Genomic DNA, 144,179 nt, shown 5'->3' with positions numbered 1-144,179 from the left:
AGATAGGGATAACCTTAAACCCGACTGAAAGGGCTGATTCCATAGACCTCCTACACGAGTTCAAGGACTTTTTCGCTTGGTCCTACAAAGACATGCCAGGGATCGACAGGGATATTGCAGAACACAGAATTCCAATCAAACCAGGTTTCAAACCTGTAAAGCGGAAGCTTCGTCAAATGGGGACCGAATGGGCTCTTAAAATCAAAGAAGAAGTAGATAAACAATTCAAAGTCGGGTTCATCAAAGTTTCCGAGTATTCAGACTGTGTGGCTAATATAGTACCCGTACCCAAAAAGGATGGGCGAATCCGAGTTTGTGTTGATTTCATCGACTTAAATAAGGCAAGTCCCAAGGACGATTTTACTCTACCACACATCGACATATTGGTAGACAATACAGCAGACCACGCACTGTTGTCTTTCATGGACGGGTATGCGGGGTATAATCAGATCAAAATGGCCATAAAAGACATGCATAAGACCGCCTTTGTCACTCAATGGGGCACCTATTGCTATACTGTCATGCCATTCGGGCTAATTAATGCTGGAGCTACATATCAACGAACTGCGACCATATTGCTACATGACATGATGCATAAAGAAATAGAAGTGTACGTTGATGATATGATTGTCATGTCCAAGGATAGGAAGGGGCACATTGACAACCTTCGTAAATTCTTCCTATGATTACGAAAGTATAACATGAGGCTCAATCCCCAGAAATGTGCATTCGGGGTAACGTCAGGCAAACTTCTGGGATATGTCGTTAGTCAAAGAGGAATAGAAATTGATCCATCAAAGATTAAAGCTTTAATCGCAATGCCACAACCTCAAACAGAGAAGGAGGTTAGAGGATTCCTAGGCAAGGTGCAGTATATAAGCCGATTCATATCAAAGCTTACTATGATATACGAACCCATTTTCAAAAGGCTCAAGAAAACAGATCACACCATATGGGACAATGATTGCCAAAAAGCATTCGACATAATTAAGGAGATATTAGCCAAGCCACCAGTGCTCATGCCTCCTCAGCGAGATCAACCTCTTGGTTTATATCTCACAGTGACCGAAACAGCCATGGGGGCTATGCTAGCACAAACTGTAGGAAAAGAAGAAAGAGTTATCTACTACCTTAGTAAGAAGTTCTTAGAGTATGTGTGCAAGTACACACCTCTCGAAAAAACATGCCTCGCTCTTGTGTGGGCAACAAAGAAGCTACACCACTACATGCTTAGCTGCTCTGTCAAGGTGTATTCCAAAATGGATCATGTCAAATACCTCTTCGAAAAACCCATTCTCAACGGACGCTTGGCGAGATGGACCTTAATGCTCTTAGAGTTCGATCTCAAGTATGTACCTCTGAAGGTTATAAAGGGGTGCGCCGTTGTCGAGTTCTTCGCAGAAAATCCTATCAACGACACCCAAGCAGTAGACACGTGGTCATTTCCAGACGAGGACATACTACAAACTAATGTAGACTCTTGGGATCTTTATTTTGATGGAGCATCGAATCTAAGAAGATTTGGAATAGGAGTGTTGCTCATTTCTCCTGAAGGTGAGCATACACCACTCTCTATCAAACGCGACTTCGAGGTGACAAATAACGCAGTAGAATATGAAGCTTGCGTCATTGGTCTACAAGCGGCAGTAAGTTTAGGCTTCAAGAACCTTCGAGTCCACGGAGACTCATCCTTGATCATCAACCAAATTACTAGAGCTTGGAAAATTCGAAGTGAAAGTCTAGCACCCTATCAAGCTAGAATAGATCAAGTTGCACAATTCTTCGATCAAGTCACTTATCTACATCTACCTCGTGAAGAGAATCAATTTGCAGATGCTCTTGCAAAACTTGCATCTTTGATTAATATGCCAGATGACATGGTAGAAATGCCTTTATGCATTGAACGACGGTCAGAACCAGCCTATGTGCACCAAATTACAAACGAGGAAGAAAATCCAGGGGAACCTTGGTTTCAAGCCATTCTAAACTTCAAGCTCAATGGTACATATCCACCAGATATGGACAAGAGAGGACAACGCGCCATACGCTTACTAGCCTCTCAATACCTCCTCATCTAGAAAGAATTGTAAAAAAGAATGCCTCTTGGTGTAGTTATTGCACATCAGTTAGGACACCCACTGGGGCTACTCCTTTCTACTTGACATATGGCATGGAAGCTGTACAACCAGTTGAACTAGTGATCCCGTCCTTACGCATTCTGCTTGAAAGTCAAATTCCAGAAGCTTATTGGAAAAGGAACAGATATGAAGAACTCATCCTCTTGGACGAACGAAGTTTGCGCGCATTGCATAATGTGCAAACATATCAGGCACGTATCAAACGAGCCTTCAATAAACGGGTTAAGCCTAGAAACATCAAAGAAGGAGACTTAGTCTTCAAATCAGTCAGAGCTCTACTACCTGTCGATCCATGTGGAAAATTTAAAACCAACTGGGCTAGACCATTCTTAGTCAAGTCCATACTCTCGGGGGGTGCGGTTAAGATTATAGACCTAGATGGGAATGAAGTTGCTAACCTAACCAACCTCGATCAACTGAAACGATATTATGCCTAGTGTAGGACAAGACACACGCCTCGCGTAACAACTACGTGCCACTCTTGTGACACAGAATAAAAATAGCCCTTGGCCCGCTGAAGTAAAGCTTATGTCATTATGCTCTTGCCTTTTGACAATTTGTCATCCTCATATCATCAAATAAATTGAGTTGTATATTAGGAGTAAGTAAAGCTCATGCTTATTTTCTAGTTCACTACAAGCTCTTGCTTAGAGCAATTATTCTTTTACATTTACTCGAACTACGCACAAGAGTTTGATTTCATTTTCTTAATGAATACGTAAGCAATCCTTCACAAGATACAACCCATTATTTTTTAAATGTAAATAGAAGGACATTTGCATTTGCATTTGACATTCGACAAGAATAATTAAAGAAAATGACAATGGTTTCTTAACTAATTAATCTTTTATTCATTTTGTTCCATAAATAATAATAATACGCCATATAATGCTGAAAAATAAATGCTAGGCTATGATTCTAAAAACCCCGCCATTTATTACAAATAATAATAATAATAATAATAATAATAATAATAATAATAATAATAATAATAATAATAATAATAATAATAATAATAATAATAATAATAATAATAATAATAATAATAATAATAATAATAATAATAATAATAATAATAATAATAATAATAATAATAATAATAATAATAATAATAATAATAATTTTAATAATAATAATAATAATAATAATAATAATAATAATAATAATAATAATAATAATAATAATAATAATAATAATAATAATAATAATAAATAGTACTACGACTAAGGCTACTCTTCCATCTTTCCTTTGCCTTTGTCATTTTTGTCATACTTTTTGTCTCGACCACGAGCCGGGCGCTCTTGTGCTATCTCAGACCTAATCACCAAAGGTCTCTCTCGCGGTCTAGCCTTACCATTTCGATCCACCACCATCTCTGGGGCAGGAGTGGTCTTCGGTTTCTTCGACGGATGAACGACTCGGAATCCGGCTTCTTCCTCCTCTTCAGTCAAGTATTTGTGGTTCTCCTTTGCTACTTCGCGAATCTTGTGGTCAACAGGCTCGTGCTTCCTCAATTTCTCACGCTCTTCAGTAGTACTAGCTTTCCTCCATTGCAAGTATAAATCAGAGACCCATAAGGAGCCAACAGGAGAAAGTATGAACCACATGTTCCTCTGAGCCCACTTGAGGGCCCACTCTCGACGAATCTCTGTAGTATGTGCCAATGCAGTTTGAGGAACAGTGTCAAGCTTAGGGATCTTCTGCTTAAGGCCCACTTGCCTCATCAATCTCTCCGGGAAGATACAAATCATGAATTCCAAGCCAGGGATGCGAACTGACCGAGTCGGATCTAAAGATGAAACTCCGGTGACTGGCCTGAGATGCCACCATGGCACAATCCATCGGATCAAGGGACCTCCCTCATTCTTCAGCTTGTTTTCCCAATAGTTGCAAACCGGAGTGAAGTCCACCATATAGAGTCTGGTTCTCATTGCAATTGACCGAGCGTGATATCCTGGCACATTAACTGGGGGCTCGATCAACCGCAGACGCTCCATAAGCCAAAACTACAAAGAAGACGAGAATTAATGCCCATATGGCCAAAAAAAAGAAAAAGACAAGAAAAAGAAAAGAAAAAAACGGTTGGCACATGTATACAAAAAAGGAAAGCGGGTTCTTACCTGCAAAATAATAGGACTTCCCATATAAGGAAACTCGTGGTTGGCTTTTCTATTGTCCAGCCCCATAATGATCTCTCCTAAACAAAGGCATGCTGGGCTCTTGCGCAGCTCCATTTGTTCCACTATGCTCAAGAAACGAGGATCCCCTCTCATCTCCTTGTCAACATGCCCTTGAAGGACATAACAGTGAAGTAGACAAAACCCGAACGCCCTGCGTCTCGTAACATAAGAAATAGAAGGGTCTTCCCTGCTTATGAATCGGTCAATTAAATCAAGCATATGGACTCCTTTTGAGGTCACAAGACGGTTAACCTCAGCTTTAATCAGTCCCAGCAAGTCTCTAAATTTACCCCTATACCCTTGAGAGCTAAAAGGTATAGCGGGAGCATTTTCTGGATCCCATCCTCCAATAGCAGCTATTTCCTCCGGGAAAGGACAAATATCGCCTCCAGGAAAGGCGAACACGTGGAAATTAGGGTCCCAATATTCAAGACAAGCATCCAAGAAAGGTTTCACAATTTTCACCAATTTGAGACTCAAGATCGATCCCAAATTAAAAGCACCCATGTCGTGTTTCTCAACATTTGTGAACTCGTTCGTCCACTCCTTGAGACGGTTTTCAAAGGCATCCATAATTTTAAATTTTTTTTATGAAGATAGGAGAGTTTTTATGAGATAGACGGAAGAAATATGGAGGAATTATGAGAATAAAAGCTTCCCCGACGTCTCTATTTATACTAAAAGTTGTTTCCTAATTTCCGTTAGGTCTGACCAGCTGGGGAAGTAGCGCAGCACCTACTGCGCCTCTTTGAAGAGTCGCAGCTCTTGCTGCGCCTCTTCCACAGGCTGATTTCCGTGATTTTCAGCTTTGGATCTTTCCTAATTTATTTTCGCTATAATTTCCTATTCCTATAGGTTATTATTTTGGCAATTCCTTCAAATTACCAAATTTTATGTTTCCTAATTTTTCGGGCATGCTTTTCGACACAACATCGACATTCTCGCCAAACGAGCACACTTACCCATTTTATTTTATTTTCTTTTTTAGGGGAATCATTTCACTCCTCATTTCACATTTTATTTCAAACTTATACATTTCTTTTTTACGTTTTTTTAGGGGGTAGCCCTCCCTACTGTCCGGTCATTTTTGCCCATTTTTGGGCACTTTTTGTTATTTTCGCTCATTTCTGCGCAATCTTTCGCACTTTCAGGTCATTTTGCTCATCTACGGGCACTTTTTTGCTTTTTCTCATTTTGCGCTAATTTAAGCCACGTGTATATTATGTGTTATGCGTGTAATTTCTGTATGAATTTCGGCAGCATGACGGCATAAAACCGTCATCTACCAAACCTGTTTCTAAACTAACATGCAGGAACAACATACAACCAGCAATGAAGGCACTCAGGCCTTTATATGTACAACCAAAATGCAACAAGTACAACCAGGTGGGGGCTCTCGCCCGAAATAAGTTCGTAAAGTACAAAACAAGGTCCAAAATGTACAAGTATATACAAGACAACCAACGGCAAAAAAGGGAAAAGCAGCTACTCCTGGTCGCCACTCAACTCGGCTACGGTCGCCTTGAGGGCGGCGATCTCAGCGTCCCTGACCTCCAACTCCCTCAACAGGCGAGCTGCCTCCTCTTGGGACTGCGCCAGCTCACGCTCCAGGTCTCGTTCCCTCTGCAAGTGATAAAGAAATGCCTCATTTCAATCATTTCATTCAACCATTTCAAACAAACGCGAGAAATTAAAACAAAATTCAAAGTAAAGAGAATAAGAGGTTCATACCTGTCGTCCTCGGCCACCCGCAAGTGCCTCGATGGCCGTGGCCCGCAGCCGGTTGGCCACCCTTCACAACGCCACATGCTGAGACGATGCCACCTACAGTTCAATAAACAAAAGGTTTTCAATAGTAGACGAATACATTCTTATGCAATGAAAACAGGAAAAGACAGCCGAAGATGGGGGCTTACCCTCCTCACTAAGTGCTGCCACTCCTCCTGACCAGCATCCGTCACCTCCTCACCGAAGTCACAGATCTCGGAGATCGTCGTCATCCCCGCCGCGTCGGTGTACTCAAGGGTCTCTGGGTACGCTAGGGGCTCGACGCCTACCAGCTCGATCTCCTGCAAAGTTCAAATGAATCCTTTATTCGACGATCATTCGTCAGTTTGTCAAGTCAATTCAAAAGGAAAGTAAAATACATACCACGATCGGCCGGTACGCCAGCCTCTGGCGAACAAACAGAAAGTACTCCTCACCAGGAAGGAGAAGAGCGTCACCACCAACGTCCGCCAAGTCAGCCTCTCTCTCAGCGTCCGAAGGCTCCCTAAACATTGTCCGGGAAGGATCGACAGGAACCGTGAAAGTATCACGAGAGCACTGTTGAGTCAAATGTTCACCCAGGTACCACACTTGTCCCATGGACGTCCTCAGCAGCAACCGACCCGAGCTCCTGGGTCGAAGGACCTCAGCCACGAAGGCCGGAGCACCAGGGTAGTCCACCCAAGGTCTGGGCACCCACTAAAGACAAGTAAATGAAAGGTCATTCCTATGATCGGCTCTAAGCGAGAAAGGGGTCATTCTTATGATCACTTCTAAAAGCAATAAATAAATAAAGAAAAGTGATTGAAGATACTTACGTCGCTCAACTTCAGGGCATTCACGCCCCATCGACAAACGTCGTAAGAAGAATGCTGGCTCTTCCTACGGCACATCACCTAGTCCCTCACGACCGGGTCAGCCCTCGGCTCAGTCTCTGTCCTCTTGGGCGGGAAGCCCAGAAAGTAGGAGTACACCCACGCCTGCAAAATAAGACAATCGATAATGATCTTTCACAATTCGATAGCAATGAAGAAGTAATGATCTTTCATGACACGCAATAAAGGTTCATGGCACGGCTATCGCAACCCTATCAAAGATAAAACCTAACGGTCTCAACTAAAATGTAGCAGAGGCAGTCGAGTATCGAATCCACAGGGAGGAAATGTAATTAAAGCTGTCTATTCTAATCCTATGGTAACAATTGGGGGGTTTGATTAAATTTAATTCTAAACTTTGAAGGTTGAAGGGAAGAGAAATAAGGTGAAGAGCAAATAAGCAAAAAAATACGATTAAACTATCAAGAAGAGAGGGACATGTCGGGATTTCGGTTCACTACGGTAGTCCAACAACTCAGCAGTAAATGACTCAGACGAACTAATGTGAGACGGATGTTATAAGGTCCTTTCGGTCCACTTCCTACCCTAAAATACCACTAACTTAACTTTCGTCCTCATTAGGGTAATCTACTGTTTATAGCAGGCCTATTTAGTCCAATCTTTCGATCCAGGATTAATTGTAGCCAGTTTAATGGGTGACATAGAAGCGTGCACTCAACTAGGTCGGGAATTACAGTTAAATTGCTATAGTGACAGGGTCTTTTAATCAATTCGTCCAATTCATTCACTACGTCGTCATTTTTCTACCGCAGATTCCCTAATCCCAACATGAAAGGGGTTTAGCTACTCATGTTCGTAATTAAACTAACAAAGAGATAAATTTCCAAAGAAAAAACATAATGAATAAATGATAAAACGTAATAATGAAAATTAGGGCAAAGGGAAATGATAACATAAACGAGAAATTTAAGCAACAAGTAATTCTTATTAATAAAGAGAAGGGAGGAATTACAATCCAAGCAAATTCCGGCGTAAAGACACGAAATCCAATGAAGCAATCCCGAAAATAAGAGTAGCAGTCGAAAGTCAAAGCAACGTAGCAAAGGTAGCAGTAGTTTTCTAGTCTAGAAGATTAGATACATTAACCTAATTAACTTAGGTTTAAATAGAAAAAAAAGAACTAAGGTTTGCGGAAATAAACAACACACGGACTAATTAAAAGCCCATGCCCGTGAAAACCTCTCGATCGAGTGGATTAAACCACTCGATCGACCAACATCTCAGCAGAAGTCCCTCGATCGACCAACTTCTTACTCGATCGAGGACTTGGTCATGTGCAGCTTACTCGATCAACTAAGGGATAGCTCGATCGAGCATCAGGGGGTCTAGAAACCACTCGATCGACCAAGGGATAGCTCGATCGAGTACTTTTATCTTCAATTCAGCTCACGTCTTCACCCAAGTGCCTCGTAGTGCGTGCCACGACGCTTCCAAATGCAGTATCTCACTCTGGGACAATCCCGTCTCCTCGAAATGCATGCAAAAAGGACGAAAAGGAGTATGGTTCCACCACTTTCGCGATCATTCCTACAAAAAGGACAAAATACATCAAAGTAGCCAATTCGGGGCAAAATACTATAAAAACAGTATAGAAATGCATAGAAATACGTGCTGAAATAGGCCAAAAAGACTATACATTAGGCACGTATCAAATCTCCCCAAACAAAACCTTTACTCGCCCTCGAGTAAACTCAAAACTAAACTAATGGAACGGAAATGATAACTCAGAGCTAGCTTAACTTGTCTACTTGAACCGATTTAATGCAACAAAAATCAACAGTTAAAGCTAAGCAGTCAATACGCAAACGAATTATAAGTCATTCGTAAATAAAGTCGACCTATCGACCTTGCAAGACCAACAAAACTGGACTCTCACGTGGTCACTCTTCTCTCATGAAGCAAAGGGCAAATGTTATATGTAAAAGAGAGAAGAAAAGACAGTCACTCACCTAACTGCGACCTACATAGCATGCATGCAACAAAAATGAAAGACAATTCAAGTACTGATGCACAAATTCCAACCAATAATGTCCGTCACAGCCGAGGGTATGCAAATAATATGGGAATAGTGAGGTTCAGGTGAGAAAAGGCAAAACAAGTTATGGAAATGTGGAGGTAAGAGCGCCAAGCTAGTTCCAAACAGGACCATAATAAAACCATCCGGATCTCAACTGACTGAAAGACTAAACACAAGTGCCCTTCAATTGGCACAAAACTCACTAGACTCAAAGCACAATCTCCTCAAAAAAAATGTAGGATAGAACGGAGGAGTCAGACGGTTACAAACTTCCCTTTTTTAAAGACACCGTCCGAAACAACTAACCGAACAACAACTCTTGTCGATTGTACATCTTCGAACATCTTCTCAACTCTGACAAGAGGGTGCAACTATTTTCACAATTTTTCTTTCTTTCTTTTTCGATTCAGCTCTCTTTTCTCTGTTTTTTTTTTCATATTTTTTTTTTCTTTCTTTCTTTTTCCTTTTTTTTTCAATACTTTTTTTTCTTTCCTCCTTCCTTAATACAAACACCAACTCCAACAAGAATTACGGACCAAACTGCAATGGAAGACATACCACAAAAGACATACTAACTAGCTTGACTAGGCAGGCTTAGTTTGGAATGTAGCTAATGGGTCAAAAAGGCAAGTTTTGGCTAAAGTGGAGCTAAATGGGTGAAGATATAAAGAAAGGGGAATTTGCAAGACCCTCCCTGCATGTGACACCAACCGCAAACCCGAATATGTGCATTTGACGAGAAATTGAATGTCATAAATGTGCAAATGAGACAAACATGTTATGCAAGGAGTACTACTTTCAAAAATTCCTAATGAACTGGTCATGAATGTCACCAGTTATGGCTCTAAAAACTCAGAATTTTTAAGTAGTTTGCCAATTTATCAGGTCAAGTCTAAACAGTCAGCTTATATTTGAACAGAAATTCGTAGATTATGCGTATGACAAAGCTAGAAACTATCAAAAAGGTGCAAGGCTCAAGTAAATTGACAAGTTATAGTGCATTGTCATCACAGAAATCGCCCGTTCCGACTCAACCTATATGCCAAACTAAACGTGAAATTTTTGAATTTTTGAAGTTTTCTAATTTTTTTTGATTTTTGAATTTTTTTTTTTTTTTATTGAAAATAAACAACAATGCAAGCTGAAAAATTAAACGTGAATGCAGAACAAATGCGACGAGACTCAAAAGGATGCAATACCCTCCCCAAACCAAAAACGGACAACGCCCTCGTTGTCCTCCAAAGATACACCAAAGCAGAAAGATGGGGGATGGGGGTATACAACCAGCAGAATAAAAAGAAAGGAGACAAAATGAAAAGAGTAAAAAGTACGTACAAAAGCGAACTTCCCCAAACCAAACGAAAACCGGGGAAGGGAGTAGACCAAGAGCTACTCGGCGTCGGCACGCACCGCCGTCTCCCTGTACTCCGACTCAACAAAACGGTCTCCCAAACCAAAGAACAAACAAGGGGGACCTCTAGTCGTCATCTCCAGTCGATCCCTCCGGACCGGGTGTGAACGGAGGGTCACTCGCCTCCTCTCTCGGCTTTGTGCCGCCGCTCGGCCAGAATCGCACCTCTCGTGCTACCGGTGTCTCCTCCGCCTCCTCCTCTGAGTCAGAAGGTAGTGGAGGGTACCCGTCCGCTGGGTATCGGTAGAAGGAGGGATGTGGCCACCCCTCTGGAATCGGTCGCCGGGCTCGGATATGGAACTCGTAGAGCGGGAATACAGCCAAAGCCATATCCCGTCTCATCTCAGTAATGTACCTGCACATATCCAAAAGCAAGGCATCACGACGCCCTTGGTCCATGACCTCGGGCGCCCCTAAAACAGGAGGGCAGACAAAATTGGCCGGAAAGGCCGGATCAGAAGGAGGTGGAGTGAGTGAAGGTGTAGGTGTGGGAGTCTGTGTGGGTCCAGTCTGAGTCTGAGTCTGGGCCGGAGTCTGAGCCTGAGTCTGGGCCGGAGTCTGAGCCTGAGTGCTAGAAGTCGCTCCGGCCTCCCGCTTCCTCTTCCTAGAAGAAGAAGTAGGAGTGAAGGTAAGGTGGTAGGTGGGTGGAGGTGGCCTCGCTCCCTCAGCAGCAGACGGGAGCGGTAAGAGTGGAGGAAGGGTAGGGCACGGCAAGGTAACAGACGTGGAACCACAAATCTTCCACGTCCTCGCGCTCCCCTTTGTCTTTGGAAACCAGGCGAAGTCGGCCATGGCACCTGTGTCAAGGTAAGCCATCCTATCGGGTGCGAAGTCCAGGCTCAGTGGGGTAAAGGTGGCGGGCAATCCTAGTCACTAGCCCGCCGCAGACAACAGCGGTCTTGACCCGAGTCCCAATTCCGTTCCAATGCTGAGCTACTAGATAGGCAATGTTTAGAACAAACGGGGTACCGTAGTCAATGTTGAGGTACCCCGCGAGAATTGCTAGCTCAGTGTTGGTCACGTTATTGGGCTCAGGTCGCCCAAAGATGGTCTCTCCTATCAGACGCAAGTAGTAACGGGGGGCAGGTAAGTGAACGTGAGCTCCCTTCCGTGAGGGGAAGGGGGTGTGAGAAAGTGCAGCCCAAAGTGGCTGAAGGAGATCCCGAGGTGGGTCTACGGGGCCGTCACTAACTAGGCCTAAAACCGCCCAAACCTCGGCCAAATTCCGGTGGTGCGACTCATTGCGGAGTCGAAAGTGAATGCAAGAACTGGAGTGGTCAGCATCGTAAGAGTCGGTGTCAAAAGAATAGGAGCTGAAAAACTCGTATGTAGGGATACGAATAGCAGCTTCCTGCATGGTGATCAGACCCGACATACCCGTCCCGTTCAACAAACTACAGACCTCCTCATAAATTCCTAAGGTCTCTAGGTCAGTCCGTGCAAGGAAACGGGTGGAGGAGAGGGGGCAACGAAGTAAAGCGGCTAACCGAGTCCGTGGTCCGCCGAAGTAAAACGTACCGTGGGCATCCGCGGTAAAGGGGTGAGAGTGCCCTCTCCCGTAACATCACCTCGAAGGGCCGGAAGTGATGGCTAATCGGCTAGCCTCTGGTTCGGCCTAGGTGGCACCATACCCGGCCCCGGAAGCGAGGGTGAGTCCTCTGTCCAAAGCATGGAGAAGGGCCTCGCGGAGTGGTGGCCGGTGTAGCCGAATCGAGCTCCCGCCGAGCTAGCCGAGGTGTAAAACCGTCCCCTGCAGCCTGAAACAAGGAGAACTCGGTGCTGCGGTGGTGACTAAGGCGGAGCTAGTGGCAACAAAGCAGGGACCACCGGCGCGCTCACGGATGGACTGGAAGTGGTACTAGTAGAAGGCAGAGAACTAGTATCCATCTGCAATCAAATGAAGGGCTTAATAAGAAAGAACGGCTGCTAACCGTGGCTAAAATAACGCGTTAACCAAAGCATGTGACAAAGAAAAGATGGCCCTATCGATCGAAAAATTCGACTTCCAAAGATATAAAATCCAACAATCCTCAACAAATTCGAAAGGCGACATGTGAGTGGTGGTAATATGATAACGTAATGACTGCTAAAGGGGCTAACACAGCATGAAAACCACATATGGGAGCACGTAGGACTCCTAGCAGTCGAAGATTCTGACTCACGGTACAAGATTTCCCAGGAATTCACATCAAGTAATGGCGATAGGGGACGGTAAAAAGCAGTTAACAACAGCAATAAGTGAGCAAGGACTGAGGTTAAACAAAGCAAGGCAACAAAAAGACCGTCTGACAGTCGAGAAAAACTGACTTAGAAGCCCTACGCGGAAATCTCGCGCAAATTTCGAATTAAACAAGCAAAGCAGTGGGGGATTGGGATAAGATCATCAAGAAGCTAATTAAGGGTGTATAAACACAATTAAATCGAAAAAATTCGACTAGACATGGATTTTTCGAACCTTAATTCAAAATCACCTCAAGAAATTCGAATTAATCGAAGAGAAAATGCAAAGAGTGTGAATGAAACACTTACTTGATGATGATGATCCTATAATAGCAATTAAACTTCAAATAAACAAGCAACAAAGGCGGATTTTAGTCGAAAAACCCGCAAACCCTAAATCCCTCTGAAAACCGCGAAAAAGGAAACAAATAGAAGGGAAAACAGGGGGCTTTTGAAGATTAATATGCAAGGAATGAAATGTAGGTGACGTATTTGGTGATTTGGGCAAGAAAATTGGGGATTTGGGGGAGTGAAAATCGCAATTAGGGAGGGGGTTAGACGGAATTAGGGTGAATTGAAAAAAGAATTAGGAAAATAAGAGTTTTAAGAAAGAAAACTCCCGTGTCCTATTCATACCACTCGATCGAGTGGTTTTTAAATCACTCGATCGAGGACTTTTGATGTCCCCTCTGCTCGATCGAGTAAGCATCCCCTCGATCGACCAGTTCCTCTGTGGCCTTTTTCGATCGAGTAACCAGACAGCTCGATCGACCCAATTTCCACTCGATCGAGTACAAAAAGTACTCGATCGAGGACTTCCTCTTGTGGACTCTTTGAATTTCGTCCTTTCTTCCTCGAATTGCGTGAAACTTCCCCAAACCTGCAATAAACACATCCAAACACATCCCGAAATACCAAATACGCAGAAAACACAGTCTATAGTCTTAGTCTATGCTAAAAATTATCTAACTAATTGTCCTAATTAAAACGTAATAAGGCAAAGTTTAAAAGAAATTCAAACGAATTGTCTATTACAATTTGTTACACGGGGCATTTCCCCGTTTAATTCTCATCGCTTTCGCAGCCCCTTCGTGGGCTTCGATCGGAGGACGTCACCTCGGCCGATACCGACCGACCTCTTCATCTTCCATGAGCTTGAATCACCATTTGCGACGAAAGGAGGAATGTAGTTCCAATCTATGTAGGTTCGAACCTTTTTCGTTCTCGCTCCTCTCCTCATCTTCTTTGGCATCCTTGCCGCCACTTTGATTGATAATGGCCACACCACGTCCTTTGACAGTCCCATCCTTGCTTTCATCCGCACTGCAGAAGGACAACAGACGAACTTGCCTCCTTCTTGCTCTCAATCTGAGGCGGAGGGTTAACAATAACAGCAATATTCTCCAAATTTTCATCTGGAGCGTCAACAATAGGAACAATAGAAGAAAGAGCATTGCAAGGTTGAACTTGCATGGGAGCTCTCCGGAACTTGGACCGATGAAAAATCGCTCCTCATCCCCTACCCGAAATGTCAAAGTCTTCCCACGACGTCTATCACCGCACGGGCAAAGTGGATAGAAATGGTCTCCCTAAAATAATAGGGGTGTGTGCATCTTCGGGGATATCTAAGACAACAAAATCGACGGGAATAAAGAACTTCCCGATCCGGACAGTCGTCTTCTACTATACCTAATGGCCGTGATAGACTACGGTCGGCCATCTGGACAGTCATGTTGGTGCAACTCAGTTTTGTCAAACCAAGTCTCTTAGCCAGAGACAAAGGTAAGACACTTACGCTAGCACCTAGATCGCATAGCGCATTATCAATCAACTGCATACCGATATGACACGGAATCGAAAAACTACCCGGGTCTGATTGCTTAGGGGGTAACTTATTTTGAAATAGGGCTGGCCCCATCTCAGTCAAAGCTACGGTCTCACTGTCATTTATAGTTCTCTTACGTGCTAAAATTTCTTTCATAAATCTTAAATAAGAGGGTACCTTAGTCAAGAATTCAAAGAACGGCACGGAAACTTCCAAGTTCTTCAAAAGTTCAACAAATTTGCCAAACTGTTGATTAACTTTGGTATTCTGTAGCCGCCTCGGGAAGGGAACCGTGATAGGTATCTCGAGTCCCTTGTTTCTCGCTTCCAAAGTGTCTTCTGGTGCAAGTTCGGTATCCTTTGGACGCCTCTTACCTCTCGAACGAGGTCTTTCTGGTGATTTCTCGCTTAAACGAGCACCAGCAGGCTCTCGAATAAGCTTCCCGTCATCAATATCACTCGATCGAACAATATGCTCACTCGATCGAGCACTCTCCTCATCAAAATCAGTCGATCGAGTAACATTACCACTCGATCGACCATCCTCAGCTTCCTGTTCACTCGATCGAGCAGAGCAACCACTCGATCGAGGGTTTTCCTCACCATTTTCACTCGATCGAACACCAGCCTTTAGTCGATCGAGTAACTGCTTTGTCGTGAGCCCTTTTTTCTTGACAGAACACTGTTCATCATCAGTTACAGCTATCTTCGGGTCTGATTTCTTCACTTCTGGTCCCTCATAAGAAAGACCGCTTCTCAATTCGATCAGGTTTACCGTCTCATGTGGGTTCTTCTCATTTTGAGTCGGTAATTGACCCGGCTTCCTCGAGGATTGATTTGCAGCAAGTTGGGCAACTTGAGTCTCAAGTGCCTTATGTGACGCGATTTGCTGTTGAGTTTGTTGATCATTCAGCTGCAATTGCTTCGATATGGCTTGCACCATAGACTTCAGTTCACTCATTTCACTCACCCCACTAGAGGATGATGCACCTTGGTTAGGAGGGTTGAAGGATGGAGGCTTCTGATAGCCTTGTTGCTTCTGGTGTGGAGGAATGTATGGTTGCTGCGTTGGAGGAGCCGTGGGGTTGAGCACATTCTGATTGCTCCACCTCAAATTGGGATGGATATTCGGCTCGTAGTAATCGTTGTTCTCCGCCCGTAATGTTGAAAGGCGCGCATTGCTCAAAAGGATCGGGACAATGATCTGAGACATGTCCCTATCCTCCGCATCTCCTACAGATGAAAGGACCGTCTGTCACAGCATTAACCTGGTACATGCCCCCCTTAGAAACCCCTCCTAGCTCATACTTGTCAAACCTTGCAGTGAGGGCTTCAAGTGCAGCAATAGAAGAGGACTCAGCAGCTCTTCTTTGATTTCCTCTCGAGTTCCCATATTCAGCTTTGTGGGTGGCCAGATCATCAATGATCTTCCACCCCTTGGTTGCTTCTAAGTTTTCAGCAAATCGGCCATTGGCAGCAGCATCTAAAACGGCCCTGTGATCATCATACAAACCATTATAAAAATGGTTGCACAAGCTCCATTTTTCGATCCCATGGTGCGGTATGGTGCGCACTAGCTTCTTGAATCGAACCCATGCCTCGTGGAAGGTCTCGTCAGGCCCTTGTTTAAAGCTCGTTATCTGAGCTCTAATGGCGATAGTCTTTGAGGCGGAGAAATACTTCTTATAAAACGCCAAAGCTAGCGAATTCCATCGATTATCCCCTCAGCCTTCCCGGTCCAAATCCCTATACCACTCCCTTGCAAAGATCGCGGAGTGAGAAAATGAACATGGTTTCTTTCACTTGGTCGAGTCACGCCGCTTGGTGGAGACATGGAACTGCAATAATCAATGAATATTTCCATGTGCTTGGCTGCATCTTCATTTGCAGCTCCCCCAAATAGATTCCTCTCGACCAAATTTATAAGGGACGGCTTTGGCTCAAATTTTCTTGCCTCCCCTGGTAACACAAATCCCTTGTAGAGATTCGCTGCTGTTGGTTCGAATGACTGGCAATGGATGCTTCTTCGGCCATCTCGGAAAGTCCGGAAAAATAACGTTTCAACGATGAAGTAGAAACGGAGAAGACGGTGGGTTGTCCTCGAACGATTCGTTCTCGTAGTAATTGGAACGAGAACTAGAATCTTCCTCTAATCGTTGATCTTGAAACAATCTCCTCTTTACGTGCAGAGATCTTTCAATCTCGGGATCGAATGGTAGTAGTGGACCACCTTGCGACCTGCGCATAAGAAGAAACTACAACAAAAAATGAGAATAGTCCAAGGAACTGGTGTCCCTTAGACCGAAAAAGGATTAAAACGAAACAACTAATAAAATTGAACAATTGCCTCCCCGGAACGGCGCCAAAAACTTGACACGGCTATCGCAACCCTATCAAAGATAAAACCTAACGGTCTCAACTAAAATGTAGCAGAGGCAATGAGTATCGAATCCACAGGAGGAAATGTAATTAAAGTCATGTCTATTCTAATCCTATGGTAACAAATGGGGGTTTGATTAAATTTAATTCTAAACTACGAAGGTTGAAGGGAAGAGAAATAAGGTGAAGAGCAAATAAGCAAAAAAATACGATTAAACTATCAAGAAGAGAGGGACATGTCGGGATTTCGGTTCACTACGGTAGTCCAACAACTCAGCAGTAAATGACTCAGATGAACTAATGTGGGACGGATGTTAGAAGGTCCTTTCGGTCCACTTCCTACCCTAAAATACCACTAACTTAACTTTCGTCCTCATTAGGGTAATCTCATCGTTTATAGCAGGCCTATTTAGTCCAATCTTTCGATCCAGGATTAATTGTAGCCAGTTTAATGGGTGACATAGAAGCGTGCACTCAACTAGGTCGGGAATTACAGTTAAATTGCTATAGTGACAGGGTCTTTTAATCAATTCGTCCAATTCATTCACTACGTCGTCATTTTTCTACCGCAGATTCCCTAATCCCAACATGAAAGGGGTTTAGCTACTCATATTCGTAATTAAACTAACAGCAGATAAATTTCCAGCAGAAAACATAATGAATAAATGATAAAACGTAATAATGAAAATTAGGGCAAAGGGAAATGATAACATAAACGAGAAATTTAAGCAACAAGTAATTCTTATTAATAAAGAGAAAGGAGGAATTACAATCCAAGAAAATTCCGGCGTAAAGACACGAAATCCAATGAAGCAATCCCGAAAATAAGAGTAGCAAATAAAGTCAAAGCAACGTAGCAAAGGTAGCGAGTTTTCTAGTCTAGAAGATTAGATACATTAACCTAATTAACTTAGGTTTAAATAGAAAAAAAAAGAACTAAGGTTTGCGGAAATAAACAACACACGGACTAATTAAAAGCCCATGCCCGTGAAAACCTCTCGATCGAGTGGATTAAACCACTCGTTCGACCAACATCTCAGCAGAAGTCCCTCGATCGACCAACTTCTTACTCGATCGAGGACTTGGTCATGTGAAGCTTACTCGATCGACTAAGGGATAGCTCGATCGAGCATCAGGGGGTCTAGAAACCACTCGATCGACCAAGGGATAGCTCGATCGAGTACTTTTATCTTCAATTCAGCTCACGTCTTCACCCAAGTGCCTCGTAGTGCGTGCCACGATGCTTCCAAATGCAGTATCTCACTCTGGGACAATCCCGTCTCCTCTAAATGCATGCAAAAAGGACGAAAAGGAGTATGGTTCCACCACTTTCGCGATCATTCCTACAAAAAGGACAAAATACACCAAAGTAGCCAATTCGGGACAAAATACTATAAAAACAGTATAGAAATGCATAGAAATACGTGCTGAAATAGGCCAAAAAGACTATACATTAGGCACGTATCAGTTCATACCTCCAATAACAGTCCAGGATCGACAGTAGCAGGAGAAGTCCTCTTCTCCATCAGCTCAGGACGAACCATGGCCCTCATGGAGCGAGTGAGGACTGCAAAGCCAGGAGTGACCCAGTCCCACTGACCGAGGTCACTCAAGTTAGAAAGGAACGGGATAAGCTTCGTCGATAGCCTCTCCCCCTTGTCTCCGAGGTAAAGCGAAGACAAGAACTACCAGAGCCACAGACGAGCCCTCTGCTCCGCAATACAAGCAGGAGGAGCCACCTTCCTCCCGTCCATCGTCACCAACGCCGGGGTCCTACCCGCAAAGTAGTACCTGATGTAAGTACTCTGCACCAACCCATGAACGGTGGCAGCACCCTCTTCCAGGTTCCAGCCGATCAGCCACCTGGCCTCGACCGAGTCCACCCTCATTGCCACCAACGGCCACACCACAGCCTCCTCACCACACGGCAGACCAGAAATCATGTCGTGGTCCTCCAGAGTGACCCCGACCTCCCCGAAAGGTATGTGAAAGGTCGAGGTCGTATCCCAGTACCGATCGAGGAAAGATCGAATCAGGCAAAGATTAGCCCGAAGCTTCCTTTCCTTGATCGCCCTCCACGCTCCCACTAAGGCTCTGAAGGCTCCCAGCTCGATGATGGCCCTCTCCTCCTCCGTCAGTCTCCCGTAGGCCTCCATCATCGTCGTGTAACCAGAGAAGGACCGCAAGTTCCTGGCCTCCTGTATCGATTCAAGAAAATGTTATCTTTAGCACAAAGCAAATGAGAAATGAAACGACAAGTGAATAAGGAAAGGTGATAAGAAACGACAATTCTGAAGCTTACCAAACTCCTCGCCATCCTGTAACACGGGTGGCTCTCCGCTGCCCAAATAAGATGTCGACCATCCCATTTCTCAGCCCACTCAGGTACCCCCGCTAGCTGGCGACCACCTCGTCCGACGTTGGCCCGCCTCGGGACCTCCTCGAAAACCTCCTCGACCAACTCCTCAAGAGTACGAGAGGGGTCAAAGTCGAAGTCTAAGTCCATGAGAGGCCTCCCCGACGTAGAAGGAATGTCACCTGCAAAGTCAAAGTAAATTAGGTCGCGTCAAGTGACGACAAGCCTTGATAAGGTGGTTTCAAGCCTTTTTTTAGCCCTGAAAAGGGCGTTATATCGCCATATTTGGCCATTTCTTTCGAAATCCGATCACTCATGTGGTAAATTGGGTCAAGTCAAGTCTAAGTCCAAGCCTAGTCATGGGTTTGAGTCGAAATTTCGGCAGCATTTCGCTATAATGGCGATTATGCCCTAGAAAAGTGTCCTGAAAAAGCCGTTACAAATCAAAAATCTGACATGGTAGGAAGTTTACCCATTACACAAGTATTCCAAAATCAAATTTCATAAAAAAATTGGCAATCCTAAGGCCATTTTCGAAGCGATTTTCGAAACAGCTGAGAAACCGTCTTAATTTCACTCAAATGCTCAATACTTGACGAAAATTCAAAAAGAATACATGGTTATGTTCCTAACATTGCCAATTATCCATTTCTAATGTCAATTTTACAAAGCAAATCCATTTGGGGTAAAAATCCCAAATTTTCGAAATAATTGAGTTGAAAACCCTATTTTTTCGATCAAAAATCAAGCAAAAACAAATATTAAAGCAAGAATGAGACACATACCTCGATTATTCATGATTTATGGAATGATTTGATCAAATTTTGACGGATTTTGGTTGGAATTTGAGATATTTTAATAAGAATTGTGTTTTGTTATTATGAATGAAACACGCGTTCTGTCGAGTTTTTACTCAGACACGGACGAGCTCAGGAAAGGACGCAGCATCTGTTGTGCCTCTTCTAAGAGTCGCAGCTCTTCTTGCGCGCCTCTTCCCTTTCTTCCGTCCGTCCTCAATTTTCAAAAGTTCGTTATAAGTTCGTTATTTGTGGGCCCATCTTTGGTGCGCCTCTTCTCCAACACCATATACCATATATTTAGTCTATTGGGCATTTATTTTTTGTCCGGACCAGCATTTTATCTTCGAGCAGACTGCGAGCTGTCGTAGTATTTTATCTTCGAGAAGACTGTGAACCGTCGCAGTATTTTATCTTCAAGTAGACTGTGAGCCGTCACAGTATTTTATCTCCTAGCAAGGATCTTTCATCAGGACTTCGCTTGCAGCAACGAGTGAATTTTCGGCGATGTTTCGACACACCTTTATCTATACATTTTAGCCACCGAGAGTCCATAACAGCTGACTGTACTTCTCGAGAGATGGAGCAGACACCAGCAGATTCTCATAAACGATCCAATCAAAGACAAGAATCATCAATATATTCCCCGGCAAGAGTTCGCTTGAAGCCGACGCAAGTAGATTCCCCCAGCAGTTTCTACCGAAGTCCTGTTGTTCTCAATATTGTTCGTTTCAAATGATCCATTTTAGACAACTTTCAAGTAACCTTCAGAATCCTTGTAACCCATAATGCCTTCAGACATCAAGTTATTTTCAGACCAAAAAGTTTTGTCGAAGCGCCTTCAGTCTCGTTTCACCCAGGGGTGTCTCAGGTATGGTTTCTTCTTATGGCTGGCGAGCCTCCTTACGTAGTCTAATGAACTTTAAACGACCCTCCATAAATTCGACAGACTCTAAAATGTTCCCGACGACAGGTCCTTGGCTCAGACCCCTTGAGCCGCCTCGCGTCGCCATAGTCGTCAGGTTGTAATCTTCGATTGACCTGATGGCTATACTTTGACTTTCGCCTTGTCCAAGCCTCAGTCAAAATGGGGGCTTTGTAGATACCTCATTTCTGCACCTCTCGCCAAACACCCGGTGATGATTGGGCCGCATGTTTGGTACGCGGAACGATTTATGACAGTTCGTAAGTTTATCATCAAGTGATAGCTCAAATACTTGTGTCTACCCCTTGGTCGTCATCTACGTACCGATACGGTCGTTTAGACAGTAATTAGACTTCATTTGGAGTCCGGGTCAAAAACCGCTTCATTTTCTAATAAACCGTTTAAAATGCCGAGTCGGAATGTCCTAGAATATTCCAGATATTTATTCCATAAAATTAATTTTATATCTTTTAGCAAAATATATCCCGAAAATCATATTTTAAGGATTAAGGAAGTTGAGATCTACCGCAATTTCATAAAAGAAACGCATAAATCTTTCTTCCGTAGGAGGAAACCTCTGGGGAAAGGACGCAACACCTGCTGCGCCTCTTTAAAGGATCGCAGCAGCAGCTGCGCCTCTTTCCCAGCTCTTTTCTGCGTGTTTTCAGATCTTCTCGAGATTTGTTTCCAAAGTTTTAGTCATTCCATAATTCCTCCGTGTGATTAGTATAAATGGGACCTTCGTTCCTCATATTTCTCACGCGAGTGTCCGCCCTTCTCTTCTCCCTTTGTATTCTAAGACCGTGCCCTAAGCTTATTGAAGTCTACGTGCTTGATCAATCGACCACGTAAGCTCGGATCCTTCTGAGTACCAGTCACGTTGCATGACCCGACCAATTTGACCAACTACACCTCAACTAATCAATCAATTTAATCTAAATTCTCTTACGAGGGCACTTTTTTCATACATTCGAGTCGAGCAATCACTAAACGTTAACTAAGTTAATCTCGTTTTGTCAAACATGTAAGTCTGAGGGTGTAAATCCCATCTTTTATTATTTTATTTTTGTACTAACTAATGTAAGATTTACGTCAAAAGTATACTTAAAACCGATTTCTAAAACCCTTTTGTTAAACTGTTTTTTTACGGATTAACAGCAGGCAGACGTCGAGAAGAAACGCAGCAACTGTTGCGCCTCTTTCAGAGGCTGTCGCAGTTCCTGCTTTTCTTCTTCTTCCTCGCCTCTCTGATAATTCGTCCTTTGTTCCTTTGTTTTCTTATTTTCTTCTCTTTTATTCGTATATAATAAGTTTAATACATATTCATAATAAATATTACGCTTTAATTCCGACCTAAATCCCTTATAATCAATATTTGCGGGTTTTCGTCATTAAATCAAACCCGGATTTTGGAGATTCGATTTGTTCATGTCAAGTCTCTGGAATTCGACTTTTTTATATGCTTCCGTCAGTTTATCACGTTTGTCTAATTCGTTTCCGTCTCTATAGTATAACCCTAATTAATTTTTAATTAATTTTTAATCCGTTCTAATTCATTCTAATTCGTTTTAACTCGTGTTTTTATCGCTTTTATGACAATTTCATAAGTAAGTAATATGTTAAATCACTTTCATCCGAGTCACATATCGATAATCAACCATTAAACACACAAAAAAACATTAACAATTCGCAGTTCTGACTTCACAACCAGAATTCACCTCAGGAACTGACGCAGTGACCACTGCGCCTCTTCCAAGAGACGAAGCATTGCTGCGCCTATTCCGGGTTGAGTTCTGTCTCTGAACTTCCGTTCTTGCTTTGACCTAATTCATTAGTTTACGTCTTAATCGACTATTAATCGTAATATCATTCTTAATCTGTCCGTATTTTCTAACCTAATTTATTTTCTTCTACTTTTCTCAAACTATCCGTCTTAAATATATTTTTGACGTAAATCAATTAAGCCTTTGTAATTATTGTAATTTTAATTATTGTATTTATTTATTATATTGGATAATTATTTATTTGTTTTTCACATGTAATTAATTCTAAACCCTACTTCGACATAATTGAATGCTAATTACGTGTTCACCGACATAGTTTAATTCACATGCTAGGATTAATCTGTGGATGTTTTATTGCATTCATATAATCGACAACATATCGAGTACAAACGATTTCCCTAATCATTAGTAGAAGCCGCTATCGAGGCGGGCGGGATTAGGTGTTCATTAAAAGGACTTCCTAACACGTACCCTCACCCCTTACTCCAGATCTCTGTGAACATCCGTGTTCATTGGCATCCATGAGAGTCATTCTAGACATAGAATGCTAAGAGTAACGAGTTCTTGGCGTCTATGTCACTACTTTGTGTCTTGACATGACGCGAGGTATTCGAACGGTTTACAATTTTCCACAATAAATTGGAGGCGACTCCACAAATGCAAACTCTTGTTCCCAAGCGCCCCCGTGGCCGATTGTCCACAAGACGAAAGGTCCAAATCTCGTAAGGACGAGGTCGTCGATTTGAAGTATAGAGAGGTCGTCAAGGCCAACCGTGCCTTCTTTGACGACTTTGTTAATGGAGCTAGCCCGGATGTAATGAGGCTACCAAAGAGGAGAAGCTCGGGTCCCAAAGAGGTAGTGGGTCGTGTATGGGCTCGTCTTGGGCCGAGTTTGGGATCATGCAAAAGACCGGAGGTCGTCGCTGTTGTAGATCCGTTGAGGATCCGTTCCGAAGAGGAAGTTCATGATAGGCGGGCCTACAAGTAGAACAAGGGGAAGATGCACCCCGAGGGAAAAGACAAGGGTTGAATGGAAGAATGAACACCTCCATTACTCATTTTATTATTATGTTGTATTAGTGTTGTGAGTTTTTATTATGTTGTACTAGCTATGTATTGTGTGTTTTGTGCTAGTTTTACTATGTGAGATGTCTTAGTCGACACTCTAGCTTTGACAAGTTGTAGACTTGTTTAGTCTCTTATTTGTTGTCAAATTTGTAATCCTTCTTATTATTAATTAAATAAGAGGATTGCTTGTGTCAAAAGAGTTGTGAACGCTTGTTTCTTCCATCCGTTTTGTAAAGGCAATTCAGTTTGAATTATCCTAAACATTGCACTTGGAAAATGGGATTTTTGTGGGAAGGGAGAAAGGCTTCTTTTTTTGTATTTTTTGTGGAAAAGAGAAATGTTTTTCTTTTCTCTTATTTTTGAAGTTGATATGAGGTTTTTTTTTTGATTGATTTGTGTGGATGGTTGTATCCTTCTTGTGTAAGAAAGGACTGCCTACATATCCACCTGAAACGGTGAAATCAAACCATGATCGTAGTTCAAAAAGTTTTGTTAATTTATTTTGGGTTTTGTGGTTGTATCCTTCTTGTGTAAGAAAGGACTGCCTACATATCCACCTGAAAAGGTGAAATCAAACCATGCTCGTAGTTCAGGTGATTGGTTTAATTTGTTTGAGTGCAAATGGATGTTTCCTTTGACAGATCAAAGGTCGTCTGAAACATGGCAAGGTCCCGCAACTTAGAGTCGATAAGACGTGCAATTTCAAATCAGAACGCCTTGAGGAACTTGACTTGAAAGGGGTACGGTGGTCGCTAGTTGCAAAACTAGGGTAAGGTTTGCTGGTCGACTAGGTCTCAAGGGTAGTATTTGTTGGGTTGGTCTAGGTTGGTCGGGTTTGTGAAATCCTCCCCATCTAGGTCACTCAGTCTCACTGCGCCCCCCGAAAGTATTTTCATGACCAGGTATGGCCCGGCCCAATTGGATTTGAATTTCCCCCTCAGATCGACGAGTAGTAATGCTCGAACCGACTTGAGGTCCAAGTCGCCTTCTTTGATGTTCCTGGGTTTGGCCTTTTTGTTGAATGCCTGTTGTATAAGTCGTTGGTATAGCTGGACGTTGTGCAAGGCATTGAGTCGCCGTTCGTCTAGAAGCGTGAGCTGTTCGAACCTTCGACGGGTCCATTCCGCTTCAGGAACTTGACTCTCTAGTAAGATACGTAGAGATGGGACCTCCAACTCTACTGGTTGAACCGCCTCCATGTTGTATGCTAGGTAGAAGGGTGTGGCTCCTGTTGGTGTTCGAATGGAGATTCGGTATCCCAGAGGGCGAATGGGAGTTTGCTCGGCCAATCGCGGTAATTATCTTGCATCTTCTTGATGATGTTAACAAGATTTTTGTTTGCTGCCTCTACCGCTCCGTTGGTTTGGGGACGATAGGGGGATGATCGATGTCACTTGATTTTGTATTTGTCCAGCAAGGCTTGTGTTTCCGCCCGGAAGTGAGAGCCTTGGTCGCTGATGATTTCATGGGGTACCCCATATCTGCAGATGATGTTGTCCTGGATGAACTTGGCCACTTATCTGGCGGTCAAGACTGCATAGGACTGTGCTTCTACCCATTTGGTGAAGTAGTCGATGGCGACGAGTACGAAGCAATGCCTATCGGGTTGACTTTCTCGATGATGTCGATGCCCAGGTCGAGAAAGCCAAGGGTGATGTCATGGTGTATAAGAGGGATGGCGGTATGTGTTGTACGTTGGCGAAGATTTGGCAGTTGTGGCAATGTTTGACGTAGTTTCTGCAATCAGCTTCCATGGTGGTCCAGTAGTAGCCTAACCGCATGATTTTTCGGGTTAGCATCATTGCGCTCATGTGAGGGCCGCATTCTCCATCGTGGACCTCTCCCATGACTTTTTTGGCTTTATGGTGGTCAATACAAAGGAGAAGAATTCCTTGGGGTGTTCTTTTGTATAGTTGTTCTTGGTTTATCATGAATTGTGATGCAAGGAAACGAATGGCTCTTTGTCCTCTTGTATCAGAGTTATGAGGGAATTCGTTTTTGGTTTTGTAGTTGAGGATGGCTTGGTACCAAGGTTTAACATGGTTTTCCTCGTCGTTGTTGATGGCGTAGATGTGAGCTGGCTTGCTCCTTCTCTCGACACATAGGGGCATTGATGTCATATCGTCAGATATGTTGATGAGCGCGGCAAGTTTTGCCATGGCATCAGCAAATTGATTTTCCTCTCGGGGCAAGTGGAAGTAGTCGACTTGGCAAATTTCAAAAGCCATCTTTGGAAGCAATATAATTTTGTGGATGGCTCCCGAAGAATAGGGATCTTCGGAAGCCGATCAGTTGAAGAGTTGTCTTAAGTTTGTTTTCAAAAGACGGTTTGAGATTGAGTCGGCTCTGAAAACAATGTACTGCTTCCAAAGACGGTTTTTGAAATTCAAAATTGTATGTTTTGAAAATCGAGTTTTGTAATGTTTGAAAAGGTCTCGGGGACGATGTATGGTCCTCTGAATTGGAAAATGTTTTGAAAAAGGGTTGTGTGCCTTTGTCGGGTTTTAAAAGAGCCATTGTGTCGGCGAGACACGGGTCAACTCCGTGTCTTGAAGCGGCGATTATAACAGCGTAAAATGGTGTTTTTTTTTTGAAATGGTTGTAGAAAACCGGGTTTGAAAATTGTCATTACGACGGCCTAGAAAGGCATGTTTGAAATGGTTGTAGAAAACCGGGTTTGAAAATCGTCATTACGACGGCCTAGAAAGGCGTGTTGTTTGAAACGGTTGTAGAAAACCGGGTTTGAAAATCATCATTATGACGGCCTAGAAAGGTGTGTTGTTTGAAACGATTGTAGAAAATCGGGTTTGAAAATCGTCATTACGACGGCCTAGAAAGGCGTGTTTGAAATGCAACGGTCGGCGAAAGATTGAGGTTTGAAATGGCCATTATAACGGCGCAGTGCTTTTGAAAGTTTGAAATGACACGAAAGGACTTATGATCACATAACACATAAGCACTCGCAGTTTTATTATATTATGCATAATGCTGACACGGGTTTTGGCTTAAAAGGGTGGGTTACACACCAAGCAATCAAACCCCGATTTTCGAGAGGGATACCAATCCAAACAAAATGTGTAAGGAGGGTGCCCTAGCCTCGTGCTCGAAGGTGATGAAAGCTCTTTGACGAAACAGAAATGTGTAACGTTAACGGTATGCTTGACTCAATCGGGATTCGAAACACGGGGATGAGAAAACTCGCGCCGACGAGACGAGCCAATTGGTCGAAAAGGGTTAGGTTGTGGGCCCGGACAAGGAACCCGACTATGACCGTAATATCAATTAATGCATTTCAACCAAGACCTCGTTCGAGTCTCACCATCTAGGGATCACAAAGACACAAGTGTCCTAGTTCTCCCCAGCAGAGTCGCCAATCTGTGGACATAGCCACCATCTAGGAGTCACAAAGACACAAGTGTCCTATGGTTGCTTGGCACCATGGTGGGTGGGAGCCGATGCAGGCGTTGGTGGAGTCGCAGGTCAGGATGCAGCTAGAGCAGGCACGTCGGGAGGTGATGGTGGAGACGAGGTGATGGACGAGCAGGTTATGAAGTGATGATACTCCTTTGTTTTTATATCATTTCATGGATTTGTAGTTGATAGTATTTGTTTTCGTTGGTACTTTTGTTTGACTTGGGTTTGTACTTCGGTCATAAGGCCGTATTTTAGATGCTTTTCAGACAGTTGTGCAGGATTTGTTGTCGAAAACACGTTTCCGACTCGTATATTTGTTGTCTTAGACCTTACAAGTGACGGATTGGGGAACATATGACCTGTGGCTACTCGATCGAGTGCCCCTCACTCGATCGAGTAACTACAGGGATGACATCTGGGGAGTATTATGATCTCAACCAACTCGATCGAGTAGCTGATGAACTCGATCGGGTAAGGCCAGCTCGATCGAGTACCTTACGAACTCCATCGAGTAACACTGTTACAACTTCATTTCGTTTCAAAACTTGTTTGCATGATAACATCATTGTCATAATATTTCTTGTTGTGGGTGCCTTATATCGTTGTTCAATATAAACGGTGGCTATATTGTTGCGCATAAACGTGCGAAATATTCAAGTTTTAATGTTATGTATATAAGTTAAAATGCTAAACTGTGGTCTCAGGTAATGTCATGTTTAGGGGTTATAACTCTCGTCGCATAGTTTGTATGAATGTATAATAAGGTAATTGTTGTCATGGCTGCTAATTGATGATGACATATCTCGTAGTATAATTTCCGTTTTCGATGGTTTCATATTTATATGAGTTGAATTTGGTAATGTCAAGGATGTATATTACTTAACACGAGTCAAGGTTTGCATTGTGGTTTGTAAGTAATGTCAGTGTGGAATTTTATGTATCGGTTTGTGGGGCAGGAAAATTGTTTACTCGCGAACTTCAGGGACGAAGTTCCTTTTTAGAGGGGAAGAGTAATATCGCGTGGAAAAATGACGTAAATGTAACAATTTTATAGTGTTTTCATGACATTTTAAAATATTTTAAATGATGGCTTGGATGACTTTGGTAGTGGTCATTGTGTAAGTGAGTAGCAGTTTATAATTGTTGAATAGAATAACATGTTATACTTTAATTTCAATTAAATGTTCATTATGTTGTCATGTGAATTGGATGTTATTAGCAGTAGTGGAGTTGCTATTAGTAGAATGGTGTTGTGTGGTTAAAGTAGTAGAGTGGAATGAATAATGTGTTGTTGTGAATCAGTAGTAGGACCGTAGTTTTGAGTGTCTTGATAACTGGTAATTGTTGGCAAGTAATGGATGAAAGTATACTTTAATAGTTTTGTCGGTTTACATTTGAATAATATTATGTAGTAAGTTCAAGTGATAGTCGAGTTAGTCGTTCTTGTGGACACTGTGCGTTCGGTGATGCAAAAAGGAAGTTGGTGATTCGCTGGGAGTTGTGTGAGTATTATCTGCTAAGGTAGATGATGACGATGTTTGATGAACATACATAGGAGGATGGTATTCTTAAACGATAGTGTTGACCTGTGTTGGGTAAACGGTGGTGTTGACCTTGGTTTCTTTGTCGTGTGTCGCGGGGGAGGATGAGTCGAACTTCGGGGACGAAGTTCTTTTTAAGAGGAGAAAACTGTAATACACGTCCTTTTAGGGACCCGTTGACCGGCCTTAGACACCTATCTTGACCTTCTAAAACCTTACAAGTAATGACTGGTGTCGATGTAAGCTTTGGTTGTGTGTTATTCGATCTAGCTGAGGCTACTCGATCGAGTAGCTTGGGAGCTCGATCGAGTAGGGGTCACTCGATCGAGTAAGTTAGTTACTTGATCGAGTAACGAGTTTGCAGCGGGGATTTATAAATCGATAAACGTGAAACCTCAAATCATATCCGCACCTTCTTCCTAAACCTAGATGCCGCCACCTTCCTTCTCCTTCACCATAATCCTTTCTCTTGAGGTCCTTGAGGATGCTTACACCATGGGGATGAGATGCATGAGTTGGGTAGCGGTCTTGACGCCGGTTTGCTATGTATATGTATGTTATCGTCATCACCATCGTCATCGTTGTTTTCAGTTAGGGTTGTAGTGGTAGTGATGGATGGTTGTACTGTTTGTATACGTGTGTTGCTTGGTTGGTTGGTATCGTGTAACCGGATGCTGAATCGCTGTGGTTTGCTAAAGGTAGGTTCGCCTACTCAGTACTGTTGATTGTCTACAGTGTCTTTTGATGTGGTCTGGTTAATGTAGTGTCGGTATTGTTGATTGATTGTGGTAGTTGGTTGGTTTTGTGTTGTTTTGTTTATCATTGTTGTTGTACAGCTGATTGTGATTGTTTGTCTATGGTTCTCGAGGTGCATCCTCGGCTGAGTGGAGTCACTTGCGGGAGTGGGTTCACGCCCGTAGTTTGCCCTCTGTGGAACCCGCCATGGGAGGGGATGTGCACATTAATGGATATGGGTTTATCGCTCGGTTTCATGAGCGGGGCTTAGGTGGGAACGGCTGCGGTCCCCCACTGGCAGAGATGGTCCAGTGGACAGTCAGTGACGGTGGTTGCTTGGAGGAAATGTGGTGTGTATGTGTGTGTGTGTGTGTGTGTGTGTTGTGTATATTGTTTTGTTTGTGTTGTGTCTGTGGTTGTATGTTTGTTCCCTCAGTTGTTGACCTTGTGTGGTTTGTTTTGTTATTTGTTTTTGTTGTGTTTGTCGTGATCCACTATGGTGAGCAGTCAATCTTAGCAGGTTGTCGTTTGGATCACAGTTGGGTGCTTGGAAGGACGAGTCTATCACGAGTCATGACAGAAGTAGTTCACATAGTAGATAGTTGTTTTGAGTTGTATCTTTTCATATCGTCTGTTGTTAGTAATCACTTGTAATATAACTTAAATGTTCTTTTATTGACATTTGATTATTACTGTCCTCGGGCAACCGAGAGAGTAACGCCCTTATATGCTAGGGAAGGTCTTGTTAAGGCTCCTTGGTATATGGGGGTGTTACATTACTGTCCAGGAATACTTGGCCAACCGAGTAAGGGATACTCGGCCGAGTATACTCTATACTCGACCGAGTATCCGGTCTGACGGGAGTTATTTCCGCGATTAGATTAAAATGATTAGAGAAGTATAAATAGCGTGTTGAGCAGTTTCTAATCAGTTCTAAATCATTACTTTACAAAACCTAACGACGCTCTAAATTTCTCTAATCATCTTCATCTTTTCCTAAGCCAAGGGTGATCGATTATGAGCTTTGGGATCTTGTTGTCCGTGTAGTTTGTGTTAGTAAGTCTCTAGTATTCCTAATCAGTTTATTATTGTTATTGTTGGAATTGTGCAAACCCTAATTTGGGTTAACTTGGGGGAATGGTTTATAGTGATGGTATATGATTATTCGTGTGTAGGTGACGGTGTCATGGAGAATTACTATTGGTTGCTTGTGTGTGTTTGGATTGCGAAAAGGTAGGGTTTCCCTACTCAGTTTATTGTTTAATTGATTTAAGATGTGTGTTGTAATTAATTGATATGATTGATATTGTTGATTGATTGTTGCTGGTGGATTGGAGTATGGGTGTTGGAGTTGAGATGGTTGATGGTGTTTGTGAGGTGTGTCCTCGGCTGAGTGGAGTCGCTTGCGGGATTGGCTTCACGCCCTTGATTCGCCCTCTGTGGAACCCGCCACAGTAGGGGATGTTCACATTAATGAACATGGGTTTTCGCTCGTGTGATGAGCGGGACTTAGGTGGGCAAGGATGCGGTCCCCCACTGGCCGGGCTACACACTTTAGAGTGTAGTCGGTTACGAGATGTGATTGGGAGTTGGAGATTGGTTGTGTAACAGCTATTTTATCCTTATTGTATCTTGTCTTATTTTGATTATGCAGTGAACTGGCCCTGTTTTTGTTTTGTAAATCTGTGATGATCCATTCGGGGATGGTGAGCAGATTGTGACAGGCGATAATTATTTTGTAGCTATGGGAACGAGAGGGGGAGTCATCACTTCGAGTCTAGCTTCCGCTGTTACGAGATTAGCTGTTTTACTTTTAATTGTTGAGATTAGTAAACACTTGTTTTGATTTGGTTTTGAAACTATGTAAACTTTAACTTATATACTTTAATAAATGTTGTGGAATGGTTTCTTTTGATATACCATCCTCGGGCAACCGAGATGGAAACAGTCTCTCATGCTAGGGTGGTCCTTGGTAAGGCACCTTGGTATGTGGGGGTGTTACATGATCTCCTTCTTTTAAATTAGCAACAAAACTAAAGAGAATCAGATATGCTTTTAATAATTGGACTTTCGTGAAAAGGTAATGAATGGGGTGCAAAATGGTCGGAGTTTGATGAGCAGTTAGGCTCTGCTTTGGAAGGTATCTTTAATGGTAAAGATTAAGGTAAGTATGAAGAGGTTCAAAGTAATTATTTGGAATTTAATAAAGCTGCTGCGATTTATTGGAAGCAGGGGTCTAAAATCAATTGAATTAAAGAAGGTGATGCCTGTACAAAGTTTTTTTTAACACTGTTAAAAGTAGATATTTCCGAAACTATGTTGTTGGAATTATGGACTCTTCACACTCTTGGGTTTATGAGGAAGCTGTTATTCGTAGATGTTTTGAAGACTATTTTAAAGACTTATATGCTTCTAATTCTGATTCTGGCTCTTTTGACGTATTCTCAACGAATTATAAAGATATGTTTGCCAATATTCGTCATAAGGTGAATCAAGATCAGCAAGAGATGTTATCCAAGCCATATACAAGGAAAGAAGTCGTTGTGTTGTTCTTCAATTGGGTCCTACAAAGTCCCCAGGTCCTGAAGGAATACCGGATTTATTCTACCAAAAATACTAGTTTCATATCAAAACTGACGTCGCAAATGTGGTTCTATCTATGCTTGAGACGGGTCATATTCTCACCTCTTTCAACAGAACAAACATTGCCCTAATTCCGAAGTGATCCGGCCTAGAAATCGTAGATCAATACAGACCTATAAATTTGTGCAATGTTATTATGAAGATTGTCATGAAGTGAATTTGTAACAGGCTTAAACCTTTTATGTCTTACCTAGTTGGTGAATTTCCAAACAGTTTTATCCCAGGAAGAAATATCAGTGACAATGTCCTTGTTTCCCACGAGTTGTTCTATCATATTGCTAAGAAGACAACGGGAAAGCAAGGTTTATTAGCCTTCAAGATCGATATGAGTAAAACTTATGACCGTCTTTCATGGAATTTTCTGAAGGCAAATCTCGCCAGTATGAATTTTCCACATAATCTCATAATGCTGATTATGAATTGCGTCTCATCAGTTTCTTATACCATTCTTCTAAATGGTGTGACGGAGAAACCTTTCAAACCAAATGCTGGTATACATCAAGGAGATCCTATCTCTCCTTATCTTTTTGCTCTATGTACGGAGATCTTCTCCCAAATGATTCAAAGTGCTCAAGATCGGAGATTATTGAAAGGTATTAAGATGTGTCGAAAGGCACCATCGATTTCACACCTTTTTTTTGCGAACGACTCTATTTTCTTTATTGAAGCACAAGAACAAAATTGCAAGCAATTAAAGAAGATTATTGATTATTATTGTGAAGCCTCATGACAACGACTTAATACTTCCAAATCGGCCGTCACTCTTAGTCCTAATTGTACTCTTCGAACCACACATACGTTCCTCAAGATGTTACGGGTATCAGCAAAAAAGGACTTATGTATCTACCTGGGTTTGCAAACTGACTTTGGTTCATCGAAGAAAGCGATTTTTGCAACTTTAATAGAGAAAGTACGCAAACGGATTATTAGCTGGAACAATATCTATTTAACTCCTACAGGAAAGTTAACCCTTATCTGTTCGGTTCTATCTTCACTTTCGATTTATTCTCTATCGGCATTTAAAATGTCGGTAAGTGTGTGTAACAAGATTGATTCTTTGTTATCACATTTCTGGTGGAGTGACACGAACGAGCGGGCAAAACACATTGGAGCAAGAATTGTTTCTCGCCCGCCAAACTCAATGGGAGGTTTGGGGATTCGTAATGTGCGTTGCTTAAATCAGAGCTTGCTAGCTAAAGTGGCCTGGCGAATAGTCCAAAACCCTGATAGTTTGGTGAGTTGTTCTCTTGGAAGTAAACTGAGCATCTCCTCTGAAGGTATTATGTCCTCTGCTAGTTATTTGAAAAGGTTCCTTTCATGGGTGGCAGGGAATTCTGTAATGCAACTTCTTAGACCCTTCTTATCTTGGGAAGTGGTATTCCCCTCTACTCTAGATGTTTGGAGGGATAAATGGATTAACGGTCTTTCCCTTGCTCAAATTATCCACACTCCGGCAGCTGAAGTTGCAAATAAACCACCACTTTCAGATTGTCAGCTCCAAAATGAATCTGGTGGCTGGGATGTTTCATTGTTTCACTCTGTTTGTGGTAATCAGGCAGCTCCTCTCATTCTCTCCATAGCTCTTCCGTCTGAGGACTACCATGATTGTCTTTTTTGGACGCAAACCAAAAATGGCAAATATTCTATCAAGAGTACACTACAAAAAAAACGTCTCGATGCGACGGACACGATGCGACGGAATAATAATCCGTAGCAAATTTAAACCTGCGACGGACGCTGCGACGGGCCTTATAACCTGCGACGGACTTGCGACGGACTTTCCGTTGCAGCCTATTTTCCCATACCGCCAAATTTTCTGACATGGCGGGAAGGTCTGCGACGGAATTTCCGTCGCTATATTAAAATAATATTAAATTCTGCGACGGAAATTCCGTCGCTGCATTAAAATAATATATTACCTTTTTTTTCTTTAACTTTATTTAAAGTTAGTAATTACATTTAACAAGTATCAAAATTGCAGATTGATAAAGATGGGAAAGGAGATATTCCGTCCGCTTTGCAAGTGTTGGAGAAAACAAGGAAGCGTGGCACAAAAGGATGGTTATCCAAAAAAACTGGTCAACTCTTCGTAAGTTACTAAAATTATTTAATTTTTAACTCATTTTTTCAATCATGATTATTTAGTAGATGGTATCTAATCTTTCGTTTTTTATTGATATAGGGTAAAATCGTCTCAAAGAAAACTCAGCTTCAGAGTCAAGGGGTCGAGAACATCGATGATAATGAGATTTATATTGAAGAACATGGAGGATTTGATAAGAAAGGTAGAGTACTTGGCGCGGGAAATGCAAAGACCACAAATTTGGGAGCACCACCGCCGCTCGACCGGTAACCTCTTTTCTACTCCTCATACTCCGGGTTTTGTTGGTAGAGTCGCAAAAGAGAATGCCCGACTTAAGCAAGTCGAGGCCGAACAATCTCAAAGGCTTGCGGCAATAGAGGAGTTCTTGAGCCAACAAGGTTTTACCACTCAAACTTGTAACCCGGGAGGTCCATCCGAGCTAGAAATGACTTTGATGATGATGGTGGCGACAATGCTAGGCCTACTCCTACTCCCACTCCCGTGTATTGATGTAGTTGTTTGTTGATTAGAAGTTATCATTCCTACCCCGTAGTTTATGGACTTATTTGGCTTTCTTTGTTGAACAATTATTGTATTAAACGGTTGTAAACCTTTTATTTTAAGTTAATGTGAAGACGTTGTTTGGAAATCTCGTCTTGAACGAGTTGTGAATTTCTCAATTGCTGGATTTTCCAATGTTTGTAGGAAACCTGGAGTATATGTAATTGCTTTCAAAGCAATTTGGCACCGAAGAACGCTGTAAACCCACCGGGTATTTAATCCTCGCGATGGAATTTGCGACGGATTTTCCGTCGCAAGGTTTGACTTTCTGTTTGACTTTAGGGCCACGTGTCCCATATGAACAAGGATCTCGCGACGGATTTTCCGTCGCATATTTTGACTTTCTCAACTTAAGTGCCTACGTGGCCGTATGAACAAGGATTAGCGACGGAAAATCCGTCGCAGATTTTGACTTCCTGCTTGACTTTGGTGACCACGTGGCCTTCAATGAACAAAGGATATGCGACGGATTTTCCGTCGCAAGTCACTTTTTGCGACGTATTTGCGACGACCGATCCGTCGCCGTATTTAGCAATGACGAATTTCCGTCAATCAAAACAAAATTTGCGACGAAATAGAGCGACGGATTAAATCCGTCGCAATTCCGTCGCAAGATCTATTTTTGCGACGGGATTGACATATTTGCGACGGAGTTTTCCGTCGCTATGGAACCTTTTTTTGTAGTGGTAGCTATGCTTTAGCCTTTAAATCTTTATGGACTAGCAATGCGTCTCAAACGGATTTAGATCGTATATCCTCTTTCACTGCTGTCTTTTATAAGTCAAGATTATGGTCTTTACAAGTTCAGGGAAAGTGGAAGGTCTTCTTATGGAAAATTATGACTAATTCTCTTCCTGTTGGTGATGAAGCAAGAAAATGTAAACTTGACTGGGATTATTCGTGTCGACTTTGTGCTAATGTTCAAAGTCCCAATATTCATTATATGGAAACTATTGATCACCTATTTCGGGACTGTTCCCTTTCCTCGCGAATCTAGTTTGCTTCTCCTTTGAGTATACGTAGTCATGAGGGCTCTAATATCTATATATAGCAATGGATCATTAATTGGGTTTCTATGTTTTCACTTCAAGAGGCGGTTGTTTCTACAATTTCCATGTTCATGAGTACCCTCTGGCGAATTTGGTGTATGCGAAACAATCAGAGGTTTGCTCATGTGGAAACTGACTTGGTCCTATCCTTGCGTCTAATTTCTGATGAAGTTTCAATGAATGTTGCGGTTATGTGTGATCAATATCAAAACTATAAACCCTCTGATGATTGTCCTCATGAAGAGGCTCTGGATGCAATTAATATTCAAAATTTTTACCCATGTTACGTCATTGGAACCCATCTCTGTTTGGATTATATTCGAGTAAAGTGTGATGCATCTTGGAATACTAGTTTCAAAGCGACTGCGGGTTGGTTGTTTCAAGATAATTTTGGTACTACTTTTCATACAAGTTTTTCAAGGTTTTGGGCAAGATCTCCTCTCCAAGCAGCAGCTATGGCACTTAAATGCGCAATTTCCTGTGGTTATCGTCATATTGAAGCAACTACCGAAAATCTAAGTCTGGTCCTTCAAGTCTGCGGTGGTTTTGCTATGGATCAAGACGCTAAAGCAATTACTTTATCCTTGCACTCTTTGGTTTTTTCACTTCATTGTATTTCGATAAGTCACCGTCCTAAAAATCTTAATAGGGTCGCTCTCCCCATCGCTAAATCAACTATGATCTGACTCTATTTTATCTCGCTGTCACAGAAAAAAAAAGAAAAAGAAAAAAAAAAAAAAAAAAAAAAATCATAGGTAGCACTTAGCAGCTCAGTAGCTGAGCACCCTACATTTGTGATGTAGTAACCCGCGAAACGCAATCTAAACTCCAACCACTCGAGAATCAGCCATCATGTCCACCTTCACTCCCCACACCTTCACCTCACTCTCTTCCTTCCCAAAACCCAAAACCAACTCCAGACCCCGCAGCACCTCAACCCACTTCAGCCGCACCATAATATCCTCCTCAAAGCCCACCAAACCAAAGCCCACCTCCTCCTCTTCCTCGGGCTCATGGGTCAGCCCAGATTGGCTAACCACCCTAACCCGGTCCATAACCTCAAGCAATGACGACTCAAACATACCCATTGCTAGTGCTAAACTGGATGACGTGTCTGACCTACTTGGTGGGGCCCTATTCTTGCCGTTGTTCAAATGGATGAACTCATATGGGCCCATCTATAGACTTGCTGCTGGGCCCCGCAACTTTGTTGTGGTTAGTGACCCTGGTATTGCTAAACATGTGCTTAGGAATTATGGGACTAAGTATGGAAAGGGACTTGTTGCTGAAGTTTCTGAATTCCTTTTTGGTTCTGGTTTTGCTATTGCCGAGGGCTCTCTTTGGACGGTAACTCCTTTCTGATTACCATTTTACATTTTTGAACCTGGGTTTTGAGTACCATCTTGTTCACAGATATTATAGTCCATGTTATATCCAAATCACAATGTAGCTACTAGCTAGCTCGCTTTGGGCATTGACTTGCTATTGTTTCAAAATTGACATATAGTTCATGTTATATCCAAACACAATGTGGCTAGCTCGTTTTGGGCATTGCCTTGATATTGGTTCGAAATTGACATATATATATATATATATATAGTCAGATGTATATATCACAATTGCCTTGACAAATCCATTTACTTAGTTGGGTAAATCTCAATTACTATGAATGATTCATATAACATGAACTATATGTCAATTTTGATTCATATACAAAGCCTCGTAAGTGTAAAAACTAATCTTTTTTTATAGGCGAGGCGCAGGGCTGTTGTTCCATCACTTCATAAGAGATATCTATCAATTATAGTTGATAGAGTTTTCTGCAAATGCGCTGAAAGGATGGTAGAGAAGCTGAAAGCTAGTGCCTCGACTGACACCCCTGTGAACATGGAAGCCGTATTTTCACAACTTACACTTGATGTCATTGGTCTATCACTATTCAACTACAATTTTGACTCTCTAAATACCGACAGTCCTGTAATTGATGCTGTTTACACTTCACTCAAGGAAACGGAGGCTCGTTCCACTGACATCCTACCTTACTGGAAGGTGAAACTTTGCTGCTGCTTTAATGCCCATTATTTTTGTGACAGTCTAACCTGAAAACTTGGTTATTAATTCGCTCAACCACAAGCAATCACGAATCCATTCATGTTGTGTAGCGTACCCATATTACATAATTGTATCGTAATGCACAGTCTACTAAGTGCGTACTGCGTATTCAGATCAAATTTGTAGTGGTGCCTACTACTAATTAGTAATTAGGCAAAAATATTGACCCTTCTTTGTGTGTCTGGGGTTCTTCAACAGGTTAAAGCTTTATGTAAAATAATTCCACGACAAATAAAAGCTGAGAATGCAGTTACTGTGATCAGGGAAACTGTTGAAGAACTTATTGCAAAATGTAAGGAAATTGTGGAAGCTGAAGGTGAAATGATTGATAATGAAGAGTATGTCAATGATGCTGATCCAAGTATCTTACGTTTCTTGCTGGCTAGCAGGGTTGAGGTTTGTTTGCGCTTTATAATATATCCTATGTTGTGCTTTATAATGATATTCAACCGTAACATCTTCCATGTGTTTTGCAACTCCTGTGATCTGTATTTACTTCAACTGTCGGTACCTTTCTCAAGGATCACTGCATCATGATTTCATGTATATTTGTTTTATGTTGCAGGTCTCAAGTATACAACTGCGAGATGACCTCTTGTCAATGCTTGTTGCTGGACATGAAACTACTGGTTCAGTTTTAACCTGGACAGCTTATCTTTTAAGTAAGGTATTTGCTGCATCTCAAGACTAATGAGTTGAATACTCACTCCATTCATTTGGATTCACTACATTTCCAAATGCCAGAAATCTTAAGAAAGGAGACACTGAGAAGGGTATGTATGTCAAGTGGATTGAGAGTGTAAGTAACTAGGTGAATGGGCAACGGAACCACAGATTTTTGAGAGGGAATTTTTTTTTTTACTGTCAAAATTTTCCCGTAAGTGGAAATGTAGTTGGTTGGTTTGAATGGCTAAAAATTGAAAATTCATTAGATTCAAATTGAACGGAGGGAAAAGAAGCTCAAAATTAAGAACGGTTCTCAAAATTATTTTTCAGGATCCTTCTTCCTTATTAAAAGCTCAAGAAGAGGTTGACAGGGTTCTACAGGGAAGGCCTCCTTCATATGAAGATACAAAAGAGCTCAAGTTTCTGACACGCTGCATTATGGAATCAATGCGTTTGTATCCTCATCCTCCAGTAGGTCTCCTTCTCTTTTGATCATGTAGTATAAAAGGCTTAACATACATATACTGAACAACTAACCTAAGGTAAACCACACACCTAAGGTTTTACTGCGAAGAGCTCAAGTGGATGATACCCTTCCTGGAGACTACAAGGTCAATCCTGGTCAAGATATAATGATATCTGTATATAATATCCATCATTCAGCTCAGGTATATTTGTTTATTTGACTTCTCTGGTCATGATATGTTTTTATTTCTGGAAAACTATATTTATTATTGCTGCTCATATGACGTATCATCAAGGTTTTTAAAGTTAATTGGAGATTGGAGATGTAGCAGCCCGCTACATTACAGTTATTTATCGACCTGATGCAAATAAGATTGAACCAATGATTGATATTGTTGTGGTTTCTCCTCATGTATTATCCTAAATGGCTGCAAACTGATAAATGATATGCATCATACAATGTGTTCAGGAAGATGCATTTTCATGGACTTAAAAAAGTGTTCAATGTGAATTCAGTTCTGCTAAACCATTATTTTGCAGCAATCTGCGCCTCCTAACAAATTCGTATTTTGAAAGGTGTGGGAGAGGGCAGAGGAGTTTATTCCAGAACGGTTTGATTTGGATGGTCCGGTTCCTAATGAAACAAATACTGATTTCAGGCATGTTTTTTCTTAACCCTTTATATAAATAGACAAGATTTTTGAAATGTTTTTTGTATATCAAAACATTTTACGTCGTTTGCAGGTTTATACCATTCAGTGGAGGGCCTCGTAAGTGTGTAGGTGATCAATTTGCTTTACTGGAAGCTATTGTGGCTCTTGCAATCCTTCTCCAGAACATGGATTTTGAGTTGGTTCCAGATCAGGACATTACTATGACTACTGGAGCAACCATCCACACTACAAATGTGAGTCTTTTCTGCCACACTTCCAACTAATCAACTTTGTTTTACATACATGATACATTGATGCATACACACTTGTCTGAAATCAACCATGGTAGAGACCATATTGTTACCTTGACCATATCTACTCAATTTTGGGGCTGATCTAAATTTGTTGCAGGGCTTGTACATGAGACTGAAACAACGTGCAAGGGACCCTGTATTCGCTACATGATTTCCTACTATAAGAGTACAAAATCACCGGTGAACTGAGTTTTTTTTCTTATTGTTGGACAGTTTAATCTCATTGTTTCATTGTTCTTAACCTTAGTTTTCGTCGGCTTTGCAGAAGATCAGTATTTCCCTGAGCTAGTACATGATTTCGATTAAATCTCGATTTGCAGACACAATTGATCGTGTCTATATCTCGGCTATTGCACTATAATAAATAAAGGTAGATAGAGATGGAATGGGTGTAATATTTAACTACTATAAGAGTACAAAATCACCGGTGAACTGAGTTTTAATTCCTACTATAAAGGCCAAGACGTTTATTGCATCCTGATGAAACCACGTCATCAACCCAACTTTTAATTTTTATATTTAAAAAAATTCTTTCTAATTGACTGTTACACAGTAATATAGAAAGGATGAGTTTCAGTTGGCATCTCAATTCTCAAAGCTGTTTGATCCAACATGAGGGAGGGGGTACTAATTAGTAATTACTATTAGGCGTAATATATGACTTGGTTGTAGGAATTTCGTTTTGGTAAATAGGCTTGTACTGTAATATATTCTTTGTATTGTAATCTCTCGCTTTCCTATACTCGTCACATGTATTATGTATTTGTCTACTGCGTAATGGAAATACAGAGGAGGACCTTGAGCTTTTGAGAGCACAAATGAGTCACATTTTCAATCAGATAGAACTACTGTAATTTGATCCATCTGGTTAGTTACGTACATCAGGCAGAAATTTTAACTGGGAAAGAATTACTGCAAGTTATGGACCAACAAGAGCAACAAAAAAAACACTAAGTGAACCCTCTTAACTGCATTTCTTATTCAACAACGAATCATATGAACACTTAATTAACACACTAATACAATGAAGCTCCGACTCTTGATGACGGTAGTAAACAAGACTCTACACATCTATTTGCATACATAATTACAAGTCCGTCTCTAAACCGTCTTTTGCTACTTACCACGGGACAAGACTAATTACTGTACATAATAATGCACATACCTATTTTAACGACCAACACCCACGGTAACTATTCTATTATTTTCAAGTGCTTAATTGCTTCACATACCGTTAGGGCTAAATCGTCTAGAATCCAGCTTGAGAAGATTTTGGCTTTGTGAGGCATAACTCTATCTAAAACTTTGTCAAAGTAGCTCAATTGTTTCCGTATACTTGCGACATCTCACAACTAACATGGTATCAATGGCTTTTCAAACTAGGATCTGCTTGATCAAGTCGAGCTGATCTCCATGAACTGTAATTCCCAGATTTCAATAATATCCCCAATGATGAAGAGCACGCTGCTCGAACAACAGCATCAGTCGAACGGTTCATTTTGCCAACTATCATGCCAAATACCTATACATTCAAAATTTATGAGATACTTCCTCTAAGCCTAATTTAGTGATTATGTTCCCATTTGACTTTAAGACCAGACTTTCTTGAGATTTTAAAACAATTATATTATTGTGAAAAATTATTAGTATTAAATGCTGATATTCAAAATATATTAGTATTACATTATAATATACCCATAATAAGTGTCTTTTGACTTCAAAAAGTCGATATGACGACTAACAAACTAAAGCTGGCAAAACTGACCCGAGCAAGCCTATCTGAACCGCCCAAAAACAACCCTAAATATGCTCAATATACGGTGAATCAGAGCAGTCCCGACCAGGTGGGGTAGGGTTGATCTGATAACTATTTGTCCCAGCTCGACCTAAACCAAAACCATCACGAGATAACTCGCAACCTGATACGGACTCAGCACGATAGGAGACAAGAAATCAGATTGAATCGACTTTTCTTTATTGGTTCAAGTTTATATAAATGCACCTATGTATAACTTTAACCTGAAATTGCCGGTCCACCCATGAAAACAAAAAAGATCAAAATAGATATTTATAATCAGACCTAATAACGACCCGAACTAAACCGAACCAGCCACCCAATGATGATCAGAACCCGACATGACCCGACCCGCTCAATGGCCAGGTAGTAATAAACCTTTTGCCCACAAACTCCTAGATAAAACTCAATGAACTGGCGATAAAGGTCCCGACATGCACATTGTTCTAGAGTAGGCTAGGGAATTCAATGCTCATCCTAGAATTAAACTTGATGACTACAACTGAATTAACACCAGAAAATAATGCTAAAGCACGTGGAGAACGATATTCATGCATCAGGATATTACATAACCTGTGAATAGTACAGAGTCAAAAGGCGTTGATCGTCCGTTTGGTAGAGCAAACGGCTGCAGAAGTATATAGCATTTGCCTGAATCACAGGCCAAGGAGCATCAAATGCCTGTGCATAAAAAAGGAGAACTCATGTCATACCGTACAGGGTTCTTGTAAGCAAAATATTTGGAAGAAGGAAAAATCTCAATTGGACAGCATTATCGGACAAGTGTAGCTTTTGCTGGCAGTATGAGAGTAATTTGGAAAAGGGCAAGGATAGATGGATATGGACAGTGTTATTCGACATCGCAGTGGATGACATGGAACATCAGATGCAAAAAGTTACAGAGAAGTCCAATTCCATTGTATTAAGGTTAGTATAACACTTTTACACACCGCTTATATCAAGTATGGAATACTTTCGAGCAATATCTGACCTGCATTAATGATGCCAAGTAAGTACCGATCCTTGAAGCCATATTTTGGCAAAAGTGCCTTGTTAAGTCCTTGATGAAGTCTTCATAGTCACTCCTATTAAAAAGCAAAATGAGACTTCACTGAAACAAAAAAATCCTAATCAAACAGGGTCATGTTGAAGCTTAAAACATACCGATGATCAGAATACAAATAATGGGCAGTAAAAAGTGACGAAGTTCCATCTATATCTATAAAATGACCAATCTGCTTCATTGTGTTCTGTCAAAAGAACAACACCGCATTAGTTTCTCCCTAAGAAGTCTTGTATTAGTATCGGAAGGTGTAAACACAATTGCAAACCGCTGTTAAGGACACAACAGAAAAGAAATTGGGAGAAACTCAAGTACAAATGACGGTGAACTGCTATACCCTGCAAGCCTGACGAGTGCTGACATCTTCATCATGAAGATGCAGAATCACACGTGGTAGAACAGCATGTACCTGAAATGGGTACCAACATTAGCTATGTTGGACATATAGCAACTACACAGCATGTATCTGAAATAGCTATCTCACAATTCAAGAAGCAGAACTAGTAACAAACTAAAGTATATATTTTTAGATAAATGGAAAGCACCTGCTCAAGGAAGGCATCACGTAGTGTATCTGTTGCAAACTTGCTTAATACTCCAAATGCTGCAATCGATGTAGCCCTGATTTTTGCATTCATGCATACCTGATCCAAGATATACACATCATCTTAGCTAAGACCGATTAGAGTAGAAAGACACAATCGAGAAAGAACACACCCACAATAACACCCACTGTCATCAATATGATAGAATGCAAGTGTCAAGATTTCCTCTATACAACTCATATATGCCATATTGGTTATTTAACAATTGACCAACGAGGAATACAAAGAGTGCAAGCTACAAGAGTGCAAGCTACGTTTATTCAATATATTACCCGATTTCAATGATTGTGATCATATCAACTAGAACTTACATCAGTGCTCTAAAATTGGGTGGGGAAGGGGGAACAAACACAGTATAGTATATTTTGCCACTCTGGGCTGTAACTGTGTCATATCAGACACGAGAGACGACAATAATCAATTTTTAAGCACCATTTGTGAGAGAATCTCAGTATGGTAGCACACTAAGAGCCGTTTCAGCTTTGTTATGCTAGATCCACATGTTCACCAGCTGACAGACATTTTGACAAACGCCCGTGGGCAGGCAGATATCATGAAGTTCAATGTATGAACTACGATCGCCTTTAGTCAGAAGCAAATTTTCCTTTGATGACCAAATAGTACCAACCTTCTTGTGTTAAATACAAAAGGGTATAAAAGGTCAAATAGATACTTCACATATATAGTATGGAAATACTCACTTGAAGATTGCGAAGTCGTACTGAAAGGTTAAGCAAGATTGGTTCCACTGCCTCAAAAGATGATAACTCAAGTATCTGCATTAAATTGCAAAGAAAGAAAGGTAAGGTAGCTAAATCAGCCTACATATAAAAGACTATAATGAAATGTGTCTGCAGACTCACCAAGAGTAAACATGACACAGCAGTAAGTTGCACAGACTCGTCTGAATCCTCAAGCAAAGCAAGTATCACACCTAGCACTTGAGTCGTATATTGATTGATTTGAACTGAAGGTATCTGCACAATCAAGCATTGATAGAAATTCCCAGAGCGAGATGAGTCATGTAACAGACAGGCAGGCAAGTGTAATACAACATCCAAAAGTCTTCCATATTGACACATTGAGATATTTAATCACAAAGTTGTCGACATTCTATCACGTTTGTAAGCCAATGATGTTGCATTCACATCAAAAATTCAACTCGCAGTATGTACGTATGGTCGTATGGATCCTAGGAAGTAACCATACATGAGTAAAATACCAGAAAATAGGCATGTACACCTGCATTGTCGCTTAATCTATATAACGTATATCATGTCCTCTGGACACACCGTCAAAGCATTTGTCCCAAAAGGACTGGGGGCTGGCTAACATGAACCGACATAAGAAATCGTAGAAGGGGGAACATGTACATAGAGAGGGGAAGAAGAGAAAGATATGAAAAAAAAAATTACGCTAAACAGAAAACTAAGGGTCTAAAAACTAACAAGTCCATAAGCAAGAAAATAGTACTATTCTGATACCTGAACAAGTCCTTTAAGACAAAGACGTCTAACAGTCGCAGAGTCATCAGACACATGACGACATAGTGCTTCAACCATTTCATTTAATAAGGAATCAAACCCGTCACTGCATAAGAACAGGCAAAAGGTAAGTTCAGCTGTTGTCTACTACGTACCCATAATTTGTGCATCCAATATAATTGAATTTGAAGGTAGTACTATGTGGCTCAACCAGAAAATAACCCCGTGAGCTATATATACCATGAGCCTTTTTTGGGAAGTGAGAGTGACTATGTTTAATTCATCTCGTAGTTACCATTACATATTCTCCGCTAGATAAGTTTAAACAGGTTTGCAAGCTAAATTACATTAGCAACACAACCTTGAAATAAATGACACAGGATTCGACAATTGGGGTTTAAGGAAATTTTTTTACAACGAAAGTATTTCTGCACAAACAGATTGTCTTTCTCACTGAACTTCCCATTATTATAGGAAATACAAATTTAACTCTTTTTTTTAACACAATTGATGCATAGCATTTCTAGAAAGACCATAAGGAACTAAGGACTGTCATATCAAACTTAATCAACTACCCAAGAAGTTAGACATAGCAAATTCAATTAGGTTCAGTCAGGTAATGAGCGGTTTTTGAGTTTAACCAAAAAAAATGTCAAGCATGTTATCCAGCAAATTGATAGAAGTAAAACCATTACAATTGAAACAGGGTATTTTTGGACAACTGCAAACATTTCATAACTTGCAAAAAGATCGGTTATTTTATCAGTAAGCTCGACGGGCACATAAATAGCTGCGTGAGATAATTGTACTAGCAAATCATAGGAAATTCAATTAGGCTCAGTCAGAAAGCGAATAGTTTTTGAATTTAACAAAATTTGTCAAGTATTTTTGGGCAACTGTAAACATTTCATAACATGCAAAAAGATAAGTCATTAGATCAGTAAACTCGAACATATACGAATTGCTGCATCAGATAATTGTACTAGCAAAACAACACCAACAACAACACAACAATTATAGTACCAACAAATAGGGGCAAGCATCGGTCCAAGACAAGACCGGACCTTACATTTTCGGTCATGGACCGGATCGAACCCAAATTATTCGGTCTGGTCCGGTCTTAGACCGAAATTGACCGAGAACGAAGAATTATCACTATTTAGTATAGGATTATTAAATTTCATTAAATAAAATCAACTAATTGTTTGACCTATGGTTCAAATTAAATAATTGCTATATTGAGTCTATAATATTTTTTTGTAATTTATTTTCGCAGTACGTTTTTTACTCATTACAGTACTTTTTCCATCTTATTTTCCATTTGCCTACCCCTACCTAAGAAACATCAAAATTATTTCTCTCTAACTCATCTCTATTGTTACCTCTTTACCACATCAAAAAATACACAAATTTCTTAAATAATGAATCATAATTCGAGTATTGAACAAGTATCTAATTCCTTAATCCATTATTACTTACTAAATTGATCTTTATTATAATTATACAACTTTTATTAATTAGGGTTTATATATTAAAATTAAACAAGGGTTAATTGGTGGGGGATAGTAGGGGTATTCGTTTACCGGATTCGCCAACGAGATGCAGTCACAAGGGTCGCTGACGGCTGTTCATGGATTGGTTTACTTTTTCGCGTAACACCCATGTTTCAATTTGTGGTTTGGACTTTGGAGGATGTTTGTGCAGTATTTGCTCCATTCAAGCATACTAATACTTAGCCATGATTAATTGTTGTTGTCATCATCATTATTTTTGATTGTCAAGCCATGACAACATAAATGAATCAACAATACCACCATCGGCAATTTGTGCACCTTTTCCATGTTTTTAAATTGATAGGCTTTGGAAATTGGAATGGTTTTGGCCGTTGTTGAAGGTGGTTGATAGGGGCGGTGGTTGACGGTGTTTATGAGTAAGAGAGGAAATTAGAAAGAAATGAGAGAGACAATGAGATGGGTATAATCGTCAATTGTGTACTGTGATGAGTGAAATGTGTACTGCGATAATCAGCATCCTATTTTTTTTAACTTAAAAAAATTGATTCCCTTACAAAGTTTCAATTATTAGTCGTAACCATAAATTTTGATTCATTCGGTTAGGCTTAAATTAACAAGTCTTGGACGAGACCGGGCTGAAGATCAGAATTTCAAAAAAGATTGACCGAGGATCCAACCTAAAATAACCTGGTTCAGGTTCGTTCAGATCAAATTGTCCGGTTCGGTAATTTTTTCAGTCCGGACCTAAACTTGCTCTCCCCTAACAACAAATTCTACAAAAGCATCGATAACTACAATAATAAATAACAGCACTGCCAACACGGACAATGAAGTAAGAATTACTCCCTCTCTAAAAAATAATAATCACAACTCTATTTTGGATTATCCCAAAATGATCCATCACGTTTGTATATTAGGTAACTTTACATTACATCTTTTGATGACACCATCTATTAAAGAAAGCAAATTGGGAGTGGTAAACACGAGTACAATTTTGCCATCTATGAAAAGAAGCCTCAAGGGTACTTCTTTTCTTAAAATAAAATCTGACAACATTGAAAAATGTTTTTGCGAAGGAGGGATAATACTAATTGTAATATTTCGAAAATGCAGACTTGTAAAAGAAATGGCAAGGTAGTGAAATATTGACGTACCTAAAACGGATAAATTCAGACAAAGCGCCAGCTGCAGCCTCCCTTTGGAATTTTTGTGGCTCATCTAAGGACTTGCATAGGATGGAGCATATGACTGGAATCTATGATTTTTTTTATACAGCAATAGCACAGAAAAGTGTCATCAGCTTACTTGCACCATGATGTTCAAATAAATTATTTTTACCATAAAGAATGATAATTATTATAATGTACGAAGGAAAGATATAGAGAAAGAAACCACAGGGGAAAAAAAATTCTCCCTGACCATCAGACAATCTAATCTCACTACCAAGCTACAATGCGTTATTTACTTTATTCATAACATCAGACATAAGTTTGAGATAGACAGGAGTCCTAGAAAGAAAGGATTTCAGGAAGGGCTGTGTTTTCAAATAGGCTGGAAAGAAACCCAGGCCAATGACTTCATTTCGATAAAATTTAAAGTTTAAACTGCAAAAGGTATCCAGAATGAAAAGTGAAAACAAGATATCGCATCATCAACTTCGTCGATTGTCACCGATGCAGATCTTATTGCTTGGATAGCATATAATTGGTTATTATATCAGAACGACTTCAGTAACAATGTTCAGTAAGACCAATGTTGTGTAATTTCTTTTTATTTTTATTTTGTTGACATTTTTGGGATTAACATACTGGGAAACAAGAGTTTTTTTAGAGATCTCACCTAACTACGAGAAGTGCATACCAAACCTTAAGAAACTGATGATGTATGACAATTGACCATAAGTGGTCTTACCCAAGTTTTGATGCCTGTGTGCGTGTTACGTATATGCAAATTCTACACAGAAAACAAAAACAGAATTGTCGCTAGTTTCATCATATTACCTCCTTTGGTCGCTTTATGGACACACATCCAGCTAATTCTCCAATAAGGTTCACCCACTTCTCATCTTCAATGTGTTCTCCATTCCGGGCCAATATCTGAAAAAAAATATGATCATCAATATGCAGCTATGCGTCTCACAGCAAGTGCATCAATGAGAGTTGAATACTTGAATAAGAGCAAACCTTTCCCATTTCAAGATCACCCACACATTCACAGAAAGCTTGAAACGCAATTAACAAAGCTCTGCGAAATTGACAACAAAGGAAAGGAATTCTTTAGAAGAAATGGTTGCAGGTCAAAAATATGCAATTTATCTAGGTACGTAGTACTGCCTCTGTCCCAGCAATTTGTTTACCTGTCTTTGGCACAAAGACCAAGAGAGAGATAAGCGTAAAAATACATTTTACCTTCATCTCTTTCCCCTTCCACATGGTCTTCATCTGCCGAATTACTGCCAGCTGCTCCATTTTTTCCCCTCATCCCATCCCATCTCTCACCTTTCTCATCCTCTCTTCAACAAGCGAATAATTTAACCCCCTTTCCGTTTCCATTTCCTCCACCTCTCAACTCTGAACTACAAATCGGACATTGGGGTTGACTCTTTTACTTCAAAAATCAGATTAAATAATGTTGATCAAGCTACAAGTTATGGGCTGGCTAATTTATTTCGAAGTCAGCTGTTTGGATCTCTACTGGTGAGGTCAGGGGCTTGGTGATCTGGTCAGGGCCGCTGGCCTATGGTTGAGAATGCCTCAGGTGGTGGTTAAGAAAGTTAAGAACAAGGTTGCCAAATTTATAAGAATACGCAACATCTGCTACACGATACGCTCTTATAGTGCATCCAGTATATAGATTTTAAGCAAGCGCCATGATCAAACACACTGGAACTCAATCGCAATTCGCTAAGCATTGAGGCAATCCAGTAATCAAAATTTGGGTTAGCGGACGAAGGTGTTGGGGCAAGAGCTTATGAGGAAACGTGTTGGAAATAGTGGGCCTAGTGAATTACACATGGTATATGCTAAATAAGTGGGTGGTATGGTTAGTCATACAAAAAACACATTCCCAAAATGGAAAGGTAAACAAATGGCCGAGATACCCTAAAATAGAACAGTTTTAACATATGACTGTAACGGAAGAAGTACTACTTAAAAGAGAATTAAGGGTAGGCCAGAAGTCATTTGCTTAAAAGTACTTGAAAATAAAAAGAGAATAAGGCTAAGCCACAAGCCATTTCCTTGCAAACTTTTGAAAGCATAAAAAATTACCAAAGCATCATGCCATCAATGGCATTGGATATAAAAAAATTATTTCAACTCTTCATGTCCTGACTCCTGACCTCTCCTAAATAATTTAAATGGTTGATCATGCCCTCTATGTCATTCACTTAATATATTTATTTTTCTTTAACAATTTCAACAGTAGAAATCACATTCAATGCTAGTCAGGCCAATTAACATACTCAAAGCATCAGAAAGTGGCATACCGTAGAGGTTCTGGCTGGCCTGAACTAGCCAAAGCATGGCAAGTACCTAGTTGCAGAAGAAGCGAGGCAAGAACGGAAGCATAACTTTGTTCAACAGCCTTTTTACCAATTTTTCCACCACCCCTACAAGAGCGTCGCATCAGTACCACATTTATGTTGTAAGAGTTGGACATATGGTTCTTTGACATGTTGAATTTGTCACCTGAAGAAAGCCGTAAGAGCAAATATAGCTGCTTGCAATATCTCTTTCTCACTGTGATTGGTAACACCATGACTTGAGTAGTCTCCTTTCTCTGAAATTCCACTAATTATCGGAGTGTGATTAAGGACTGACGTTACATGTTCCAAGAACGAAAAAGAAAGTACATTGTGTTGGGAAAAAGCCTGCAATAACGGCCAAAAATGATTCAGAACTTCAAGATGCAAACTATATATTATTAAACAATAGTAACAAAAGGCAACAAAATTACAGGAAAATGGAACAGGTGATCTTTCAGAATCCATTTCTCAGCAATAACAAGTAACGTATTTCTTCAACCTTACAATCATCAAAGTTGCATATATGTAAGACCATTTTGATCAACTTACACAAAAAGCGTCCTGCATCGGCCAACCACCACGTAATCTAGATATATCTTTTGTGACAATATCTCTTCCAGCTGTAGCCAAAACTTCATTAAAAACAAGGTTTGAACTAGTGTTTTCAGCTAGAGCAGAAATCTTTACAAAATCAAGGATGTCAAAAACAATGTTGTTAAAGCGCTATCAAATAATAAACTATCAGGAAAACAGTATATAAATCTTGGGAGGATACAGCAGTAAGGGTTTCCTGGCGTAGATATTTTTCCGCCACATGGCCTAAGGCAGAGAGCAGGGATTGAGTTGTCCTAAAGGTGAAAACATGCATTAGAATAATCAACAAGGGACTACTCATCATCACAACACAAATATTATCACAGCCCTGATACAAGCATAATACCTTGAAATATCAGATTCACTCAGCTCATTCTTCCTCCTCGTAACAAACTCGATAACAGCTTGGATAGAGCCTTCAGCCGATTGTTTGACCTTGTCACATATAGCGTTTGTGCAACCATGCAATGCAGCAACAAGCTGAGAAACAGATCAGTCTCAACATAAAAGCTCTGACAGCTTTTATCCACAATCTTATTTTATTACAAGAATGGTTTGCAATGGTGTCCACATGTTGCGACTCTGCGAGCAGTGGCGTTTCCAATGGGGGTTCATGGGTTTTGATTGAACCCCCATTGGAAAATATATGTAAAACTTAAGTCAATTAATAATCACACAAAAAAAAGCAAGTTGGTCTGATGGTAAACATCAAGTATAGTCCTATAATGTTGGGGTACGATTCCCACCTATTTCATTTGCATTTTTCCCACACTTCACTAAGTGTTTCTTTTTCATAGTTTTGTAAGTTTTTTCTTTAACATTTTATCTATTTTTTTTCTGTCTATTTTTCCTTTCCACTCCTCTTTGAAATTTTGGGTTTTCGTTTGATATTTGACCGTAGAAATTACTCTATTTTCATTTTTATAATCCCCTCCCTATAAATTCATAAAACTATTGTCTTCGTTTTTAATTGAGTATAGAAAATATGTGTTCATCCAATATTATTTGTTGATAATTATCTACTACAGTCCTCATTGCAAAACATTGCTCACATTTTTTTTTAATTCAAGGGGATATTTTATCACTCTTAACATTGTCTTTTTATAATGAGGCATAATAAAAAAAAAAAATTGTGCTAAAAGTCCAATATAAATTTTTTGGGGGTGATGGTGATGGGGGTACAAGTCAAAACTCGAACCCCCATTATTGAAACTCTAGAATCGCCACTGGCTGCGAGCGTTATAATCAGTTGAAGATTTTAGGGGCAACAATTCTCTCGCGGAGTTCTCATCCTCTACAGTCTACATCAATATTTTAATTAAAACCTATAAGTTTACCTTGACTTTTGTATTATGTTTCACTCCCCTTTTGTTTTCACTTTTCCTTTTCTATATTTACGCATTTTGAGGTGTGCGATCCCCCATGGACGGTTCTAAAGGACGATTCAAGTCAGTATTTGATTTCGAATTCTTAATGAGAAAGTAATCTTTTAGCAGATAATTTAGTTTACAGTTATTTGTAGTAGTCAATAGGCTTTTATTTAAAAGTGTACACAGAGGCGGAAAATTATATCTAGCAATTGAAGTTTTAAAATAGCCATGCATGACATCTCATTTATCTTTGTTTTTTTTTTTTCACCCACAAGATAATTGAAAATTATATACAACTAATTTTCAGACAACCAATGTTAACAAAATATCTGCCTTTAATTTATAAATCTTCTCTGTGGCCTTTTTTATATTCAAAAGTGGTTTGTGATCTGATCAATCAGGCATTTGAAATTACATCAGCTGTCAGAAACTTCCTAAAACCACTTCTAGTATTCTTCATTAATTAATGTCCCTTTGTACAGTTTTAGAATTTAGACAGTATCTTACAAATAGATGAAGCAAATTGAAGCTTCCAATAAAAAAATAAGCCTCGTGTCTGTTTTCTTAATCATAAATGGCTGGGAAGGCGGTAGAGCCTACAAACAGGACAAAGTAGGGCCTGTAATATTGCATCAAGCTAGAAATGCCATAGCCTCAGCCTAGTGAAGATCAGCATCTCTACCATTCAACTTTTGTGTACGATAGACGGACAGTCCGGTCACCTTAATTTCTATGTGATAAAATTATTACAGTATGAATTATGAAAGGCGCATTTGCCTGAATACCTCCAGATCTCAGTTGTCAACGTATGCATTCACACAAGATTAATGGGTATGTGATTATCGCTGAACTGAAGCAAGTTTGATTTACAAGCCAAAATACATACCTCATCCTTCGTCAATAAAGTGCAGAGAGATGAAACAACCCTACTAAATACTTCAGATGGATCAATGGACGCATCCTGCATATGTGATTTGATTAGTGAAACGCTTTGGGTAGCTATTACATATACATTATGCTTAAACATATAAAAATATAAGCTTCAGTGATAGCCATTTCAATATCAACTCACACTTCTTAAAATAGCTATGACGTCCTCCAGAGAAGCCAAAGCAACGTAACATGTTTCCAAATCAGTACCCGAATTGGCATTCGCTTGTCTTGGAAGTGAAAGAGATATGCTGAAGAAGAGATCAAGAATCTGTACATGAAGAAATAAGACAACAAATCGAGGATAACTCAAAATCTGACAAATAATTTAACATGATTATTACAGACCTGAATTGAAAATTTGCGGACTTCAGCATCGGTATCAGCACAGCGTGGAAGATATGTGATGACCCTATCTCCTATAGTCAACGCCTCACGACTAGGTAATACAAAAGCAGCTGCAAATTAAAGAAGTGCCAAATTCACCTGTGAATAATCTTGATATACAGAGTATAATCAAACACGCAGTTGTTTTTGTGCCATGACACTGATTATTTCTACAAATGAAAAAATAATGACATAAAGACAGCAATTCACAAGTCACGATAAGAGAAAATCTCTTTAAAATCCACAATTGTTGAATCCAAATGTAACAGCCATACAGTGATAGTTAAAAATTCAGTGATATACTTTCAAAATGATGTAACACAAGTCGAACAGTTCACACACCCTGAAATTCTGCATCAAACTAGTGATATACCAGTTCCAGTAAAAGACAGGAACTTATTAACAAATAGAATTATCTCATGTTGTTGTTGCCTCCAATAATATTTCTCTTTTTCATTGTCAAAATACTAGAAATCTACCTAGTTGACTGGCCTTCCTCATTCATCCATCTACCTAATTCACAGTTAAACTCACAAAGTGGTAATAGTAGGCCGTATAAGTATAGAACAACAAAAAAAAGTTTCTATTTCTTGCAGAGCTTAGTTGCCATTGGGAAAGGAAGGCTAGTGCCAGAGGAAGGGCGGGAAAATTTGTTTGCATCTTGCAACAATTGAACAAAAATCCTTGTTTCCTCTAATTCAGTTGTTATTTTGTTATTTTTTTTATTTACAGCTGGTCGTTCCTATGATTTTTTGGAACTCATAAAGTTATGAAAACTGTCTGTAACCCGATAAAAACGAATCGGGAACATGCATAATGTGTGCTAAGGTGACTTGATGACAATCATGTTATAGGGTATGAGTGTTAGGTCGTAGAACAATATATATCTACAGATGAATGTTCCAGAAATGTAAATGTTGTGGAATTACTGTAGATGTGCAGTCATACGAAAAAGTATTATGATGAGGCCATGAGGGAAACCGCTTCGGGTTCATAGAGCCCTTATAGGTTCAAATTGATAGGTTCATAGAGCACTTCGAGTTCATCTGGCAATCTAGTTCTCGAATCAAATTCGCTCTAGCATGGACAATATGGTTTGAAGATCAGTAGTCGGCCGGCCAATACCTGAGCCAACCGTGGTTTCACTTATTGGAGAACTCAGGCACAAGAAGAGGCTTGAAGAATAGAAAAGTCATAAGATTGTAAGGGATAGGGGGAGAATGAAGAGCCGAGCCTTAAGAAAACATGAGCAAATCTGATTGAAAATAGCAAGGGTCAATTTGGAACATATGACATATAAGAATATGGTGTCGGAGAGGGTCAAGTGGAGACAAAGAATTAAAGGGTAGTATGGTGTTTGATCTTAATTTTTAATTTTTCTTTCTTTAATTTTGTTAAAATTTTCATTATTATTTTTTTGCTCTTTTCTATATATACTCCAGTCACCGTCATACTTCCTAAATGTTTGTGTTTTTACGGAATATTTGGAGTTCCAAAGAAAATTCACTCGCTAATCTTGCATCTAGCAGTTTTTCATCAAAGGTTCAAGCAGGGAAACCCTTTTATATTACTATTTAGGATTAGGATTTAGGATAGGATGTTTAAAAGCCATAGTGCTCCGACCTCTAAATTATTAAGAAGCACAAAAGAAAAAACAGAAACGGTTGCTATTGACATCGTATGATGAACAAAACTAAAACATTTGTTAAATTGCAAGTCACCAGGCTTAACATGGCAGCAAAAGGAAGGAGGACATTACAAGGAAAGTTGGAGAAATTCCCGTGCAAATTACGATCGAAGTGCTTGGTATGACCACAGCTTCCATGGCAGCCTAACCGGCAGAATCCACTAGTACATAACATACGGAACTTAACTAGCATCTCATGAACAGCTTGGCAGGCTCTTCTCCTTTGGTGATCAATAGGAGAAGAAACATAAAGATCAAGTTGTCTCAGAATATGCAACAACTGCTCCGTCCTGCTCTTTCCGTCCTCTCCACTGACCAACAGAAAAATGCCGGTCAGAGAAATTATCAGACCAGAGGTATTTTTCATTTCCAAAGAGATGCAGTAAATGAGCTTAGAGCATAAATAGTACACATACTCTACTTACATAGTTACTGAATTAAATAACCAATCAGCATAATTTTACTAAATATGAGAAAAACGCAACAGATTCTCTTTCATTGCTGTTGTATGCAAATACAACATTACCTATGCAGATAAGATAGATAATTTAGATGGTAGCGCGAAGTAATTTATAAATAAAACACCAAGTACACGATCAAATACGCCGGATTCCCAAAGAACACAAGCTCACAAATGGTATGAAACAATCACCACTGCCCTCCATAACCATGAAACAACAACCCCAGTCACCCGAAGTACGCCTCAACTCTCTGAAGCACTATCCCACCCACGACACCCTTTCTCCCACCCTTGAAAGCCCTCTATCAAGGGGTCTTGGATGGTGTGGAAGGGGCTTTTGTGAGTGAGAGATGTGTTTTTGAGGGGTGGTGTTTAGGGGGTCAAGGAACTCATCAGAGAAGAACGTCAAAAACTCTAAATTTAGGGAGGATGAGGTCAAGGATGGAGTTAGGGTGGGGAGGTGGAATCGTCGTCTCTGAAAGCAGATTTTAGTGGTGTCAAGTGGGTGGTCGTCAACAGTGGGGTACGGTGGCGGGTTGTTTCGGTGGGTTTGGGAGAACCAAGAAAAGGCGTGGTGGTGGTGGTGGTGGTGGGGGGGGGGATTAAGGTTTCTGGCGCTGCTAGGTGTTGAGAGGTGGGTAGCTCATAGCTGGGAAATTATATCTGACGCTGCTGGTGGTGAGCCAGGGGTGGTAGATGAGGGGTTCTGGACATGACGTTGTAAGTGGGAGGTCAGTGTATTTTCGTAAACAACACATATTTTACCCACTTGCCTTAATTTTGTCATATTGGTGCCAAACTCCAATGGTTCTTTTGTAGTGAGTGGGAGGGAATATATACTAGATATTCTTTTAAGAGTGTTCGCAAATCGGATGTTACATAATCATATTTAATCGAACAACCTTCTAATCATCAGAGGAACCTCTATAAATACATGATTGACTGATGAGTTATGAACAACAATTGGATCATTGACTCAAACACGCACTTAAACTTACAGAAAACGCTAGCTATTTTTTAAGGGGTAAATTAGCTAGTTGAAGACAGAAGTATTTAAGAACTCTGTTTTTTGGGGGCACCCACATGTAAGCTAACAAATTCTAAATGTGATGGCTCAAGTTACCTCATTGTCATGAGGGGTCAGTACCCTTCTCAATTATGTTTGCATAAGGAGTGTTTATGAACTTGGACCCTTTCAAGAGAAAAGTTGGGAGTGATAATCTCACTCGACCGGTGGGGAGTTAAGACTGTATATAGAGTATATACGGAAACTAACAAAGAGAGACTACAAACAAATGATCATATCTTTGTAGAAGTTAAAACAAGCAAATTGACTCAAACAAAACTGCATAACAAATGCACATATAGCACAACTCAACCTACAAGTGAATACAATTTGTGACACAATATATACTAACTGTGTAGTAAATGCACCCAAACAATGATAACAGACAAAATATACAAAACTAAGCACCATTGCTCCGAGTTTCTCACAAAAAGAGTGAAGATTAGCAAAATAAAATCATCAACTGTCAATACCTTGTAAGTAAGATTGCACATAAAAGATTGATGAGATTGTCTATGAGTAGGTTGACAACGTCAGATGGTTCACTTGGTAAAGCAAAAAACCCCAGGACTGCCTGAAAAATTTGGAAAGATGGAGACCTCATTATCAAAATTACAATGACTAGCAAATAATGATGCAGGACATTAGATATCATACCTTCATAACGTGGTTTCTTGTTTCCATAGTCAATCTCGGCTCAACTGACACCAGTGTTGTGCAAGCACTTAGAGCAAGGGCCTGAATTACAGCCTAATTAGTTACTCCCTCCATTCATTTGGATTTCATACATATTCCTTTTTGGTCCATTAATTTTGATTCCATACATTTCCTCTTTAGGAAAGTAATGACCCTTAAAACGACCAAAACACCCTCACTTAAAACATATGCGTCCCCCATATTTAGACTCATTCACTTGCAAGTTGTATTATGTATTATTCCAGTTATACCCTTGTATTTTTACTTTTCTCGTACTTTGTACCATTTGGATATGCAGGAAGCCCAAATGCCCAATGACTGGTGGTGGTTTTTTTTTTCCCGGGGGGGGGGGGGGATATAAAGGACAGCCATGTCCATATTCGAATGAGTAAAATATTCATTCTTCTTTGGGATTTCGGATATAACACATCAAATTAAAACTATTTCATGAAGTTGAAAATGGTTCTCCCATCGTCGCTTCAAGGCGGGGAACATACTTTCATTCATTCAACCTCCCTTCCCTCCCCTAGATAGAATAAACACATTGTTTGGTGCATAAGCCTCTTTGGAAGCTCTGCACAACAAATAGTAAATCAAACAGCACAAATAAGACCGACCTCTGTCTGCAGAAACTCTACACTGCTGTTAATAAAGCCATCATCATTGTCATGACCCATCAAGGTCAAAATGTAGTCGAGCAATTGATCTCTTCTTTTTAAAGGAAAAGGTGTTCCATTCTCTCCAGCTCGGATGACAGCCTTACCTGAAGGAGAAACAAGGCTAAAAATAAGTCGCCTTCGCAAGAGAAGTAAATATTATAGCAGAAACATCAGGGCAGAAGACACACTGTTCAGATCATTCTAGAACCAGTCAACCTTTTAAAGGAAATAAACAGAGTCTGTAGAAAGGACATGAAGGGGGTGACTTGTCACCCATTTACAAAAGAAAGGTAGAAGCAAAAATAACAAGCACCCAAATTACGAATTACAAATGCACGAGAATCATCAAAATTGTGACTTCTGCGTAAAAATCTGACTACATAACCATATATTTTACCAAATGGCTATGAGATATAAATTATTAATGGATTAAATCAAAACTCTAGAAAGTTGAAATCCTATATGCTTCATTTGTTGATAAATTGAAGATAGTCATACCATTTTTGGTGAGGGTCAATTGAAAACAACCATTTTGTTAACCAAAAGAGTGTTATTTTGATCATGAACAGAGCGAATCATGCTATTAGCTTGTGAGTTGTACAGTTTGCAATATCCTTAACCTTTTGAATTTCTTAGGATCATGGAAGTATATATATACCCTATATAAGACTACAAGTGATAGTTTGTGAGCATAATCTTCTTCCTTTCGTTTTCTATATGGGTGTCACCCCTTTGGTGTCTTATTGTATCAAAGGTGGTGCCCCCTTAGTGTCTTTAATTGAGAATACATACACATATATAACTTCAAAAAAATAATAATAATAGTGAGAGAGAGACATCGTAGTAGTAATTCTAGATCTGAAAAGGCCTCTAGCTATGAAAAATCCCATTTAATTTACATGTCAGCCAAAAGTATAGTGTCAGTCTAGTCAATAGCCAGGGATGCTAAATAAACCATGAATGTATTAAGCCATGAATGTTGAGCAGATTAAACCATGAATGGGGAATTGACCCCATATCGTTTTTGGTCCACCCCATAATAATTGGCCCCTTAAATCTAGTATAAATTAAATGGTCGACTTTCTATACTGCTCCTAATTAACACTATATTTAAATAGGGACAAATAGTAATAAATTCTAAGCTCAAGGTATTTCATCACTAAATCTTAAGTATAAATCGGATGGAGGAAGTGACCACAAACTAACACACAACTACACCTGCTCAGGGAACAGCCACTACATACTTACCTAGTAAATCAATGGCTGTAATAACAGCTTGCCTTGCAACGGGCTGATGTACATGAAGAAGCCGTGACAGCATATTTGTTCCCTGAAAACAACAGAAGAACTCTTACAACGACAGAAAAATAGAGCTGAAAATCTGAAAGACATTACCCAGTATATATTTATGCCCAAATCAGCCTTAAAAAGCATTCTTCCAGTTAGTGGAATGAGGTAAATATAGCTGATATCTCCTATAGACTCTACAGCTCATGAGGCCAAAGTCTTGCCAACTTGAATTAAGAATGTTTCTATTTTCTAATTCTATTTTTTGACGATACAGTTGCACCGTGTACAAGTAAAACAAGAAAGAGTGTGAGATCATTGCACCATTCAGAAGCATAGCTAATGGGTTATATAACCCTAATTTCCAAAGAGACTTCTTAATGCTAAAAGATATAAAAGCACTGGTGACAAACCGATGATCAACCTGATTTTTACTGCCCCAGGAAAGTAAGGGAATAAAAGAGTGGTTAATCCTTCCAATTTGCACAGTGTTAGGTTACATACCACAAGAGCATCTATTCGAGCCTCAATTACACTGGAGGGCGCATATTTTGCGGCATATCCGTACATCAGAGCTAGAGCAGCATGTATATCGTCTGAATTTTCCACTCGAGATCTATCGCTGAAGTAAGAAATTAGCCTGAAACAATTAAAAAAAAAAGTTACTAACTATATTGCATTTGAATATCTCGACATAATCAGACTCGTGCATTGAATAAAAAATACAGCGAAAATAGACAATAATGTTTAATATCACAAAACATTCCATCAGTTCATGGAACACTCAATGTATGATTCACAGCATTTGCGAGAAAGGGCCATTCACAGGGTTTGCCAGGAAAGTATGAGGGCATGACAAAAAAATTTAGCAGAAAAGCCCTGATCTGTATGGCAACAATTTGTAACAGACGGCTTACGATCCATGACATCGAAGGTTCATAACAAATGGGTTTATGTCATTCTTGTGACACACGAGGGAGTGAAAGGAGATACAAATATCATGTCTATCTAATTAACTCTATATCAGACAGGCTACTTTTTCTTGAAGGGAAGATATTGTCTTATCCTCGATTGTTAAGAGTGAATAAAGCAGTATTAGTGTATCATGTGTCCATTACCTGAATATCATAGATAGGATAGAATACTATGAAAGTTTATTAGTCTTGCGCCACAACAGTGAATAAGAATCTTCTAGTAATTAAACCGCAGCCGATATAGAATTCTGCTTAGATTATCTGTGTTTAATGTTTGCATATCATAGAAGGTTCGAGACAATAGGTCACATTTTGCAAAAAGAATGATTATACCATGATTGACACACCACACCATCTATGCAGGCAGGAGTTCTAGGAAGCATAGCTGATAGATTAGAAAATAAAAATAAAAATAAAAGAACCAGATAAACCTCTGAAATATACTCTGACCAACATTGTCAAGAATCTCTTTCAGCTTCTCCAAGATCATGTCCAAGTGTGATGCTGCTACCTGGGAAATAGTCTCAAGTAAGAAAATAAACACATAAACCACTCTAACAGCAACAACTACCCCATTAAATTACCGCAACTGCAGGGGTTAGAGAGATCAATGGTAGCAAAGTGGCTATCTCCAAAATCATTAACACAACGTAGGGAAATGGAAGTCAGGCAATAAATGAAACATAAAAACAAATGACTTACCAATCCCATACCCTTTGCCAAGCCAACCCTGTTAGTTGGAACTGCAATATCTGCCTGTTTGTACATCAAGTCAATTTTATCACGAACATAGACCTTGTCAACAACTTTCTGAAGCAGGACACCCAGACACCTGCAAATGAAATTAGCAATGATCATCGAAAACCTCGAAATTATTTGTAACCAAGAAGATCTAACTAAAGAGGGAGGAGTTCCCAAATTGTTAATATCTATTGGCAATAATGAGTACAAATTTTTAAATACGTTAAAAATTTTCCCAAAATGATACACATTTTTTAACAGCTTGAAAGCAGTTAAAAAAAAAGTATTATGGGCAAACTGTGGGTATGCATGTGTGTGTTAGTAAGTATAGAGAGATGGAGAAGAAAGTACACGCCTCTAACCCCCAATCCATTCTAAGAAACTCTAAGATTCTTAGAAGAGAGTAAGATATATCATCTACCAGATACAAGATATCATCACCATTTCACCAAGCTAACCGGCTAGAGACTCTACCTAGAACCTCAGAAGCCTGCAATGCATCCTCTTCCGAATGATCAGATAAATTCAGAAAGGAAACATCCCACACTATCTAACGTTAATTCTAAGACACCAAAAAAATTAAGTTCCAAATAAGGGGGGAAAACCCTAAGGCATTTACCGGTGGAGCAGTGCAGAATGCTCATCGTCAGAAGTATAGAGATCATACTGTTTAGCAAAAGTGTCTCCCAGAATGATTATCCAATCCGCATCCTGGCTCACATCCAGTGTTTCTGCAAGAAACTACCAAGTAAAAACATTATCGGGACACTATCACCCAATATTTTTTACTTAACTTTCAAAACCAAGCATAAACACAAGAGCAGAAAAGAACTGCCTACTGGTACCAGTAATTAATCTCAGTAATGCACTCACCAAACAAATATATCACGCAAAGCTATAATCTCAAAAAAAGAACATTCGCAATGCTCTGAGAAAGACAAAATGCAGTTTAAAGTAATCAACGCTGAAGTGTGAAGATGTCGCATCGAGAAAAACTCATGTTCAGAGCTTTGGAAGATGGGGACTCTATGTAGACTAGGAACAGAATTCATAATTGATGATTACACAACTCCAGTAACAACACTCTAATAAGCATACTAGTTTCACTTACACTAACTATCATGTCGTCCCAGGTTTCCCGGCATGACGGATCCTGCTTCAAGTCTTCTGTATCGCTAACATAAGCCTTCATTTTTGGTATCTACAGCTTTCAGAGATGAGAGTCAAAGTTAAATTTTCCAGCCTATGCAATCGCAACTGTAAGTCAGTCACTAAAATAGTAAAATAGAAGAGAACCACTGAGCTGACAAAAGTTACTTTCCAAGGACATTTATTTCTGAAGTGGACAGTGGTTTCTGAGATAACATGTAGCATATGATTTAAGATAGTGCTCCCATTATAATGTATATATGGACAAACTGATGAAAATCGGAACAGCTACTTGAGTTTTAAAATTATAAAGAGTAACTAGAACTTCAAGGCAAGCTAAATTTAGTCTTATCAATCTTCTCATAAGAACAATATTTGTGCTGAAAATCAACGAGCACCAAACAAATATTAAAAAAACGAAGAGTATGACTATAAGTGAAACATGATACGACACCACAACAAAAATGCCTCAAAAGCCTTCATCTTAGGCGGGCTAAACTCGTGAAGGGGGTCGGACGCATGCAGCCTTAACCTTGTACTTTCATATGTTCCTAAAACGAACATGGTGTTTATGATGAGACAGTGAAATTTACGCGAACCGCTTACAGTGGGCCATAAACCTGTGGTTGCGCAGTTCATAAGAGTTGGAATCCATCCAAAAACGGAAGCATGAGCTGAGGGATGAGGAACAACCACACATATAAACCACTCTCGCTTCTTGTCTTATTATGTTCCATTTGGGACACTTGAACACATAAAAGACACACAACACTATCCCCCTCACTTGGGTTCCTTCAAACTCTCCCTTGTGTTCCTTACACTAGATAGTCATGACATCCTCCATTCATCATGGTCCATCTGATCCCCATTGGTGAATCTCACTGTTCACAGGTCATGGCAGATTAACTCTCTAAAAGCTTAAGTGTTAATCTCTACATACAATTGTCCGAACCTTGAGGACCACTGACAGTGTATATGATTAAGGGATTATTTCATACTCTACATGAGAACATTATAATTTTAATCTTGTATTCAAGCTCCCGCAGTTTAACAATTACTAAGTCTTGAATAATCACAACAATATCATAATAATTATACCTCATCTTGCCAAAATAAACTGACATTCTTCGGAAAGAGGGGTGCCAAGAAATTAAGGACCTGAAATATGAATACAACAACATCAGAGCCTTAATCCCAAAATGATTTGGGGTCGGCTGACATGAATCATCCTTTAGAACTGTCCATGGGTGAACGCACACCTCAAAATGCGAAAAAATAGAAAAGAAAAATTGAAAAACAAAAGGGGTGTGAAACATAATATAAAAGCCAGGTAAACTTATAGGTTTTAAAATCGAATTCCAGATTTTTTTGTCCCACAATAGTATGAATAAATGGAAAAAATTAATTCCTCATTTTCTTTTGTCCCACAATAGTATATCACGCAATGTAGATAAAATGGTTTTGCAAAAGACCAGATTTGCCATAAAAGATAATTAGATAAGTTTAAGAGGATGTATATGCATCCCTGAATTTGTTACATCCGACCTAAATAGTCAAGACTTACGAGCTATGAGCAAAGAGGCGCCGCAACTTGAAATCATAATAAAGCTAAAGCACCAATAATTTCGATGCACTTCACATACATGAGGCTTGATCATATGCTAGGTCGTAACTATATAAACATAGCATAAGATAGGTAAAGATCGTATAGCATAAGATAGGTAAAGATCGCATAACATAAGATAGGTAAAGATAGCGAAGATATACAAGGTTTACTTTACCTCAGAGATTAAGGTAAAGACCATAGACACTGAAGACTAGCCGAGGTGCCAAAGGTTTACTTTACCTTAGAAGTCCTGGCGTAAGATGAGGTGTGCTGGTTTGAATTTTAAGTAAGTTATCATGTGGAATTTACACTGTCATGTGACAATAAGCCCAAGAGACTGTCTCTTGTAGACTACTGGACTTAGATTGGATAACAGATTTATTATTCGTGTTATAATTTGCAGAATATATTTTTATCATCTATGCATCTTACTTTCTGGAAGCATTATTCACGTATAGTAGCAATAATCCCATGTTGCAGTGTGGTCTCACTAAAATGCTAAGAGCAAAGTTAACATAGCCTTATATCATCCCTAGAAATTGTCAACATGAGGGAAAACTAAGGAAAAAGGAAGGAAAAACACGACTGAAAAAGAAAGACGAGTATTTGAAATCAAAAAAATAATAAGTGTGGATAAAACGGAAGGAAAAGATAAAAATGTGGAGAACAACTGTTTGAAGGATAGTAATAAGAGAGGTTCAAAGGAAACATAAGGGTAAGGAAATGCACGAAAAACAATTTAACGAAACATTGGCACAGGCAACAAAGAACAAAACAATTACAGAAAGAAGTCATGTATAAGGAATTCAAAAATTGCAGAAGCCTCTGGTGCTTGCCACAGTCTTGCAGTGAACTGGGATGGAAAGTTGAAACCACGCCAATCCCAAAGATTGTGTCCTTTGTGTTATATTAGGCAGAAGGTAGCTTATTTCACTTGTATCTAATTTCATCAATGATTTCAAGAAGGGTCATTCTAAAATCTTTCAGCTAGGAGGGCAAAGTGTCTCAAGCATTACTAAATTTTTAACACTTTCATTTTTGTATGGAAAAACGTAGCATAAAAATTTATATACAGGGACTCGGAAATACTTACAGAAAGAATATAAGTAGCACGGCGGTCCCTTCCAAGAGGATCATGCAATAATATAATTAATCTGGCAAAGAGCACCTGGTGGTCGTATACCAGTGACAACACAGAGTGCATGCATATGAGATTTAGCGATTCAAACAACAATAACAGTATAACAGTAACAAGCCATAAATGCGTTGGTCCCTAAATAATTTGGGTTGGCTAACAAACACTTGTGAGGAACTGGAAATAGAAGCTCAAATAAATAAGAAAAGTCAATCACATGACAAAAAGGGAGCGAGGAAATCAAATTTGTCAATCCACGTGGTAAGAATATACACCTCCGAATTTGGAATATCATTTCGAGATTTACACTCGCTAAGCATGATGCTGTTGCTACTCAATTTGTTCCTGCACAATTCTGAAATGCATCTACACACCTGAAGATTACAAAATCTTATACAGTCAATTGATTTTAACACAGCCAAATGACAGATTCAACTCAAAAAAGCAACCAATCAAACATATGTAATGTCTGAAAATCATGAACTGTGATCAAATAACAGAGACAGATAAACTTGGTGTGAGGCGCATATTTAGATTGTACAGTGTACTTTAATTGTTTTGTGTATTTCAACATTTGTTGAACCAGATACCTACAACTTAAACTAGCAAACATGCTAAATTGCTAATGAAGAAAAAAATGGCTGGAGTAAGATCAACAATTGTAAGTGGGGAAGTTACAAGAGAGTGATGAGGAAAATATACCGTGGCAATTGCACCAGTAAAGTCTCGAGGAACAATCATCTTCAACAGAAATGGCCACAAAATGTGCTACAGTTGAATCAACAGATAATAGTCACTTTTTTTTTTATTCAAGACCAGATAGTAGTCACTTAAAAATCACGGAGAACCGCAAAAATGAACAATGCTTCAAACACAAGAAGAGAAAATCCACCAAACCTCCATCTCCGGGATAGTGATTGTCAACAATAAGAGACCTTTTTCGCAGGTTGATCTCAATTCCATCATACCCACCATTCCGATTCTCACCTGATAAGCATACAGAACATATCAAAAATATTTGATAGACAAAAAGAACACAAAATTAGACCAACGCTTCAAGAAGAGACACTATTACATCTCTCACACGAGTAATCAGAAGCTAATTCATAATTTGGTATCCATCTACTAGAAAGCAACCTTGGGAAAATGCCAAAATGTATGTCTCGTATTTTTAATAACTAAGCACCTCAATTATGTGATGTTTAAGTCTTGAATAGGAGAAAGAACATGTATTCAATCGTGAAAAGAGAATGTCTGTGATTCATCAACTTAACGTAAAAAAGACGACCTCTTGTTATTAGCCACTATCTCGCAGTGAAGAATGATGAAACCATGACCATCTCCGAGATTTGCATCCTTTTGCAGAAGGTTGTTTTTTAACTTCACTCCCATCTAAGGTTCTATGGTCACATGCTGTCATGGGTGCTACAAATACTCTGTGTGTTTTGTCACTAAATTGGCTTTTACATGAAACACCACAAAAAAATACACATTGAGAAACAGACAGTTCATATCCATCATCTACAAAACAATCATGGAACCACTCTGATACCAAGGGCAAGGTGTATGCCATTTATTATTGCTGAAGTCCTCAATTTAGTGACAAGTAGTTCACTTGCAAAAAATGGAAAAATCCAATGCAGTAGATACTTTATATCTATCCTCCCTTTAGTCTATTCCCTCATGGGCACACTCATTCTCCAAAATACTTACAATTCCACAAAAAGTAAAATAAATGCTCTCTTCAAGCATAAAAATAGCTGAAACTTTACCACAAGTACTAAGAGATTCCTGGCAGACCATGTGTGTTGTATATCTTCTGAGAAAAATTCATGTTTTGGTCTAAAATGAATAGTCCAACTACAGTGTTGTGTATGAAGAAGTATCGTGTCAACACGCGAGACAAGAAAAGTGAAGTGTCCAAGTGACTAGGGTGTGGGAATAAACAACCCATCCATAATAAATGAACAAAAAACAATATGAAAATAATGGAAGATGCTCCGCCTTTAGCCGAAGAATCAAACCTCTCTTCTGGAAGACAAGGGAAGATAAGAGCCGCTAAACATTGGACTTTCCTTAGAGCTCTCCAGCTGATCTTTTTCTTGGTCAGGAAGAGAACAATGCCGTACTAGATATTCGACAAACGACTCACCAGAAGGACCAACCAGATAGCAGTGTGAAGCCATTACTACAATGAGCTGCAAATAGAGCTCAGGGTTGATAAAATAGTAACATATATTCCAAACTTACGGAAAAATATAACCATGTCATAAACAAACCTCTGAAAGTGCCTTTCTAACTCCTACATTTTGTTCATTCAACAACATTTTTACAACATCAACAAGCAAAGGCATTTTGTGATGCCATGCTTCACATAACCTTCAAAAGAACACACAGTAAAAACATGTGAAGTCATAGTCAAATTGATAATCACATAAAATATAGAAAGCAAAGAGACCTGGGTAACAAATGCTTCAAAACAGAGAGGGCACCAAATGTCAAAGCTTCTTCCTTTAATCTACATTTCTGAAGACCAAAAAGCATCAGAAGCTATTAAATTGAAAATTATCATCAAGAAGGGTGAAAAAAGATGATGTCTTCAATCAACAGAGAATTTGACATTTGACCAACTAGCTCAGTCAAATAAAACGGGAAGTACTCACATTTAAAAGAAAGACAAACAGATCTTCAGGGTACACTACTCCAATTGTGAGAAAACAATGCTGAATTTCATTGTACGTCTGCCGCAGAGCAATAAAAAAGTGATTCAACATCGAGCAAAGTCATGCTAGTGATTGCAACAAAATAGAGAGGGAAGTGGAGCACGTAAATAATAAACATAATTGATCATTCCAAGCCATGGCAACAGATCACAATTGACAGGCACAAAACCAAAGCCAGAGAGATTACCTTCAGGCTCTCATGTACGTAGCACCAGAGGATGTGCTCAGTTGAGAGAAGGGTTTATGATATTTACCAGTAATAATCAAACTAACATCCACAGGATAACATTTTATTAACATTCCATTCACTAGAGGAAACACTCTTGTCAGGTAGACAACACAAAAGAAAGGCATATCACGCCCAAGTATGTTCATATTTGAACCTATTAGTACCCTCGCAACATTTTTTGCACTAAAACCTGTTTTGCTATTAAACCTGTTTTGCTATTATGTAATAATCATAGGGTCATCTATGCAGTTTGATTATTTGAAAATCCAGGTGTAGAGGATAGAGATGCTACAGAAATAAGAGGATTCTAGCATATTTATTTACTCAGTAGATTATTTTTTCTGCCTTGGAGTCAGTAAGCGGAAATGAATGAATCAATTAGACGGTACAGAAATAACAAGAAAAGGAGAATGCCAGAACCTTTAACCCAACCGAAAACTTTGACTGCTCTTTGGTGTCGTTATTTATAAACACCACTGGAAGAAGCGTTGACAGGATAACAGTGAGGTCCTGCAGACATAAGGTTATTAGTTGTAGTACAAACGAAAAGGCATCAAAAAAATAATCTAGTTCTTCCATATAATATTGACCAACAACCAGCTCATAATATTTCCTAGAATAACTCCTTCGAACACAAATGCTTGCAGGAGAGATATCATTTGTCTTAGTATCATTTTGACATAAAGAGGTTGTTTCAGAATGACCCAAGATGAAAATAAAATTGCCTCGAGAAATGCATTAAAGGAATGCTACTTCACAATAGAAAGAAGCGTAACCACTTTAGTAAGCCATTTCGCTTTATTCCATCATAACACAAAACTAAAGAGTAATGAGTCTTTGGCACCATGCCAAATGGAAACCTTAACCAAAATTGTTCTCTCTTTCTGTTTTAGGGCCCTTCACTAATTTCCATCACTCCTTCACAATTTATTGATGAAATAGTAGTTCGACAAATTCCATATTATTAGGGCTAGGAGGTATGACCAAGGTGGTATCGAACTGGGATAATGATATTTTGAATCATTAAGAAAATTATGAGTCATCTAACAGAAAGAACATCTGACACTACCCCAGCTGGACATAATATACACTCCTGATATTGAATCAAATCAATCAACTGATAAACTATAAAATACCACCATTATATTCTATTTGAAATAAAAACAGTTTCTTAATATGGAGGATGAAGATATTTCACCTCAAAATCAAGTAACGGCGGACCAGTTTCTGATAATAATGAGGCAGTGAGAAGATGATGAAGGCTACATGTGGCAACATAAGCTATTTCTTGATCTTTCTTGTACCTAATAGATATGCAAAAACGAGAAGACGAATGAGAGACACTAAAAGTTCATCATTCACCTTGCAAATTACTATGATCCCCTGTAACATGAAAGTGTAATGAAAAGCACCCAAGTTATAAAAAGACGACATAACGGAGCAATTAAAATGAGTGGATGCTTATCACACATCATTGATAAAATAAAGACAGGAAATGCTTACAGGTCAAGCATAATTGGAATAAGCCGAGGTAAGGCTGTCTTAAGCTCTTGCCTATTAATTAGACCAACCATTTGGCCTAATGCTTCAACAGTAGACATTCTTACCTAAAAAATGGTAATAACAATGAGATTACAAAGAATAAAACTGAACAAAGAAATAAAATTTGCTGCTTATTAAATTTCGTCATTGGGCCTCAGCAACAGCCGCACACACACTGAAGAGAGAGAGTCCACTTCATAAGACGAAGGAGGTTTCATCCCAAAACCAATTGGCAATTGGGGGAGAACCTCTAAGCCTTACAAAGTAAGCAAGTCTCTACTCCATCATCAATGTAGGAACAGAGATTCGGAATCCTATAAGAGCAGGCCCTCCTCCGGTGGCACTAAGTCTCAATTAGATTTATGGGAAGCCAGGCAAACCCGGGATACCATGTTAAACCATGAAGCTCTTAACACTACCCGGAATACCATGTTAAGCCATAAGGAGGAGAGACAACCCACTTCATAAGCCAAGGAGGTTCCACTCTATAAGCAATTGGCAAAAGAGGGAGTAGCCCCTTAACCTTACAAAATAGTAAACTCTCTCCTCTTCTATCAATGTGGGACAGTCACATGTGAGCACGGAGTAGATCACGTAATGGAGCTCTTAACACTCCCCCTCAAATGTAAGGTCACTTAGCAACCCAGCGCGAAACCATGGGAGCGCACTGGAGTGGTAATTAACAAGCCATCAACGAGGACCTCCTCCAGTGGCATAATTTGGGTCCAAATAAAATTCATCGAACCCTTGGGCTCTGATACCATGTTAAATTTTGTCATTGGGCTTGGGTCTCGCCCACACGGAGTAGAGAGAGAGTGTCCACTTTCATAAACCCAAGAAGGTTTCCTCCCAAAACCAATTGGTTATAGAAGGAGAACTCCAACACTCCTTAATACTACAAAAAAAAAAGTACTCACACATCCATAACACAAACACTATATAATAGGCAGAATGCAGATACAGTGCTAATTTGAACACAACAACGAAATCCCATGCCACAATTTGCAATCGTGGATACAATACTTGACACAATTTGCATCATGGGTAATACAAATTAGTTTGTGTTTTCGACATATAGTAAAATGGCAAACAAAACTAGTTGCGCTTATTTTTATCGTGAAATGGCAGTCAATGCAGTTCTCGATGCAAATCTGGGTCATTAAGAAACAGTCTCTTTGTGTTGCTAACACAGGGTAAGGCTGCATACGTTCGCCCGCTTGAAGAATGGAATAATTAGGACAAAGGTTAAAGGTATGCATTATATGACAGGCAGCTTCAGAAGATAAAAAGTGGGGCCTTCGCTACAATATTTTTGCCATGTGGGACAGAAAATAACTAACATACAACTTAGGAGGACAGCAGGATGGCGAAAAGGCCTAAAAGGTGGAGGAGAAAGTGATTGGGCATGACATGGACTCCTTGGGATTGATGAAAGTATAGATTAAGTGGACCAGGTACACCTATATAAAGAGTTTGTTGACATTACTGCCTCAATTTCATTGCACTTTGTAGTAAGCGGGAAAAAAAAAAGGAAAAAAAAAAAGTCAAATGGGATCATTGAACGAGAGTATGTTTTAAGAAAGTAATAGGGACATCTCCCAGTAGCCTAAGCTCATAAGGAAACTATCTAGCTCTTCCTCAAGTATAAGCTAAAAGATAGGACACTCATAAAGTGTGGAATGAGGCAACGACTCCATGATACGGCTGTAAAGGATGACACCACATCATATTCCTCCCTTGCCAATCGTTACTTCTACAAACCGTCCTCAGTGCTCAATAATACTAGAGAACAGACACAGAATTGACTGCTCAGTCCAAATAATGGCTTCCATAAGAATTCAGAAACCTAAAACCGCATAAATAAATTTGAACGATTCTCGCTTTTGCGCCAAACCTCGAGTAGGAATCGTGGCATTCCTCCGAAGAAAAATCAAGAAAAAAACATATTTCAGCGGTGTTTTCATTTCACAGTAGCTGTAGAGGCATTCTGCTTTTGATCAAAGTATAACTAGAAACAGACAGGAAAGGCTGTGATTCTGCTAAGTTGTTTCCACCCGATCCCTCTACCTAGCTTTCATACAGCCTCTATGGAAGCAATGGGTACTGATGATATTGACTAAAGCAAAAAAATATATTAGTGACTACTATGCCATACAAGAAACGAAAAAAAAAAAAAAAATAAAAAAAAAAAAAACTATAGAGGGTTGAAACATGGTATGTCTTCAAACAAGGTATGTACTTACATAGCTTCATGCTATCTCACATTATTTTAAAGTAAAAATGCAAATGAAACTCAGAGATTTGGTTTAAGAACTATAAATAGTATCACAAAGAAGACATTAATCAAATAGACGTCAAAATGAGACGAAGAAATCTAAGGCTTAGAAAGGAAACCTTCACATCTCTAGAAATCGCCCAGACTTTTAGGAAAAGTTCAAAAGCAGAATTCAAAAACGACCTGCACTAATGAAAAACAACTCATTAATCCGATGATCTTCCAATAACCATAGATGAACATCACTGGTAAAAGAACAAGTAGATCTTACATGACATCTGCATCAAGCACTTCACGAGAAGGAAACTCTGTAATGTATTGTGAGACAGCCTGACACCAGCATCTGAAGGCTGAGAAAAAAAAAAAAAAAAAAAAAAAAAAAAAGATAGATGAGAGAAGAGGGGAGGGGGTATTCCCTTTCTTTGATTTCCAGAACTATTCCTAAAATTGTCATCCCCATTTGTCATTCGGATGAATGAATTGAAAAACTACTGGAGGACCGACTACTCTTGGTGAAAGGGATAATGCCATGCATCAGTCCAAACCAGTATCATTGAGACTTAAGAACAAAATTCAGAGGTACATCCATATAGAGAAAAAAAGAGAACCAAAGTTACCACAAGACTCTAAAACTGTGTTCATAGAATGTACAAAAATATTTTCAAAAGAGTAGAACAGATGACCAAAATACTTTCTTCATTCGAATCAGAACCATAATTCGTAACTGAATTCCTCTTAAGATTCTTTTCCAATCTTTCCGCAAAGTTGTCTCATGGCTGGTATTTCGTGCAGATAATTCCTTGAAAGGAATGTGATTTTCAAAAGGTCTTTTGTTTAGTTGTTCATCTAAGAGAAGTAACCTATTGGTCATCATGTGAAATTCTTCTCACTCAAACACAGAATCAGGGTGCCATTAATGTATAGAACAGCTGAAGGATCTCCTGAGCCTACTATGTTGTCAAAATAATGTTGGCTAACTTATAACGATTTCTTATAATAAAAGAGGGAATATATTCATTTGCCATGGTGACATTAATGGTGTCCACCTATCCATAATGACTTGTATTTTCAACTAATTCATTACAATCATTAATTTAGGACAAATAGAAAGAGAAATTAAACAATTTACCAAACACTCCATGCACACCACATGGTGAAGATAGAGATTGGACATTACCATTGGCAAATATTGGCCGGTGAATATCTCTAACACTTCCAAGAATAGGCAGGACCCTTGAAAGTACGTCTTTCAAGCGTGGCGTGAACTGCAAAGCTTGAATTAAAAGAAAACATGTTCTTAAGCTTCAAACAACATTAGAGGTACCTCAAACCAAAAATAGACGCTGCTGAGCTGTACATAACATCAAATAATAACCAACCATCGGCAGAAGCGAAATCAGCAAGTATCTGAACCACAGCTGGTAAAGCTGTACTCGCCCCTGTTACGTGAATAGATATTTCCTCCAACATCTGCCAATAAAAAAGAACAAGCAACATTACACCAATTCCTCACTGAGGAGCAAAGATAGACGAAGGAGCGCTGATAATCAGTCTGTCAGCCAGTGAAATGTTAATCATCTCTAGCTCTGTTGTTATGTGAAACAAATAATCCAACCAAACAATTCAAAAGAATAACAGGAGACATAAGTGATAAGAACAATATAATCATTTCTTCGATCACCAAACTTTCTCGTCAAGAACCAGGTCATCACTGAGCCCTTAACGAGCTGTTTCATTCCATATCAAGGCACCACTCCCTCTAATTTACCATGGATACTAAATTTTGCAACACATCATGGATACCAAGACCATTTTTCATGTCAGCTACAGAGCCACCTAAGCCTCGTAATTTATTGCTTGATCACAGAAATCGAAAGATCTATGATGGTTTTTCCTGTGAATCTGATATGGCTTCTATTGAGAAGGAACCTAATTTTGGGAAATAAGACAGCTAGTAGAACCACAGAAATTGATTTTCAGTTTTAATAACTACTAGCTAGGCATCCCAGGAAGCTCTCTTGAGTCCGGGTCTTTGGAAAGAAATATATTGTCGACCTCCTTCCCTTTTCATTTCTACCTCTAGTACAGTAACTTAAAAAAAGAAAGAAAGAAAAAAAAGTGATATCAGTATGAAAGTCCCAGAATACAATTAAGAAGCACGTCGAAGCTGAGTTGCAGCCCCAGAGAATTCATTCTGAGTGTATCACACAGGAACTCACCGCCTTTTCAACTGAACGGGCAGAATTTAAAAATTCTAGATGTTTCGGAGTTTGGAGACAATGCAATAAAAATATGCTGTATTAAGAGTCTATTATTATATTTTATTGTCCTGACAGCGGTTTTCATTAAATTGCAACGTCTTGTTCCTCTTCGTTCAAACCTCTCCTACTGTCAGCTTACTCAAATTGTGATCGTAATTGATCTTCGGTGTCTTATATATATATCTTAGCCCACAATTTAACAATTACCAATGATGATAGCGTTCCAAGTATTATCACCTTCATACAAGTAAGAAAGTACATAGTTTTAATATTTTTACTATGCATGTGGCATTTTGGTCAGTATTACAGCCTCTTGGGAATTTGAATGCAATTGTTCTATGGAATTCTCACTTATGTGCCTTCTTTAGCTAGTATGTTTTAAACGACGATTAAGTATTTCTGCAATGACTGTAATGTTTCACAACTAAGCTTCAAACGTGTAGTAAACTAGCCATGTTAGTTAAACCATTATATTTGATTACACCAAACAAAACCGTTTAAGAAAGAAGAAATAAAAATTTACAAAAATTAGTTGGTTTAATGCTTATGTTTGGCAACATTTTGAATTAGATAGATGTTTTGTTCTTAGATATGTTATGTGTGGTGGATAATATGAGTTCTAATTCAAATTCTACTTGCAGTTAATTACATAAGAAGTCAATCTAGTTTACCGGTGTACTTCATGTCTCTTTTCACGATCCCGGTTAGTGTTCTTCAAAGCTTGAAAAGTTACAATGACTTCCTTTGGGGTGGCACAAAATTGAACAAGGGTTTCTGTTGGGTTAATTGGCATGAAGTATGCTCTATTAAAGGTTAATGGCGGTCTTGGTATAAGACATCTCCGTATTGTGAATGCCGCACTTAAAGCAAAGTGGATGTGGAGGCTTGCCAATGAAAATGAGGCGCTTAGGAAGAGTGCCATAAGCATCAAATGGTGTTGCCTTATGTAGGGTAAGGAGGCTAGTAAGTTACATGGTGTTGGCCTTTGGAAATTAATTATTTCGGGTTTGAAATTGTTTCAGTGACTTTTCAAGCGGAAAATGTAGCAGGAGTTTTATTTTGGCACAATATTTGGTGTGGATTCCTCGTTCTAAAAGCCCAACTTCCGAACCTCTTTAGAATCTCTTCTCAAAGGGAAGCCACTATTGAGGGAAAACAATCGTCATCATTGGAAGGTTTTGTTCTTTAGATTTCTGCATGATTTGGGAGAACCCTTCTTGTTGCGGCTTTTAGAGTTGCTCTCTTAACCTCATGTTAAAATTGTGCAACAAAGGTCTGATAAGATAATTGAAAAATCTATTGATCATCTTTTTCTCTCTTGCTAGTGGGTTACGTCTTTGTGAACTTTACAACTGTCTCTCCATGAAGTGAGTTAGGTCCGTCCCCAAAAGGCGAAAGACCATCTACTTGAAATGTGTTGTCGATGTTCGAAAGATGGTTCCTTTCGCTATTTTTTGTTGTACTTGTTTCAAAAGAACAGTCGCATTTTTGATGATGTTGCCGCTTAATATCAAGATTTCAAGTCTCATTTTTTGAACCTAATGTTTAATCCCTATAATAGCCTGTTTGGCAATGAGGATTCCATTCTCAAATCCATATTTTGGCCAAATTCACTGTTTGGAACATGAAGAGGATTTGGATTTGGATTTATATCAAATCCTGTTAAATTTTAAGCATGAACAAAAATGTTCATTTCAAATCCCATCCCACCCCCCACGTATTTGCAAATGCCAAGACTTCATATCTCTTCCCTACTCAATCAATACCTGATCAATTGTTATTCAATTTTATGCTGTACGAAATTTTTAGTTGTACTGTACACGAATTATCAAGAATCTTCAATTTGACTGTCGAGAATCTTCAATTTGATTATCGTTGAGAGTTTTCGATTTCGGGCTTTATTGTTCTTCAAATTTTGGGTTATGATATTTAAAGCACAAATTTATTTCAGGTACTTATGAATTATGATTGTTAGTTATACTCTTCAATTGTTTTATTCATATTTTGTGATTTAGGAGGCAAAATTTAGGGTTTTTCTGTATTAATTTTGGGAAATTAGGGTTCTTATTCTGGAAAATAGGGTTTTTCTATAATAACTTTCCTGTGACGGCCAAAATTAAGGCAAATCATGAACTTGCTAGCCTTTTGTATGTATAAACAAATTGGGATTTGAAAATTTCAAAATTTTCCAAACAACAAATTTCGATTTCATAAATACAAAATCTGAAATTCACATTCTATCCAAACAATTGATTTGGATTTTGATTTCATGATTTGAGAATTTTTTATTTCAAATGAACCATTTGAAAAGAAATATAAGTTCCCAAACACTACCTAAGGGTTTCTTTCAAACCGAAACTTGAATTTTCTATTTTTTGCAGATAAGATTACTTATGATAGTTTGAGAGCATAATTATCCACCTCTCGTTATGTATACGAGCGCATTTAAGGTGTCTTTTTTGTCTATGGTCGCCACCCATCATATCTTTTTGTAAATGTGGGCCACTTCTACGATATCTTTTGTAAAAGGGTGTCACCGTTTTCATGTCCCTCAAATAATATTACTCCCTCCGTCCCGGTCAATTGTTGTCCTTTGGTTTTGGCACAAAGACCAAGAAAAGAGGAGGGAGTCAATTACTAAATGACAAGTGGAACAAATTGATTGAGACACTCCAAAATGGAAAAGGATAAAAAATGACCGGGACAGAGGGAGTATATCTTACGTATAAAAAAAAGACAAATTTAACAATTGTAGTAGCCAAACTAACCAACTTACCAGGTTGGGAAAATGTGAGCCTATTGCAACTAGCAAGTTTGATGCAGCTCTCTGCCACTCAGCATTGAGTTCCTAATCCAACGAAAAACCATATCTCAAAAACGCATGATATGACTAGTTTAAGTCAAATACAATCTTTCACATGAAATGCTCTATGTTCGATCAATAATAAAAATAAAACCACTCAGTATGATCTTCAAACCCCAATTTATCAAACGTGTACCAGATGGTTGTCTCAAGAGCATCTTAATTGGATAAATATTCATCATTTCATCCGCCTACAACCTAAATTACGTTCTTCAAATGTAAAATGTGCACTGCACAGTTACGCCCAAGCTGTGTTTTTTTTTAACAAAGTATAGAGCTCCAACAGATTAAGAATGTGCGCGAGCAGGCAGGACACCAAATTATTTCACTATTGACAACGCTACTAAACTATTACTGTACGACTCAATAAGTAGAAGCATTCTGATGAACGTCTAATAAGCGGAACTACACAAAATGAAGAGGTATTATAAGTAGCAATAAAAACCTTAGATGATATGAGCTCGGCCGTAGCAATTTTAGCAAGTTTCAACATGTAGGCAGGATCAACCTCCTGTCCCTTCAATGCTCTAACAGCAAATGCCATCACTTGAAACAAACCAGCTATATTTGCAAACCTCTGATACATTTCATCACACAAAATCAAACTTAAAATCTACACAAAAATAACAACTTAAATTCCGGTATATCCAAATCAAAATACAATACCCGGCGACCACCACGGGAAACAGCAGCGCAACAATCAAGCACCAGGAGCGGATTGCTGCACATTTTCACATGAAAAATTAAACAAATTCAATGCAGGAAAATGAGAGAAGAGGTTGAGAAGAGCGAATAATACAGCGCGGCAATGTCGACAAGCGAAGCCATGGAGGCTTCTCGAACTATCGGCGATTCATCACCAAGTGAAGATACTAGAATTTGCACCGCCTCTAAAATGATCACAATCACAATAAATAAATAAATAAATAAATAAATAACGTAAAGATGAATGAAATAAAGATGAAAAATGAAGAAATAGTTGAGGAATTGAGATACCGGGGGCGGGAATGGAGCAGGAGGAGATTGAAGATGGAGTCATCTAACATTCAGAGGAGAGAGGGAGAGAAGGTGGTGGAATGGAAGAAAGGGAAGAATCAAGTGCCAGTTTTGTATGCGAAAAATAATTAAAATGAGAAGAAGAAAAGTGAAGCAAGGCTGTTGTGTCTTTTGTTGGTGTGTTGGCGTATGCAAGTGTTTTAACGGATTTTGGTTTGGGTGCAACGTTATTTGGGGGCATATGCTTTTTATTTTTCTATTTTATTCTTTTCTATTCTAACTTTGTTCTTTGTTGTCTTTGATAATCAATCATCCATCAAAATTATGTCGATTGATGAGGGAAATTATAAGTTCGGATCAAACTAAGAAATTTAAGTTTTACGATTTTAAAGATTCAAGGTTGATGAGCCTCTTCTAACATGGAAATATTTCACTTAAAATAATATAATAGATAATATACGTTCTTTCTACTCTTTACATAAAAAAGACTTGGTTTGCGAGCTTATCACTCTCTAATTTTGCAAGTCTCATTTCTTCTTATCGTTTCGAAGCCATGAAATGAGATGAAAACTGTAAACATCGGAGAAATGTCTGATAGACATATTCGTTGACCCAATCACTTTTGTCAATGCTGAGGGGAGATCCATGTTTATCCTTCCTCATTTCCCGAGCTTTTTTCTTAACAAATACTAGTTTCTACTATTTGATTATTTGATGATGAACGAATACTTGAGGTTGATAATGATGAAACAAAGTCAAATGATGAAAATATTTCATTCGTAAATGTGGATAGTCTTAGAAAGAAATGTTCTTTTTGATGCTATAAATTTTAAAAAATTGATGAGAGTTGGGTTGAAAATAACTGTAAATAATAGGTATACGTAAGATTGCTGAAGTGAAGTTGTTGCCTCAAACATCGGATTTAGACTTTATCTCTTACGGGGAAATTGTGGTATGGGTAATGTAGGTTCTCAAAGAAACGACTTTACCCTCTCACAGTCTCACACAAGTTACTGGAAGTATCGCCCTAAGGAGTCGTTTGGTTGTATGTAGGAACTTGCATTGCCTAGGAAGTGATAAATCACATGATAGAAAATTCCTTTTTACAATTTATGTGAATTAGAAAATGTTGTTTGGTTGCATAAAGGAAATGCAATTCATGTAGGCATTCCAACTTTGATATGTAGTTTACAGTTAACCACAATAAACTCTAAATAAAAGAAACCAAATTCTATAAAATATTCTGTAAAAATAATGTTAATTTGATCAATTGATATGATCAACTAATTGCACTTATTGATTTAACACATGTTATATATTCAAATGGGTTATACTCAATCATGGACATGATTTACTTAATCATGGACATAATTGACCAATTTACCCTTCCAACAACTCTAATTTTTCAATTTTCTTTCTCTATTCAATTATCCCTTTTGAATTTCACCACCTCCTTCCTCCACCTCTACCACCGCCCTACCCCGCTTCTTCTTGCCGCCGTCAACCTCCCATTCCATCGCCTCCCTTCACCGATGATGCCCACATCATCGCCGTCGCTCTTCCTTCGCCTCCTTGCACGCACACATCCAATATAGATCGGACCACCTTATGCCCCCACCGTTGACCATATGAGCCCCCCCCCCCCCCCCTCTCTCTTACTCGACACACCAGTAAAGACCCCTCACCTCTTGCTCGATATGACCACCGTCCCAGACAACCGCAATCGTGACCTGCCTTTGATGCCTCCACCGGCCTGACCACCATCTGAGAGCACCTCTCCCTCCCCCCGGCCCTTGCACGCGCCTGCCTCTGACGCCTCCACCGACTTCCCATACCATCACCAGCGCCCTCCCCTGCCACCCCTGTCCTCATAAACCGTAATTTCACAAATTCTAATTTTATCTCTAACTCTAATCTAATCATTACACAGTTATTTATCTTTTTAATTTAATACAAAGGAGGATTTAATCAATTGATTAAAGAATCATTATTTGATTATGAGAATTACGATTAATAATTGAGTAATTTGATGAAGATTTGATTAATTTAAGAGAAAGAAAGTTAGAGAGATTGTTATTCTTTGTTCATTAGAATAAGGGTAAGTTATGGGAAAAAAACCCATAAAAAAAAGTAAAATCTATACATAAATGAGCAATTACGATTCAAATTATCAAGAAATTTGATTAGTATGGAGGTTGCATTTTGCTTTTTGAGAGAATTGAATTTTGGAGGTTTTTTTGTTAGGGGTATGCAAACAGAAATTATTGTGCAAAAAATATTGTAATGAGTAAAAATCGTACTACAGAAATAAATTACGTTAAAATAAAGAATTATTATTTCCACTAAATAAAAGCTTGCTTATACGAGTGCTTCCGTTAACTGAGTGAGGCCTTAAACGAACATCAATGAAAGTCCTCCTATGCTGTGGATTTATGAATTCACATAAAAAAGAAGGATAAACAAGGACAACCAGACGAAGAGCAAGAAGATCAACATTAGACTACATCACTCAAATCCATATCAATAACTTCGCATAAAATGTACTACTCTTTGCAAACATGACATTAACTGATCAATGAATCCTTCTGAATGTTCTTATGTAGGTAAATAATATTCTGTGACATGATGGCTTTCCTACCAATTAATGCAATTATTGATGGTCTTTTCTTCTGCAGTATCCTGTCCATCCATAGACAAAGAAATTTAAAGATAAATCAGTAATTATTGTGTGAAACGATCTCACACAGTGAAACGGTTCCCTTGCGTAGAAACCACTCATATATTGATAGCAATAAATGAGTTGTTTTTATGCAAAATAACCGTCCTACTGTGTCAGTCCTTCCTATTCTGTAATTTCTGAAGATAAATCGATGATGACCAAAATGTCCATACAAACATTTATGTAGTGAAAATGAGAGGTCACATACATGAGCCAACCACAAATCTGCTTGTAATCTCGGTTAGACCTGTCAAAAGAGGATATTGAGGTCAGGTAAAGCCTCTGTTTCGGGTCAATGGTTAAGGGTCGGGTAAATTGGATCTGAGTGGTTATGTAAGATTAGTTAGGTTCAGTCTCAGCAATAACATTAAATATCAGATGGAGTCTTGATCCTGAAAACAGTTATGGCAATCTCGGCTACAATGCCATCAATACTCAATAGCACCTCAAAATATGATTTGGTAATTGCTACCATGGTTTTAGCAATTGCAAAGTTACATTTCAAGCAAGTCTACTTCCAAACTTCTGAATAAAAGTTTCACCACTAACTTAATTTCGTCAATTCAATGCCAGTATGCTGTGTGGCTGCTAGCTCTCTGGTTATGTATATATTGCACAAAGTACTAAACTACTGTTGTTCGACAGACATACTTCTACATCATCAAGCCATCAAAGTATTGAGTTCTCCAGCTTGAAGCTATAGAAATGCAAGATAAAATCAAAGTTATGTTATCTCATGCTGAAGTGGATAACACAGAGACAAGGTTAAAACATGTGGTAGATGATAGAAATAGACCACAAATGTCAGCGGTTAACACAGAATAAACAAATCCCTCCCTTTCCAAGGAAATGTCTCCAGTCTCCAGTCTCCAGTGGTTCTTGAAGATCAAGCGAATTGTTCGTGTCTTTTACATTGCAATGCATAATTACACAACTCTCCTTTTAATGAGCCAAAGTCTCTTTTCCAGCTTAAAAAAATAAAAAGGCAAGGCCATGTCCATCATTTTTCAAGATCCCGATGTAGTATAAGGTGAGCGTCATTATCGTATACTAAAATATAAAGGCCAAACACCCAAACCTTCCAACAGCACCATATACAGCAAAAACAAGATTACGCTTGTCATGACGATTCAGCACAGACAATGAGACATCTGACATTAATAAGAACATCCAAAGCCACGTGACAAAGATTTATCATCTCAATTTGCAGGAGAAGTATCACATTTCTCCAAATATAAACAGAATTTCTATATCTCACCCCTAAAAGGTACTATTTTACCCTACTCTCAAATCTCCCCTTACTACTTCCCCGCACTCCCTCACTCATCATTTATATCTCTTTGAGATAAGCGAATTAAAAATCCACTAATATCTTACCTACTTCCTACAAATGCACATCAATCTGTATATAAAACATTCTGATTGCTACCAAAATCCTTTGTGAATTCTTGGTCACATTGTGGCACTCCCTATTAAATTAAGAGATCTCGTTAGAACCCTCCAAAGTTTTTAGTGTCCAAACAAAAAGTTCGTTAAGCTATTGTTATATAAGAAAAAGATATAAGATAATATCGCAACTAACTATTGGGCCAAAATTAACTCCAATCTCCAGAAATACTTGCACGTTTCATTTACACTCTTGTGGAGGTATAAAAGGATTGTAAAGAAACTCAAGTACAAAACTGAAGAACAATCGGTTCATTTTACACAATTGTGATGCAAGATCTTATGACGAACTACCTTTTTCAATCTAACAACCACCCCCGTCGTTAGATCTAAGGCCAACATCATTCGAATATCAAGCAAACAGAATGACAGCATAAAGAAGTATCATATGGTATCATTCTTACAATATAGTTCAGTTTTGAGTCTTACAGACAGCATTGCCTTATGTTATTTTCTTGAAAATATAAAAGCTACGGGGCATTAAATAAGCAAACAGATACGTCCGGTTGGAGTAGAGTTTTCTAGTGTGTGCTGTTCAACAACTAGATTAGTATACTTAGCTAGATTAGTATACTTAGCTAGATTAGTATACTTGGATTGCATACAATTTATATTTTGCTCAATTCTATCCTAAACTCTCAATGTTGAGCCATTTATTTCTAAATATTTAAGATTCTTATTTCAGAACTACAGTCATCATTTTCAAAATGTCGACAGTCTACCTAGCTAATGAGCTAAATCTTCATTTCATCCAAGTTTGAGTTGATTTTCACTAATTCTGAGCCTGAATAAAGTCTCTCTCTTATGACAGGTACTCCATACTACAGCAAATAAAAATGTTTCCGGTTTAATTTTCTAGGGAGGAGTTGTTTTGGAAGGAAAACATGGATATGATATCGAGATCAAGAGTAAGCTCACAGAAAGTACTCTACAAAATGAATAGTTCTCATGGAATTCCGTCAATTCCGGCCTTCAAAAGGCGTCCATATATCATATTTTGATAGGGGTGTCCAAAAACAAGTACTTAGGGTCACTGGATTTTAATAACCTACTAAGCACTTTTCATTCAAAAGATTTCAAAGCCAAACCCAACTAGCTGAAAACTTAGAAACAAAATCCAATTCATAAATTGTTAATCAGGTATCCAAAGAAACATGATCAACATTAAAAAATAATAAATAAATAAATAAAAATCAACCAGGTGGTCGATTTTTTTAAAGAAATTACAGCGTACTTACAGCGAGCTTGCTGAGTAAAAGCTTGTTCTGTGGAAAGCTGGAGAGATTTTCTACTCAGCTCAAAAAAATGCAGCAGCTTGGAAGAGGGAAATAGAGTCGGGGCATACTGAAGAGTTCTTAGACACAGCGCTGCTTTCTGCCCAAGACGCACCGGTGGACGCACCAAAAGCATAGCAGCTGGGATCCTTTACTGTTTTAGTACCCAGGAAAAGTATATATTGCATTTGAGAGGTCTTGTTTCGTGTTACCGAAGGAAATGTCTTGTGTAGGCAGACCACAGTAGACCATCCTGTGGTAGATCCTGCTTCTGTGGAGAAGGTTGAGAAAAAAGTGTTTGTCATATTCTATTATGGCCTTATGGGGAAGGGAAAAAATTATCAAGACATGTGAGGCATTTGGAGCTAACCATTACCTTTCTGGTGAGGATTTTGGCAAACAAGCACAAATGTTCAAAAAGGTGTCTGAAAGAAAGCCGAGGACTACAATTGATGCTGGACTTGTGCATCGTGGCAATTTATTACAGACCACTGCTGCCCGGTGAGCCGCTTAAGCAATGGAAGTTTTTGGTGACTAAGGAGAAAGTTATCTACCACACAATAAGCATGCTGAGTATGGATGTCACTAAGAGAAACCTTGTAGCAGAGGGTTGGTCCCCGTTTTTGCAACAAGAGAGGTCCAATTGCATTGCACAGGGCAACATTTGACTCAAACTCTCAAGTTGAAGCTAAATTTCTAGTTCTGCACATAGAGTGTCTCAAGTTCTCCATTAACCTATTTCAGGACAAACAACCTATTTCAGGCCAAATAAATTTACTACCACTTTCCATGAGATTGTTGATGCATATGGGATTGCGAAATATCAAAAAGCAAATCCAGCTGTATTTTCAACCATCGCTTTTCCATTTCTGATTGCCGTTATGTTTGTGTTAGGGACAAGGTATATCCATATTACCTTCAACTTATCTCTGGGATTCTGGGAGAAGAAGTTTGGTATTTAGAAACTCGGATTCGTGAAGATGTTTGGTGGCCGATATGTCATTTTGTAATGGCAGTTTTCTCAGTTTACACTAGCTTAATCTATTCAGATAGTCGGAGATATCATGGAGATGATGTTTGGTGATTGATATGTCATTTTGAGAATGGCAATTTTATCAGTTTACACTGGCTTAATCTATTTGGAAACTCGGAGAGTCATGGAGATGACGTTTGGAGGGCGATATATCATTTTGATAATGACAATTGACTCAGTTTACATGACCTAATCTATAATAAGCTTTTCTCCATTCTAGTCGTTTGGCCAGTCAGCATATGACTGTCGTGATATTTCGTGCAAGGATGCAACAACATATGGTTACATAGAAGTAAGGGATGCATGCCCTTATGGTGTAATAAAACCAATATAGCATGGTTCTCGAGGTGAACAGCCTTTGCATGGTTGCTTACTAAATTTTGCACTTAATTAGATGGCGAGAGAAGGAACATGTTTCATAGCAGCTGTGTATATGCAACAATTCAGACTATATAAGCATACCTGCCTGTCCATTATGCTTTGCAAAAACGGAATAAAAATTAACAGAACATCATGTGTATGCACTTTATACATAAAAGTATCATGTTTGATAAGTGCGGTAACAAAAGAAGATTATAGCCTACTCCCTCCCAGTCACTATAATGTTCCCTCTTTCCCAAAACGGATTATTCAACTAATGTTCCCCTTTCTATTTTTAGAAACTTTTACTCTTATTTTATTCATTCCTCTCTCCTATCACCAAACCCCACACAACTCTTTTACTCCTATTTTATTACTTTCCTTTATGTTTTGGCCCCACAATTCTTTATTTAACTACTAATAATTCATCCCTCTCTCGTATCACCAACCCCACATAACTCTTTTACTCCTATTTTAATACTTTTCCTAAAGTATTGTGCCAAAACCAAATGGGAAGATTATGATGAATGGGAGGGAGTATAATACAAGAAATTTGAACATAAAAAAGAAATTGTACTAGTAAATGCACAATTAACCACATAACCACAATTATCTATTCGAGAAAGGAAACAAACAAACTGAGAAGCTTACCTCAGTTTAAAAGGAAGGGTAAAATTGGAAAATCAGAGGTAAATTGCGCGGGATTGAGTAAAATGGTGCGTGGGATTTAGCAAATACGTAAAAAAAAAAAACCAACATCGTGTGTGTATGCACTTTATACATAAGAGTATAACAAAAATCATGTTTAATATCTGCAGTACCAAAAGAAGATTATAGCCTATAATAGAAGAAATTTGAACATAAAAAGGAAATTTGACTAGTAGATGCACAATGCAACAGGTAAACAACATAACCACAATTATCTATTCGAGAAAGGAAAGCACCAAATCGAGAAGCTTACCTCCTAAGTGTAGCTGCCTTAATCTTGAGGCTAGATTGTTTTAAGATTTGTTCCACAGAGTTTCGCCTTCTATGTACAGTCATTTTAGCAGAAGGGGATTATAACCCTGGAATTTATTATCGAACATTGGTCTGCCTTCCGTGAACAAAGCAAGACTTTCAAAATATGTATCCATATAAAGTGAGGATGATCTAGCATCAACCATTCCCAAAACTTTTATCACAACTCCACTACGACTAACCAAAAGCATCAAATGCATTCGATCACGATCACTAAACGTCTCATCAGTAACAAAAACTACCACCTCTTCACTTTTCCTAAAGCCAAATGCCATAGGTTTCGGATATCTATCAGGGAAATCAAGATTGCAGGTTGCAGTCCATGACTCCACTTTGCCATATTCTCTCATGACCCACACTGACCAAATATTGCTTCCAGAAATCGTTCTAATCAATGCAAGTTTATCTCCACACTTTCCCACTTTCATCAAAACTCCATGTTCACTATCACCATTCTCTGAACACAACGGCATTTTGATCTCACCAAATAATTCATTTTCCACACTAAACACCACAATTACACCTTTACCTGAACCACTCCACCCTACCCAATGCAATGCACCACGCACAAAGCACTGAGAAAACCCGAGCTCGTGAATTTGATACTTTGGCATGAAAGACTCAACAACCCTCCATGAGTTGGACCTAAGTGAGTAAACCTCGACAATACCTGGTCCCTTAAAGTTAAGAGTCACAGGGCATTTGTAATAAACAAGTCGAACCACTTTAAAATCGTTTGTGAGTGAATCAAACCCAAAGCCTAACCCGATCCAAACATCAGTAGAAACATTGTTAGCCCTAGGAAGCAGAATTGACTTTCTAATAGAGGGATTCCAAAGAAATATATTATTAGAATAATGACATTTACAAGGAGCATTAGACAAGCAAATGACACCATTACAAGACCCAACAACATTCAACAAACACCCATTATTAACATGACAATCATATGTAACTGGCATATCAATTAAACAAAAATCCCCATTAAAAGAATCATCATCAGGATGTAAAGAAAAGTAGTGTTTGTTGATACCATGTGTATAATACTTGAGGAAGATGAATGGGTTGTTGTGGCCAACTCTTTGTATATGGGAAACTATGAATGATGGTGTAGTAATGAAAGAAAGTAGGCATTTGCAAGTAGATGCACATAATATGAGGGTTTTAATGGGTAATTTTGACAATATTTCAACCAAAATCTCATCTGGGAGACCTCTCAACTCAGACATGATTTCAAGGTTTATCAACCCGATTATGATTATAATTGTGTTCTCCCTCAAAATGGATCAAATTGGTGTGAAATAAAGAATACAGGTAAATATAGGGAGAAGTTGGAGAGAAAGCAAGGGAGATAAAAGTGTGTGTATATATTTGCTACTTCCCCGGATAAAATACCTAATAATGGTGATGAGAACAATAATCGCGAAGGTGGAGGAATATGAATTGTAGAGGCGATGGAAAAGATGGTGGTGGTGTTGAGGACGTGGACTGAAGAGACGAAAGAAGAAGGGGCTCTGGACTTTGGAGGACGTTAACCGTAGTGATGGTGGATTGGTGGGTATTGATTGCAAAGGCTGTCAAGTATGGGGAGGGTTTTGCAATTTTTATTAGGGAAATCTACCTAGTATAAAAGCTAAGTTTTTTTAAGGCTTTCCATTATTAGCTGAAATTTTTTAGAAATTTGGCAACGTATAGGACCCACCAAGTTTTATACACCATTTAATTACCCTCCTCTCATCTCATCTCCTCTCCTCTCCTCCACCCAATTCAAATATGAAAAATTACTCCGAAGAAAACGATTTTGAGTTTATTTTGCACGTTTGTTTATAATAAAATCAATGTATTAATACTCCATATAATCTAAGCTAATCTAATTTGAATTAATATAATCTAATTCTTTTAAATGATCTCAAGAAAGTGATTACAAATATTTAACATCTAAAAATTACTTATTTTTTTTGAAAAAATTGTTTTAAAATCTTCCAAAAAATCCGAAAGCTAAATTGTAATACTCCGTATTTATGAGTCTTGGGGTACTCTATCGAGTAGGCCTTACTCTGTCGAGTAAGGGAGTTTTGCGATATAAAATAGTTTCGACATTTGGGTACTCGATCGAGTAACTAGGGTACTCGATCGAGTAAGGGGAACTCGATCGAGTACCTTAGCTACTCGATCGAGTAGCCCATTCTTGGGGTTTTTTGTCGGGTTTTGTTAATAATGCGATTAAAGTATAAAACACTTCCGTCATTGTTTCCAAATCACTTTTACAAAACCTAAATTTCCGTTTAAGAGAGAAAGCAAACAAGTTCATCTTCTTAATCGCATTCTTAGCAATTCCGGAGTTCGACGGTCGATTCTTGTCGTTGTTTATACCGTTGAGTTCCTTGCGTCGAGGGTAAGATCTATGTACCCTTTTTATTGTCTTTCCTTTGATTTGGTTAAACCCTAATTTTGGGATTGGGAGTTTTTATGATTTGTTATGGTTAGATTGTGATTATGTGATTATGTGATAGGAGAAGGATTTGTAAAGGAGAGGTTTTGAGACAAATGCTAGATCGTCGATGATTGTGTTGCTTTCCGGGTAGGATTTCTACTCGATTAGTCCCATAATGGGATGATTGTTGATGTGTTAAGATTGATTGTTTGATATAGTAATTGTATTGTGACTACCGTGATTGTGATTGTACAATCGTGATAGATTCGGCGATTGTTGATTTTGTGATTGTGATTGGTTGCCTATGGTTCTCGAGATGCGTTCTCGGCGGAGTGGAGTCACTTGCGGGAGTGGCTTCACGCCCTAGTTTCGCCCTTCGTGGAACCCGCCACGGAAGGGGATGTGCACATTAATGGACAGGGGTTATCGCTCACTATGTGGAGCGGGGATTTGGTGGGTACGGCCGCGGTCCCCCATCGGGCGGTCGTCCAATGGGACGATCGGTGATTGAGATGATTGGAGTTGGTTGGTTGTGTATGTGTGATGCTTAAGTCGCTGCGCTTATCTTATTGTGACATGTATATTAATTGTGTGATTAGTACTGACCCCGTTTAAATGTTTTAAAAACTGTGGTGATCCATTCGGGGTGGTGAGCGATTGCTTGCGGTATATCTTGGATACGCGTGGGATCTAGCTGGGGATGGAGTCATCACATATCAGAGTCTTTAGTCTTCCGCTGTGTTTGTTAGGACAGTTCCTTTCAGTTGGTTTATAGTTTGAGAACAATTGTATTTTGCTTACAGTTGGTTTTGTAATGTAATCACTTAAACTTATTTAATAAAGTATGTTTCTTCATTGTCTTATGATTATCATGCCTCGGGTAACCGAGATGGTGGCATCCTTATACCTGAGTGGTCCTGGTAAGGCACTTGGAGTATGGGGTGTTACAAATGGTATCGAGCGACGATCCCGAAACCTCGTAACCAATGAATCTAATGAATATAGGGAGTCAATTAAAATGAACCCGGGTAAAGGTTGTAGGAGCTAATGCAAAGGCTTGGGAGACGTCCTAAAGTCGCGAACTCGCTCTACGATTTTGAACCGGTCACCATGGGATATGAGTCGGGATCGCTATGTGTTTATTTTGTGAATTGTGTAACAATATGGTGATGTGTGGCATGTATAAGGGTGATTTTGTATCTTTGTGGGTTGAAAGCATGTTGGATGATATTTGGTTTACCATGTTGATTGGAATAGTTGGAAAAGTATGTGAGAATGACGAATGATGTGGTGGAAAAAGGAAATAGTTTATATGTGATGAATAATGATGTGTAGGATGAATGATTTATAATGAGGCAATCCTAATAACATGTGGATAGGGGTGTGATAAGATTTATTTTCATAGTTTTGTTTTGCGTAAAGCTATATATTAAGTTCGTATAATTGTCTACTATCGTATCATATGCGCTTGTTATTAGTCAAGTATGTGATTGAACTAGATGAATTGATTGGAAAAGATGAAGTGGCAATTTCGTAAGGATATGAATTTCTTGATTATGGAAGTGTTTATGTGATGAAGTGGATTTGTAATGTTGTTGTATTAGCAACATGGAAATAGGATTTGTAGTGTAAGGGTGTGGTTTGTGTCATGAAAAGTTATGAAAATTAAAAACATGCGGGTAATACATGATTGAAAGTTGAATGTTATATGAGCATGATAGATGGTAATGTTTGGCTTTTGGTAAGTAGTAACATGAAGAATAGAGGTTCAATGATATGTGTTTTGTATAACAAATTGGATGAAAAACATGATGGTTGTTTATAACGTGGCACTTGATAACACGAAGTAGATTATTATGTTGATTGTATGAGGAGTCGCGCAGATTTGAATGCATAGTTGTAATCATAATGTTGAAATAATAATGAATGCATAGTACGTTGAGGGTATGTGAGATAACATGCGGGTAGTATTCACGAGTCTACATGATTCGATCGAGTGGGTATTTGTCGTTATTTTGACCAGAATCGTGTTGTTGGGCACTCGATCGAGTACCTCGGGCACTCGATCGAGTATGGGGTCACTCGATCGAGTAGCCTGGCTACTCGGTCGAGTAAGTCGAGATCGAAGGTCTGTTTGGGTTCTGAAGTCGGGGCACTCGATCGAGCATGTTGGGCACTCGATCGAGTAGCCTCAACTCGATCGAGTAGGTTCCGTACTCGATCGAGTGGGTCTGTCGGGTCATATGCGTGTTTCTGGTCATATGTTTATTTTTGACATTCGTTGCATATTACGTTTAATCCAAAGGTGTTGTATTACTTCTTTATGCATTGTTTTACGTATGTGTTGGTCCTGATGCGTAAGTTACCCAATCTTATGATGTAAAGAGTGGCACTTATGATGAATATGAGTTCGGTGGGGAGGACATGAGTTATATGTGATTATGATAGATGGTGGAAAAAGAAAAGGAAGATTGGTATAGTTTATTGAGGCATAGAGCACGTTTTGCGAGACGGGATGAGTGATATGATTGTGTGTTGAGTAATGTAAAAGTAAGAGAATATGGGCAAGGGATGATGTGAGTATAATGAACGTGAGAATAAAAAGATTGAAAAGTAAGGATGCGGATATTGGCGACTTGAGATGTGTAAAGAATTATGGAAGGAGATGGTTAGAAATAGAGTTGAGTAAGGATATATGTAGTGAAAGTGCGTTTTAAAGGAGTTGAGAAGAGTAGTATATAGTGAACTTTGTGGAGATATGTCGCGAGGTGGATTTGGGAGATTTGGTTTATTAAGAGATGAAACTATTGTGTGATTTCCTTGGGCAATTAATGGTACAAAAGGAATTCTGATTTCTAGAGAGGTACAAAGGAGATGCAATTGTTAGAACAATGAACGTTGATTTTATGGATAAACTAGAGGCAAGGGTGATTAATGGCATAATAAGATAATATTTATGGTAAGAAAGAGTGAGATGATATCGATATGAAATAATGGGATTTGAGTTTTGGAGCAATGAAAAGATAATCGGAGCACTAAAGAGTTAGATAGAAGTAATAAGGAGTTGAGCTATTAATGGTATTTTTGAGTATAACGAGAAAAGAAGGATAAAAGTAAGTTGAGAAAAAGTTCACCGGAGTTATGTGACATAAAGTAAGGAATCGTCGAGATGTATGATACTATCAAGGGTAAGTAAGTTAATAGTTATACAGAAGTTTCGGGACAACATGATTAATCATGAGTTTCGAGGAATTAAGGGAGTATGAAGTTGGTGGAGTATTTGCACGATACGAGATTTTTGGTGGAGAGTTAGATGATGATACAATTAAGGATAGTATTGGGAAGAATGTTGAGGTAATTTTGTTAATGGATTGGATGTTCGTTATTTGGGATGTCAACCAAAGATAGGAAACAAATCGTGATGTTTAGAGATGAGTGTAAGAGGTTTGATGCCCGGACAGCGGTAGTGTTATGGTTTGTGACTAGTGGTTAAGGGTAATGGTATATTAGAAAGGTAACAATTCTAAAGAGGTTGATTTTGCGAGACCAGTTGATAAGTACAGATTATGAAAGAGTATAAGATGTGGTTATATGAGGCGGTTGTTAGTAGTTGAGTATTAATGGTGTGGCTACATTTGGCGGAGGGTGATGGATATGCGAAAGGGAGAATATGTTATGAGGTGTATACGAGTTAAGCTCGGGCGACTGGTAACCTATGTTGAGTGGTAACTTACGTGGTCGGGATTGACTAGTTGGTTGTGATTACGGGTCTATGATATGTGTAAATGTTTGTGTGAGGTTCTGACCTCACAAGAAGTGGTATGGTGTGATAATTATAAAGTTGTTTTATGAATGTTCTGTAATATATAGGTTGGACACGGTAATTTAATTGAATAATATCCAAAAAGGTAATAACTTGATTAATTTGACATGGCTAGTTATAATTTTATGTGTATTAATAACACATGTGTATTCCGTGAAATGGTAGAGATGATGTTCATGAGATGCTTATCTGTTTATCCATATAATATGTCGCGTGGTGATTTAATAAAGTGGATTTGAGTAAGTTTTCTTGTCCGAGAAGTTATGCTCGATCGGTGTTTATGGGAATCGTATGCGATTGTGATGTCTATCGGTGTGGTTGTGGTGCCTCGGGTGGTGATCCGGGCACGGTACATAATGTTGTGATGCGGGTATTTTCGCACTACGGTGTGGCTGTTGGTGGCGGTGTTGTGATGCCGTCACGGTTGTGGTGGAGTAGGCGGGATGATTATGATTCGAGTTTCGAAAGTGCATACCAGTTATTCATAGTTTGTTGTTTTGTTTGATGTTGCTCCTGCGAGTTTCGATTTAGACAGATAGACATTGTCTTGTTTATTGATGTTTTCTTTACCAGGTTAAGTTGGGAATGAGGGTATAATATGATATGAAATAGAGTCGTATATGTTTTCGTTGTTGTCATGGCATAGTGATGTTCTATTGATGGGACACGGTTGTGAGAGGTTATTACTGATAATTTTGATCTTGTTCTAGATAAGGCTTTAGTAGACATGGTAATGACAAGTGGTCCGTAGAACATGTGTGGTAATGATCCGAAAGTCTGCAGTGGTTCATAATCTTTTGTTGGGACAAAGGAGTGTAGGGTGTTGGGGGAATTAGTGTCATATTAGGTTATGTATGAGTCTTGCGGTAATGAAGGAAAGAACTGGAGGATCTAGTGTGAGTATACGTAACGAGTGTGGATCGTGAGTTATGCGTTTGGGAGATAGGTGCTTTATATAGAGAGGTATGTCATGTTGCGGTAATGTGGAAAAGTTGAAGTTTTGGGTTAAGATAAAGATTTTGAGGTATAGGTTAGGTGGTGTGACGAATGAGTTGAGGTATGAGGAATGTTTAAGTAAGAGAGCCTTGGATATATGCATGGCGAGTGTTTAGATTATAAGTGGTTATCTTTGACATGCGGTGGTGATGAGGATAATGACACGATATAGCTAGGATTTAGTATTAGTGAGTTACGAGGACGTAACATTTGTCTTAAGAGGAGTAGGATGCGATAAAAGAGAGTTTCATGGTGGTGCATGTTGTAATATAATTGGAAGTAGAGTGTTAGCGTAGCGTAAAGGAGGGATTTGTTTTGTGGATGATACTTATAAAAGGCCATGGCCGTACTTGTAGTAGAGTGATGCTTCGAAGTGTGAATATTTTATATAGTGTTGACAGTTGGAGGATGGTGTTATTCGTCTGAGTAAACTTCGAGGACGAAGTTCCTTTTAAGGGTGGTAGAATGTAACATTCCGTTTGATGTTATGAGTATTTTGGTAGTGTATGGAGTTAGTGTTGAGAGAGATATAATGGAGTGGATACGATATCGTGAGCCATGTTGTGGAGGTAGGAATAGTTAGTGGAGTTGGTGTTACGAGTTCATGTTTGGGTTGGAGTTTTGTTTTGAGTTCTTAGTCACGTTGTTGTGTCTTGATCGAGTTAGTATGTTTGTTTTCATGTATGGGTTGAACTTTGGGGACGAAGTTCTTTTTAAGGAGGGAAGACCGTAATACTCCGTATTTATGAGTCTTGGGGTACTCTATCGAGTAGGCCTTACTCTGTCGAGTAAGGGAGTTTTGCGATATAAAATAGTTTCTGACCTGTTGGGTACTCGATCGAGTAACTAGGGTACTCGATCGAGTAAGGGGGAACTCGATCGAGTACCTTAGCTACTCGATCGAGTAGCCGGTTTACGGGGGCTGTTTTGTCGGGTTTTGTTAATAATGCGATTAAAGTATAAAACACTTTCGTCATTGTTTCCAAATCACTTTTCCAAAACCTAAATTTCTGTTTAAGAGAGAAAGCAAACAAGTTCATCTTCTTAATCGCATTCTTAGCAATTCCGGAGTTCGACGGTCGATTCTTGTCGTTGTTTATACCGTTGAGTTCCTTGCGTCGAGGGTAAGATCTATGTACCCTTTTATTGTCTTTCCTTTGATTTGGTTAAACCCTAATTTTGGGATTGGGGGTTTTTATGATTTGTTATGGTTAGATTGTGATTATGTGATTATGTGATAGGAGAAGGATTTGTAAAGGAGAGGTTTTGAGACAGCTGCTAGATCGTCTGATGATTGTGTTGCTTTCCAGGTAGGATTTCCTACTCAGTATTAGTCCCATAATGGGATGATTGTTGATGTGTTAAGATTGATTGTTTGATATAGTAATTGTATTGTGACGGCTGTGATTGTGATTGTACACTGTTGATAGATTCAGACGATTGTTGATTTTGTGATTGTGATTGGTTGCCTATGGTTCTCGAGATGCGTTCTCGGCTGAGTGGAGTCACTTGCGGGAGTGGCTTCACGCCCTAGTTTCGCCCTTCGTGGAACCCGCCACGGAAGGGGATGTGCACATTAATGGACAGGGTTATCGCTCACTTTGTTATGTGGAGCGGGGATTTGGTAGGTACGGCCGGTCCCCCATCGGGCGGTGGTCCAAAGGACGATCGGTGATTGAGATGATTGGAGTTGGTTGGTTGTGTATGTGTGACATTAAGCTATCTCGCTTATCTTATTGTGACATGTATATTAATTGTGTGATTAGTACTTGACCCGTTTAAATGTTTTAAAAATCGTGGTGATCCATTCGGAGGTGGTGAGCAGATTGCTTGGCAGGTATATCTTGGATACGCGTGGGATCTAGTCTGGGATGGAGTCATCACATATCAGAGTCTTTAGTCTTCCGCTGTGTTTGTTAGGACAGTTCCTTTCAGTTGGTTTATAGTTTGAGAACAGTTGTATTTTGCTTACAGTTGGTTTTGTAATGTAATCACTTAAACTTATTTAATAAAGTATGTTTCTTCATTGTCTTATGATTATCATGCCTCGGGTAACCGAGATGGTGGCATCCTTATACCTGAGTGGTCCTGGTAAGGCACTTGGAGTATGGGGGTGTTACATAAATTTAACAATTTATTTCAAAAAATTCTCTTTAAAAATCCTTTAACACAATATAGGAAAAACATGTCATTAAACCATAAAAAACTTATATAAAAATAAGATTTAGGAATTTAATTGATAAATATTCTTCAAAAAATATCCAAGTCATTTAAATTTAATAGATTTGATTTTCGTTCTTAGAAATATTATATTGTTTTGTCAAAAAAAAAGGGAAGATTACATTCAAAATATGGGATTTTTTTAAAATTAACGAAATTAAGTTTTAAATAAATGAAAAAAATAATTTAAACGTAATAGAGGCAACGAAATATAGTAAAAAGAATATTATTTAAAAACAAGTACTTATTTATATTGAGTAATTTTATTTAAAAAAACAATACTCATTAGATCTATGATATTCATTAATAATTTTATAAAAAATAAAAAATCAACTTTTAAAAAAATAATCATCAGATCTATGAGAAATTGAATAGAAAAAAATCACAAAAACATGAACAAAAAATGAAACAAACATAGCTGATAGTGAGAGAGATTGACAATTGGGTAAACATTATCGAGTAAGGAGATGATATATTGTTTAAAGAATGAGGATTATAGAGAGAAATTATAGGGACTATGAATTCATGAGATTTACGAGAGATAAAAGTTGAGACGGAAGTGAGAGAGTGAGTTTCAGAGAGTGATATAATGACGGCGACTGGTGAGGGTGTGTTTGATGAGAGAGAGAGCGAGGGAGAAAGAGGCGTGTGAAGTATGTTTTTGGAAGTATGTTAGGTTAGCATTACTATTAGGTGAAGATGAGGTCTTTGGCGATATGTGCTGGGATTTCAATGGGTTAGTTTAAGGTTGTTTAAGCCTATTTTAATCATATTTAGATTTTGAGCCAACAGTTTGTTATTGAGCCTATCTAGATTGACACGAGTAAGACGGATCACCCGTGAGACGGTTCATTTCTACAAATAAACTATTTATCTAATACTAATAAGTAAGTTGGTTTTATATACAATGAAACCGTCTCACCGTGTAAATCGTCTCATGTAATAACGATTGTATTAATGTTATTGTCTTTACTATATTCGATATTGTCGATTGATATTCTTACTTATAATTTTGTATATTTGAATTTCAATATTTCTACATTTTCTCCATCATAATTTAATAATAACAATTGTTTAACAAGTAACCCCGTGCAATTTTTTGCACGGGATTAAAACTAGTTCTTTCAAAAAGGCTACTCATACACGAGGTCTATGAAAATCTTATACACAACCAATTAAATTGCGTCCTCCGACATCTATGACAAATTTGAACGGATACAATTCAACTAGAACCAAATAAAATAAAATCTTGTTCAAAGAAAGATCTGTAAACTTGAATTGCTCCAAAGCACGTCCTCTATCATATCGCCACAAACAGCTTTTCACAAGAGGATCATATGATCTTGAGCCTTGGCGAGAGACGATTTCATCTGACCAAATTGAGTGCAACCAACAAATTGACAACATATGTAATACCACATAACGATCTATTACGAAACTGATCTTCCGCATCTTCACCATATGAGGAACGACCAAAGCGCTCTAATTTATATTTCCAATAGAACTAAAACCTAGAAAAACAAGGACTGGAAAAACTCCGAAAATAGAGACAGACAAACGGATCTTACCAAAAAGGAGACTTTTATTGATTAATTCGTAAAATTTCATACTAAAAATTGATAAATAAAGCTTTTTGGGGGCTTACCATCGATCAATAGTCGATGAAAGCCCCAAATTTGATTGATGAAGGCCATGGTTTTTTTAGAGAGAAGAGGATTTTTTTAGAGAGAGACTTCTTAATATTGAATAAGTGGGTTATTGATTTTATTTAGGGTAATTTTTAATTTTCTTTGTTTTACAATTGTGATTTATTATTATTATTGTTTTTATTTATTTTTTTTGTATTATTATTATTATTAATAAGTATTAATGATAATTATTTTCGACTTCTCCACTTTTATTCTTAATCAATCAAAATCGTATGAACCCTAATTTCATTGGATTGATGAACCCTAATTCATTTGATCAGGTCATTTTTTATTAATCAAAATGTAATCCTAATCAATGTAAATCGAATTAACCCTAGCAGTATCAATCGAATTAACCCTAGCATTATTAATCAAATTATAATTCTATTAATCGAATTAGCCTTATTCCTAATCATTTAAAATCGAATTAGGGAAAAATGGAAAAAAATTATGAACCCTAATCAAATTGAAGAACCGTAATTCAGTTTATCAAAATCAGTTTTTATTAATCAAATTGTAATCCTAATCAATAAAAAAAAAAAAAAAAAAAGTAGTTGTTGTTGTAAAGGTTCGAACACATGTTGACATTAGAAGCAAGTAAATTTTTACAAAGAGACTAGTAACCAACTAAGTTAGGGTATTAGCACATACATTTATTCATTATATTATGAATCTATTGTGACACTCCCACATACTAAAGTGCCTTACCAGGACCACCCCAGTATATCAAAGTTACCAATCCAAAACACAATTACTAAATTATAAATGATTAAAGTTTACATGATCCAAATCCAAAACCAAAGTACTACTACGAAAGTCCAACAACTAAGACTGAATGCTAAATCTCTTAACAGCGGAAGCTAGAGTGATGACTCCCCACGACGCCCCCATAGCTAGTGAACATCATCACCTGTCACAATCTGCTCACCATCCCCGAATGGATCACCATAGATTTTACAAAACAACAACGGGGTCAGTTACTGTATAATCAAAATAAGACAAGTACAAAAGGTAAACTGCTGATCATCATCCACCTCCAACTCCCGATATCACATAGTAACTGACTACACACTAAAGTGTGTAGCCCTGCCAGATTACCCATCGCAACAGATAATCCTCACCGCCAGTGGGGGACCTCAGCCAATCCCCACCTAAGCCCCGCTCATCAACGAGTGATAAGCCTGTTCATTAATGTGCACATGCTCTCCTGTGGCGGGTTCCACAAAGGGAGAAACTAAGGCGTGAAGCCACTCCCGCAAGTGACTCCACTCAGCCGAGGACGCATCTCACGAACATCTCCATCAACCATCACAACTCCAACACCCAACTCCAAATCAACAATCAGCAGATAATCATAATATCACATCGTACAACAATCACAATGAAATCTTATAACAATCAAACAGTAAACCGAGTAGGGAAACCCTACCTTAGCACAACTTCAATGAGACACAAGTAAAGCAATCTAGAAAGGCTCCTCTACGAAGTCCTCACCTAACAACAATCACATAAACTCCAATTACCATATGCAAAAACCCCTTTTCCCCCAATTCACAAATTAAGGCAAACCCTAAAAGATCAATCAAAGGAACTAATGAAATCAAGGACTTATCGACAACAATGATACAATGAATGATGAAGAAGACTTGCTAACAATCCACGCACTCGAGAGAGATTTGGAGAGGATTAGAGTTACGGTGAAATGTTTAGGTTTTGTGAAAATGATAAGAAACTGTTAATCCACGATTATATAACTCTAATCCTTTCTAAATCAAACCGCGGAAATAACACCCGTCAGACCGGATACTCGGTCGAGTATAGAGTATACTCGGCCGAGTATCCTCTACTCGGTCGAGTACTCCCATACTCGGCCGAGTATTCCTGGGCAGTAAACTGTCCAGAAACACACGACACCCTTACTCGGCCGAGTAAGCCATATTCGGCCGAGTACAGACTTGGGAAAAACCGTAGTATTACATCTATTAATTTGATTGATTTCGAAATATAAACCTTATTGAACTCCAATTCGAATACTTTCCTTATTTACAAATTCCATTTTTAAATTCTTAAAACTTTTTTTTTTTTTAAATATTCTTAGTTTGATTTCAGGCAATAAATTTCTTAAATTTAAAAATTGCCTTATTTAAAAAAATTCGAAAATTCTTGCTTGATTTTAGGAATATTATCTTTTTGTTGAGAGATTTTGGGATTAGATTTCCCAAAAATTCGATTTCCCTTATTTGTTTTTAGAATTAGATTTAGGCTAAGTCAAACCCGTGTTCGACTCCTTATAGTCACAACTTTGTTTTTTTTTTCTTAATGCCCTAATTATTTTGATTAACTGCTAAATTACCTCAATTAGGGTTCATACATTTGATTGACACAAGTTTATTAGGCTAGTTGTTCTTCAAATTAGGATAATTGATTTTGGAATTGTAAATTTCGAGTTATTCTAATTCAGAATAGGTCATTAGGGTTTTTAATTTTCACTCTTTGTTGTTCTTTTTAAAATTTAAATAAACAAAATACAATAGTGTAAAAGAAAAAAACTAAATATGTAAATAATTTATGGGAATAAAATTAAACGATTACAAGAAATATAAAATGAAACTTAAAACTGTGGTAATCAGACTTGAAAATTAAAAAACAAAATGCTAAAAATTAACTAAACACTAGAATTGTAAGCGCCTTATGGTGTTTCCAACCAATCCATATCATCCTCTCGACCTCCATTGAGGATTCGTTGGAGGGGGAGTCGTAGGAGCATCAAAATTATCATCCCCGCCTTCAACCTTAACGAGTATATCATCAGCAACTGGCATTGGAAGGTACTCACGATGCCCTACTTGGCGCCATTACAGGTTTTCCTCGGGTAGTGATGCCGAATATTTGGCGTTGAACTCTTTTTCGTAGATGTATGTTATGCTTTTACACCGAGTACGGGCTATAACCTCCTCAATTTGTCCTTTGTCTTCGACAAGGTTTAACATTTCCCTTACGAACATCCTTGTCTCCAACAAATCCGTAGCATGAGCCTTCCTTTCCATGGCAATCTCCCTATTTAACATTTCATTTTGAATTTGATTAACCATGACAATAAGTTAAAAGTTTTGATGTATTTGAATGATTTTTATGTTTCTTATGAGTTTGATTTGGAAATGGAGGTAACATATAGCAATTTGTGTATTTATATTGTGTGCAATCGAAAGTTTTCCCTCCAAAATTTTCCCCCAAAATTTCCCCTCCATTTGTTCCACTCCATGTTTTCCTTCCATATTTTCCCACCAAATCAATAAAATCCGAGTATTTAGGCAAATTAAAAATTAAAATTGAAGATATTGAAAACAGATATAAATTATAGATATCGATCATTGAAATAATTAGAATTGAATATTTATATAAAATATCATAGAATATTGCGTGAATCAAGTTAAAAACGGAAAATATATGTTACTAATTAAAGAAAATGAAATCGATTTAGTATATATTGTAATTTAATTGACTAGTAAACGTGCTGATACCCATTGCTCAACTGGTTTCTAAAAGTAACGCATTGCACTGGTCAACCCGCGTTCGATTTTGCGTAGACACGTTTTTTTTTTTACCAAATTTAACACCATTGGTGCAAAATTGAATAATCTATATTTAAACTAAGTTTGATTTTTTGAATTTCACACATTTGGCGCAAAACTGAATATACTTGTTTGGGTTTAGAATATAGGGTTTAGGGTTTCTAGGGTGTTTATATTTTAGGAGTTAGGGTTTAGGGTTTCTAGGGTTTTGAATCCGTGTTTTACGTAAATACGTATTAACTTATTCCGATTATAGCTTAATATCGACATATTATGTAATTAGGTACTAACTAGTTCCGATTATAGCTTAATATCAACATTTTATGTAAATGCTTACTAACTTATTCCGATTATAGCTTAATATCGACATTTTATGCAATTAGGTACTAACTAGTTCCGATTATAGCTTAATATCGACATTTTATGTAAATACTTACTAACTAGTTCCGATTATAGCTTAATATCAATATTTTACGTAAATACATACTAACTAGTTCCGATAATAGCTTAATATTGACATTTTATGTAATTAGGTACTAACTAGTTCCGATTATAGCTTAATATCGGCATTTTATGTAAATACTTACTAACTAGTTCTGATTATAGGTTAATATCGACATTTTATGTAATTAGGTACTAACTAGTTCCGATTATAGCTTAATATCGACATTGTATGTAAATACTTACTAACTAGTTCCAATTATAGCTTAATATCGACATTTTATGTAATTAGGTACTAACTAGTTCCAATTATAGCTTAATATCGATATTTTATGTAAATACTTATTAACTAGTTCTGATTATAGCTTAATATCGACATTTTATGTAAATAGGTACTAACTAGTTCCGATTATAGATTAATATCGATATTTTATGTAAATACTTACTAACTAGTTCCGATTATAGCTTAATATCGACATTTTATGTAATTAGGTACTAACTATTTTCGATTACAGCCAGGGGCGGATCCAGGATTTGAGTAAAGAGGCGGCACAGTAAGAAAAAAAATTGCGGACAACATTTATACTAACAAGTGCATACTAACATCAAGCTATTAGAAGCTCTACTTGAAATCCTAACACCACCTCCATGAATTATCCTAGTAGTATGTCTTTTCCTTGTTCCTTGAACTCGCGTCTACTCTTTATATTTGATGCGACCATAATTAGAGCATATTTAGTCCCCGAATTAGCCTTGTTCCCATGCTTTTTAGTGCATATTTGGGGCATTTATTGTCTTTAGTTATTTGTTTTGCATATTCTTTGAGGTTTTGATCCCTTGGTAGGAAAGGAGTGCAAACCTTGCATTTTCATGGCAAAACGAGACTAAATTGATTGAATTCAATGACCAAGCATCAAGGAGAGACAAGATTAGAAGGCCTTTGTACATACTATAGTAGATGGGCAATGATGAGAAAAGATCCTTGCATCCCCGAGGAAATCCCCAAGGATCTTATGAAGAAAAAGGAAGAAAAGAAGAAGAAACAAGACTGCACAACAATCCGTGCGTCTTCTCCTGAAGACGCCCGTCTCCACCACCACAATCCGTGCGTCTTCTCCAGAAGACGCCCGAGCAGCAGCTCCAGAAGACGCCCGGGCAGAAACAACAGAATCCGCCCGTCCCGTGCTAAAGACGCCCGGATTCTCAGGCAGACCATTTCGTCTTCTTCAAGCTTCAAAGAAAGATGCACATCTTTTTCTAGAGACCGGAGTCTCCCTAGAGACCGGAGTCTTTCCAAAAAGACCGGTGTTTCCTTAAGTAGGGACTTAATCGTCATTTAAGCCCTTAGTTAACCCTAATTCATCCACCTAATCCCCACTATAAATACCCCATTAGTCTAATTAGAAGAGCATGTTCTTCTTAGCAATCTTTAGTGTAGTTAATGTCAATCAAATCTTTCTTTAATCTTGTAATCAACAATTAATCAAGTTCTAATACAAGTTTTATTTCCTTAATCTCTCTTTTGTTCATCCTTTATTTTGGGTAATTGAAGATTATTTGGGTTATTATTGGGAGATTGACAACCTCTCAATCGAGCATCAAGTACTTCTTTTATTCTTTGCTTTATTATTGGAATCATTAGTAGGTATAATTCTCTTAATCCCTTTTTAATTATTGTTAATTACTTTCATTTATTCATCATGTTTCACTTTGTTGGTATGATTGACAACCTTGCTAGCATGTTCAACATGATAAAGAGTGAGTAGTTTCCTTAGCTAGGGTTAATGGGTAATTAGGGGAAACCAACATGGGGAATGATTCATGCTTAAATTAATATGCTTTCATAATTTATTTGCTTGCTTGTTGTGATCTCAACTCATGCACATGTTATGTTTGATGAAATGTGAGCCTATGAATCCTTGCATTTTTTACCCATCACCTATCTTTTCAATGAGACTTGTAAGACATAAACCAACTCGAGTCTCATTAGACCATGCATGTTGTTGAGTAGGGAAGATTAAGTCGACTTGTAGGTGTTGTACAATCTAATCGATTCGGCTCCGGGACCCAAACTTTCCTAGGATTGTAAGATATAAACCAACTCAATCCATCACAACAATAATTGCTTGCTTATAATTTGAGAACATGTTTGTATGATCAATTCCCATGAATCCCCTATGACCCCATGACACCCTAGTGCTTTCTATCAATTGTTTACAACCCTTTTAATTCATCTTGCTTGTTTACTTTCATTGCTATTTAGTTTAGTGACCTTCTACATCAACCCCAATTGTGACACCCCTAAGACATCACTAGTTGCAATAGAAATCTCATCTCAATTACCGTCCCTTGGGATCCGACCTTTACTTGCTTCTTTACTAATTGTAGAGTTGTTTGTGAAGCTATAAACTGTGTTTTGGTCTAGGTGCTCCTAACGACAAGTTACCGAAAAGACATAGTACACGACCAAAAATGGCGCCGTTTCCGGAGATGGTGTTAACTTGATTTAGATTTTCTTATATTGTTATTAGTTGTGTCTTTCTTTGCCTCGGGGAAGTAAAACTCCTCAAGGTTTGTTCTAATTATTTTCGAGTTGTTTGATATTTTGCATGTCTAGAAGGTCACAAGGCGACTTGTTACCTTTTGATCGTGAAATTGAAAGAACTTTGACAACCAATAGAAGACTTGCTAGGAGAACTTTGAGAGGTATTGGTGAGGTTGTAGATATTCAACCAACTATTGAGTTCATCAACCCTTTTGCAAGAGAAGGTGAGGAGAACCCAACACAAAATCCAACACAAAATCAACCCACAATGCCTAAGTTTTCATCACATTCCGTACCCACCAAGGAGAACCTACCCAATGGTACTCCCACACCACAACATCTAACCGGAAATTTTATTGCCAAATCCGCATTTATCCAATTAGTCGAAAGAAGCCAATTTGGGGGAATGCCTAGTGAAGACCCTCACTCTCATATGGAGACCTTTTGTGACTATTGTGATGCGATCTCTCAAACCGGTGTAACTCAAGACCAAATTCGATGGGTCTTATTTCCTTTTTCTCTAATTGGCACCGCGAAACAATGGTTGAAAGGCCTTGATAAGACTACTCTCGGAATTGATTCTTGGAAGAAGTTGGCTCTAGCTTTCTACAAAAAGTTCTATCCACCGGAAAAGACTAACATGCTAAGAGCTCAAATTACGGGTTTTAAGCAAAGGGATGAGGAATCTTTGTATGAAGCTTGGGAGCGATTTAAGGGAATTTGTCGCTCATGTCCTCACCATGGACTTAGCGAGTGGTTCTTGGTACAACAATTTTGGAACGGTCTTTATTAAGATTCAAGGAACATTCTCAACATGGGATCAAATGGAATGTTCACCGAAGTTGATGACAATCAAACTTGGAACAAAATTGAGGAAATGGCGGTCCATAACTCACAATATAGTAGACCTCGCAAGGCTACTAGAGGAGGAAAGCATGAAGTGGACTCCATTACTCAATTGGGTGCTCAACATAGTGCTCACATTGATACCATCAATTTGAAGTTTGAAAAAGCTATGGCTAGACTTGAAGAAGCCTCAAAATCACCAAAACATCATGTTAATGCCATGACGGCATCTTCATCAATCCCAAGTGGGATATGTGAAAATTGTGGAACTTTGGGACATGAGCAAAGTGAATGTAGGGGAACAAATGAACAAGTGAATGCTTTCCAAGCATACAAGAGTGGTACCCCTTATTCCAACTATTACAATGAAAACACCAAATTCCATCCAAATCACTCATACAAAAGCCAAAATGTTCAAAACTCTCAAACAACATACACCCCACCTCCCATGAGAAACCAAAATTAAAGACCCTTTTACAACCAAAACCAAGGTTACCAAAATCAATCTCCATACAATCAACAAAATGACCAAGGTTTTGATGTTCAAAAAGCGGTCCTTTAAATGCAAAAGAATCAACAAGAGTTTTTCACTCAAATGCAATAGGATAGTCAAGCGAAGGAAACCACCATCAACAACATCCTAACTCACACCAAAATGTTGGAAACCCAATTGACTCAACTAGCATATTCAAGCTCACAAAGACAAAAGGGGCAATTACCACCTCAAAGTAATTTAGTGCCATTCACTTGAGGAGTGGTACAAGGTATGAAGCACCGAAGAAGCAAGTTGAGGATGAATTGTGGAAGCTAGTGATAAAGAAGAAATTGTGCAAAACTCCAAGGATGGGGAACCATCAAAAGAAGAAATTTCAAAGAAAAATGAAGATAAGGTCAAGGAGAAGGAGCCCATTGTGATTAGACTTTCTTTTCCAAGTCGTCAAGCCAAGCCCAAATTTGATGACCAACTTGGAAAATTTATGGAAATTGTGAAGAATTTGGAAGTCTCGATTCCTTTCACGGAATTGATCAATCACGTGCCGACCTATGCGAAATACATGAAAGACATCCTCACAAAGAAGAAGTCGATCCGGAAGCTTGAGACTATCGCCTTCACTAAGGTGAGTAGCGCAATACTTCAAGGGAGTTCACCTCCAAAACTCAAAGATCCGGGAAGCTTCTCAATACCGTGTACCATTGGCGACACCATGATCAACAAAGCCTTATGTGATCTAGGGGCTAGTGTGAGTGTTATGCCGTACTCGGTGAGTAAAAGGTTGGGGATGGGAGAGCTTAAATGCACCAATATCATACTCCAAATGGCCGATAGATCGACAAAGATACCATTAGGGATATGGGAAGATGTTCCCGTACGAATTGGGAAATTTTTCATCCCGGTGGACTTTGTCATTGTTGACATGGAAGAAGACTCCAACATTCCAATCATTCTAGGAAGACCTTTCTTACACACCACGGGTGCGGTGATTGATGTGAAACATGGAGAGCTCACTCTAGAAGTGGGAGATGAGAGCATAACTTTCAATCTTGACAAGACCATGAGAGCTCCCCGTTTGCATGAACCATGTTTTATGATTGATCATTATAGCCGAAAGGATGATAGGAAGAAGTCGGAACTCCAATGGAAGAAGAAAATTGAAGATGCTCCATTCAAAGAGCAAGTGAATTGTAACAAAGAGAGCTTGCAAAGCTCACCAAAGTCAAGCAATGAAGAGGATGGCCTCATTGGCCAAGACAAGAAAGTGGGAGAGTTGTCTCTATCAACTCAAGAGATCTTTAGTGATCAAGTAGATGAAGTTTGTGGTCTTTGGGACGATGAATTTGAAGGGATTTTCAATCCCTATATTGGTAATGCTATCGATCAAGACCGATAACAAGGGCAAAGATCTATTGAAGATCTTTATCATGATAATGAACAAGCTTTTGATTACTACTTCAAGGTGTTGAGCAACATCAACAACACCTTGGACATGCCTCCATGACATCTCACTAAGGATGAGAGTTTGGTGGAGTCCTCCCTAAACCACCATTTGTAAATATTTCTAACTCCCTAACTCGCATTTTAATATTGCATTTTTGTCATTTTTGGATTTTTATGCCTTGATCAAGATAATTATCATTTTTGAGAGAAGTGAGGGAGGGACTAATGATTTCAATTAATGTGTAGTGCTTTAGCTTAGTGTGGGGATAGCAATTGCCTAGGCTATTCATGCCTTAGTAGTGCCCCCACAATGAAGAACACGCGATTTTGAAGAATGAAAAATGACACGGGATATGCAAGTACACGGATGGAACTGAATCCGGGTAAAAGGGGCAGAATCCGAGCGTCTTCATGAGAATCCGCCCGTCTTCAGGCAACCCGGGCGTATTTGTCAAAAGCCGCCCGTCCTTCTGAGTTGAATTTTTGAAATTTTGGGGCTGTTGATAAATCTGAGCGTCCTGTAAGAGAAAACGCCCGTCTTCAGTGAAAGACCCCCGTCCTCAAAAAGACGCCCGTCCTGCAAGAGAAGACGCCCGTCTTTTTGGCTGAGAAAAACAAGAAAATTCACTGGAAAGGAATCCGCCCGTCTTCAGTGAAAGACGCCCGTCCCGCTGCTGATAAATCCGAGCGTCTTTGCTGAAAGACGCCCGTCTTTAGGCGATAATTCTCAACCCACAACAGATAGAATCCGGGCATCCCAAAGGAAAGCCGCCGTCTTCCCCCTGCAATTCAAATTTTTCGGGTCTTTTATTAACCCCCTCCCACATTCATTTCTTCATTTCTTCATTCAAAACACTACCCATAAACCCCAAAACTCAAAACCCTCTTCCTCTCCATCACCAAAACAAGATTTCCTTAACTACATTCATCAAAATCAAATCAAAACATCCCTTTAACAAAAATTAATCACTCCTCTTTCAACAAAAATCAAACCAAGCACCAAAATCTTCAACCTTTGAGTCGATTTTTGAATTTATAAAGGCAAAGCCTTTCATCTTAAAATCGATTTGGGTATACTTGGAAATTGAAGATTTTCACTCTTTTCTTGGTTCAAACATCAATGGCAAGGACAAAAGGAGCAACAAAGGCACCTAAGGCAAATGCACTCTCAATAAGACAAAAGAGTCTTCAAGCAAAGAAAGCCTCATTGGCTATGGTGGTAGCTAGCTCAAACTTGGAAGTGCAACAACAACAACCTCCCTTGGAAGCAACAACATCAACTACTCCGGAAATTGCTCAACTTTCGAACTATCCGGAGGTAATTTTCATCTCTAACTCCCATAGGGAAACTTTTGCCAAGTATGCTAGAAAATCCTTTCTATCCACCAAGTTTATTTGTGAAGATGCCTTGAATAATTTGGGTGTCCTTGAGCAAACTAGAGCCTTCTTTGAAGCCATGGGGTTGGGAAAATTGTTTGCGACAAAAGAATTGACATACCCCTCCCTTACCTTAGAATTCTTGAGTTCTTTGAAAGTTACAAAGGTAGAGACTATGGAAAACATCGAGTTCCGCCTAGCTAATGTGAGTAGGCACATCACCTTTGAGGAATTGGGTAAAGCATTGGGTCTTAGTGATTCACATAGTTATTTCAAGAATCCCGGAAAGTATGACCCCGCTCCTCTTTGGGAGGCGATTTCCGGAAGGAAATTTGAGAACTATCATGCTAGTCGCGCTCTATTAGTCCACCATCCGGGCATTAGAGTGTGGCATAAGGTCATCGGGAATACCATCATTGCAAGAAAAGACACCAACCACTTTATCAAGCTCGATTGTGTTCTTCTTGAGTCGGCCTTAAACATTGGAAGGGAATTCACCAAGCCTTTCAATTCTCCAAGGCTTTTGGTGGATAGATGGCTAAATGTTGATTGTGGGAAGCAAGGCACTACCGTTATTGTGAATGGAGGTCTAGTCACTCTTTTAGCTAAGTACTTTGATCCGAACTTCAACAAGGATAGCAAGTATGTGGCGAAAAAGGGGGGTCATCTCATTGATTTGGATGCTATGATTAACAAATACAAGTGGGTCTCTCATAACCCTCTTGACACCAAGTATGGGTGGCTCACCAATGAGGCTAGATCTTTTTACTTTGCCTTCGAAGATTTGTCGTTTAAGTGTCCATCGGACCAACTACCTCCTTCCCCTCTCAAAAGAAGCCGAATACATCATCCGACAACAAAGGGATGAAATTGAAATGCCCTCCTCTTCCATTGTCACACCACCCTATCCTTTCAAGTACCAAGAGTTCAAACCCGAAGGTGTTGAAGCAAGCAAAGATTATATGACTCTACTTATGCAAGAGATGCACAAGCAAGCTTTTAAGGATCAAGAAGATACTTACTTAGCCCAATATCCACCCCTCCTTCATTTAGCTAGGCAAGGACTACTTGATCCTTCATGTCCTTTGCCTAGTTGGGCGGATAGAGAAGTCTTCTTTCCGAGTGCATCTAGGGGTGAGATTCCGGGTGACGATGAGGTTGTCGGTGATGCGGTTGTTGATAGCATTGATGAAGAGGCTAGTGAAGAAGAAGAAGAGGATGATGAACAAAGTGAACAAGAAAGTGAAGAGGGAAGTGGTGATGAGTCCACTTCTATTGAGGAAGATGATGATAATGATGATATGATGGAAGACTAGCAAGCTTTGGAGGCTCCTACCCTCTTGAGGTTTGTCTACTTCTTTGTTTTATTTACTTTATCTTGATCATGGTTGGAGTAGTCCTAGCAACATAGAGGACTAACACCTCGGTCCCATTGAGGTGTTCTTATTTCATTGTTCCCACTTTTGAAAATCCAAAATGACAAATTTAGTTTCATCCATTGCATGTTGTGTGCATGAACTACACCCAACCTTAGGACATTAGAAATAATGTCTAACTCGGTTTGGGGAAGTACATGCATACACAACGGGAGGTAATCTAAATTACGCTCTCCGTCATAAACAAAAACCCATGCATCATGTAGTGTAGATTAGTGTAGCTTGCATTTAGTGTAGAATTCATGCATCATGCTTGCATGATTTCCCATCATTTTGGCCATTGAGGACAATGCCCATATTAGTGTGGGGATGAGGAATTCTAACTTAACTTTTATTCAAAAATCCAAAAAAAAAATTGAAAAATTTCAAAAAAAAAACCATAAAAATTTAAAAAATTGAAAAACCAAAAACAAGTTCATTTCCTTTGTAGTGTAGTCATGTATATATTGTTGTATATATTGTGTTTGTTTTATCCTTGTTCACATTGATCGACTACGCCACATCCGAGACATGAGGATATTGAAGACCGCATGGTATGATCTTTCCAATCTCCTTTTTCCTCTTTATGTTAATGACTATGTGGCTTTATTTTGATTGATGCGATACTATAATGTGAACTTAGGACGTGCATTTAGTTTATATGGCATACTAGTTGGTAGAAGCATATGCATTAGGATGTTTATATGCTAGTTGCATCATGGCATGTAGTTGCATGTTAGAAAAATTTTGCGAAACCGTCTACTTGGGAAGCTTGACAAGTGTATATAGGCCCTAGTAGACGCTTCTTATTCTTAAGACTTTGCTTGTTAGAATACTCGTAAAACACCCTAAGATGTGTCATGCTAGTATCTTTTGACCCATGGATTAAGGCCTAGTCAAGAGTACCTTGTGGTGTGATAACTCTTTGGCTACCGTTTATTCCAAGGTGACCCTTGAAACCATGCATCCATCCATCCATCATTCATCCATGTTCTACCACATTTTTGTCAACAAAAGGGAATGGGCACAAAAAGAAATCAATTTGAGTTCAATGAAATGAAAAGTGAAAGAAAGTTTGCAAAAAAAAATGCATCAAATGAAAAGAGGAGCAAAAATAGAACTCCTAAAGCTTCAAATATAAGCCACCCTCACTACATATGGGGTGACTTTGAAAATGTTCAAAAAGAAATGCAAAAAGTTGAAAGTTGTCAAGTGTTGAAAAGCCAAAAATCAAAAGAAATGGCAAAAGAAAGTGTTCTCAAATGTTATATGCCACAAGAAATTGGGGGAAAAACAAAAACAAAGCAAAATCCCAAAGTGAAACTCAAATATCTATCGATCCCTTTATCCATCGTATCCATTTTTGTGCACGGTAGAGAGGGGACGACCCTTCTTCTTGTCTAGGCAAGAGGGGGAATTCCGCGATCCTCCAGTGTTTCTAACACCATAAGGAGTCTATTCTTGACAAAAGTATTTAACGATTGAGGACAAAGGTACCCTATCTTGACACAATTTGGAGGTGATTTATTGGTATCCTTCTAGGCTTAGTAGTTTGAAGAAATTGCATCTATGAAGGAGTGTGTACCCTTATATTGCTTTCCTTGTAGATAATTTCCGCCACTTAGATGAGGAAAGTGACTATTCTTTTGTAGATGCATCCATTATTTGATTTTGTGTGCTTAATGTTTGGATGTGTCGCCATTTTGGCAAGACCCACCTTGCCTTGCAAGAAGGCATCCTACCTCATGGTTGTCTTGTTGTGAGTTGAAGGGGCGGAGTGAGACCCGCTAATTAAATCATATCGGCTATGTTATTAGGTTAGTTTAAATAATGGTCCTAGTCTTTGTCACCTCTTTACTCGGGACGAGCAAAGGTTCGGTTTGAGGATATTTGGTGTGACCATAATTAGAGCATATTTAGTCCCCGAATTAGCCTTGTTCCCATGCTTTTTAGTGCATATTTGGGTCATTTATTGTCTTTAGTTCTTTGTTTTGCATATTCTTTGAGGTTTTGATCCCTTGGTAGAAAAAGAGTGCAAACCTTGCATTTTCATGGCAAAACGAGACTAAATTGATTGAATTCAATGACCAAGCATCAAGGAGAGACAAGATTAGAAGGCCTTTGTACATACTATAGTAGATGGGCAATGATGAGAAAATATCCTTGCATCCCAGAGGAAATCCCCAAGGATCTTATGAAGAAAAAGGAAGAAAAGAAGAAGAAACAAGACTGCACAGCAATCCGTGCGTCTTCTCCTGAAGACGCCCGTCTCCACCACCACAATCCGTGCGTCTTCTCCAGAAGACGCCCGGGCAGCAGCTCCAGAAGACGCCCGTCTTCTCCACAAGATGCCCGGGCAGAAACAACAGAATCCGCCCGTCCCGTGCTAAAGACGCCCGGATTCTCAGGCAGACCATTTCGTCTTCTTCAAGCTTCAAAGAAAGATGCACATCTTTTTCTAGAGACCGGAGTCTCCCTAGAGACCGGAGTCTTTCCAAAAAGATCGGCGTTTCCTTAAGTAGGGACTTAATCGTCATTTAAGCCCTTAGTTAACCCTAATTCATCCACCTAATCCCCACTATAAATACCCCATTAATCTAATTAGAAGAGCATGTTCTTCTTAGCAATCTTTAGTGTAGTTAATATCAATCAAATATTTCTTTAATCTTGTAATCAACAATTAATCAAGTTTTAATACAAGTTTTATTTCCTTAATCTCTCTTTTGTTCATCCTTTATTTTGGGTAATTGAGGATTATTTGGGTTATTATTGGGAGTGACAACCTCTCAATCAAGCATCAAGTACTTCTTTTATTCTTTGCTTTATTATTGGAATCATTAGTAGATATAATTCTCTTAATCCCTTTTTAATTATTGTTAATTACTTTCATTTATTCATCATGTTTCACTTTGTTGGTATGATTGACAACCTTGCTAGCATGTTCAACATGATAAAGAGTGAGTAGTTTCCTTAGCTAGGGTTAATGGGTAATTAGGGGAAACCAACATGGGGAATGATTCATGCTTAAATTAATATGCTTTCATAATTTATTTGCTTGTTTGTTGTGATCTCAACTCTGCACATGTTATGTTTGATGAAATGTGAGCCTATGAATCCTTGCATTTTTTACCCATCACCTATCTTTTCAATGAGACTTGTAAGACATAAACCAACTCGAGTCTCATTAGACCATGCATGTTGTTGAGTAGGGAAGATTAAGTCGACTTGTAGGTGTTGTACAATCTAATCGATTCGGCTCCGGGACCCAAACTTTCCTAGGATTGTAAGATATAAACCAACTCAATCCATCACAACAATAATTGCTTGCTTATAATTTGAGAACATGTTTGTATGATCAATTCCCATGAATCCCCTATGACCCCATGACACCCTAGTGCTTTCTATCAATTGTTTACAACCCTTTTAATTCATCTTGCTTGTTTACTTTCATTGTTATTTAGTTTAGTGACCTTCTACATCAACCCCAATTGTGACACCTCTAAGACACCACTAGTTGCAATAGAAATCTCATCTCAATTCCCGTCCCTTGGGATCCGACCTTTACTTTCCTCTTTACTAATTGTAGAGTTGTTTGTGAAGCTATAAATTGTGTTTTGGTCTAGGTGCTCCTAATGACAAGTTACCGAAAAGACATAGTACACGACCAATATTTAACCTGGTAGAAATGTTAACAGAGCTAGTTAGAATGTAAACCGAGCTAGTTGGCTGTACATGTCAATTAAAAATTTTAACCACTAGAAATTGGCCTGCAAATCTACAATGGACATATCATGGTTACATATACTGGTAAAAGCATAAATAATTGGTGCCCTTCAAATTCATCATGTGGAGAAAATAATAAAGATTCATTATGAATGCATAAGAGATGTTTCTTTTCTCACCAACTTTTAGAAGAGTTAGTAAATTACATAAAGAAACCATGTCATTGATAGACACCAAGGTAATTAACATTCTAACCATTAGATTCCTCGAAATATACTCTCGCTTAAACAAATAATGATGATATCTACAATCACAAGTGCAATTTTTCACTAATAACGCTTGAAACGGACAAGGAGACATTGATTAGAAAGGGAGAAAATGGCTATAGAGGTGAAAACCTGATGAATCCACCAATACTTCGCCCAACAATTATTATGGGGACCTTGAATTCAGACTACTTGATCTTCTTCTTGCTGAAAGGATGGACCTCCACAAGATAGTAAGATACATGTAAGTATAAAACAAGGAATATTATTAGCGGAATAAGTCTAATAAGCTTCTTGTCAGAAGACCTGTAACTTGCTATGATTGTTAACAAACTCAACTACAACTCCAAATAAACTACAACTTCAACTACTCAACTACAACTAGAAGGAACATTAATTCTATTGAGAAAGTCATTAACACCGGAGAGATGGTCTGTACCAGCCATCAGGATGTTGGTAATGCTTTTGTAGAGTTCTGTTCAATCCTGTAGGATCAATCTGATACTGTTCAAAGTGAGCTTTTCTTGAATAACGATCAAGGAAGGCATCTCATTGCTCAGGCCTCAGGTAACTATGGAAGAGGTAAAAGATGCCTTATATTCTCTATAAATGAAAATACAAGTCCAGGACTATTGGCAAACCTAACGATTTAGGGTTTGAGGAAAATGAGATAATCAACCATAACCAATCATTCAATCTAAACTAACACAAATCTACAATTACACAAATAAATAAATAAATTAACAAACTAATAATAACAATTTACAAATTAACCAATCAATATTCATTCAATCAAATGCAAAATAATCGAATTTGCCAATTTGGGGAAAAATAACTTACCAATACCGAGAGGAGACAGGTTGAACATCGACGATAGGTGGACGTCAGGAGGCCGGCGGTGAGGCGGCATATGGATGAACGGTGGTTGTATTTGAGGATTAAGGTTTTGTTTTAGGGTATTTAGTGTAGTTGATTGTGTTGTGTATCGTTTTCCTTCTTCTTTTTCTCAGATTTTTCAGTTTTTTTTCTTTTTTTCTTATTTTTTTTTCTTTCTTTTTTTTTTTTTACGTGAAGGCACGTGCCCTCACTTTCCACCCCCCAAATCCGCCCCTGATTATAGCTTAATAGGTACTAACTAGTTCTGATTATAGCTTAATATCGACATTATATGTAATTAGGTACTAACTAGTTTCGATTATAGCTTAATATCGACATTTTATGTAATTAGATACTAACTAGTTCCGATTATAGCTTAATATCGACATTTTACGTAAATACTTACTAACTAGTTCCGATTATAGCTTAATATCGACATTTTATGTAATTAGGTACTAACTAGTTCCGATTATAGCTTAATATCGACATTTTACGTAAATACATACTAACTAGTTCCGGTTATAGCTTAATATCGACATTTTATGTAATTAGGTACTAACTAGTTCCGATTATAGCTTAATATCGACATTTTACGTAAATACTTACTAACTTGTTCCGATTATAACTTAATATCGACATTTTATGTAACTAGGTATTAACTAGTTCCGATTATAGCTTAATATCGACATTTTACGTAAATACTTACTAATTAGATTTTATGTAATTGTGTACTAACTTATTCCGATCATAGCTTAAAATCGATAGTTTATGTAATTGTGTACATCGATCTTTTTTTTTTTATTCGTGTTCAATCAATTTATAAATTAATGATAATTTCCTATTTAAGCTTTTATAATCTTTTAAAAAAATAAAAATAAAAGGTTAATGAAATTAAAAAAGAAACAATAAAAAAAATAGTAAACTACTCGTATAAATAAACGCATCCCCACAAAATAACTTCCTTATTGTCAATCTTCCCTTCCACCTTCCTAACCTTTTCAAATCTCTTCCGTTTTCATCTTCTTCATCCATATTAAAAAATAAAAACGAAAACCCTAAATCAACTTAACTTTTACTAATGGCTGATCAAGTACAAGATGGTGGTCTTGATTGGTCTATATACGCTCCTCCTGCAAGGCAGTATCCCATCCCCTCAACAATTGCAAAAATCACAGAGGCACCTCCAATTGAAGGAACCGATGAAAATTCTTCTGCCTTTAAGGCTGCTGCATGCAACGACATCATGTCGCTCTACATCTTTCCCAGGTCTAGATCATAACAGAAATTACTCATGATTCGAGTGTGCAAGTCTTGGGCCTATGGTTGGTCCAAATGCAAGGATGTGGTAGAGAAGAATGAGGAAGAAGTTGGTGGTAAATTTTGCCCATGATCACTGTTTTCGCTTTTTAGGTATATGGGTTGTATTAATATTACATGGCGGGGGTAATGTCATCTGATGATGAAGATGGTTCATGCAACAGGGTAAAATCTGTTGGTTTTTGCGTATATAGGCTGTATTAAGTTTTTCGTAGATGTTGTAATCGGATTAGTGATGGTTTTAAACAAGTATTGTATTGGGATAACTATTTTAACATTTTTCCGTCTCGTTTTCAATTGCATGATAAGTAAATATTGTAATCGAATGATATTATCTAGTTAATGTAAATCGCTTGTTCTTATAATTTCTTCAACTGCATAGTTTTGTTTCCATTACCCAGAGTAATCTCGAAATTTCGTTCAATTTGTTTAGGGTTTTCACCATTCACCCCCTTCAATTTCAGGGACTGATACAAATTCATCCGTATGTAATCGTTTTAAATTCTTTAATTTCCGTCTTATAGTCGTTTTAATTTCCGTCTAGTAATCGTTTTAATTTCCGTCTTGTAATCGTTTTAATTTCATATTCAAACTTTAACTCATTTGTCAACTTAGTGTATTACATATGACATGTGTTAAAGGCTGAGTATGGAGATGAACTAAATGATTATGTCTCACATGCAATTTTAGTCAATCAACTTAAATGTTAAGAACTGAACTACATAATTTGAGAAAACAGTAGCATATGTTAGGGAGTACAATTTCGTGTAATTGAGAGTCTTAATGCCGACATGCGCCTCTAATGCCTTAACCACCTTGGCTGATTCGGCCTCATATAAGGCATACATCTCATCATCATGTAATGCCAGCCTATATATGTAGCCGTTCTTCATCGTGACCGCAAGATATCGCTTAAGTCGTTCAGACTCACCAGGATTGTAGTACCCAACAAGAAGGTGCTCATAACCCCAAATCAAGTCCTTTCGCCATCGATTCAAAATGTACTTGTCGAGAATAAACTGCACTTTCTTCAGCTGTAGTACGCGAATAATATGCCTGCAGAATATACTTTTAAATTCGAAAAGTTTAAAAGTACAATTAAACTCACTGATATATGATTTATTTGCACCAAATTTCCCATCTACTTTCATGTATTCCGACTCCTATTGAGTCGGTTTTGTACGTCTTATCTTGCATTTTGTGTCCGATATCCGCGTCTATGATTTTGTACCCCTTTTGCAGGATTTGAGTCAATTATAGAGAAGTCGGGGCAAGTGAGGCGATTTGATGAGTAAGCATGAGGAAAAGAAGGTTGAAATATTGAAGAGGTGTTCTCTGCCGGCAGGCCGACAACTGGTCCACCGATAGGGAACCCCCTCCCATGCCTTAGACAATTTAGGAGAGAATTGAAGGAAAAAAAGAAGGAAGATCTCGCTGCCGGTTGGCACCCCGACAGCCGGTCCACCGGCACACGCACCATCAAGTTGAAGAGTTGAAGTCAAGAAACCCAGCAAGAGGTGTTCTCTGCCGGCAGCCGGTCCACCGGCAGGGAACACACCCAAGCCAACTCTTTTGCATTTTGAAGAAAGAACTCGCTGCCGGCAGGGAGGCCGGCAGCCGGTTGACCGGCACAGAGACCATACACGCAAGATTGGGCTTCATTTCCTCCTTATGTTTAATCCATGGGGATAGTATCAATACCCCTCCCTTAATCATTTGTGAAACATACCCTAGATCTGAAATTATTTCCTTAATCTTATGCAAACCCTTAATAAAAACTTTAATCTTTCCTTAATCAATTATTAATCACTTCTTATATTAGCTTAAAATTAGTATTGTTCAATTGTTTACATTTAGTATTGGGTTGTTAATTGGAGATTGGTGAAGATTATTCTTCTATTTAATCAAATGTTACAACTTTGTCTTCAATATTGGTATAATATCTTCTCTATTGTTGTTCATCTGTCATTTGTTTACATATTGAATTGTTTAGTTAGTAGAATTTGCAAACATGTTTCCACTTGCTTGTTTTATGCTAAATTCTTCATCTTTTGCTTATGTCACCATGAGTATGTGTGAGTAGTGCCTTACTAGGATTTAGGGGAATCCCTTTAGTGTTAAGGAGAGGCTTTGGCATGGATTAATGGTAATTCTTGGGTTGTTTACATTTACTACTTGTTATGCACATAAGGTGTTTGTAGAATTGTTCAAATGAGTAAGTTGAGTTAATTTTTCTAATAATCTATCTACTATTTGAGTGAGTAACTTGAGTATTAACTAGGATTTGATAACAAGTTTTGATTTAGATTAATTGAATGAGTAAGTTGGTTAATCTTGGCTCAAGTGTAGAATTTACATCGAGAGGTTAGAATCTACACGTTGTAACAACCTAGATAACCATTAGTCCATGCCTATTTTCCCTCTCCATACTACTTGGGTGAACCCGACCGTCCTAGTCTTTCTTAATCATCGTTTTAGACCATCTTAATCGTTGCTTAATTCCTACTTACTTTAGTTTATATTTTAATCATTAGTTAGAACTCAACCCACCTCTTTTTAGATCGAACTAAACTAGTTTATAAACGAGTAATCCTAGTGCCACAATTTCCGTCCTTTGGGTTCGACCCTTTTAGCATATTAAAACGAGCAATCGTTCACTTGCGAAAGGAGTATAAATAAAACTCATAACAAGTTTTTGGCGCCGTTGCCGAGGACGGCAATATTGGATAGGATTGATCGTTTTTATCTAGGCTTAGTTCTTTTATTGGTTGCTTGCTTGTTTGTTTTCTCCCCTTGTCCTAGTGCAACTCTTGCATTAGAACTATTTGATCTTTTGTTAAGTGTATGAATAGGTGCTATGTCGGACCTCTTCTACCACTTGATCATGAGATCGAGAGGACACTCCGGGAAAGAAGAAGATTAGCTCTTTCGGCAATTCGAGGATCTCCACCAACTCTTAACCCACCAATCACCCAAAATTCCACAATTGATAACTTAAACCAACCAACCTCTTCCTCCACCCTATCACCACTTCACATTCCACATAACTCTCCACCTCAAAACTCTCCCATTGATTCACCACAAAATTCACCAACTCATTCATAACATTCCAACCATACAAACGAAACTGAATCTCCATGAAACAATCTCATAAATGAAGACATGGTGGACCAACCAATGGGCTATTACAATAGACCGGACTCCAATCGTGCATGTTCGGCTATCAACTATGGAGCTCTTGCTCCCAATATATTTGAACTCCGACATCATGTAATCAACTACATGCAACAAGACACTTTCCATGGTATGAAGAATGAAGATGCGCACCAACATCTTACATCCTTCAAAGAGAAAAGGGGGTTCCATTAAGCATAACGGTGTGACGGAGGAGCAAATTCTCTTGATGCTTTTCCCCATCACTTTAAAGGATAACGCTAAGAAATGGTTAAATTCCCATGAGCCGGGCACGTTCACTACTTGGGAAGCTCTATCCAAGGCCTTCATCAATAAGTTCTACCCACCTTCCAAGACCGCAAGAATTCGCCATGAGATTCAAACTTTCAAACAAAGATCAATGGAAACTCTAAGTGAAGCTTGGGAGCGTTTTAGAGACCTCCTCTCATCTTTTCCACATCATGGCATCCCAAAATGGATGACCACCCAAACCTTTTTCCAAACTCTTGAGTAAAGGTTCCGGGATATGATCGTGGCAGTGTCCGGTGGAAATTTTGATAGAATTAATAACGCTCAAATCACAGAAATGATTCAAAACGTTTCCGAGATGGAGAGTAGTTATGCTAGAGATGTGGACTATAAAAATGAAGGACCTTCTAAGATAGAGATGGAGTACAAGGCAAAATTGGATACTTTGACAAAGGAATTTGAAGAGTTCAAATTGGCAAAGAAGCATGGAGACTCGAAGCATGCCAATGAAGGCGGACCTAGCCATTCCAAGGTTTATTACGTTCAAGAACCTAGGTCTCCACCTATGCACTATCCTCCTCAAATGTTTTGTGATTATTGTGGCGGTGTGGGGCACACCATTGAGTATTGTTCATCTATTCCACAAGATGATCAACAAGAGTGCTTTGCTCTTCAAGGGCAAGGTGCACCGAGGGTCTCCTACCAACGTCATGAGTCCTTCTACCGCGCCTTCCATAACCAAGACCCAAAACTTTCATATGCGGGGCAACCATTGGACCCCAAGTATCAACAACCTCAATACATGCCTCCACCAAAGCTCGACAATTCTAGGCAATACAATCAAAACCAAGGCCAAGGCTCCAACTACTGAGGCCAAAGGCAACATAACAACCCCAACTATGTCCCACCTCATCAAAGAGATAACTACCGCAACCAAAACCAAAACCCTCCATACCAACAACAAGGCTACCAATCAAACCAACAATCTCAACAACCATTCAACCAACAACAAGGATACCAACAAGGGTACCAACAACAACAAAATTCCTACCAACCTCCACAAAATCAACAGCAATACATGGAACCACCCAACCCCACCTCTTTTGTTAAGAAATTGTTAAGGGAAATGGATGCCAAGGTTGACAATCAATTCAAGAGTTTGATGACCAAACTTTCAAATGTCCAAGCACATCAAAGGACATTTGATTCATATATGGCCAACCAAAACCCTTCTTCTTCACAAAGGGCTCCTCACTCATTGCCTCCTCAAGGCTCTCATCCTAGGTATGGACCACCGCCATACCAACAAGCTCATGTGGTAACCTTGAGGAGTGGGAAAGACTTGGAGGACCCTTACAAGGATTATGAATCAAAGAGAAAGAGAGATGTCATGAGAGATGGGGAGGAGAGTCCACCTCCCTCACCATCAAGTAGAATGGACAACACTAAGAAGGGGAAGGTGAGTGACTATGTTGAGGATGATGATAACTTTGTTTTGGAGGAAATAGTGATTGAAAGAGACCAAGAAAGAGTGGTTGAAAGAGACCAAGGGAAAGAAAAAGAAGCGAATGAAGTTGCTAACACAAAGCAAGCCTCAACCCCCGAAAAGGCCATTAACCCTCCAATCCCATTTCCTAATAGAAGTAGAGTCATGAAAGAGGAGAGGAAATTCTCTAAATTCTTAGACATATTGAAGAATCTTGAAGTTTCATTACCTTTCACCGAGGTAGTGACACAAATGCCGCTCTACACAAAATTCTTAAAGTATGTGTTGACCAAGAAAAGAAGCATTGGAGGAGATGGTCTAGTCTCTCTTAGAGGAGAATGTAGTGCAATCTTACTCAATCCCATGCCGGAGAAATTACAAGATCCGGGTAGTTTTTCCATCCCGTGCACGGTGGGTAATGTGAGCATTAAAAGGGCACTTTGTGATCTTGGTGCTAGTGTTAGCATTCTACCTCTTTCCATTGCAAGGAAAGTTGGGTTACATGACATGATTCCAACCTTCATGACATTAAAACTTGCCGATAGATCGGTCCAAAGACCGATGGGTGTGATTGAGGACGTGCCGGTTAAGGTTGGAAACTTCTACATCCCGGCGGATTTCGTGGTACTTGACATCCCGGAGGATCAACAAACGCCTATCATACTAGGAAGACCTTTCCTAGCAACCTGAGATGTTAATATTAGTGTCAAGGAGGGGAAACTCACCTTCAAGGTGGGAGGGAATGTAGTTGAATTCTCTTTGACCGGAGCCATGTCACAACCTATGTTTGAAAGTGTTTACTCCATAGACATGTTGGAAGAAGTGATTGAAGAAGCTAGGGACAAGTGCTTGGGGGAGCATTTGGAGGAAGATTATGAAGCTCTACCACCTATCTTGGATGAAGTTGAGGGTAGAGCCCTCCTAAGGTAGACCTCAAACCTTTGCCCCCTTCCCTTAAGTATGCCTATCTCGATGAGACACACTCCTTCCCGTGATCATCAATGCGGACCTATTGGCTTCACAAAAAGAAAAACTCTTGAAAGTTCTTAAGGAAAAAAAGAAAGCCATTGGGTATAGACTTGATGACCTCACGGGAATCGATCCCCGAGTGTGTATGCACCGCATCACACTTGAGGATGGATTCACTCCTTCCGCCCAACCTATGAGAAGGCTAAATGAAAAATTGAAGGAGGTGGTAAGGAAAAAAGTTGATAAGTTGCTTGAGGCCGGAATTATCTACTCCATCTCCGGGAGTGATCGGGTTAGCCCGGTTCAAATCGTCCCCAAAAAGGGCGGTATGACCATGGTTGAGAATGAGGATGGTGAACTCATCTCCACCCGACCGGTCACGGGACGGAGAATGTGTATTGATTATAGGAAGCTTAATTCCGCCTTAATCAAAGATCATTTCCCCTTACTTTTCATTGACCAAATTCTCGAGAGACTTGCAAACCATGAGTATTTTTTCTTTCTTGACGGTTATTCCGGGTTTTTCCAAATACCCATCCACCCGGATGATCAAGCAAAGACTACTTTTACTTGTCCTTACAGTGTCTTCGCATATCGGAGAATGCCGTTTGGTCTTTGCAATGCTCCCGGGACATTTCAACGGGCTATGATGTCTATCTTTTCTGAGTATATTGAGAAGTCTATGGAGGTGTTCATGGATGATTTTAGTGTCCATGGCACCTCATTTGATGATTGCCTAAAGAATCTCTCCCTTGTTCTCCAAACTTGCATCCGATACAATTTGAAATTGAATTGGGAGAAGTGCCATTTTATGGTGCAAAAGGGAGTGGTTCTAGGACATGTAATTGTTGGAAATCTATATCTCATTACTTTACATATTCATATATGTTCTAATTAATTTAGTCATAAAATTAATTTACAAATCTTATGCATGCAAACTTAAATTAAAAGAGAAGAAATCATTGTCCTTACTACATGATTTTGGTTTTATGGGCACCAACAAGATCTCCTTCTTGTTAGTTCTTGAGCTTTCCATATATAAGGATGATCCTCCAAAAATCCTAAAGTAGAGATTCTCCTCTTGATTGCACCCAAGACTATCCCTTATCCCCACTAAATAATATTAGCTAGATATTAGTTTAGTAGTTTACCTTAAAAATGATTACTAACACTCATATATTACATTAATAATTTTAGTAATCTTTATGAACAATTTCAATCAAAATCTCATGTTTTTGATGAAGGAAAAGATGAACATGAGAGAGAGAGTAATGCATAAACTTTTTGCATGTGTTTTTAAATGGACAAGTATGTTAAAATGAGTAGTGAACAAAAATCCTCTAATAATGCTAGAGGTGTCACGGTTCAAAGGAGAAAAAGAGCAACATCTTGTCCTTTTACTTTTCCTTTTGTTCTTATCAAAACCTTAGGCATGTAAAGCTAGGTGTAGACTAGGCATTATTAGCTTATTTTATCTCATAAAATAATTCACCCACTAACACCCATCACTCTCATTATTTCGGTCCATGTACCATAAAATGGACTACCATTTTATTTTGTCAATTTGTCAATTGTCACACAATATGTCACATGTAGTATGATACATGTTATTAATTAATTAAATGCATATTTATCACATAAATATCATTTTATAAATTAATTAAATTACATTCAACAAATTGACTAGTGATACTTGATCACATAAATAAAATGGGTCAATTAATTATAATTCACAATATCTTGTAATTATAATCAACCATTCATTCTTTTCTCTATTGTTTCTCAAACAATAAACAATTTTAGTAATAAAGCATTTTATTACTAAAATAAATCTTATTTAATCCCATTACAATAAGATATCAATATTCTCTCTCACAAAATGAATTGTTCAATTTTAAGGAATTGATTAACTTGTATCGTCATACAAACAATCAACTTTACGGATAAGGGCATCATCCTTTAGGTGTGACCTTAAGGGATCAACTGACCACCACCGTCCCACGACAGTAACGTCAAACTCTAGCAAGCCAATCGTTACCGAATAATGTTGATCAGTTGACTATATATAATGAATCATCCCTTACGTATTCTTAAAATGAGATTTAAACATGCGATCAATATGATCGACAATTGTGATCGCATTATTGTCGGAGGACACATATTCCAACAATCTCCCACTTGTCCTCAACAAGTGTGCGTCACCAATTATCTTGTCCTATTACTATCTCCCACTCAATGCAAGGTGTCTTTCAGGTCGTACTTGCAAGTGATCATATCGAGAGTGGTTTCCTCGATCTGGAGAATAACTGATTGACCGGAATTTATCTACCATAGATACCTTCCGAGCGTGGCCACGCATTTCCAGTTCATTACTCCTCGAGTGGCCCTGAGATATTGTTTTAACCCTGACAAGGGGGTGGACAATTCCTATCGCACTTATTCCCTTCGACTAGCCACAACCATCATAACCCAAAATATGCCCATTTGACCCCATTTACGAAGGTCGTAGTAACACAAATCAAAGTTAATCTGAAACTGTGCCATCTTAGGTGAACAGTCTTTAGTCAAAAGAATCGACTCATTAGAATACTATAGTAGCTCTCGCCACGACCAGGCTATATAAATTTGCTAGAACTCTATAAGCGGTCACTACCCGACAAAGTGTTCCTAACAGTCTGTCTATGTGATCGACTAGTCATCTCACATGACTCTATGGCACTTGAACTTGCCATCAATCACATCACACTCTAGTCACTTCGAGACGTCACCTCATACAAGTGACTATGGGCGAATACTATGTTAATCCGTGTTCACTTTAACGGGGTTCAATTGTCTCTACAACCCGTTTGGATATAATAAAGTATAAAAGGAGTTTTCAGATTTAAAAACTCAAACGATAAATGTGATTATCATATGAGTAGTCAATACTTGATTACTACTTCATATTCTATAATCCAGTTTGATCTTGAATGTAGTTGTTCATCTCAATTCAATTGAAATGACATGACTCATCATGTTAAGCCTATGAGAAGGCTTTGGTTAGTAGGTTTTATCAACTTCTTGTACCTTACTCAACCTCACTACATAGTCGCTTTCCTTCGTAATGTATACAATTGCATTACAAAATTTTCTGAGTACGTGTCGAGATCCAATCAAGACATAGGCCATCTAACCTTAGAATAGCTCCCACTGTTTTCACAGTGTGCGGGACTCATCTTTCTTGCACATCCCATGATTGCAAGTGTACTCAATTTCCGTTGTAAATATTTCTCATTGTTCTTTATTGCCTAGAACGATTCTAGAAAATCTATTTCTTAAATAACATAACCACAATGGTATCTTAACCATCCTGATGTGTTTTGATTATGGTTTTGTCGGAAACCATGCGCAATCTCAATTGTCAATTGTCACTTGTGTAACACCCTTACACAAAATTGCATCAAAAATACTTTGCATTATATCCTTAATGCTTTTGCAAGCACTTAAGGGTAATCTTTATGGCTTACTTGGTAACTTATTACTTAAATTCGATTTTGAAACAATTCATCATACTCAAATTATATGAAGTGTTATACATCATTTCCTATTTAATTGATTCGGCAGCGGAAGCAAATGAAATCAATCAAATATGTTCAATTTAATTGAACTAGTCATGAATCTTATCAACATAAGACTTCTTATTGACGCTAATATCAAGTAGATTTATCTACATAAATCTAGATATTAAAGATGTATTATAATACTCCAAAAGTCTTAAATCATTCTCAATGATCAATATGTCATCCACATATAAGACTAATTAAAATTCCCGTTACTCCCACTAAACTCTATGTATAAACACAACTTCTCAACTTATCGAGAAATGTTTTATCACATGATCAAAATGTTAATTCCAACTCATTGATGTCCTACTTAAGACCCTCTCTTAAGTTTCACATTATCTTAGGATTGTAAGAATCTACAAAACTCAAGACATGTATTGAATACATTCCTTTTAATTGAAGAAGTGGGTTTTAGATTCACTCGCTATGTATTTCATAATAATGAAACACAATCCCTAAGAAGATCCAAATAGACTTAAGCATTTCAACTAGTGCAAAACCCTTTGCAACCTAATCAAGGTTTGAAATTTCTCTTTATTAGTGCAAAACCCTTTGTCACTAATCAAGCCTTTTATTTCGGATTTTCATGGCTCTAAGCCTAGTATTGAGTTGTGACTTAAACACTCTCATGTAAGTCATATGTTTATTACTTTCTAGAAGTAATCAACTTGAATCAAACGATTTCTTTGTAAGTTGTTAGCTCTTTACTTTCTTAAAAGTAACACTAATTCATCACCTTTAACAAGTGATGACTTTAACCTCCTGGGTTTTAAAGAAACAACGTCTTATACAAAACGTCTCATGTAGCCAAGAAAGACCAGTTTCTTGCGACATAACATTCTTTGTTGCATTCTTTGTGGCTCTTGAATAATTCTTTGTGAGAATAATTTCTCCCACTCTGTCTTCTAGAAATAAACTTGTATTTTAGAAAGACAGCTTCACGAGCCGCAAACCCGGCGTATTCGTGATAATTGAAAGGGAAAAATGAGCATTTGTTTCTTGTGAAAACTTACAAACATGGTACCCTACCATTTCATATCTCATATGAATCGTTTAGATTTAGTGGGAAAAACAACTTAGACAAAATGATAAAATCCCCAAAAGGATCAAGTAACTCAAAATAACTTGATAGAAGTCCAAACCATATCGAATAGCGTTTGATTTCTTATCCAACCACACATTATCCCATAATGTGTGTTAAGAGAGATTAACTTGTGATACTATATCACATTTCATTTGGCTTATATCAAAGTCTTCACTTCGATAATCCCATCACGATTAAATCGTGGTTCCTTGAACTCTTTGAACTTCTTCAAAGATTTCTTTATTTACCTTATTAAGTGAACACATTAGCGTCAACTTAAATCGTTGGTAAAAGAAAATGATCAACCTATTTTGGATCGATGATTTACAACCTCGATCTCCTTTTCAACCAAAAGGCACGAGACATCTTGCTTTGAATACAAGATACGCATATACCATTAACAATCTAATGGTTTCAAGAGTACTCGATAACTCTTTGTGTTCATCATTCCAAAATTTAAGGTTTAATCTTGGGTTACCAATTTGAATCTTACATCATCTACATGATATATCATTCTAGTTTGGTTTAGAATATAATCACCTTGATAATGGGCTAGCCATACATCAAATCGTAGTGTATAGGGTCACAAAAGTGAAACCTCTTTTGTATCTTAACAAGTTTGTATTCTTATTTAGAGTTTATGTACTTAATAGTCATAATTAAGTACAACTATAAATCCAAAACTAGATTGATTACACAAATACTCTATCTCTCAACATGATTGTTACACAAATATTCTAATCATCCTATGTATCAAGTACAAATGATGAAAACCACCACCGGTTTCTAATATTGACGAAGTAGTACTAGCAAAATTTATGTTTAATCAAATAAACATTTAAAGAAGAAGATCCCATTAGATGTCCCACAACTAACTTGTTGATCCTTCAATAATTTGGGGTAGTTTCCTTTCTAGTGTCCAACATTTAAGACAATGGAAACTTTATTGGTCGGGATTGATAGGTTTAGTATCGTCATTCTCAACAACTTTACCTTTAACATTACCTTGTATCAATTCCATTATAATCTTTACTTCTTGAACCTCATCCTCATCTTAACGGTTTAAGAGAATGCTCCCACTCATTTCAATGAGTCTTTGCTTTGAGAAGCAAAATTGAATTCATGAAGATTACTCTTCATTTGTTCGTTTTAGTCTTAAAACTTTCATTGAAGTGGTTGCGTTATTTTGGTCAATTACGAATTCTGACAAATGTAATTACCAAAACAATTTATCGCTTTAAGGTACTTAATTCAATTAAGTATATGAAAAATAATCCATTGTAAGTAGACGTGTTAGTCAAGAATCAAAAACCTGTTTGATAATGAATAACTTTTATCTATACTTTCCACAAGAGATCCTTCCAATGGATAAATCGAGGTTTTTAGAATAAAAACTCAAATTTTGTCTTTAGTTACGATGTTTTAATGGAGATTTTGAAAAATCGAAATGATATCGTATACGAATTGTGGTAAAGAAATAGAACAATATGATAACGGAATAGTGGAAAACTTAACATTTATCGTTTTATTAATACTTGTAAATAACAAGTAAGGCATTTACATAGTGACCTCTACCCAACTATGATAAATGATTCCGAGATCCAAATTCATATTAACTTGGGCACGGGGTAGCCGATGAAACCCTTATCAATATAACTCGGTGGACTAACTCTTTAATCGATTCTACTTTTAGAACTCTCGGTCGATAAAATTACATTAACATTTATCTTTAGCCCAAAACACATCCGACAAAGGCACGGGGTAGCCGATGAAACCCTTATCAATTACTTTTGTTGAGTTCAACCCAAATTTCGAATAAATGTGTCCATGATCCAAATTCACATTAACTTGGGCACGGGGTAGCCGATGAAACCCTCATCAACATGAATTCGATGGATTAGACATTTATCACCTACTTCCCCTACGTAACAAGGTTTGTACCCCGGGGTGGCCGAGTGCACTCCCTCGCGAAATAGGTTTTCATGGTTTCTACTTTTTGGTAAGGCTAAGTCTCAATTATTTATTTTAGCGAGAGGTCATGTCAATTTATTATCTATCACGTTTTAAGTGAACTAAAGCGGTGAACTACGATAATTGTAATTGACACGGTCGATAAACTCGATTAAAATGACAATGCATGTTTTAGTTATGGCGATTTAGCGATGCATGCGACATATAAATAAAATGCAAAGCATAAATAAAATAATCCTAGTATGGCCTTCCTAAAATAGAAAAACTATTTAACTATTACATATTCGGAAACCAACTCCATTGGTCCCTTGAACTTCGGTTGAGGCACGCATCTCGAGGTAACACCGTCTTTATGTATCATCTTCTTGAGTGACACCGTCTTCAAGGAACTCCGAAATAATTAAATTACATAACAAATTACATAATTCCTATTATACATTTGTAATTAAAATAAAATAAATCTATTAAATTACAAAATGGTGATACGAGATCACAATAAATTACAACCGAATCGATATTCCCATACATTTCGGATAATACCAATTAAAAACTAAGGCCATACTAAGTAAAATTACATAATTCAAAAATTACATAAAATAAAATTATGACAATCATAAATTAAAATGCAGCATTATAATATATATGAACATGCCCAATTTTATGCTAAATCGCCTTAAAGGAGCCAATATCGTATATTACACGGTTTTTACGGATTTGCGTGATTCAACGTTTTATAATCACAAAAATTACATAAATTCATATTTATGCACAAGTTAATTACCCTAACCTATTAGGACTCAAAATTAGTCTTCACTAATTACTTGACTATAATTAACTCATATTTCTTAAAATTGTTCATTAATGGACATAAAATTACAATAAAATGCTATAAACTTCAAATAAATCACTAAAATTCCAAATAAATTCAAAATTTAAAATTTAAACTTATGAACATTCTGGAAAAATACCATGACACTCATAATGTTCAAATACTTAGGTTAAAATTTCGTAAAATTATCGGAAAAACTATGTTGCGGTTTATCGGATTTAACAATAAAGTCATAAAAACATGAGAAAAATTATATTCACCAACTTTTCAATTTTAGATCTGAAAAAAATAATAAAATGCAACATATGACGTTTTTCCTTAGTCATGGAGTATGTTTTAGCAATTATTTACTAATTAAGTCACTATTTATGCTATTTTTCATCAAAAATCCATAAATCATGCATAAAGACTTCAATATAGCCTATTATTTTACACACATCTTGTAAAATTACATGTGACAACATACTAAATTTCTATGACCTTATTCGAAATTTATCTCATATTAACCTATTTTTTTTCTAAATCCAATTTTAAACATGAAAAATCCATTTTTCGAGCATAAGAACTCCAAAAATTATGAAAATTTCCAGATCCTCTAAAAATAATATATGTGAAAACATATCCAAAAACCACTGGAAAATTCGAAGTTTAGCTAATTTTCGTCCAAAAATGACATTTTTATCATAAAAATCACATTTTAATGCCAATATTATATAAAATGAACAATAAAATCCATAAATTAAACCAAAATATCCTAAAACATTTTAGGACCAGAAACTTTAACATGCATAATCAATTTCGTGATATATCATAATAAACACAAATTTATAAGTTTTATATGTTAATCGTATAACTCGGAAAAACAATAACCGATTTGCATGCAAACAACCAAGGCTCTTGATACCGCTTGTTGGAAATCTATATCTCATTACTTTACATATTCATATATGTTCTAATTAATTTAGTCATAAAATTAATTTACAAATCTTATGCATGCAAACTTAAATTAAAAGAGAAGAAATCATTGTCCTTACTACATGATTTTGGTTTTATGGGCACCAACAAGATCTCCTTCTTGTTAGTTCTTGAGCTTTCCATATATAAGGATGATCCTCCAAAAATCCTAAAGTAGAGATTCTCCTCTTGATTGCACCCAAGACTATCCCTTATCCCCACTAAATAATATTAGCTAGATATTAGTTTAGTAGTTTACCTTAAAAATGATTACTAACACTCATATATTACATTAATAATTTTAGTAATCTTTATGAATAATTTCAATCAAAATCTCATGTTTTTGATGAAGGAAAAGATGAACATGAGAGAGAGAGTAATGCATAAACTTTTTGCATGTGTTTTTAAATGGACAAGTATGTTAAAATGAGTAGTGAACAAAAATCCTCTAATAATGCTAGAGGTGTCACGGTTCAAAGGAGAAAAAGAGCAACATCTTGTCCTTTTACTTTTCCTTTTGTTCTTATCAAAACCTTAGGCATGTAAGGCTAGGTGTAGACTAGGCATCATTAGCTTATTTTATCTCATAAAATAATTCACCCACTAACACCCATCACTCTCGTTATTTCGGTCCATGTACCATAAAATGGACTACCATTTTATTTTGTCAATTTGTCAATTGTCACACAATATGTCACATGTAGTATGATACATGTTATTAATTAATTAAATGCATATTTATCACATAAATATCATTTTATAAATTAATTAAATTACATTCAACAAATTGACTAGTGATACTTGATCACATAAATAAAATGGGTCAATTAATTATAATTCACAATATCTTGTAATTATAATCAACCATTCATTCTTTTCTCTATTGTTTCTCAAACAATAAACAATTTTAGTAATAAAGCATTTTATTACTAAAATAAATCTTATTTAATCCCATTACAATAAGATATCAATATTCTCTCTCACAAAATGAATTGTTCAATTTTAAAGAATTGATTAACTTGTATCGTCATACAAACAATCAACTTTACGGATAAGGGCATCATCCTTTAGGTGTGACCTTAAGGGATCAACTGACCACCACCGTCCCACGACAGTAACGTCAAACTCTAGCAAGCCAATCGTTACCGATTAATGTTGATCAGTTGACTATATATAATGAATCATCCCTTACGTATTCTTAAAATGAGATTTAAACATGCGATCAATATGATCGACAATTGTGATCGCATTATTGTCGGAGGACACATATTCCAACAGTAATTTCTAAGGAGGGGATCCAAGTGGATAAACCAAAAGTTGAGGTGATTGAGAAACTTTCCCCACCCACAAATGTCAAGGATGTGAGGAGTTTCTTAGGCCATGCGGGGTTTTACCGACGGTTTATCAAAGATTTTGCAAAAATCGCTAAACCCCTCACCTCACTTTTGGCTAAGGACACTCCCTTCATATTTGATCAATCTTGTGTTAAAAGTTTTTGTAGGCTCAATCAATCTTTGATATCGGCTCCAATAGTTCAACCACCCAATTGAGACCTCCCCTTCGAATTGATGTGTGATGCAAGTGACTTTGCATTGGGGGTTGTCTTGGGCCAAAGACATGACAAGAAGCTCCATGTGATAGCATATATAAGCAAGACCTTAGACAATGCTCAATGCAATTACACCGCCATGGAAAAAGAGATGTTGGCGGTGGTGTATGTTTTTGAGAAGTTCCGACCTTACCTCTTATGTTCCAAAGTCATTGTCCACAGGGATCACACCGCCATCAAACAACTTATGATCAAGAAGGATGCTAAACCAAGGTTGATCCGTTGGGTTATTGTTGTTGCAAGATTTGATGTCACAATCAAAGATAAACCGGGGTCCGAAAATCTTGTTGCGGACCACCTATCAAGGTTGACTAGAGAACCCCGAGGGAATGTTGATGATGGAATCCCCATTGATGAGTGGTTGCCCGATGACTCTATCTTAGCTATCACGCACTCTGACCCTTGGTATGCAGATATAGCTAACTACTTGAGCTCCAACTTTATCCCGGAAGAACTTGACAACCAAGCTAGGAAGATGCTAAGATATGAGTCTAGGAGATATGTATGGGAAGATCCTTTCCTATATAGAAGGTGCAATGATGGGATTTATCGAATATGTGTCATCCAAGAAGAGGGTCAACCAATCCTTCAAGCTTGCCATGCTACTACATATGGAGGGCATTTGTCCACCTCAAGGACCCAAGCCCGGATCCTTCATTGTGGATTCTATTGGCCCTCCCTATTCAAGGATGCTTATGCTATGGTTCACTCATGCAATTCTTGCCAAAGAAGAGGCAATATTGGAAGGCGTGATGAAATGCCTTTGAACAACATTTTGGAAGTAGATCTCTTCGATGCATGGGGCTTGGATTTCATGGGACCGTTTCCATCATCATTTGGCAACCAATATATATTGGTTGCGGTGGATTACGTGTCCAAATGGATAGAAGCTATAGCCGCCCCTACTAATGATTCAAAAGTGGAGACCAAGTTATTCAAGGACTACATTTTCCCCCCGCTTCAGAGTGCCTCGGGCCGTTATAAGTGATGGTGGGTCACATTTCATCAACTGCACCATCTACTCTTTACTCAAAAAGTACGGCGTCTGTTGAACCATATAGCTTATATGTTTATGTTTTGATGATGTCAAGGTGTTTTATATTTTATATACTTGTTGCGTGTAATCGTTTGTCTAAGTGTCTTAGAATCAACTTATTACAAGCAAGTAACAAAGAAGATTGTGATGATAGCATGAAGTGCTCAAGCCCCTATTCAAGATCAAACAATATTAAGATTCATTCAAGATGTATATGAAGACGAAGTCCGTCTAAAGATTAATCAAGCTTGGATGATGACGTAGCCTATACTCGAAGATCTCCTTGAAGTTTAGAAGAGTATAGGTGATTGTCTCATAATGATAATCAAGAATTAGTTTCTTAAATGGGTAAAGTTATAGCTTTGCAGCTATAACATTACTAGTAAAAGAGCTCAATGTTATAGCCTTCCTACTATAACATTGAGATGCTGAGTTTATTATAAACGACTTATAATGGTTCAAAAAATTGTTTTGAAAATTATTTAACATTTATTTTAAATATTTTGATAAAAGTATTTGTTTAATTAAGCCCGGTTTAGTATGGAGTTTGATTTTATGTTGAACGTTGACTAGTGGTCTTGTTGGGTCAACTTATGAGTTGAACCATGCTACTAATTAGGGTTTCAACAAAGCCTCTCTTAAAACCTAAATTCTAACCCATATATTGAGCTAGGGTTTGCACGAGTCACGAGGCTTATGAGCCGTGACATCTCGTGGTACCTAGGGTATATTTGGTAAAGATTTTATTCTATAATAATATCTTTACATATCTTATATATCTTACTTAATATATTTGTTTATGATAAAAGATATTCTTGTTTTAGGAAATCTTATCATATCTTAGAATTTATAGTAAAGATAATATTTGAATAGATAATATTCTATCTTTTGGAATATTCTTTATTATCTTTTAGGGCTTTTAGGAAAGAGATAATAGAAGATATGATTTGTTAACATATCTCTTCTATTCGGCTAATTAGGGTTTGAATAAACCGAATGCCTTGCTCTTTCTTTCCTATAAATACTTTGCTCTTTACAACATTTAAAATAGAGACCTTAAGCATAAAAATTGATTTTAATTTTACAAAGCAAACCGTGTGTTTTCAAGCAAAAAAACCGATTTGTTATTTTGAAAGGTCGTGTGTTTTAAATTCGTATACTCGTTCTTATTTTTATCGTTATAAGATAATAGTGCTTAGTTGATTTCTTACTTGTTCATTAACGTGAACCTTTGTTAGAATCATTAGTGCTTTCTTATTAGCGTAAGTTAGTCACTCGAGTATTTAACGGTACTCATTGAGTTACAGCTAGAGTTAGTTGTACGAGTTGGGTTAGTAAATTTGTAATCCGTAGAAAGGTACTAAATTTATTAATCGAGAATAGTGGACGTAGGTTTCGACTTGTGAAACTAAACCACTTCAAAAACCGTCTGTCTCCTTGTTCTTTCATTCGTTTGTTTATTTAGTTTACATTCACTAGTTGATTAGTTAAAGTTTAATCAATAAACTTTAAATAATCAATCACATACACATAATCGAAAAAGCTTTCAAAAGTTTTAAATCCTCAATTCACCCCTCCCCCCTCTTGAGTATTTTGGATCAATAGACTCTTCAATTGGTATCAGAGCCTCGTGCTCTTGATTTCTTAACCGCAAAGAGGCTGATCTATCTTGTTTTTCATTTATCTTGTCGTTTTATATTCCGCTGCCTATCACGTGATAAATGGATTCCAAATATCTCAAGTGTCCCGTCTTTGATGGGAAGAATTATGGATTATGGAAAAACATGATGACTCACTATGTGAAAGGTCATGATTGGGAGTGCTAGAGGATTATCCAAAACGGACCGCACAAAATTCTTGTAGCATCCGAGGAAGGCACTACCTATGAAAAGAAAGAAGACGACTATGTCGAGGGCGACTACAAGAAGGCCGAAAAGAACTCCAAAGCAATAAGTCTCCTGCAAAACGGAATGACTTCTACAGAGTTTGATCGGTTTTCTTCATGCTCTACGGCCAAGGAGATATGGGATGGGCTTGAACTAGCTTATGAAGGTACTTCCATTGTTAGGAAGCACCGAATAGATTTGCTTATGCAAAAATATGAGCTATTCATTATGGAGCCTAATGAGTCCTTAGATAGTATGTCCGCAAGGTTTTCAAACATCATAAATGAACTGAAAAACCTAGGTAGGAAATTCAGTACCGAGGACATTGCTAGAAAGGTTCTTAGGAGCCTGACTAAAAAGTGGCGTGCTAAAGTCACTGCAATGGAGGAATCACGAGATCTTGAAAACCTATCCTATCAAGAACTCATCGGTGCTCTCATGGCCCATGAAATTACTCTTAACAAAGATGACGCTGAACCAAGCCGTAATAAGAGTATGGCTTAAAGAGCGAAGAAGTTGACTCTGAACTAGAGGATGAAACTGTTATGTTTGCATGCCGTTTCAAAAATAAGATATTTCGAAACAAACAAACAAAATCATCCTACAACAACAATAACAAATCATCCAACAAAAAGGTTACTGAATCAAAGTCGTCTTTCGCAAATAGAGGTTGCTTCAAGTGGAGAATCTAGTCATATGATCAAGGATTGTCCAACATGGGAGAAGATTAAGGACAAGACAAAACGTGAGAAGACAAAGAGAGAATTCAAACAAGTTATGATGGCTTCGTGTTGGGGAGACCTTGACTTAGAAGATGACGAGGAATCTGAAGACGACGAAGTTTCTAACCTTTGTATCAGCAGTGTTAGTCTTGACCTAATCTCCGACAGCGACGATGAAAGCACAAACTCTCAATCAAATTATTGCTTTCTCGGAGAATCAGACGAAGATGATGATGAAGAGGTAAGTTATCTTGAGCTTAAAAACGCGTTAAGAAATTGTCTAAAAGTGCTTTAATTGAATTCTTTGAACAATCTCTTGATAAGTGTCACGAACAGGACTTGGAATTAAAAGATCTAAAGGAACAAATTCTCGAAATTGCGGAAGAGAATCATACTCTGAAGGCCAAAGCTAAGAAGTTGAAATCTAAGGTTATAGCTGAGAAAGCAACAACGTTAGATTCTACTATGGCTGAAAAGAAGGAATTAGAGTCCAAAGTTATAGCTAATGAAGCTATAACTTCAGACCTAAAGCTTAACATCAAGCACCTTCAAGCCAAAGTTATAGCTAATGAAGCTATAAATTTAGAACTTAGAAAAGCCAAAGAACTTTTGGAAACTAAGGTCACATCTGATGAAGCAGTGATCTTAGACCAAAAGAAAGAGATAGATTCTCTTTCAAAGCAATTAAAGGAATTTAAGACCGATATGAGCAATGTTAAGAAACAACACTCCGATGTTGCGTTCATTCTTAACAAACGATTCCAAGACTTTCGTGATAACTTTAAAAAGGATAATGATGTAGATCACACGAAATGTCAAGAGGAAATTAAAAACCTAAAAGACTTACTTCTACACGCTAGAAAGGTCCATGATAAGTGGGAAGGTAGCACAAAAGTCCTAAACTTCCTAACCGAACAATCTGACAATAATATGAAGATGGGGTTAGGACATGAGTTCTACAACCGTAGAGATCACTCTAAATGCAAATTAACACCTTCGGATTTTGATTTCAGAAAAAGGAAGTATGCTGATCTTCCTGAATACCTGATTTGCAATTACTGTGGTCATACGGGTCACATCAAAATCAATTGTGTCAAAAAGGCTCATGATATACGGAAAAATGCCGACCATGCTAAAACTGTTGACACAGTTGACGAGAATGATGAAACCCCCATTAAAGAACCTAACAAATAAAGGAACAATAAATTTCATTGGTTTTATGACATGGCCTTCGACTACAGCAAGAAACCTAACACCTCACAAAACCCTTGTCGATCACAACCTAGTAAACCTATTCACAAGGAAAATAGTCATGAAAGACCTAGAGAAATTCCTAGCTAGATCAAGAGAAAACCCTAACCCAAGAACTCATCCCAAGCAAAATAAACCAAGGGTTAGAAAAACGGTTATTAGACAAGTGTGGATTCGAAAGGATTTAGTATATAGAGTAACTAATCATAAGAGACCCAACTTAACTTGGGTACCTAAAAATTGTATCTAATCCTTTCTGCAGGAAGTAGTGAAAGAAAAAAACCAATGGTATCTTGACAGTGGATGTTCAAGACACATAACCGGAGATAAGAACCTGTTTCTTTCACTCAAGCCCTTCAACGGAGGAAAAGCAACGTTCGGGGACAACAAAAAGGGAAAAGTAATTGGCGTTGGCAAAATCGGAATTTCTAAGTCTCACGCGATCAGTGACGTTTATCTCGTGGATGGTCTAAAACATAACTTGCTAAGCATATCTCAACTATGCGACAAAGGTAACAAAGTAGTTTTTCATACTGATAGTTGTCGCATTATTATTGAAGGAACTAGCAATGTTATTCTTGAAGGCCACATGAAAAGAAATGTTTATATGGTAGATTTAAATGCTGTGCCTACTAACTCTTTTTCATGCATGAAAGTTACTCTTGATGATCCTTGTCTATGGCATAAAAGATTTGGTCACGTTAGCTCATTAACCTTGAACAAACTCAAGAAGCGGGACTTGGTTGAAGGGTTACGTAAGATCAAGTTCGACCAAGAAAGAATGTGTGACACGTGTGCTAGGTGCAAACAAGTAAGATCATCGTTCAAACCGAAAAGAGTAGTAAGCACAAATCAGGCCTTGGAATTAATACACATGGATTTATGTGGACCAATGAAGGTAAGGAGTAGAGGAGGTTCCAGGTACGTCTTTGTTCTTGTAGACGATTACTCAAGGTATATGTAGCCTATCTTCCTTCATTCAAAAGATGAAACGTTTGATGAATTTGATTGTCTTATGAAACGTGTTCAAAACAAATATAAGACTAATCTTGTATCTATTCGTACGGATCATGGCACCGAGTTTGATAATCAAGCTTTCATAGAATATTGTAGAGTTAATGTTGTAGGGCATAATTTTTCTGCACCAAGAACTCCTCAACAAAACGGTGTTGTTGAACGTATGAATAGAACTTTAGAAGATATGGCACGTACAATGCTTTTGTGTAGTGGTTTACCTCTTAATTTTTGGGCTGAAGCCATTAGTACTTCTTGTTACATCTATAATTGTGCTATGATTCGACCTATTCTTAAGAAAACCCCCTACGAACTCCTTAGAGGTCGATAACCTAATATCTCCCATCTCCGTTGCTTTGGGAGTAAATGTTTTGTTCATAATAACGGTAAAAACCGGTTAAGTAAGTTTGACCCTAGGAGTGATGAGGCGATTTTCATAGGATATTCAGATCATAGCAAGGCTTACAAAGTCTTCAATAAAAGAACTCTTTGTATTGAAGAAAGTGTCCATGTCATCTTTGATGGGGATAACATGTTTGATAAGCCTGTACAGGATGAGGAAGAAGACTTGGATGAACCCGACTTCCGTCTCTCAAGAGATGATCCCCCGGAACTAGAATTGGAGGATAATGAGATTGAGGGAACGAATGATGAACTTGATCGTTCCTCAAATGATAAAAAGGAGAAAATCAAAGTTATAGTTGATGATATTATAACATTGACTCAAAATAAGGACTCCCAAACCAATGTTATAGATGATGTTACTATAACATTGAATCCAAATCAAGGTGTAGAAACCGAGGTTATAATCGGTTCTAATACAACACCCGGATTGGATTCAGGGGGAACTTCCTCCAATTCCGATCCAAATGAAGTTGGGACAAGCTCAAATAACGATGTTGAACCAAGTACTTCAACAAAGTGGAAATACAAGAGCTCACACCCTATGGACAATATTCTAGGGAATATTAAGAAGGGTGTTCAAACAAGACGATCCTTGAATAACTTCTGCTCCTTCTACTCTTTTCTATCTATGATCGAACCAAAAAATATCAATGAAGCACTTGCAGAATCGGATTGGATTATAGCTATGCAAGAAGAACTACAACAATTCGAAAGAAACAAGGTTTGGCATTTAGTTCTGTAGATACCTCATTTCTGCACCTCTCGCAAACCACCCGGTGATGATTGGGCCGCATGTTTGACACGCGGAACCATTTGTGACAATTCGTAAGATTATCGTCAAGTGATTGCTCAAATATTAATGTCTACCTCTTAGTTGTCATCTACGTGCCGATACGGTCGTTTTGGCAGTAATTAGAGTACATTTGGAGTCCGGGCCTAAAACCGTCTCCATTTTCTATTAACCGTTAAATCCCGAGTCAGAATGTTCTGGAATGTTCCAGATATTTCTATTCCATATTTCATAAATTTTATCTTTTAGTAAACAATTTCCCGTAATATTCACATAAGATATTAAGGAAAACCGAATTATTTCCGTCCTACCATAACTCAAACACGGAAATCTTTCTTCCGCAGGAGGAAACCACTTGGGAACAGAAGCAGCAGGTGCTGCGCCTCTTCCAAGAGACGCAGTGGCTGCTGCGCCTCTTCCCGAGCCCTTTCTGCGTATTTCTCGTATCTTTTTCATATCTTTCCGAGATTCACTTCCAAAGAGTCTCCGAAACCCTAATTCCTCCACGTGATTAGTATAAATAGGAGCCTTCGCTCCTCATATTTCTCACGCGAGTGTCCGCCCTTCTCTTCTCCCTTTGCATTCTAGGCTTTGTTCTTACTTTTTGGCGTCTACGTGCTTGAACTTTCGACCACGTAAGCTCAGATCCTTCTGAGTACCAGCCTCCCCGTTGCATGACCGACCAATTTGACCAACTACACATCAATCAACTTAATTAATCTAATCGTTTTCCTCTTACGAGGGCACTTTCTTTGCATTCGCGTCGAGCATCACTAATCGATATCTTAGTCCTTCTCGTTTCGTCAACATGTAAGTCTGAGGGTGTATAATCCTTATTTATTTATCGTTATTTATTTATTGTATCACAATTGTAAGGTTTATGTCGAAAATACCATTAAAACCGATTTCTAAAACCATGCTTTAAAACCTCTTTTACGGATTTCCAGTAGATAACCGTCGAGAAAGGACGCAACAACTGCTGCGCCTCTTCGAAGGAGCGCAGTGCCTGCTGCGCCTCTTCGTGAGGCTACCGCAGTTCCTGCTTCCTTTCTTCTTCGTTCGTCCTCTGTTATTCGTCAAATCCTTCTATTTGTTTCGTTTGCTTGTCAATTCTTCATCATCATAGCATATAATTCACATGTATATTGTAATCATCGTCATTAACATGTTTTATCCATCATAAATCCGACTTAAATCCCTAATAATCCGATATTTACGGGTTTTTGTCATTAAGTTCAATTCCGGGTTGTAGAGATTCAATTCATCAATATTGGCTTTCTGGAATTCGTCTTTGATATAGTTTTCATCCGTCTTTTGTTGTATTTGTCGCATATTCGTCTTTAATCCATCGTATCTAACTTAGTTAATTGATTTAATTTGTTTGACTCATTAATATTTTTCACTTCTATCATTATTCCATCTTATGTTAATTCGTTCAATTCCGCCTCATCCATGTTTTACTGTTTTCATGACCCCTTCATATGTTAAATAACATGTTAATCACTTCCATCCGAGTAAATAATACCAATTGATCATTAAAATCACCAATTAACATTAACGGCTTGCAATTACGGCTTCACAGCCAGAACTGAGCCAAGGAACAGACGCAGCGTCTGCTGCGCCTATTCCAAAGGACGCAGCTCTGCTGCGCCTGTTCCTGGCTGAGTTCTGTCCCTGAACTCCGTTTCTGCCTTGACCTAGTGTAATTAGTTTACATATTAATTAACTATTAACCGTAATATCGCGCTAATTCCTGTTCGTTAATTTATTTGATTCTTTCTTTTATTTCTTTTTCTTAAATCATCCGTTTTAAAGGTATTTTCGACATAAATCGCCTAATCCATTGTAATTATTGTAATCTTCTTTCGTTGTATTATTTATCGCATTTGTATGATTTATTTGGATGTTTTCACATGTAATTGAGCATTAAATCCTACTTCGACCCAATTGTTTGCTAATTAAGTGTTCACCGACTTAGTTAATTCTTCACATGCTAGGATTAAAACTTGGATGTTGCATTGCATGCATATAGCCGACGATATATCAAGTACGAATAACTTCCCTAATCATTAGTAGAGGCCGCTATCGAGGCGGGCGGGATTAGGTGTTCGATCAAAAGAGCTTCCTAATACATACCCTCACCCCTTACTCCAGATCTCCGTGAGCACCCGTGTTCATTGGCATCCACGAGAGTCATTCTAGACATAGAATGCTAAGGGTAACGATTGCTTAGTGTTCATGTCTCTACTTTGTGTCTTGACATGACACGAGGTATTCGAACGGTTCCAATTTCCCAAAAAAATTGGTGGCGACTCCAACAAAAATGCAAACGCTTGTTCCTCTTTTCCAACCCAAGCGCCCCCGTGGGCCCCCGCTGTCCACAGTTTGGCAACTCCGCTGGGGATAATACACTTACGTGTAGCAAGGGTGAAACTTGAACAAGGTTAGGGAATAATTTGTACAAGACAATTGTCGGTTTTCATAACTCGGTCTTCCTAGATCATTTTATTCGGCCTTCCTAGGCCCAACCCAACCCATTCGACCAATCGTCCCGTCTAAACGGTCCTAATTCCTATTTGGGCCTAAGGATGGATTGTAACACTACGGATTTTCTTTGGTGACTACTCGACCGAGTAGAGCCTACTCGGCCGAGTAGTGCTATTATTATGAGTTGTTTTGGTTCTGCCGATGAATACTCGGCCGAGTATAGTGAATACTCGACCGAGTAGAGGATACTCGGCCGAGTATAACTTTACTCGACCGAGTATTCGGTCTGGCGAGTATTATTTTGACGGTTTGATTAGGGAGCGTTTAAGATTTATTTTATATCCCGCGTCAGTTTTCAAAACATCATTTCTACTTCATCATTTTACGTTAACCCTAAATCTCTCCCTAATCACTCCTTAATCACCCAATTGCTTTGTTGTTTGCGAAACCTTCGGAGTCCTTACGTACAATCCCTCATCCTACTGTTGGTAAGTTTTATTCTATGTTGTTGTATTCGTTGGGGTTACTGTATAATTATGGAATTGGGAATATGGGGGTTGTGCAATGTGTAATTGTGTGATATGATTATGATATAGGAGAAGACTTCGTAGAGGAGCCTTTCTGAGTGTGCAAGTTCATTTCCACTGTTGATTTCTAAGGTAGGGTTTCCTACTCAGTTTACTGTTATTGTAAGACATGTTGTTGTGTTTATTGTTATCTGTTGATCATCGGTGTATGGAGTTTGTGGTGATGATGTTGGTGTAAGGGTGTTGAGACGGCTGTGATATCTTGTGATTATGATTGTGGTGGAGTCACTTGCGGGAGTGGCTTCACACCCTAGTTCGCCCTCCGTGGAACCCGCCACGGAGAGGATGTGCACATTAAGGGACAGGGATTGTTTGTCGCTCATTGAGGAGCTGGACTAGGTGGGATCGGCTGCGGTCACCCACTGGCGGCGAGGATTACCTGTTGCGATGGGTAATCTGGCAGGGCTACACACTTTGGTGTGTAGTCGGTTATAGTATGGGAACAAAGATTGGAATTGGAAGATGATCAGTTGATTGTATCGTTTTTTCTGTCTTATATTGTTGAGTAATACTGACCCCGTTGTTGTTTGTGGAATCTGCGGTGATCCATTCGGGGATGGTGAGCAGGCTTGACAGGTATTGCTAGTGTGAGCTTGAGGACTGTCTTGGGAGGAGTACCATCACGAGTCATAACATCACCGTCTGAGTCTTAGTTGGATTTCTTTATTTGTCAGACTTTGAAGTTGTATTTTGTTTAAAACAAAAGATTTGAGTTTGGATGATGTAAGCTTTACACTTTACAAATTTTTTAATAAATGTGCTCAGTTCAGACGCTTTTTGATATATGCTAACCTCGGGCAACCGAGATGGTAACACACTTTCATGGTAGGGTGGTCCTGGTAAGGCACCTTGGTATGAGGGGGTGTTACATGGATAGCGATTGACGTCATCCATACCATGATGCTTACTCTTGTTTGTATCAAGGGCCTTCACTACTTGAGGAAATGGACTAGGAATCGGCCTTACTCTTGTTTGGTACGAGCCTCTCCACAGACTTTGGGTTTGATGGTTCGGTATGGTAACCCACCCTTTAAACCAAAACCCTTTTAAATGCACTCAGCATCCCGTTATAATGCTTGTATAAATGTGTATACCTTACGTGATCACCATCTCTAAACCATGACATTTTTTTCAAAAATCAAAACCCTTTTTTTCAAACAAATTTTCGAAATAGGCTTTTAATTAGCGCAAAATCCGGTCAAAACTCTGTCCGTTTGTCGTGTCAAAATTCGGGCCACAAACCCATTTCAAAACCTCACTTCGAGTCCACTCCTACAACTACACTATAGTTGACTAGGACACACATTTTCAAAAAAAAAAACTTGTCTTTCTTCAAAGTTCACTCAACACAAGTGGCACACACCCACTTCACGAGTCAAAACATTTTTTTCTTTTAGCAAGTGTGTTAGAATGGTCGATCGTTTTTTGATTCGCCGCCGATCTCTTATCCAGTTTCCAAGATGCCCGGATCAAGTGATGAAACAAATCTCCACCAACTTCAAGATGGTAATGATCGACTCCTAGCCGCGCTAGCCCAAATGCAAGCTATCCAAGAACAAACCTATGACCGCCTTGAGCTTATCGAAGGCCGTATCTATGCCGTAGAGGGAAGGTTGCCTCCTCTTGAAAGTGAAGTACTACGTGACTCTGACAACGAATCCAAGGATGAAAATCCTCTCATGGGGATGACTGTAGCTGAGAAAAGACTCCAATACTTAGAGGAGCAATTGATGTACCTTAAGGGTGATGACATTTATAGGGAGAACAATCGCAAGTATGAGGCCGTCAATTCCAAATTGCCAACTAACTTTAGTATGACGGATATCCCTAAGTTCAAGGGACACGAGAACCCTTTGAACCACATCCGTGCCTTCAAGGATTACATGTCTATCAAAGGCATCAAACCCGAGATGTTCTTAAGGATCTTTCCTTCATCTCTTGATACCATCCCGAGGCAATGGTTCTACTCTTTAGATCACAAGAAGGTCGCTACTTGGGAAGATGCCGCAATCGAGTTCTCTAAACAATATGCGGATAATGCCGAGATCCAAGTCAACATGCGTACTCTAGAGGTTCTTACCCAAAACGACAAAGAAGGATTCACCGACTTCCTAAGTAGATGGAGGAAGACTAGCACTCAACTAGTTGAACGCCCGGATGAGGCTACTCTTGTGGAGAAGTTTGTGGATAATCTCAAACCCATCTATGCCAATCATTTGAGATACCAAAACATCAAGACTTTCAAGGACTTAACCGTACTAGGGACAAGGATTGAAGATGACATCCGTAAGGGACTCTTGTCCAAAATGGTAGGCCGAGGATACCAAGGGTCTACAAGTCATTCATACGGCTCTACTAGCAAGACCGATGAAGTTAACCTTCTCGAGCCATCCAAGAAAACTACCCGCTCTAAAAAGGTTAATGACAAGGAAAACTCCAACCCATTGGACAAACCTCCAAATGGGGACACGTGAATACCATCAAGGGGCAATGCTCTAAAAAAACGGTTAATGATTGAAGATGGTCGAAGGTAAACTCCAACCCATTGGTTCTACCTACCTTAGATTGCTCACACCTCATTTCTCCCATCGGTTAATGAAATGAAGGGTTCTAGTGTATCTCCCTTATCATTTACGGGGCAAGTTTTGGGAATTAGAAAACGTGGTGACAACTTTACGCAATCCCAACGCAACACCCGAAGAACATGTGCCACTAATCTTCCCTCAAAACACTACTATGCAAGAAATAATCACCGTGGTTGATAAACTAGTCGATCAAATCATACGACTAGAAGATGATATCATGAGAATGAGGGAATTAGCTGCAATCAATGGAGTTTGGGCCGACGATGATGAGGACGAGTATCTCATTGAAAACTCCTTAGTCAAAGAAATAGTCCAAAATGGTGAAGACCAAGATGTGGACCACCTAACTCGTTCGGGTCGCCCATATCAAAGCACTACTCAAAATGGTCCAACCAACGTCATCATACCAAATGACAACGAAGATGACTCCACTGATCATTTGCTCAAGCAACTACAGAAAACAAAGGCTGATCTTTCAGTCTGGCAATTAATAGCAAGCTCGTTCCCACATCGCCAAGCTTTACTGCAAGCTTTGGCCAAACTAAAT

At 38.4% G+C, this 144,179-nt stretch overlaps 3 protein-coding genes, 2 non-coding genes and 1 pseudogene across 9 annotated transcripts; 2 read left to right on the top strand and 4 right to left on the bottom strand.

The window, feature by feature from the left end:
* The first annotated feature begins 36,553 nt into the window (after positions 1-36,553).
* Positions 36,554-40,291, top strand: LOC141592401 (carotene epsilon-monooxygenase, chloroplastic). 2 transcript variants are annotated; one of them, XM_074413040.1, is made up of 10 exons: positions 36,554-37,135; positions 37,541-37,837; positions 38,099-38,296; positions 38,466-38,567; positions 38,897-39,037; positions 39,127-39,234; positions 39,608-39,690; positions 39,776-39,938; positions 40,096-40,178; positions 40,264-40,291. In XM_074413040.1, exons 1-9 carry the CDS (start codon positions 36,641-36,643, stop codon positions 40,147-40,149), a joined length of 1,641 nt encoding a protein of 546 aa, XP_074269141.1. In that variant the 5' UTR covers positions 36,554-36,640; the 3' UTR covers positions 40,150-40,178; positions 40,264-40,291. The 2 variants fall into 2 exon arrangements, with proteins under 2 accessions (XP_074269141.1, XP_074269142.1); XM_074413041.1 differs by having other exon boundaries at positions 40,096-40,164; positions 40,264-40,290.
* A 658-nt stretch (positions 40,292-40,949) lies between these two features.
* Positions 40,950-77,817, bottom strand: LOC141592400 (protein SHOOT GRAVITROPISM 6). 2 transcript variants are annotated; one of them, XM_074413037.1, is made up of 51 exons: positions 77,616-77,817; positions 77,419-77,509; positions 77,286-77,340; positions 77,065-77,196; positions 76,533-76,604; positions 72,875-72,965; positions 72,673-72,768; positions 71,767-71,845; positions 71,615-71,678; positions 69,182-69,285; positions 68,877-68,982; positions 68,099-68,188; positions 67,390-67,467; positions 67,185-67,252; positions 67,006-67,105; positions 66,751-66,924; positions 65,624-65,713; positions 65,429-65,494; positions 65,002-65,100; positions 64,685-64,759; positions 63,084-63,143; positions 61,948-62,037; positions 61,456-61,577; positions 60,798-60,927; positions 60,527-60,606; positions 59,626-59,761; positions 59,083-59,164; positions 57,793-57,938; positions 57,137-57,217; positions 56,953-57,053; positions 55,026-55,264; positions 53,228-53,337; positions 53,022-53,150; positions 52,836-52,910; positions 50,926-51,059; positions 50,761-50,833; positions 50,535-50,666; positions 50,149-50,330; positions 49,947-50,069; positions 48,643-48,703; positions 48,460-48,555; positions 47,614-47,714; positions 44,946-45,051; positions 44,325-44,438; positions 44,163-44,237; positions 43,402-43,500; positions 43,194-43,265; positions 42,958-43,043; positions 42,785-42,878; positions 42,367-42,474; positions 40,950-41,520 (listed from the first exon to the last, which is right to left on the bottom strand). In XM_074413037.1, exons 1-51 carry the CDS (start codon positions 77,656-77,658, stop codon positions 41,362-41,364), a joined length of 5,169 nt encoding a protein of 1,722 aa, XP_074269138.1. In that variant the 5' UTR covers positions 77,659-77,817; the 3' UTR covers positions 40,950-41,361. The 2 variants fall into 2 exon arrangements, with proteins under 2 accessions (XP_074269138.1, XP_074269139.1); XM_074413038.1 differs by having other exon boundaries at positions 72,673-72,760; positions 77,616-77,750.
* Positions 77,818-80,091: 2,274 nt separating this feature from the next.
* On the bottom strand, positions 80,092-87,084 carry LOC141592398 (F-box protein CPR1-like). 3 transcript variants are annotated; one of them, XM_074413036.1, is made up of 6 exons: positions 85,409-87,069; positions 83,431-83,789; positions 83,019-83,325; positions 80,986-81,031; positions 80,543-80,581; positions 80,092-80,294 (listed from the first exon to the last, which is right to left on the bottom strand). In XM_074413036.1, exon 1 carries the CDS (start codon positions 86,694-86,696, stop codon positions 85,488-85,490), a length of 1,209 nt encoding a protein of 402 aa, XP_074269137.1. In that variant the 5' UTR covers positions 86,697-87,069; the 3' UTR covers positions 80,092-80,294; positions 80,543-80,581; positions 80,986-81,031; positions 83,019-83,325; positions 83,431-83,789; positions 85,409-85,487. The 3 variants fall into 3 exon arrangements, with proteins under 3 accessions (XP_074269137.1, XP_074269135.1, XP_074269136.1); XM_074413034.1 differs by lacking the exon at positions 80,986-81,031 and having other exon boundaries at positions 85,409-87,084; XM_074413035.1 differs by lacking the exons at positions 80,986-81,031; positions 83,431-83,789.
* Positions 82,665-83,927, top strand: LOC141590415 (V-type proton ATPase subunit a3-like; annotated as a pseudogene).
* Positions 87,085-103,826: 16,742 nt separating the features above from the next.
* LOC141593568 (small nucleolar RNA R71) lies at positions 103,827-103,933 on the bottom strand. Its single transcript, XR_012521642.1, has one exon. It is a non-coding gene; the product is annotated as a small nucleolar RNA R71 (small nucleolar RNA).
* A 14,544-nt stretch (positions 103,934-118,477) lies between these two features.
* Positions 118,478-118,584, bottom strand: LOC141593322 (small nucleolar RNA R71). The gene has a single exon (XR_012521414.1). It is a non-coding gene; the product is annotated as a small nucleolar RNA R71 (small nucleolar RNA).
* Positions 118,585-144,179: the final 25,595 nt, after the last annotated feature.

The sequence above is a fragment of the Silene latifolia genome, chromosome 7 (genome assembly GCF_048544455.1).
Source record: "Silene latifolia isolate original U9 population chromosome 7, ASM4854445v1, whole genome shotgun sequence".
Classification (NCBI taxonomy): Eukaryota; Viridiplantae; Streptophyta; class Magnoliopsida; order Caryophyllales; family Caryophyllaceae; genus Silene; species Silene latifolia.
The sequence above is the reverse complement of the archived record's forward strand: the minus strand, read 5'-3'. Positions and strand labels throughout refer to the sequence as shown.

Excerpts from the sequence above, each read along its gene's own strand:
- LOC141592398 (XM_074413034.1), bottom strand. The coding sequence starts at position 86,696 with ATGTCTGAGTTGAGAGGTCTCCCAGATGAGATTTTGGTTGAAATATTG.
- LOC141592400 (XM_074413037.1), bottom strand. The coding sequence starts at position 77,658 with ATGACTCCATCTTCAATCTCCTCCTGCTCCATTCCCGCCCCCG. Across the intron at positions 67,468-68,098 it reads AGTTTTCGGTTGGGTTAAAG|ACGTACAATGAAATTCAGCA; the intron begins GTTCTGGCATTC and ends GCTCTGCGGCAG. Across the intron at positions 43,266-43,401 it reads GTGATGCCTTCCTTGAGCAG|GTACATGCTGTTCTACCACG; the intron begins GTGCTTTCCATT and ends TACCCATTTCAG.
- LOC141592401 (XM_074413040.1), top strand. The coding sequence starts at position 36,641 with ATGTCCACCTTCACTCCCCACACCTTCACCTCACTCTCTTCCTTCCCA. Across the intron at positions 37,838-38,098 it reads ACATCCTACCTTACTGGAAG|GTTAAAGCTTTATGTAAAAT; the intron begins GTGAAACTTTGC and ends GTTCTTCAACAG. Across the intron at positions 39,691-39,775 it reads GAAACAAATACTGATTTCAG|GTTTATACCATTCAGTGGAG; the intron begins GCATGTTTTTTC and ends CGTCGTTTGCAG.